We start from the raw sequence: 144,179 nt of genomic DNA, 5'->3' as shown, positions 1-144,179 counted from the left end.
GCTCGAGAGGCTTGAGGGGCGGAGCCCCAGGAGGCTCGAGAGGCTTGAGGGGCAGAGCCCCAGGAGGCTCGAGAGGAGGAGCCCTGGAAGACTCGAGAGACTTGAGAGGCGGAGCCCTAGGTGGCTCGGGAGGATGAGCCCTGGAAGGCTTGAGAGGCGGAGCCCTGGAAGGCTCGAGAGGCTCAAGAGACTTGAGAGGCGGAGCCCTGGGAGGCTCGGGGGGAGGAGCCCTGGAAGGCTCAAGAGGCAGAGCTCTGGGAAGCTCGGGAGGCAGAGCTCTGGGAAGCTCGGGATGCTCGGTAGGTGGGGCTCTGGAAAGCTCGGAAGGCGGAGCTCTGGTAAGCTCGGGTAACTCGGAAGGTGGAGCTCTGGAAAGCTCGGGAAACTCAGAAGGTGGAGCTCTGGAAAGCTCGGGAAACTCAGAAGGCGGAGCTCTGGAAAGCACGGGAAACTCGGAAGGCAGAGCTCTAGAAAGCTCGGGAGGAGGAGCCCTAGAAGACTCGGGAGGAGGAGCCCTGGAAGGCTTGAGAGGTGCTGGCTCTTGGACGGACCTGGCCACTGGCGCTGGCTCAGGGACGGTCACGGCCACTGGCGCCGGCTCAGGGATGGTCACGGCCACTGGCGCCGGCTCAGGGATGGTCACGGCCACTGGCGCCGGCTCAGGGACGGTCACGGCCACTGGCGCCGGCTCAGGGACGGTCGAGGCTACAGGCGCCGGCTCAGGGACGGTCGAGGCTACAGGCGCCGGCTCAGGGACGGTCGAGGCTACAGGCGCCGGCTCAGGGACGGTCGAGGCTACAGGCGCCGGCTCAGGGACGGTCGAGGCTACAGGCGCCGGCTCAGGGACGGTCGAGGCTACAGGCCGGCTCAGGGACGGTCGAGGCTACAGGCGCCGGCTCAGGGACGGTCGAGGCTACAGGCGCCGGCTCAGGGACGGTCGAGGCTACAGGCGCCGGCTCAGGGACGGTCGAGGATACAGGCGCCGGCTCAGGGACGGTCGAGGCTACAGGCGCTGGCTCAGGGACGGTCGAGGCTACAGGCGCTGGCTCAGGGACGGTCGAGGCTACAGGCGCTGGCTCAGGGACGGTCGAGGCTACAGGCGCTGGCTCAGGGACGGTCGAGGCTACAGGCGCTGGCTCAGGGACGGTTGAGGCTAACGGCACTGGCTCATTGACGTTTGAGGCTACAGGCACTGGCTCGGGGACGGTCGACGGCTCAGGCTCGCTCACAATGACATGCGAGGGCTCTAGCTCGCTCACCGTGGCTGACGAGGACTCAGGCTAGCTCACAGTGACATGCGTGGGCTTTAGCTCGCTCACAGTGACATGCGTGGGCTTTAGTTCGCTCACTGTGACATGCGTGGGCTCTGGCTCGCAGACCGGGGCTGGCGCGGGCCGGGAGGTGGAAGCCCGTCTTCTCTCCCTCCTCCGGGCAGACGAAGTGGGCCGCGCTGGCTCATGGAAGGCGACTGGCGACGCTGGAACACTGTTCCTGGTCGGCGTGACTTCAGGCTCGCCGGCCAGGGCAGGCGTAGGCTCTGGCTTGCAGACCGGGGTAGGCGTGACAGGAGGAGCCCTGGACGGCTGAAGGGTCTCCACTGTGGGTGGAGAGGTAGGGTCCTTCTCGGCGAAGCCCACGGTGTACGGCGAGCCGCAGACCAGTAAGGTCGCCTCTAGGAAGTCGTGGAGAGTCCAATCACGCGTAGCCAGCGGCAAACGCTCCCTGAGCGAAACGTGTAGAGTGTCCCTGAAGAAAACCACCAGGGCTGAGTCCGGGAAGTCCTTGAACTTCGCCAGCGCGAGGAAGTCGCTGATGTGGTCTTCAACAGGGCGGTCCTCTTGTTTGAGGCTGAGCAACCGGTAGTTGGCCCGAATAACCGCTGGATCCATTGTGTGGTCTGTCGTTCTGTAACGAATGAGGTCGGAGTCAGACAAGGGATGAGGATCCAGATGCGGGTTTATTGATTAAAGGAAACAAACAGGCATGAATAAACAAAACTACCACGATGGGCAAATGAAAACATAACACAGGAACTGGAACACGGGAACACAGGCATGGAATAAACAAAACTACCACGATGGGCAAATGAAAACAAAACACGAAAACACAGGAACTGGAACACGGGAACACAGGCATGGGAGCGAGCACAATCTACGTACAACAGAATTCAACGACCGACCAGGGAATGAAGGAACAAACAGGGTTTAAATACACAAGGACAAGGGTAACAAGGCCAATCAACAAACAGAACTCTGAAACAGGATAACAAGATAATTAACTAAAACCAATGACAAACAAGAACTGAATCAAGGTAATCAAACAATGAACCAATAAAACCCAGATACAAAACATGGAGGGAAAACAGGATGTGACAAAACTAGGAACTGAACAGGAATTTTCAAAATAAAAGTACACAAAAGAACAAAGGACAACAATGAACATGACAGAGAGTGAGTAAATAATGAGAATTTTATTTTTGTGTGAACTATCCCTTTAAAATTCTGGATGAATTTGTCAATAAGAAGAGAGGTTTGGAAACATTTCTAGTAATTATTATGGTGAAAATGTGAAAATGTCCCACAAGGACATTATATATAATACTGAAATATAAATCAAGGCAAAATCATGCTTTTTTATGCCTACATTCACTATTTCATAGCTTTTAAAGTCCTGCATGGATTTTTATTTCAGTGTAGTTTTTAGATCATTATTTCTGTACAGCAGTACTGCCGCTCTCTAAACGTACAGTACACAGCATCATGCCCACACAGAAGTGCAAAGCAACATTACAAAGACTGAAACACTTTTACAAAGCTTGAGACAAATTTACATTTTGGAACACATTTTTACCTACCATAAAACACAATTACATGGGCAAAACAATTTTACCAGGGACAAAACAAATTAACATTTTAGAAAACAAATTAACAAGATGCAAAACACTTTTACCAGTCCCGAAACAAATTTACACACGATAGATTCCTCACGGAAAGGGAATGCACAACATACCGGAAGTGAAGAGGTGAAAGCGGGTGATAGGTGTTGTTGGTGAGCGCGGTCAATTCTTGTTGTCAATGGGGAGTATATGGTGTGAACTAAGTTTATGGTGACCGAACATGGACTGCGGCCGAGGGATGTTTTGCCCGATTTGTGCAAATTTGTGCTTTACGTGTGGTCGGTGTTTGGAGTTTTTAAAGGACGCGGACCAGACGGAAACACAGGGGACTTCTCGACAGCCGGACAGTGCTAAGCAAAGTAAGTGTAGCAAAACGCTAGCTATCTGAGGACATGTGAATAAAAGTGAGTCTAACTTTCTATTTTGAAACAGAACTCTTTCCATTTCAGCAGAACAACCATGCCCATCATACAAACAGTTCATGGAGTACAGAAGCTCGAAGTCAAAAGAACGACAGTCTTTTAACTATGGGCCAAAAGGAAGATATAGGCCTAAAGAAAGAAAACACGTCCAGGTAAGTTGTACTGACCGTCCTATACAATTTTGCAATGTTCTATATGTATTTGTGTGTGTGTATATTTATTTTACCTATACATTAATTATATCTTTGTTATTTTACTAGATAAATGTAGGATTGATGGGGCCACATGGAACTGATGGAACTGATTTAAAACCTCTAAGAGGGAAAACACTCCCGTTATTTACAGACCCAGAGGTAGCAGCACCTGATCTACTGAAACAAGCTGTCCAGAAAATGAGAACATTTAACAAGGACATGCACGAAGGACCTTTTGTATCCAGACTGCTCAGAGGTGGTCCATGTGCCTGGGTCAGAAAGGCAATTTAAATTGGCAGAATATAAAAAGGAAAAATAGGAAAGGCGTATTCCAGGATTTCTTTTTTCATTTGCCTAGAAAAACACTTTAAAAGAGGTTAGTGGATCTCATAATTCAATATTTTTACATATTTAGATACTCTGCTGGAGGATAAATCATTAATTCAAAGCAACAAATAATTTAATAACTGATGAAGAAATAGGGAAAGCTTTGCAAGAGGTGAGAATAGCATAAGGCTAGGGTATGGTAGGGCAGAATTTTACATAGTTCCTGCAGTGTTTTGAGACAATGTTTACTTCCTATATCACGTGCAGAATTTATTTCATTAATTTATTAGTTTTTGATAGTGTAAGATTACACCATGCTATGTATGTCATTAAAAAATAGGCAAGGAGATACAGTGCACAGTTATTGACTGGGCTGTTTATGCCCATTTTCATGTCTTTCAGATTGAGAATGCTGCTTCATTGGATGCTCTGCAAGAATGTATGATGAGACACAGCACAATGTTACAGACAGCAGGTTGTCTGAGACATGTGTCTACTGTGGAAGAAAAGAAAGAAATCATGTCAGACTACCTCCAATGGTATATTATTGACCGCAACTCATCTGTAATTGACAGGTAAGATGATATTTGTGGTGATGAGATTTTCTTCTTTTTTTATGTATTTATGTAAGAATTTTTTGTTTGAAATGCAATCATGGTCCCCTTCCTTGGTTTATGCAGGCATGTATATCTGTTATCAATTTGTCACTGTGACAGAATTTGTACCTTAATGTATTTCAACTGATATGTGATGTTGCTTCATTCTGTGTCAAACTACAGTGCCTTCATTAAGTCTTCACACCTTATAGATTCAATTTAAAATATATATAAATCCTTTTCCTCATCAATCTACACACAATACATCATAATGACAAAGCAAAAACAGAAATTAGATCTCAGGTTTCTCCACATGACTAACTCTTCCATAGAGGAAAATCAGTCCAGTTACTCCTTAAAGTGTTCTGAATCTATTTCTGACCTCAGTTCTCATAGAGATCATGACATGCAGAGATGTTATAGTATCTCTTGTGAGTGTCCCTGAAAATCAGTTATAAAGAGTGTGGTGGTGTTGATGGGTGTGTAAAGGGTTATATAGGTTATATTATATAATATAAAATCAGATATAGTGTGGTGATGTTGATGGGTGTGTAAAGCCTGTAGCTTCATACACAAGGAATCCAGGCTGGAATTACTTCCAAAGGTACTTACAGCGTACTGAGAAAATGGTTCATTAACTTGTGTGAATGTGATATTTCAGTTTTTAATTTGTATTAAATTTGCTACAATTTCTAAAAACCTGTTTTTGCTTTGTCATTGTGATGTATTGTGTGTAGACTGATGAGGAAAAAGATGAATATTACTATTTTAAATTGAATATATAACGCAACAAAGTTTTGAAAAAGTGCATGGGGTGTGTAGACTTTCTGAAGGCATCGTATGAGTGCTCAAGCCACCCAGCCGTCTGTGTCATTCCAGTCTTTTGTTTCTATGTGTTATACTTAGTTTGTAACAATTAACATTTAATGTGCAACGCAAAAATAGGGTTTCTTAAATAAATTTTCATCAATCATTTTTTCCCCCAAATGTATGTTTGTTAAGGTGGATAGTAATGGTAGAGAAGAGAATATTTAATAGTTTTCTTTAGATAATTTAAAATAAATTGGCACTACACAGCAGTGAAACAATGTTTGTGTTCACTCTGTAGATTCAGAGACAGTCTTTCAACCCTGGAGTTTTTGACTGCACTACAGCAACACCCTACTTTGCTGGCCCCTGTTCTGTACCACTCTGAAAGGTGACTCACTGCTTTTGTTGCTCAGGGAGTAATCAAAGACTTAAAGAAAGTCAAACCATGGCCTACTGGGCAGACTATCTCCTTGATTGTGAAGGTTTGTTAGTTAGTTCATTTGTTTTGTATAACTAGTTAAGAAAACACATGGCAATGATGTATCTGAATTGTTTTTTTCTTTGCAGAAGGCCAGGCTGCTGTGTCTGTGGAAGATGTTTTGATGTTTGCTACTGGGCTGTCTTCACTTCCCCCATCTGGCTTGGAACCACTGCCACAAATAGAGTTCCTGGATGACTCTGTTCCCAATGGCAAATACATGTTAAAACTCCTTGAGATTACCACTCCTAGACTCATACACTTTGTTTAAGTCACAAATGGACTTTGGAATTCAAAATAGTCCAGGATTCGGCTGTTTCTAAGCTATATGATGGATGACCCCTAGAGTTAAGACTCTGAAAAAGTTGTTGTTAAAGGTGCACTTTAAAGTGCAGTTGCCAATGTTGTTTTTATAATGTTAAAGTATGTGAGCATGTTCTTTTCTCAGTTAACAAAATGTTTTAGATCCATGACTCTCAAACTGGGATCCCTGTTTTAGATAAAGAAACAAGAACTTTTGTTTTCTATACTACAAAGTGTAATAAATACGCATTACTATTTTTGATTCGTTTAATTCACACATAAAAACAATTAAGCTTTGGGTGACAGATTCATAAATATTGTGTTCAGACAGGCAGCAGTGTTTCACCACTACAAAAAAAAAACTTTTGTATCATTTCATAGCTGAGCCTTTTCTTTTAGTTTCATGTACAGTTCTGATGCAGACTCCCAGTTCTCTGGCTTCTGTAACTGATTGTGTTCCATGGCAAAGTCCAAGTACTCCTGCATGTTTGGGTCCCCACAAGGAGTCATTGACAGGCTGGCCTCAGGAAGGGCATCCAGTTTAGCCTGTTCCATTTGAAATCCGCAGTCTCTGGAGCCAAACCTATGTAAAATAGAAAACTTTGATCTGTTTATCACCAATGTATCACCTGTGTGGTAAGTAATAGAGTTCATTGGGCACTCCTGGACATGCTGCTGTTCTGGAAGGGCGAATCCTATGACTGTTCCACAGTCTCACACACTCATCAAAGTCCTTCTGAATAACATCACCAAAGCAATATCTCAATAGGCACTGATGCTCATGACTCCCGTTGAAGTATCCAGCATCTCTAAGGTCTGCAAATAACTCCATCCAGAACTGAGACCTATAGGAATTTTTAAGAGTCCTCAAGTTGATGTTTACACCGTGTAGACTTGACATCATGTTCATGATTACAGCGTACGAGTGGCCCTCGTTAAAATATTGAACGCAATGATGCAATATGTCTGGTGTTTCTGTCTGGTCCGCGTCCTTTAAAAACACAGACCACACGTAAAGCAAAACCGCGTTAAGGTGTTCATGTGTTTGCCGCAAAACATCCCTCGGCCGCAGTCCATGTTCGGTCACCATAAACATAGTTCACGCCATATAATCCCCATTGACAACACGAATTGACCGCGCTCACCAACAACACCTATCACCCGCTTTCACCTTTTCACTTCCGGTATGTGGTACATTCCCTTTCCGTGAGGAATCTATCATTTGTAAATTTGGTTTGGGACTGGTAAAAGTGTTTTGCCCATGTAATTGTGTTTTATGGTAGGTAAAAATGTTTTCCAAAATGTAAATTTGTCTCGAGCTTTGTAAATGTGTTTCAGTCTTTGTAATGTTGCTTTACACTTCCCGGCCACTGTATCCTGCCCAGCAGAGTGCGATATGCAGAGAATAATGTGAATCCCCAAAAACACAAGAAGAAGAATGTTAAAGTGATCTGTTTCTCATCCACTCATATCACATCTCTTCTGAAGATATTGATATAACCACTGGAGTCTTATGGATTATTTTTATGCTGACTTATGTGATTTTTTTTTTAGCTTTAAACTGTTGGCACCCATTCACTTGCATTGTATGGACCTACATAGCTGAGTGATATTTCTAAAAATCTTCATTTGAGTTCAGCAGATGAAAAAAATTCATGCACATCAGGGATGGCATGAGAGTGAGTAAATAATGAGAATTTTATTTTTTGTGTGAACTATCCCTTTAAAATTCTGGATGAATTTGTCAATAAGAAGAGAGGTTTGGAAACATTTCTAGTAATTATTATGGTGAAAATGTGAAAATGTCCCACAAGGACATTATATATAATACTGAAATATAAATCAAGGCAAAATCATGCTTTATTTATGCCTACTTTCACTATTTCATAGCTTTTAAAGTCCTGCATGGATTTTTATTTCAGTGTAGTTTTTAGATCATTATTTCTGTACAGCAGTACTGCCGCTCTCTAAACGTAGAGTACACAGCGTCATGCCCACACATCTCTCACGCACATGCCTCGCTCCCTTCGCTGTGCACATGCAAAAATGCTGTCTGTTCGTGCTCCAATTGTCAATCACGCAAACGGCAGAGCAAAATGCATGTACACTTAGCTTGGATGTTTATATGGATTTATACAGTTAATCTGCCTGAAGTAGCTGCAATAGTTTCCAGAAAATTTGTAACTACTGCTCATGACATGCGGGACAAAGCGCACTGATATATTGCTGCACTGATTTAAAAATGTTCACCTAAAAACTGATGTCATAAGAGCCCACAAGAGCTGTAAAATCACATTACACAGAAAAACCCGCATAAGAATTAGAGCCAAAACTTACCTCAGAGTGCTGCCTTAAATTGGAGCTGAGATTTTAATCTTGAAATATCAGCTTGTTTTGGTGTTAAATGAAGGAATTGCATGAAACTATTATTTTTTTTTTTTTCACTGTGTGGTGCGAGGAAAGTGTTTCACTTTGAAGAGTTTGATGCTGCAGCATTGATGGCTTGAGTAACAGTCTGTGACAGCAGTGCGCAGCTGTGTGAACTTCCGCTCTCGTAAAAGTCCCATTCAGTAATCTTTCAATAAATTACACATGAACTAAAATTAAAACCAGTAATGTAGCGACTGGAATGTCGCCTATTGTAAAGAAGTACAAGTAAAATAAGTTGAGTCAAAGTAAAATGTACCCACTTTTAAACCTACTCTAAAATTCGAAATATATATATTTTTAAAGTTAATCAAGTAAATGTAACAGAGTAAATGTAGAGCATTACTACCCACCTCTGTTGAGCTGCCTTGCTGAATCATGCCTACATATGCAGATTTCTTCTATGGAAGCATCCTACCTGAAATGATGCCTCTTAAGAGATCAATTTGACCCATATTTTTCAAATAGCGCTCCTCATGCGCATTTCATGGGACAATTGACTCGCAACTGATTTCAATGCAGGTGACGCAAGAGGAAAGATTCTATCCTCTAATAAGCTTAAATACTCACAGCATATATGCACACATTTTGGGTAAAATAGTCAGTTTTGTATGATATTAAACTGTTATTTATAAATACTTTTAAGTATTTAATGGATTATAAGTATATTTGGAATTTAAATTTATCTTGCTTCATCTGCCATCTTGGATTATTTTTCTACCGAGCTCATCACAGTGTATTCTGGGATCCCCTACCCAGGGAAGGATACATAAGATGATTCCTTAGAATTTGGCTAAAATTAGATATCTTAGGAGTCAGCATAATTAAGATACCTAGATTTTGAAACAGCTATCTCGTTGAGAGCATGCCTATGATATCTTAAAATTCTGCCTGCAGAGGATGCACACAAGATTTTGGAACAGACTCATAGACCTGTGAAGCTAGGGAGATAGATGGTTTAAGAGATAACTCGCAGTGCACTGCAGTGAAACTTGCAAACTGTGTAAATTTAAATGTTAGGCAAAGAGAGTTTGCAAGTTGATTGGCTACTCGATAACATGTCAAAGGACCTGTCAGATTGCACCTTGTGAGCTGATTAACTTAACATATCACATGAGCGAGCTGACTGGCTAAAAGATAACAAGTTCAAAGAAACTTTTAGCTTGTGTCATCCAGAGTTTCATGCCTAAACTTCATTTCAGTCATGACAACTCGAAAATATTTTGCATGCTAATGTGTGTATGATATATTGCTACTGTAGGATCTTGGTCTTGATGGACTAGATCTGCTGCTGCAGAGCAAGTACCGATACATGCTATTGCTAGAACATACATAGACATACTGAGTTAAGCACTTTGACATGCTGCTGCTGCTGCTACGTAGCAAGAAAAACACATGTTTTACATGTTGCTGCACAATTAGACAAACACAATTCCCCAACAAACCAGGGAAGCTGTAAAAAAACACAAATCACTATCCCAATTTTGTGTACTGCTGTTGCTCCGAAGTGCCATGTGACCCGAATGTATGCTGGCTTGGTGTGCCTAGGCCTTTCTTGCCCAAATGGCATAACGCAAAGGAATTAAATATCTGTTTGTGCCTGCAACTGCTTGGCTGAATGGCTTCAACAGTTAGTGACCTGACGAATAATGTTTAACTGGACCTGAAAAGAGCTTATTTATCTAGTGACTAGACTCTTCTATATTCTATAATTCTGCTTTAAATAGATGGCATCTATGTTAATATTATTCTATTTGGTATCCCATGGTAATCAGAGCCTGCCAGATCCAGCTCCAGTCCTGCCTGTTGTCCGACTCCCACTGCTACATGTCGCTAAGTGATGATGACTAACTGCAGCCTATGTCAGCCACATATCACTTTAGACAACTGTACTGGAATGGACTTCACAGAGGATGATCTGATGCCAACTTCAACCATAAAACATGGGATTCTTTATGTGCCACTGCCTGAACCTTGGATTTAGGATGGATCTGAGATGCAAGTCGAACTGCAATGCACCTCACTCTCTGCCTGCATCACCTAGATCTAAGGATGGACTACACTCTTAAAATAAAATATATAGACTATCAATTAATTGCCAACAAAAGCCTTCTTCATCCAATTAATAAAGGACAATGCATCTATGAGAACTACCGTAGTTAATCCAGGATGGACTTCAAAGACATTTGACATTAATCTTACAGTTCATACAAAACCTTTTTTTTTTTAAACATTGGCCCTTAATACTTACTTAGTTTACAATTTTAAATCATGACTTGCACTCACATAAATAAATAATATTGGCATTGTATCCATGCTTTGTAGCCAGAGAGGAACTGCCCATCATACGTCAAAGGACCTATCCAAAATGTGAATTGATAGTGGTACTCAAGGAAACGATTGAGAAACACAGACTATGTTAACGTGAACATCGGTTTCACAAATCCCGCCTCCCCTGTTCCTTCCACTCACCACCAGAGGACTCCAATATTGACTTTCGCTCTATAAACTACATTTCCCATAACCCCGTACCTGGCTCTGATTACATGCTCACCTGTTCCTCATCTACTCAGCTATATAAGACTCTCTCACTATCATTGCCAAGTCTTGGATGTTGGTTTCGGCAGAGAGGTTAGCATCAACTGAGCTGAGACTGGAGAAGATGGATGCAGGTAGTATGGATGATGAAGATGATTCTTCAGTAATTGATAGTGGGGGATGGCCACAGATTACTGATGCATCAAAAAAAATGAAAAATAGAGGTTCTGAGTCAGATGACAACATTACAAGAGTAGTAGGAATAAACAAACAAGGAAAATGGAGGTAGAATACAAAGTAATGGTTGCATTTTCTGGAACAGTCGAAAACATCAATAATCCAATGAAACTTACAAAAATAATCAAAAAATCTATTGGAAATATTAAATCAGTAAGGTATCTATCAAACAACCGTGTCCTCCTTTTTTGTGTTGACAAAAAGCAACAAGAGATTGCATTGATGATCAAAGAGCTAGGAGGTAAAGCAGTCAAATGTTATGTACCGGGAGAATTTGATAATCTTAAAGGAGTGATCATGGGGGTGCCTGTATCTTTATCTAATGAGGTTTTAAAGGCACAGATTACAAACGACATGGTGACAGAAGTGAAGCGTCTGCTTTCCAGTAGAAATGGTAAAAAGAAAGTAGTACTACTGTTGTACTAACTTTCAATTGTAAAAAATTACCGGAACGTATTAAGATCGGATATATGTGCTGTACGGTCCGGCCGATTGTGAGACCAGCATTGAGATGTTTTAATTGCCAAAGATTGGGCCATGTGGCAACAGTATGTAAGGGGAAAAAAAGATGCTGCAAATGTGGTGGAGAACATGATTTTGGGCAATGTGGAGAGGGGGTTGAACCCAAATGTTGTAATTGTGGAGGACCACACAGTGCAGTGTTTCTAGGTTGTAAAGCCCAAAAACAAGCTACGGAAGCAATGAAACTCAAAACAGTACAGAATATATCATATGCTCAAGCAGTCAAGCAAATACAAGTGACTAATGGAAATATGAGGGAAAATAACATAACCCAGTCTAAAGATACTTGTAGTCATAAGTGTCTTGAGGATGGAAACATGCTTGTGGTAAACAAAATTAATTTTGTAGCTTTTATAGCAGAAGTCATTAATTGTTCAGCTCAACAGACAAAAGGACAGAAAAGCTGAAAATTATTATATCTGCAGCTGCCCGACATCTGGGTATTACTGAATTTTCAGTTGAACAGATTCAAATGATACTTGGACAAACTGAAGGAACAGCAGGGATGGGTGATCCTTTGGGAAGTCAAAGAGGTACAAATAAAATATGAAGATTTTACAGTGGAATGCCCGAAGTTTGATTGCGAATGGACAAGAATTTAAAAAATTTGTTTATCAGCTAGCAGTTTTACCTGATATTATATGTATTCAGGAAACTTGGCTTTGTCCACAATTACATTTTAGCATTCCTGGCTACAAGTTGGTTAGAAAGGATAGAGGTGGAGGATGTGGGACATTTATTAAAGATGGGGTGGCTTTTAGAGAAATAATAATAGATGCTCCAGGGGAATGTGTGATTGTAGAGGTGTGGACACCAGGAGAGGGATTAAAGGTGGTAAACTTTTATAATCCTTGCAATCAGTTAATATTCGATGATTAAATACAATAAGAATCAAGGCTGGGGACAATTTGATATGGTGTGGGGATTTTAATGCACATAAGTCACTTTGGGGAAGTTTATGCACAGATAATAATGGAAGGATAGTAGAAGAGTTTATGGAGGAGTATGCTTTAGTGCGTTTAAATAATGGGATGGGTACTAGATACAATATAAGGGATTCATCAACTTCTTGTATAGATCTAACAATAGTCTCTGGAGCTATAGCTTTAGAATGTCAATGGGAAGTTCTAGAGCAATCAACATTGGGAAGTGATCACTTTCCAATAACGTGATGTTGGATTGGAAATTTATCAACAAAATAAAATGATGCACAATAGATGGAGGTTTGATAAAGCTGATTGGGATAAATTTAACAGTTTTTGTATTGATGAAATGGAGAATTTTAGCTTAAGTCTATATCATCTTCTATGTTCTGTCAGATTAAATGCAATTATTATAAATGCAGCTGAAGAACATTGTTCCATGTTGGAACGATGAATGCACTAAAGCCGTTAAAGTTAGAAATAAAGCTTTTAGAGAGCTAAAGAAAACCTTAATACCAATAACTTTAATTATATATCAAAGGAAACGGGCTCAGGCAAGGAAGATAATAAAGCAAGCTAAAAGGAAGTATTGGCAATCATTCTGCTCCTCAATAGGAGGGGAAACCCAACTAGGAGAAGTATGGTGTGTCCTTAAATAGATGGTTGGTGTTTATAGAATTCAGAATATTCCAGTCATAGGAGATGAAGGGAAAACAGCAGTGATGCAAGAAGATAAAGCTGAAATGTTAGCTTGCACCTTTCAAAAGGCACACAGTTCAGATAACCTAGGAAAAATTATAAGAGAAGGAGGGAAGAAATTTTAAAGCAACATCAAGATATTTATAAAACAAAACTGATGACTTGAAAGAACTGATAGTCAAACAGCTTTGGATGCTGCCTTTAATATGTGGGAACTTAAAAGAGTATTAATGAGGGTTAGAAGTACTGCCCCTGGAAAAGATAGAATTTGCTATATTATGATTAAACAGATGGATGAAGTAATACTTAAAGTAATATTGGATCTTTTCAACAAAAGTTGGATGGAAGGACAACTATCGTTATCCTGGAAACAAGCTATAGTAATCCCTATTCACAAACCAGGGAAAGATTCTGCAATATCTGGAAATTATAGGCCGATAGCTCTGACATCTAACCTTTGTAAAATAATGGAAAAAATTATTGTTAATCGAATTTATTACGTGTTAGAAAGCAAAGGATTAGCAGCTCCTTATCAGTATGGTTTTCGACCAGGTAGATCCACCCTAGACGCACTAATAAGATTAGAAACTGATGTTAAAAAGGCTGAGAATGAAAGAGGTGTTAGTGGCAGTATACTTTGACATTGAAAAAGCATATGTTATGATGTGGAGAGAAGGATTGCTATTAAAGTTGCCAAGAATTGGAATTGAAGGAAGATTTTATAATTGGGTTTTAAGTTTCTTATTTGGACGTTCGATTCAAGTCAAGGTAGGCAATACATTATCTCAGATGGTGAATGTAGAAAATGGAACACCACAGGGAAGTGCCATAAGTCCTGTATTATTTAACATAATGATCAATGATATATTTGAAGGAATTCATCCAGGAATTAAAACAGCATTATATGCAGATGATGGAGCAATGTGTATATTTAACATATATATGTTAAATATATAGTGAAAAAAAAAATACAAGAAGCAATTGAGAATGTAGAGAAATGGTCAGTGGAATGGGGATTTAGATTCTCTATTTCCAAAACATGTTGTCAGTTTTTTACTAAAAAGGATTTCAGAAAATATTAAACTTTATTTATATAAACAGCCACTAGAAAGGGTATCAAATTTTTTTTATATTTAGGTTTATGGTTTGACTCCAAATTAACTTGGAAAATTTGTGTCAAATATATTGAAGAGAAATGCAGCAAAGTACTAAATCTAATGAGATGTATAGTAGGCCAAGAATGGGGGACTGATAAACAATCTATGATCAACATATATTGTGCTCTCTTACGATCCGTTTTGGAGTATGGATGCATTATATATGGATCTGCATCAACTAGTACGCTAAAAAGGTTCATTTAATTCGAGCACGAGCTTTGAGATGCATCACAGGAGCAATTAAAACAACTCCAATCTCAGCAATGCAAGTGGAAACAGGAGAGTCCCCATTAGAAATAAGACATCAAAAATTATCTGTTGCTTACTGGATCAAATTACTAGGGCATAAACAGGAACATTTTACAAAAGCAATATTAGAGGGGAGTTGGGAAACAATAAACTTAACAGGAGTTAACATGGAATGCAAAGGAATGGGCTACAGAAATGTTGCTAAATAATATATTATTTTCATTAACGACTACCATTTCTCCAATACCCCCCTGTTTTTTTTAGCCAACCTGAAGTTGATTTACAAATTCATGAGTGTTCAAAAAGGACAAATTGATATTAAGAGCTATACAATTGAATATATCAAAACAGTTTAAAATGCATTTCTTCCAATGTACACAGATGGATCACGAAATCCAGAGATGGGTCGAACTGGATCAGCATTTTATGTTCCAGAATTTAAAACAGGAAAATATGGGAGATTAACAGATTGGAATTCAGTGTATACAGCAGAATTGGTGGCAGTTCAGATGGCTCTTAGTTGGGTGGAAGAAGTGATGCCAAATAAAGTTGTGATATGTTCAGATTCAATGGCATCACTTATAAGCCTACAAACATTTCAAACAGTTAGATATGATATCTATATAGAAATATTGAATATTTTGTATAGATTAAGGCAAGCTGGAACATTAATAAAATTTGTTTGGGTAAAGATCTGATTAAATGGCTAAAGAGTCACTTAAACTAAACATCCCTACTATTACAGTTATGGCAAAGAAATTGGAACGAATGTAAAACAGGATGACATTTTTATAATATACATAATACTGTAAGACAAAGTATATTGACACAAAATTTAAATGGAGACGATCAGGTTATTTTAACAAGACAAAGGATGGGACATACCAAACTTAATTCTACACTTCATATTATAGGGAAACATGGTACAGGCTTATGCGAAATATGCCAAGTAAAGGAAACAGTTGAGCATGTGTTGTTATTTTGTCCTAGGTATGAACAGGAAAGGAATGCGTTAATAAGAGAGCTACAAGAAATGGGATGCAAAGAATTTACAATCAATAACATATTAAACACAAAACAAGGATCCGGGGAAATTGTAAGGTCAGTTTTAAAATTCATTAAGCATAGTGGTCTTAGGAATAGAATATAGACATCTTTTAACATACATCTGGACTGAAATCACTTCACACTCCAGAACAGGTGGTGGTATGCAACCCGCCAATAAATCCATAGAAGAAGATTGCCAAGTCTTGTTGTGTCCTGCATAAATTGAGCATTAATCCCTGTTCTTATTACCTGCCTGTGTTTGATACCTACCTGATTTGAGGGTATTTACATCCAAATAAGGTGAACTGTGTAGGAATTACAACAGTTTGAATATGTGCCTCCCACTTTTTAAGGGACCAAAAGTAATTGGACAGATTAACAATCATAAATCAAACTTTCACTTTTTAATACTTGGTTGCAAATCCTTTGCAGTCAATTACAGCCTGAAGTCTGGAACGCATAGACATCACCAGACGATGGGTTTCATCCCTGGTGATGCTCTGCCAGGCCTCTACTGCAACTGTCTTCAGTTCCTGCTTGTTCTTGGGGCATTTTCCCTTCAGTTTTGTCTTCACCAAGTGAAATGCATGCTCAATCGGATTCAGGTCAGGTGATTGACTTGGCCATTGCATAACATTCCACTTTCCCTTAAACTCTTTGGTTGCTTTCGCAGTATGCGTCGGGTCATTGTCCATCTGTACTGCGAAGCGCCGTCACGGGATGCGCATTTGGCTGAATATGAGCAGATAATATTGCCCGAAACACTTCAGAATTCATCCTGCTGCTTTTTTCAGCAGTCACATCATCAATAAATACAAGAGAACCAGTTCCATTTGCAGCCATACATGCCCACGCCATGACACTACCACCACCATGCTTCACTGATGAGGTGGTATGCTTTGGATCATGAGCAGTTCCTTTCCTTCTCCATACTCTTCTCTTCCCATCACTCTGGTACAAGTTGATCTTTGTCTCATCTGTCCATAGGATGTTGTTCCAGAACTGTGAAGGCTTTTTTAGATGTTGTTTGGCAAACTCTAATCTGGCCTTCCTGTTTTTGAGGCTCCCCAATGGTTTACATCTTGTGGTGAACCCTCTGTATTCACTCTGGTGAAGTCTTCTCTTAATTGTTGACTTTGACACACATACACCTACCTCCTGGAGAGTGTTCTTGATCTGGCCAACTGTTGTGAAGGGTGTTCTCTTCACCAGGGAAATAATTATTCGGTCATCCACCACAGTTGTTTTCCGTGGTCTTCCGGGTCTTTTGGTGTTGCTGAGCTCACCGGTGCGTTCTTTCTTTTTAAGAATGTTCCAAACAGTTGATTTGGCCACACCTAATGTTTTTGCTGTCTCTCTGATGGGTTTGTTTTGATTTTTCAGCCTAATGATGGCTTGCTTCACTGATAGTGACAGCTCTTTGGATCTCATATTGAGAGTTGACAGCAACAGATTCCAAATGCAAATAGCACACTTGAAATTAACTCTGGACCTTTTATCTGCTCCTTGTAAATGGGATAATGAGGGAATAACACACACCTGGCCATGTAACAGCTGAGCAGCCAATTGTCCCATTACTTTTGGTCCTTTAAAAAGTGGGAGGAACATATATAAACTGTTGTAATTCCTACACCGTTCACCTGATTTGGATGTAAATATCCTCAAATTAAAGCTGAAAGTCTGCAGTTAAAGCACATCTTGTTTGTTTCATTTCAAATCCATTGTGGTGGTGTATAGAGCCAAAAAGAGTAGAATTGTGTCGATTAGAATTTAATCTAATGTTTGAAAATCTATAAGGTAAAAAAAAATTAACCACTTGGCCACCCCATCCCTCATAAAAGGGTCCCCAGTCATGACCGAGCGAGTAACAGTACTATCCAATATACTTTCAAGAATGGGCAAAGATAAAAAGCTCAAGAAGACTTTACCAAACAAATACAGCATTTATTTACATTTAAAGTGTGATAATTGACTAAGTGCCTACTCTGGTATGGAGCTAATGCATTCTCACTCCTGTCTTGACAGCACAGCTCATTAAATGTATACCTATTCAATGAAGAGACAATTTCATTTTTATTTAATTATTATCTGTAGCACATACTATGACAGGGAACCAGTGCAGCTACACATTTGTATTTGTATTCTTATTTTATGCTACCAAATTCTTATTAGGATATTAGCTAAATACTTTTAATCATATTTGACAAAACTTTCACTTAGTATAGCTGTCAGATGGCTATTTATGTTTTATTTAATTACATTCATTAAACATACATAGTTGTTCCGAATCTACTGCTGAAAAATCTACAGAGGCTGAAAAAATGCAAAAGCCTCCCTTTTCAGTTCAGTGCCAGAGGCAGAAATGGGTTAAATGTAAAAGACTGTTCAAATAGATTTAATTCACACTCAAGAACAGGGTGAATAAATGGCCTTCGCATGCTCTTTAAAGCAGTTTCTAGAATAGCTTCAGGTAACAAGACTTTCCTATAATGCATTAACATTTACTGTCATTATCCCACTGACACAGTTATTACTCATAGTTAGTTACATCAATAAAATTCATCCTGTTGTGTGTCTGGATGTTTGAATTGATAAAAAGTAACAAAAGGTCTTTTCCGTTAAGTCTCAAGCTGAAAGAATAAGCCCATAATCTAGAGACCATAGATAATTGACTTAACAGTAAACAAAAAGAGGCACTCCATCATTCTTGAAAGTAAGGACTTCTAATGAGTCACCAGAACCTTTATGACAACATACCTTTTGTTAGCATTAACTATTTATCATTGTATGTGTCATATTCATTTAAAAATACCGCTCTCTTTTGGTGATGACAATTAATGAATGGACCTATAAATGTCTTGTCTACATGTTTACTGAATTAATCTTACACATTAAGGAAGGACAGTAAGGAGTTGCAGCCTGATCTCATTACTATTTATCCATATTCATCTGTGTACATTTACAATAAATGTAAAAAAAATTTAATATGCTTGGAAGGATGCTGAAATGTACAATATGATTTTTTTTTTCTGAGCTGCTAATCCTACCCATAAACCTAACTCTAACCAATTTTTAACAATATCCATTCATTTTTTATATGATACAATTGTCATACGATATTCATTAAAACATCTCCTTTTGTGTTCTCCATAAAGTCTTTTGGGGCTAATTGTTCCTTTAAAGTGAAAGATAAAAGTGTGTGAGCAGGTCCTTGGAACAAATCCTCCACTGCAACCCACCCAATTCAACATGCATCACAATGAAGCCTTCAGTGGAGATAAAGCAATTTCAGATATTGGGCTGAGATGTTTATAGAATGTTATGTAAGCAGAACCAGAGAATTCCAGAGCCTTTGTCATTGAAATGTAGCCTGTTTTTTTGTGCCCTTTGCATAGTGAATTCAAATTTGTGTTTTTTTTTGATGATGAGAGGGGATGATAATCCCCTCTCAGGCATTTTTATACTGAACTCCAGTCAACGGGTACTCAGTGGTGGAGACTCAATCCTTTACCTTTTCACTAGTCTTTAAAGATATTTGCTAAATCCAGATATTTCACCTACTGGGTTTACTGTGAGTTCAAGTTTAATTTTTGGTTTGAGGTCCTTTCTATGGAGGACAAAACCTGCAAAAATACAAAAATGTATGTAGTAATAAGAAAATAAATAAAGGAATAAATGTCTTGATAAAACAAATATAATTAGTTTTTAATTAAAGTTATTCCTGAATTTATTTTTGTAGACTTTTTTTTCCTTTTTATTATTTTTTATTTTTATTCTTTAAAACTTTTTTTTTTATTCTTTCAAAAATATGTTTTTATTATTATTTATTCATGCATTCGTTTATTTTTATATTTATTTATTTCCATATTTAAATATTCCCACATGTATTCATTTTTATATTTATTCCTGCATTTCTGTCTCTTGTATGATAATTATGTGGGCTGGTCCTGCTTACATTGGTTTATCGTAGATTGAAGCGTGTGCTCGATTACTCTTGCCATATCTTGTAAACTATAGCTATTTGTGGGGCTAAAAACATAAGTCAATCCAATATTTATTGGTTATACTACAATCACAAAATGAATGGGGATCTGTTTCTTCAACAAAACCACAAAATGAGCAAGTTTCAGAAATTATATGATTTAACCTTGTCCTTTTATTTCTTTTTTTTTTTCCTGTGTATATATAACTTCATATTTTGATGTCCGCAAATCCATAATATTGTTTTCTGTTATGATTGTTCATTGTAAAAGATACAAACATGCTTCATTTCCCTGATCGTTTATGTATAAGTTCTGCAATAAAAAAAATCTATAGCTGACGCTTCACATATATCTAAAGATTAAGTCGATAACCATGCATCAAATGACTGATTCATTTAGAGTACAGGTGCTTATTGATGGTTTAGGAGACCTGTAGGCCGGTATGAATGTCGAAGCACATCCTGGATTGTTAGACTCTCTGCAAAATGTTTCCCTGCATATTCTAAATCTGTGCTAAGGTGGGACGTCCATCTTATTTGCTTCCGATAAGTACTATTGAGCTCTCAACCAATGATGCACTGGAGCTACGCAAGGACTGCCTCCCTCATTTCCATGTTGCACACAGAAAAGTATTAAATAAATACATGTATAAATAAATATATATGGAATATATAAATATGGAAATAAATATATGTGGGAATACATAAATATACAAAATAAATGAACACCTAAATAAAGAACAATGCAAAATAAGTGAATAAATAAAAATAAATTTAAAAATAAATATAGAAAATAATAAAGGAATAAAGTCATACAATAATAAATTCAGGAATAAATGTAATTAAAAACTAATTATATTTGTTTTATCAAGACATTTATTCCTTAATTAATTTTTTTATTATTACATTTATTTATAATTTTGCCAAATTGCATGTGTATTTCCAGGAAATCCTTCTCAGTTACTTTTCACTCAACCCCCTGAAAATTAGGTGTCAACAGAGGTTTCTGTGGATATATTAATTTACTGAACAATATATTAATTTTAAAACATGCAATAAGGAAACCTACTGAAAAAAACAAAAAACTGGTGGCTCAACAGAGGTAGCAAAGAACACCATTTCAAATCAGTGACTGAATATGGTTATTCATGACCTGTTCTAGCACCATGCTTGACACCCACTCAAACCTAAACTCCAGCTTGGATTTTGAAATAAGATTTATCCAAGTGCATTATTATTTTTTTTCCCACAATGTGTCGTGCAATGATCTGGTCTGTTTCATATCCAACCTTCCATTTTCTGTCTTGTGCTTTTTCTTCACACATTCCTCCCCCCAATTTTTTTTATTTATATTTATTTGTGTTTATTACTATTATTACCACATAACAGGAGATAGCTTAACAGCCTTAACATCAACAAGAGATTTGAATTCAGAATACCTTTTTAGTCTATGTTTACCATAGCATAAACCTGGTCATTAATTGTTTTATAATTGCGTAACATCTTTTCATGTATCATGCTTGACTGGTGATAATAATTACTTTTATTTATTTACAAATGAGCAAACAACACTGCAAAACCGCATATGAAACATTTTATATATATATATATATATATATATATAAGCCAGTGGCATTCTGATTTAGACATTTGAATTGGTGATTTGTGTTATAGCTTTTTTGACAAACCCTTTTTTTAAACAGTACTTGCAGTATATACAGAATTCTCATTATCTTAATACTTAATATAATTATTATCTACATACAAAAGGAAGTTACCCTCAAAATCCAACTGGCTCTAAAATCTGAGGGTGCATGTGATGCTTCTGTGTAAACCCAAAGTCCCTTTAAGGCAAGTGAGTTCACTCGGGTGCTTATTGATAACACCTTAGGATAGCTAGAGTATACCAATTTATGCAAGTACAGCTCCTATCTATTTAAAAGATGAAAGACCGAAATCTACTAAACTGTTGATCCAGATTACGTTCCAATAACATATTTCAATGCCCACAGAGTTAAGTCAAAAAGATTGTTGCTTGTAGTTGTAAATTATTTACATTGAATGGAATGTCATGGTTACTGATGTAACCTCCGTTCCCTGATGGAGGGAACAGGATGGTGTGTCAATGAGTTGAAACTAGGGGTTCACTCTTGGGAGCCCAGATATCTCTGATCTATGAGAAAAGGCCAATAAGAATTGCCATATGGAATTTGCATGCCACTCCCCCGGACATACGGGTATAAAAGGAGTGCCGTTTGCAAACACATACTCAGGTTTCGCACTGAGGAGCCGAGCCAAAGACCCAGCCATTTCAGTGGTTGGTTCACTGTTGTGTCATTTACATCAGTCGCATGTCGTCACACCATGTCGTTCCCTATCTGTCACTTACTCGATGTTGTGCCAATGAGTTGACACTAGGGGTCCCAATGGAAAACGCCACAAGAGCTGAGCCGAGTTATGCAGACTGGTGGTGCGAGATGGACAAAACTCTGTGTGCCTAGTAGCCAGCGTCGCGTAACTATCCACTGGCAGTCATGAAGCGGTCCCCTACACCTTGGGGAGCTTCTAACTGCTCAGAAGTTTAAGGACTGGCTGGCCCAGCCATAGCCTTCTCTCTATTGTTCTCCACCCCAAAAAAGGAACAAAATCATTCAGCTTGGCACCATATAAGGTCCATGTTGGGGGGTGTCTCACCAAAGAGGAGGCCACTGCGGAGGCCACACCCAGCCCCGAGAAGGGGGGGACTTCTAAGTGGAATTCAACACACAGTCTTTCCGGGTCGGAGCGGAAGCACGTTGTGCGGATTGGCACCAAGGTAGGTCCTACCCATGGAGGGGAGGAGTTACTACAAACACGGTCACCAAGGATAGAGAGCCCTCTGCCCAAGGAAGATGCGGTTTACCAGCAGGAAAACCATTTTGCGGAATATACATCACACAGGGTTACCAAAGGAGACAACCATTACATGTGTACAACCATTACATGTGGGGTGTACTGTACTGGGGCAGCAGCGAGGCTCTCCGAAGACTTAGCCTCCGAAGGGCTAAGGGAAAAGAATGCCTGTGCGCCAGGGCATCTGTGCCGAGGGGAGCCTTGGTCCGAGAGTACCAGAGGGAAAGTGAACAGGTCTACCAGTGCATGGCTGAATCGACTCCAGATCAGCTGGACTGCCTGAGGGTGGAGTCTCTGCTGAACAGGGGAGAGCTTGCTCTTTTCCCAGTTGACCTGAAGCCCCAGCCGGCTGAGGTGCCTGCACACCAGGTTCCTGTGTGCACACAATTTGTCCTGTGAGTTAGCTAGAAGTAGCCAGCGTATGCCCACTTCCCTTAACGGGGCAAGGGCTGCCTCCGCAACCTTCGTGAAGGCATGAGGTGACAGGGACAAACCGAGGGGGAGGACCTCATACTGGTACGGAAGTACGCGTCCTTCAGGTCTACCGCCTGGATGCTGGACCCTCACTAAGATGCATTTTTGCATCAGTATCTTGGACAGGAGTCTGTGCAAAGCCCGATTCAGAATTGCAAGTCCAATATTGGCTGCAACCCACTTTTTTTTCTTTTTTTTGGGTATGATGAAGTAGGGGCTCTAAAACCCCTTATTCATCTCGGCTGGAGGGACAGGCTCTCTTGAGTCCTTCTGTAGGAGGGAAGCGATCTCTGCACACAGAGCAACGGATTTCTCACCTCTCACCGTAGTGAAGCAAACGCCACTGGACCTGGGCAGGAGCCAAGTGAACTGAATTGCGTAGCAGAGTCGGACAGTCCTGATTTGCCATCACATTGGGGTTGGGGAGTACGAGCTACACCCCTAAGCTCCACGTGAGGTGGAACAATCATGTCGGACATACCATGGGATGGGGCCTTGAGATGGGGCGGAGCCAGAGGTGCCACTTGTGGCTGTGCTGAGTCTAGAGACATCAAAGCACTTACCTGGCTCCTTGTGAATGCTCCCAGAACAGCCTGGGACGGGGGAGGAAGATTTTCATCCTCGTAGCCCATGGAGACCATCACATCAGGGGTGGATTTTAGACAAAGCTGTGCACAGGGGCGGGAGGCCCGCCTCCAATGTGCCATACCTGCCAGAGAGAGAATCAGTGCCCGGTGGTCATGATAACGATGGCTGGGGACATCGACTTTGAGGCCCAGGAAATGAGAAAACCGCTTTTTTCTTAGAATGTGGGTACTGCTGCCCTTGGGGCATGTGGTGAAATAAGACAAGGAAAGTAAAGAACCTCCACCCAGCCCTCCACCAGGGGAAGGAGTGGTGCACTTACCAGCTCCTGTGCAACGGATCTCCTACTTCCTGGACCCCTCTCGGGGAACGCTTTGAAGCGTTTCATGGGTTCTTGGCGACCAGCCATGAGACGGATGGTGACTGCTTTCTGCGGGTGGCTCGATGCCGGGGCCAGTCTACTGGGGCAGGCTGCGGCGAGCCAGTGTTGCTGCCGCAGGGGGATGCCATTGGCGACAAACAGACAGGGGTGCGAGCCATAGCGTCGCTCTGGGTCAGGATGTGTTGTATGGTCCCCATCTGCCTTTTAACCACTGAGGATTGCTGGGCAAAATCATCTACAGTGCCGCCGAATAGGCCAATCTGGTTATGAACAAGTTGGGCCAAAGATGGTGCTCCTGGAACACTAAGGTGGACATCGCCTGCTTGAGAGACCACGCAGTGACCACCATCACTCGGAGGGCGAGATCGGTCACCGAGCACAGCTCCTGCATCAATCTCGGGTCAGAACTACCCTTGTGCAGTTCTTTGAGCGCCTCTGCTTGGTGCACTTACAGTAGAGCCATGGCATACAGGGCGGAGGCGGCTTGTCCAGTGGCACTGTAGGCTCAGTCTTGAGTGACGACATAAACCCACAGGCCCTGGACGGGAGATTCAGATGGCTCTGCCATATGGCGGCACTCTACGGGCACAGGTGCACCACGAAAGTTGCCAAGCAGCCCCACCGTCGAGGGTAGTGAGAGAAGATGCATCCAAGTACCAGGTCCGGGCAGAAAAAGAAAGCACAACATTGCCAAAATGCTGCCCTCGCAGTGAGAGCATGACCTGTCCACAAGGGCTGTCCCTGCGTGGGCAGTGCCCAACACGAGAGGCAGCGATAGTGGCCTTGGGAAGTGGAGAGGTAACGATCACAACCAGGAAACACACACAAACGAAAAGGCATCTTGAAAAAGACGCTTTCATTTGCACCACTTTTTTATTGGAAAATCTACTCTTTATATTTGTGTATATACAGTGCATCCAAAAAGTATTCACAGCACTTCACTTTTTCCACATTTTGTTTTGTTACATCCTTGTTCCAAAATTGATTTAAATGTATTATTTTCCTCAAAATTCTACAAACAATACCCCATAATGACAATGTGAAAGAAGTTTGTTTGAAATCTTTGCAAATTAATAAAAAATGTATCATACCATATGTAAATGGAAGAAGTTTGGAACCACCAGGACTCTTCCTAGAGCTGGCCGTCTGGCTGAACTGAGCCATCGGGGGAGAAGGGTCTTAGTCAGGGAGGTGACCAAGAATCCGATGGTCAGTCTGACAGAGCTCCAGCATTTCTCTGTGGAGAGAGGAGAACCTTCCAGAAGAACAACCAGCTCTGCATCATTTCTCCAATCAGGCCTGTGTGGTAGAGTGGCCAGACGGAAGCCACTCCTCAGTAAAAGGCACATGAGAGCCCCCCTGGAGTTTGCCAAAAAGCACCTGAAGGACTCTCAGACCATGAGAAACAAAATTCTCTGGTCTGATGAAACAAAGATTGAACTCGTTGGCCTAAATGGCAAGCGTCATGTCTGGAGGAAACCAGGAACCGCTCATCACCTGGCCAATACCTCCTTACAGTGAAGGATGGTGGTGGCAGCATCATGCTGTGGGGATGTTTTTCAGTGGCATGAACTGGGAGAATAGTTATGATCGAGGGAAAGATGAATGTAGCAATGTACAGAGACATCCTTGATGAAAACCTGCTCCAGAGCACTCTGGACCTCAGACTGGGGGAAAGGTTCAGCTTCCAACAAGACAATGACCCTAAGCACACAGCCAAGATAACAAAGGAGTGGCTATGGGACAACTGTGAATGTCCTTGAGTGGCGCAGCCAGAGCCTAGACTTGAACCCGATTGAACATCTCTGGAGAGATCTGAAAATGGCTGTGCACTGACACTCCCCATTCAACCTGATGGAGCTTGACAGGTCCTGCAAATAAGAATGGGAGAAACTGCCCAAAAATAGGTGTGCGAAGCTTGTAGCATCATACACAAAGACTTGAGGTTGTAATTGGTCAGAAAGGTTCTTCAACAAAGTATTGAGCAAAGGCTGTGAATACTTATGTGCACGTGATTTTTTTTTTTTCCGGTTTTTATTTTTATCTCATTGGCCTCTCCTCAAAGATCAGAGATGTCTGGGCTCCCAATTGTGAACCCCTAGTGTTAACTCATCGACACAATGTTGAGTGAGTGACAGATAAGTAAATGCATATTTCTTTACCCATAACCTAACCCAAACCCTAAACCTAACCATAAGTGGAGTAAAAATTTTATCTTAGAAGGAAAAGCAACCTTCAGTTCATGCTCATCATTGATTACATGAACACAATTACTTCCTGGTCTGCATGGGAGTAGACCGGTGTCTATGAGGTTGCTCGCAAAACACATGATCTATCATGCCACAGTGAAAGGTAAAAATGTTTGGATTGATGCAAAGATGTCAGTAAGTCAGCACAATGGGCTCGATGTCAGGGTACCGGAACATTTGGGTGCAGCATGTCAAGTTCCTGTGTGATCATATTGGTTCGGTTTAACCTCATGCAACCCTGCTTCCTCAATGGACATCATGTTTTATCTTCACTATATACAGAGGCTTTATATAGAGTTAGGATGAAAAATTTTAATTTTAATTTTAACATTGTTGGCATTGATTGGATGATTGTGGCAGGGGCCGGGTCGTGATCATACACACCCGGTCCCGTATTAGGCTAATCAAGCCTTCGAGAGGGATAAAGGCCGACAGACTGAGTGAGTGAGTGAGTGAGTGAGTGAGTTAACAAACAGACATGTCCGTCATATGTGTGTGTTTGTCTTCTGTTTAAGTTGATAATTAAAATATTATTTACATTGTCAAGCCGGTTCTCGCCTCCTCCTTTCCATTGATCCCTTTACAATGATGATGGCCATTACTTATATCAAAATAAAGTGTGCTAATTTCTGATTGGTAAAATATTTTAGCACTTGCCATCACTTTTTTGTTTAACAGTGCAAAGTGTGAACATTAAGAATTTGTTCCAGAAGTATAAGAAAAAAACATTGTAACATAGAAGTCAAATCAATCATTTCTATTAAAATAGTTTAATTTGTTTTGCTTTTCCCTATATCTATTGTTCCATAGCAGCTATACAGAAAATCATCTGTAATGTTTGTATCATCTTTAAAAAGCTTTAACCAACACTCATAATAATATAATAAACAATTAAAATAATAAAAATCAGATTTTCTATATCTTGGTTTTATTTAAAATGCCATATGTAAAGTCATATGTAAAGTCCTGCTGTCCCCATATGAGGACATATTTTTTTTAGGAAAACTATTTGATCTAATTTTTTTTATTATTTCTTCTTATTATTTATTTATTCAAGTTATTTTTTTGCATGCTTATTAGAGCTACTAGTTACAAATCAAAAAGGGGTATAAAAAATCCACACAGCAGTCACGCTCAGGTCTCAGGATGATAAGGGGTTGTGACGAGGAGGAGGAGGGCAGGGCCGGGCTTTGAGTGCTCACGCCCGGCCCCAATCGTGCTAATCAGCTGAGGAGAGGGATAAGGCCATCTTAGTGTTCCAGGAGCACCATCTTTGGCCCAACTTGTCCTTTCCCATTTTAAACCTTGTTGCAGGTGTGAATACAGCTGCCATATTTAGCTTTCTGATTTTTCCTGTTCAATTATATATGAGTGGTCTGTCTCACCTTACATTATAATGTCTCTGGTAAACCTCAAATTTCCATCAACACATGATTGAGCCATTTAAATTAGGGCATTTAACATTATAAGCTTAGTGCGAGGCTGCTCCATTTTCCATAACCCAGCCTCTAGCTCACCTGCAAGGACACCAGCAGAGCTGAGAAAGGGGGAAACATTTAAATAAATAAATGGAGTGGAAAAGATAAATAATCCACCTGTGCAGAGGCTGAAAGGATGTGGGAGACTTCGAGGTAAATGATGGATGTGCTGTGAGAGGAGGTGGTGGGTTTGATGACTTGGAGTTGTGGTATATAAAGGTCCTCCTTCTCCCCCAAGACCCTTGTTTTAACACATTTTCATCTTACCTTTCCACAGAGCTTCCACCCTGTTTATCATGCCCTCTCTTATGTTATTAGCTGACAAGGTAGCCTTCCCTCAGAAAATAAATAAATGGCCTTTGGTCTTGAGGGGCTTCACACACACGCTTCACATTCCCCATGCTCCCCCTATATTATTAATTAGGTGTCCTTCTGGATCCACATTATTGCCTTAAACCAAATCATGCCAGCACTGTGCAGTGCTGAGAAACGTTGTGCCTCTCTGAGCTGCAGATGGAGGGAGAGAAAGAGAGAAGGAGACTGAAAGATAAAGTGAGAGAGATGTAGAGTTAGAGATGTAAAGCACAAGAAAGAATAAGAGAGAGAAGGAAAGGAAATGTAAGAGGGAAAATAGCAGGGCTGACGTTCTGTGTATGTGTATGTGTGGATATGACAGTGTGTGCAGCCGGCAAATCAGAACACACCTCCTGAGCTGCAGCAGGCTGGCAGATTTGGGAGCTAGCGGTCTATTCTGGGGTGGATTGCAAACTGCATTCATACTCTCAGTGTGACTTAACAAAATATGTAAGGACATTGGCAGCTCTCCTCCAGATTCCAAAGCCTTGTCATCTTTTAAGAAAAGACTGGGAAGGTAAGAGGCACTCCTTATTGTGTTTGGCTCTCTCGTCTGGCTGATTGAAGGTTGAGTGCTGCTGATGTTTGTCTGGCTTGTGGGGAGGCAGCATACAGAGAAAGTCTGAGAGTTGATCTGTGTACACACATGTGGTCATAGACAAAAAAAAAAAAAAAAAGAGCAGTGGGAAGGGACATGAAGGTAGTGGCTGTCCATGGAACTGTTCTTCTTTCATTACTAAAGCATTTTATCCTGGCTGCATGTCATTTTTAAAAGCTCCATCTCACGTTCCTGTTACCAAACATAACAGTTGAAAGCTTGTGTGTTTGATTCTCTAGTTCTTCTTGATTGCTTTATGAAAAATGTACTGCAAGCTCCTTGTTTGTTTATTTGTTCTCTCTTTCTTTCTTTCTTTCTTTTTTCTTTCATTTTCTTGAGACAATCCACAGCTATTGGCTCACTAATAGGTTGTTAAAAGTAAATAAATAATATCCGCCACAATCATCATCATCTCAATTTTTATTAATTTCATATCACACATAATTTGCTTTGCATGTCTGGGGAATGCACACAGAGATGCAGGAATACTTTATCAGCACTTGTGTGCCTTGGAAAAGCATTCAGAGTAAATAGGGGATGCATAACAATCAGACACTGAGGGCTGTCTGAGAATGATAAAGTGATTTTCTCAGCCATTATGTGATGCATGTGGGAAGTTGTGTGATCTACAGGGCCAGCAGTGCTTCAGCTAATGTCTCTGTGCAGTGGACATGCCAAGGTGACAAACACACATCTATGGATCCATGGAGTTCCTCCCCCGATATTGCTAATCCTGTAGCGAGCAATTAGTCTCACGTACTCCTCAAGCCACTGGATTGAGTACAAGCACAGGGAGGGAAAGCACAGAAACTCTGAGATTACAAAACCACATCAGTTCTATAAAAATAACTGCAATTTAGTGCTGAGAAGTGAATAAGACATGAGAAGTAGAGGGGAAAAATATGAAATTGAATCAACTGGGCTGAGCCAACTACACTAGGGAAATTGTAATGCTCCCTGTCTCAAAATATATATATTTTTTTGTGTGTGTGTGTGTGTGTGTGTGTATAATAGATATGTCTGAATGATGAGCTAGATATTCAAGCAATAATATTATCTCAAAATATCTAATGACCCCTAGATTTAATTTTCAATTAATATTCTATAAGTAACATTTATTTGGACTTTTATGTAAAAAGGGATTGATTCTGGCAATGAGAGTGGTGAAGAACCAAAACAAACATGGAAAAATTGTCATTGTGAGAAGACGCCTCTCAGCCACTGTTCCATTCCAGCCCTACTTCATTCCAATTAGCATCCTAATTAGCTGCACTGGATTCTAATCAGTATTACAAATGTGTTTTGAATACCTCAGGAAACCTGAATCTGCTAAGACACCTTTGCTCTTGAAGTGCAGAGCAAGGGCACATGAGTTATCTGTGCCTCCAAGCATGTTTTGGTTTCAGGTGTTGCTTGAACAGTTCTTGTTTTGTTTGTGTAACAACTTTTTTCTTGCTCAAGGTGCACATACCTTTAACACCAAATTGGCCATATTGGCTCTGTTTTGGTTTTGTAATCTACTGCATTTCATTGGCTCTGTACTTGTATTTTGCACAATGACAATAAAGTTGAATCTAAATCTAATCTAAACAAATCTGTATAGACAGTTCCAACATCTCAGCTCAATTAACCTGTTAACTAATTAATTGATCCTTTTATATTTTATGGGCTTTCAGTTAAATGTCAGCTTTGAATAAGTGTAAAATTTGCAACAAAAATCTATTTTTAAAATAGTCTTAAATTTGTAAAATATTAGCCTTTAGTGTCTTAGCCTTTAGTGTCACACATTAAATGATAGAAGAGTTTGCATAAAAAATTGTTAGAATGATGTGTCAGCAATAGAAAACTGTCTGATAAATTTAACCACTACAACAAAATTAAAGCAAGCTGTCACCCAGTAGAAATTAAAATGCACTTATAAAAAATTGCTTTTCAAGGCAACTGAAAAACCTTCATAAATACAATTTTTGATTAAGTAGATGGACATTATTCACACTTCCAGCTTCAGCCACTGGGGGCAGTAGTTTGAATTTCGGTAAGCACAGGCTGATTTCTGCTAAAGAACCTTCAACCTATTGTTGCCAAATTCACAGCGAGATCAGTCTAACTAAACAGATGTGACATTAATGCACAATAATGAGGAGTGGGATTTTGGACCAATGACAGTTTACAGTGGAAGGGACTATCTGACTTGATGCCACAGAAATAGAAACCAATCAAATTAACAAAATATCTGGTTGCTAATCATTTGTCTTGGTTGCAGCTTGTTAGGAAAAAACTCTGATTAACATTAAAGAGATACCTTTTAACGTGTGTTGCTTTATCACATCAGGTCTGGTTAGGACATTGTGTTACAGTGAGAAGCAAGCATATTAATTTTCTTCAGGCCTTTGGCTTCAGACATAATTATTTGAAACAATATACTTATTTCCTTCTCCTTATACATTTCCCTTTTAAAAAAATAAATAAAAATAATAATAATAACAAAAGCTTGAGAGCAGAGTATAACATAGAACTGGCTGGTATGACTAGCTGATTCTCATGAGAAATACAAAACTCCTTAATTTCTGTATATTAATTTGTATGCAATTAGCATGCATTGATCAAACTGGGATTTGCACACTGAGGATTTAAAAAAAAAAAAAATTCTGTTCAGAGACAGTGGTGTCTAATCCAACACATACCTCCTGCTTCCACTATTTAATTTACAAATATCAAGCATGCATAGCTTCCTTGTGAAAGCTCAGGCTGCTTCTACAATATGATTTTTTTTCCTCACTTATGACAGCTTCACCATCCAGTGGCCTGGGGCAAAAAGCCTTGTAATTCTTAGCCAGACTAGTGCACAGAGTTGCATCAAGCCCACCTAGTTTAATCAGGCATGCCTACATCAGTTTCTTTTCATTGCACAGATGAAGAAGAAAAAAATAGATGTGACTTGCTGTATAAATGTTTATTTTGAGCCCAGTGCTCATCACAGTCACTTATGAAGTTAAAAATCCAAGTCTGACCTGGTCTTTATGAGATGTGAGCACCAACACCATTCTAAGTTGGCTTGTCTGGTCTCCCAGACTAGACCAGACTAGGAACACCAGCTTAGCCAAGCTGGAAGACCAGCTACACCAGCTGAAAACCAGTTTGGCCAGGCTGGGAGACCTGTTAGACCATCTTAAACCAGCTAAGACCAGAAAATGATCTCCAGCTGGTTTAATCCTGAAGTGTTTAATAAGCATTGTTTTCAAACAGCCTTTCTCATGTGACACCTAGAAGCAAAGAGTATTGAATTGACCTGCTTTAGCAAATTAAAAAGAGTTATTAGTGGCCAAGCTAGTGAATTGTGGGATTAAAGGGTATATATTTTTTTCTTCCCTCTTATTCTCATTCATTTGCTCGTTCATTTGCACATGTATTATTTTTTTCTTGTATAGATGCAATCAGTTGATCCATGTTAGTTAGTTAGTTAGGCAGCCTCTGAAAAAGCCTGATCACACTTAGACTTTAAACGAGAACGTGGAATGGAGATAAATAATTGGTTACATTTGAGATCTCAGAGCAGAATGTGGATGAAGAAGATCACAAATATATTGTGGGGAAAGACTATGTGTGGCAGGGCGGAGGGCGGGGCGGAGGGCGGGGCGTGATTATACACACCTGGTCCCTTATCTGGCTAATCAAGCCTCTGAGAGGGATAAAGGCTGACTGCGGTGGATTGTGAGAGAGAAAGATAGGTTACGGACATGTCGTGCGCGTGCCTGTGTGCCTGTGTGCCTGTGTGCGTGTGTGCGTGTGTGTGTCAGTCAAAGCAATAAAATATTGTTGACAAGCCGGTTCTTGCCTCCTCCTTTCTATTGAACTATGTTACACTATGCAATGCCTTAAAAACCAAAATCTTAAAATCAACACTAAAACTAACTGGTAACCACTGCAAAGATATCAGCACAGGGGTGATATTGTATTTTTTTCTTGAACCAGTTAAAAATCTTGCCACTGCATTTTTAACCATGCAGACATGCAAGGGAGGACTGAGGCAGGCCCACATACAGTAATCTAGCTGAGAAGTAATAAGGGCATGAATAATAGTTTCGAGATCTTTCCGTGTCACTGTATCAGTTGTGGTGTTTTTTTATTCATTTGCTGATACTGGCAGTGACTGAAAATAAATAAATCCCCATTCAAAGTTTTAAGCATTCTATACATAAATCTCCCAGTTTTAAATGATTAATTAGGCTGGCTCATGCCCACAAGGGAAGGAAACCTTTTTCAGCTTCAAGAATGTTTAACGTATCTAAAATAAAAGCATGTCTGTGCATAATGTTTGCATGAAACAGCTCAGACAATCAACAATTCCAAAAATACTTTGCTCTTTGAAACTGGTATTAATTTGATGACACTTTAAAATTGTTTTCCACTGATACCACTGTACACCACTGATGTGTTCACAGGAATACATAGAATACATCAAAATATCCAGAAAATGATTTTAGCTAGATTCTAGTTGTTGTTTTTAATTTTTGGTGGTTTAAATACACTAGACATTAGCCTTGTGTAAAATTCAACTGTCAACTGCTTTTGACAGAAACTGCTGTGTTGCCATGTGAATCAGTGCTTAGATCAAATTTTTTACCATTTAAGAATCTACTAATGAATATTTAACCTAAAGAAACTTCAAGACAATAATTATTAGAAAGCTCCTCTTAGTGTGTTTATTCTGCTTTAAAAATATTCTCTGAGTGTTCATCATTTGATATATCAATTGCTCTTTCACTGCCATGTATTAAAAAGCTATATCAACAAAAGTACTTTTATAAAAATTAATTCAGTTTCGTAACGTTCTGTCAATTAGATTCACTTACAGACCATTTCTGCATTCAGTCTGCCTCTGGTACTGAATTATTGACTCTTATGTGGACTAATGAATTGAATACACACCTTGAAATGTATAATCTCTGTGTTAAATAAATTTTTTGCCAAAAACGTGAAAATATAACAATAAAAGTGTTGAGTGCAACTCTTTAGAGATTTAATTTGCATTCACATGTCATACCAGCATCTTCTGCAAAAACAAAAGTGAGTGTTTCAGATACCTCACTGTAAGTTTGCGATGGATCATGAAATATTTATTCTGGTCATATATATATATATATATATATATATATATATTATATATATATATATATATTATATATATATACACACACATTTGAGACATTGCTTCTGCTTCACTGTGACTATTTCAAATGTGTCTTCAAATTGAAATGTTTAGATGTAACTAAGGTGACAAGGAATGTCCATCCCACTGCGATTTCATTGTTTGTTGATTTGTTCTTTGTTTGTTTTTAGGTTTTTGACATTGGAATTTCTATTTGTTTTAAGAAAGACTGATGCATTAACCCTAAAGCACTAGGTATTTTGTTTGTTTGTGTCAGTAACTCTTTTGCTGTCAGAGAATAAGGGGTATGAGTAAACGAGTTTCTCCACAAATGATGAATCAGTATTGACAGGGAGACAGAGGATTCAAGAGCTATCAGCTTCTTTCCCAAAGAAACAGGGACATCAGGGCTGTACTGGGAAGAGAAATCGGCCCGGGATTTTACATTGCAACTGGCCCAAAACTTGTTTGTCCAGGAGCGGGTTTGGATATTAGCAATAATTTATAATTATCAAAGATATGTAATTAGCGTGCATTGAGGAAACTGGGATGAAACAACCATCAAATACTATTATTAATTATTCAAATCAATAGAATATTAATAACGATTAATATTGCTGGGCCACCACCCTGGAATCAGGGACTAATAACAGACTGTATAGAGGTCTCAATATGGGATTGTAATCTTCAAACATTCAACATCGACATTCAAAATGTAATACTTGAATCCGAGTACTGACATCCCCTGCCAGCCCTTGGCACAGGTGCATGCAGAACAATACCAAAACACTTCTCTTTAAAGTATTACAAAGTTTATTGATGCAGTAATATCAATAAACTTCCAACTACAAACTAAACAGTAACATGATTAGATATGGTAATAGATAAGCCTATAATTAATGAGAGGAGGGTCTGTATGTGTATGTGTGTGTGTGTGTGTGTGTGTGTGTGAGCTTGTATTTATCACTTTGTGGGGACCAAATGTCCCTATAAGGATAGTAAAACCCGAAATTTTTGACCTTGTGGGTACATTTTGTCAGTCCCCATGAGGAAAACGTAAAAATGCAGAAAGTTTTCTGTGAGGGTTAGGTTTAGGGGTAGGGTTAGGTTTAGGGGATAGAATATAAAGTTTGTACAGTATAAAAACCATTATGTCTATGGAAAGTCCCCATAAAACATGGAAACACAACATGTGTGTGTGTGTGTGTGTATGTGTGAATGGGTGTTTGTGTCTAATGAGAGAAGGAATGCATGTCATGCGAGAGACTGGTTAATGGCATTTGCCCGTTTAACACATGTCTCTGCTGGTACGATAACTTGGGGACAAAGCTCGACTCTATTGGCGAGTTATCTGTTCGTCGAATGTGTGTGCGGGTATGTTTGTGAGGGGTTGTGTGTGTGTGCGTTTAGTACGAGAGAGAGAGAACAAAGTGACAGCACTGAAGCCGGTTTAGCAATCATGGGAGGGAGGGCAACCATTCGTTTTCTCACTCAGAGACGCAGTGAATGACTTGTAATCCGTCCACTGCAATCGTTGGTTCTTTAATGGATAAACTCAGTGTGCCGGTATCATGCACGATGGCGGAAATGCACAATCAGCCCAATGTGGTTGGACGACAACACAGCCAATCTCATTCGTGGTAACAGAAATTTACAGTAATGCCTTGAGTATTATTTGCAGCAATGTGCGGACACAGTGGTTCGAAAACTATAGAAGCAATAAACTTGATACACAAGAATAACACACTATAATAATCTTTCTCTGCCCAGAAGTAAACCTCTTATTTGAGTCAAGTGATTACACAGGTAGAATGTGTTTACCCGTCGTTTCACTCTGACTCAGTTCCTCGAAGCTCAGGTGATGACGGGAGGCCGTTTCCTCTCTCTGTCAGTAGGCGGTACGGCGGCTGATTCTATGTGGGTTGGGTGGAGATATAAGCGATGTCGACTCAGTTGAAGAAGGAAAATAAATGTTCTTTCTTCACTTTTGCAAGCAAAAGGGTGAGATGCGGATTCCTCCGCATTCTCCTTCGGATCCGTTAGCATGCTCGGTGGAACACGGGAATCTCGGCTCTTCCAGTGAGATGGAGATTGTATGGCCAAAGTTCAGGTATGGACGTTACTTCCTTGGGCAATGGGACTACACCTGGGAGCAGCAGGGCTGCAAGTAGATGTGGTGCATTCTGTCACTGGAGGCAAGCTTAGGAGGAATCTCCAGAGTTTATCCTCTAGATGACATCATAGTTGAGGGATGCTTTCTGTCATACGCTTCATTCAATACAAGTTGTGAGTTCAATCCTTCATAATTTCACACCTAGCTGTAAAGTGAGCAAGGCATGATGGGATGTGTAGTCTGGACTCACTTTGTTCGATTTTGGTGCCGTTTAGCTTTGAGTGTTCCTACAGTCCTCAGTCAGACTTTATGACTGTGTGTAGGCCTGCCTTTGTCTCCTATCTGTACACTTGAGTCCTATCACCACGCAGAGCTCTCATTACAGGGAAGCCTTGTATGACCAGCCACAGCTGCGGGCCATGAATTTTAAGTCTAGGCCTTCAGTGTGATTCATCACATTAAGAAAACACAGCTTCACAATGAATAAGACACTATGCACGTATCATACATTATGTGACAGTCAACTAATAATATCAACTAACATTTTAAAAACACTTCCATGCACGAAAGCCAGAACTTGAAATGACACTTAATGATCAAGCAAGCGTAATTTTAACTGCAGAATGACTATTTTGTGAAATGAACATCAAAAATCATAATTTTTCACATAAATGTATCAAGGAGGTCTTTAATACCTGGAAAAATCTATCTAATAATATTTGTGATTTAAATGTTGCTTGCAATACATTTTGTTTTGTCAGGATAAACGGTTATGCTGCGTTCCATTCAAGTTGGATGTGGGATATTCCTACTTGATATCTCCAACCAAAATTGCATTCCATTCCCCGATATTTGGAACTACAACGCTCCCGTTAGCTTAGCAAGTGTTTGACTCTAATTAGAGATGTCTCCTAGCAACCCAACTGATAAACAATGCTAGTGCTAATATTTGTGCTACAGGTGTATGATTATCAAAAGAGATTATAATGTTTTATACACCTGTTTCTGCAGGCGTTTGTTAAACAAGCTTTAATATCATGTAATGTGGAAACAATCTCATTTATATATAAAATATTACTTAATAAAGTTATTGTTTATTACTTACTTTGTATAGCTCCCTGAGTGTCGACATGTTTGTGTGACATCATGCATCTCGGCAAAATCGGAGTTGAGAATTTCTGCACAAGCCTTCAAGTTATAATTCTGACTTTAAGATGCATTCCATTGCACTTTTCCTAGTAGGAAGTTGTAAAATCCATCTTCCCGAGTTGAATGGAACTTAAAAACCTGATCTGACAATGAATGCTCAAGCTGCCTAATTTACACTTAGAAAAAATTTGAGAATTTGCTACTGACAAGCCATGATCCCTGCTATTATACTGTAACAGCTGTTCCATCCAAAATGTATAATATGTTTCACTTAAAGGCAAACAGCTAGACTGTGATGGGCTTTGATTATAATGAAATAGTTTTGCAAAAAGAGCAAGCCAAATTGTGCTTTTTAATGTCTCAATAGATTAAATGGAATTCTCAGTTTTATTTAATTTAAATATAAGTATATTCTTTCTCATGAATATCTGTGTAGTGAATATCTGTAGCAAAAAAAAAAAAAAACAGCAAGTTCTTGAATGAAAAAACAGGGGTTGTGTGAACTGCTACTCTCGTGCACAGTAGAGCAACAGGCTGTGAAGATTTTCACTTAATAAGTTACATGTCGTTTTGTTTCTCAAAAAAAAAACTAATTTTCTAATGCCTTTAGAACAAGGCTCTAGGGTAAGTTAATAATGACTGAATTTAAATTTTTGGATGAACTATCCTTTTATGATCACTTCTGAAACTCTGGAGAACATACTTTTGAGATTGTAAAGGTCTTTTTCTGCAGGAGAAGCACCAGAGAAGCAGTAGACTTGAGCAAATGTCCCCATTTCATCGCATTGCTGTCTAAGAGCAAGTTTTTATATTATAAAATCTAATTTGTGAGTATAATTTCCTATAGAAATTGTCATATCTTTGATTCTTTCTATCCTCACTGGAAGAGTTAATCCAACATTGTATGTGGAATTAATGGCTGTGTCTCATTTTGACCCATGAAAGTTCAGTTTGTCCTCTTCCTTCACACAGATGTTTCGTGGCTATCTACCATTGCCTTGTGTGAGACTTCTGTGGACACCATCTCTCCAATGAATCAACATTTCTCACTCTCGGCCCAGGATGTGAGTGCCACCTGCTTGGTCTCATCTAAAACAGGATTTTAACCATGGCCTTCAGTGAAGCTCTCCGAACTGGTGTGATCAGCCTCTAGAGCCGCCCACTGTATGAGACCTCTGGGTGTGCTAGAGTGGGAGTTATAACGTTGCAACTCTTTAACATGAGAGCAGCCAGAAGCTCTGCCTGTTTGCCCCCTCTGCTGCTCTGCCTGTGTGTGCTCCAGAGGAGCTATGGAATCCCTTCTCCAACAAGCTCTGTCAGACCCACGCTCACCCACAACCAGACCCAACTGTCTGATGGAGAGAAGAATGCGCACCATCGGCCTAAAAGAGGTTGGATCTGGAATCAGTTCTTCGTTTTGGAAGACCACATTGGACCAGATGCACAGTATGTGGGGAAGGTAAGAGCCCTTTCTTTCATTCTGATTGAGAAGTTATATGGCTGTCCATGCACATGTGTGGGGAACGAGCTAAAAAACAAACAAACTGAGATGTCCTCTCTAGGGTACATTATTGTTTGTTGGACATTGAATGGCACAATTCCACAATAGAGTGGAATTGTGAGCTTTTAAACAGAGATTTTAATATGGATGTGCATCATATTACTACATTGGCATTGAAATCTATTATTTACAATGTCAGTGTGTTCATGTAAGCATGTCATTTTCTTAGAACTGAGTAAAAAGTGTGGAAGACTAATCACAAACAGAATCCATGCGTCTTTGTACAGCATGATTCTTTTTTTCTTTTTAAGAAAATACATTTTTCTTGCAAATTAAAGGCTGACCCGTAACATCCATACCACTAATAAGAGCAAAATTGTTTTGACTCTGGGCTACAGAGAAAATAATAGATCCATAGTGGTTTGTGGTCAGACATAACAATTAGATAATTTTTGGCACTGTATTTCTTTGTCTTGATATACAAGGTTGTAGACAGCTAACATATTCTTATGCTAATCATTATAATGGTGCCTTATATTGTGTGACTCTTGGCTAAATATAAAATACAAGCTTATAATATTCAACAGTAGCACAATAAATTATTTTGAGCCCATTCGGTTCTGTGAAGACTGACAAACTCCAATCTAATGAAACCACTGTGTTTCATGAGTTGGAATAATCCTTGTTGAGACTGACAGCATTTGACATTGACTCAGCAAGGTGAAGGTTAAACTGATGAGTTTATGAAGAAATGGCTGAGCAGTCATCAATTGTCTGCACCTACATCCCACAGGAACTGAGCCAAATGTGCGTGCTGTGTTTCCTCAACATCATATGATAGGTTGCTTCAGATCTTCCTATTTGTGTGTAAAGAGAAACATACACAAATGCTATGCCGATCCTGATCTGTTGAAAATGATGAGACTGTTGCAACATTTTCGCCAGTTACGAGGTGACATGTCCACTGTGTGATGCTGAAATCAAATGTAATTTTCTACCAAATAGATCATGTTTTAAGGTTAATGCTCTATTGAGCTGTAAATCCAGTGTTGTAAGTGAAACTAGAGGCCAGTTGCATAAACATTGCCATTTACTTAAGAATTTGTCTAACAATTAGTCTGAATAACTAAAATCGAACAAGGTCCCAGCTGTCTGTATTAAGACAGTCTAATTTGCATTACATTGTGAGAAATGTAAGACACTGAACGACTTGACAAAATGCCCAATAGTGGGCACTCCAAAACGTTTCCCTTCTCTGAAAATATTTGCATATTAGAAGAATACAGTGCTTCAAAATTAGTTCAAATGAACACATTTTGTGATATTAATGCAGATAATAAAAATATACCAGGAATTTTGTTACATTATAGAAGTCAATGTATTCTTCATAGTCTTCTACAAAGTCTCAATTCAAGCCCTTTTAGCCCTCAATTCAAGCCCCCACTGGCTCAGCTGACAATTATTTTCCATGGCAACATAAAATGTTCACAAAAGTTAGCCTAGTGGTATGCTGTCTTACATTTTGGTCTTAAATTCGACTGATCAATGTTTTTTGTAACTGACTGAAAAATATCAACATTTTAGACAATTGATTTTAAGACTAGTCTAAAACCATTTTATGTAACCGGTCCCAGGGTATTTCATAAATATAACATTTGTTTGGGTGACAAGCACTTTTCACCCAAACAAGTGCTGCTGTATAAGATGTATAAGCACTGCTGTTTCTACAATATGCAAATGTTTGAGAATGTACAAGACAGAGGCTACTAATGTTTTCCCATCAGAACTTTCAGAACTTTTATGAGAAATAAAATGGTTGAAAATAAAATGGTTTTGAACTGTTGCCACAGTTGCTGAAAGGCAAACAATCATATTGTTAGGGGAAATTCCAGCATTAATGATGAGGTAAAAGTGACATTTAACTTCACATTTGCAAGTACTCAGTCATTGCCAGTATATCGAGCCATCTGTATGTATAATAATAAAACTCTGCAGATGCAGTACAGACATGAACTTTTGTGAGTCCACTCTCTGTAAAAACTCTGAATTGAAATGCACAACCTAGAAATAATAATAGTCCCACAATGAAGATAGGGTTGGCACTCCTATGTACGTGTAATATTAAGAACATGTAATATTACATTTTTATTCATTGTAATTTTTAAATTAATGTTTAAAAACCAGCATGACAATTGTAAAAGTGATACTTAAAGTAAATGTTGAGATTGAATTAACCCTTTCATACATACCATCACACATAACTGGGCCCAACAGAGTAGTGTCACACATGTGTTTCTCCAACAGCCAGTTACTTTACAAGCTGCCGGCTTAACCCTTCTGGACAGAGAGAAATTTGTATGAGCTGAATATTTTATGTGAGGCCGCCTTCTCTCCTTTTTCTCCCAATTTGTAATCCCCAATTCCAAATGTTCTCTAAGTCCTCATGGTGGCGTAGTGACTCGCCTCAATCCGGGTGGTGGAGGACAAATCTCAGTTGCCTCCGCATCTGAGACCGTCAATCCACGCATCTTATCACGTGGCTTGTTGAGCGCGTTACCACGGAGACGTATAGCGCGTGGAGGCTTCACGCTATTCTCTGTGGCATCCACACACAACTCACCACGCACCCCACCTAGAGCGAGAACCACACATTATAGTGACCATGAGGAGGTTAGCCCAACATGACCCCTCCCACCCTCACAACTGGGCCAATTGGTTGCTTAGGAAGCCTGACTGGAGTCACTCAGCATGCCCTGAATTCAAACTTGTGACTACAGGTGTGGAAGTCAGCATCTTTACTTGCTGAGCTACCCAGCCCCCCCTTCTTAAACACCTGTGACAGAAATGGGTTGAGGCTCTGAGTTGCCTTCTCACTACACTTTTTTTTCCACACCTTCTACTGTCTGATCCCCCCAGACCTATACATGCCTCAGCATCTTTCCTTCTCTCCACATCAGTGGTCAAAAAACTGGGAACTATGTGGAAGAGGAGCAATATATGGTTAAATGCAAAAAAGTAAATATATAATATATAATTTATTAAATTCCTGTTGTTGTCATTATTATTATTGTTGATTTAACCTTGTTATGTTTTTTAATTTTTTTTGGCCTTCCTCAGTTCCTCCAGGGAAATTATGTAAACAATGTTTTATACTTAAAATTAATATTTTCTCTTAAAGCTTTATTTTGTGTGTTAGATCTTTCCTGCTATGCAATAGGCTACCTTTTGAACTCTGTAACTTTTTTTTTTCATTCAAAATAATATGCTTGTGTTATAAATTAATGACATATCAACCATTTTAAACCACATTTTTTTAAATATGCTCTGGTCAGGATCAGGCACTTAATAATTTCTTTTTTTTGTTTTAATTCTAACCTGATTATTTACACAATGGCTATACAATTAACTGGATGCCTGGTGCCAGCAGGATTTAACCTAACAAATGGAGATAACAGAAATCTAAAATTATGGAGTGTTCAGATTGAGTACAAAATGATAGTTTGCTCAAACCAGCCTTAAAACTAACTTTATTTCTATTTTGTTTTATTTAATTTGTTTATTATTATTATATATATATATATATATATATATATATATATATATATATATATATATATATTTATTTTTTTATGTGAAGGCAAAAAAATAAATACATTAAATGTACATCAGGGGAGATGAAAATGTACTACATAGTAACAATGACACTGGTAAGAAGAACACATTGAAATAGCAATTAAAGTAATGCTAGTTGCATTTTAGTTTTAGACTTTAGTTTTACTACTTTTAGATTTGAGACCCCAGCTTACAATATGTGGAGTGATTGTGCTGTTTGTGTAAAATAATAGTAATCTCAAAATGATATATTTGTTAATTATTGGAATTAATCATAAAATGTAATTACATTTATAAAAATTGGATTAATGTTCAATGCCATCACCTTTATTTAACACAGTTGATACATTTACCTAATTCAACATTGTGGTTTTAGTCTGTTCAATGTGATTTCTGGAGCCATATTTAACTTGTTTCAAAGGATTAAATCACTTTAACCAAGACAAACTTTACAATATAAAAGAAAATGCATAAAATAAAAAATCAGTAAACTATTCGTTAAACTATTAATTTTTATTTATAATTTTTTTTATTTATAATTTTTATTTATAATTTTTATCATTTAAAAAAATGCTGCCTCGGGAAGTATTGCGACACAGATTTTATGGCAGTGATGTCAAATGACCACATGGCTCATGGCCAGTTGCAATATTTGACCTCAGCAAGGAAATGTTATAGCAAATTGTAACGATGCTAGCACTGGCAATTACGAAGACGTGAAGTACCCAAGTACAGTTTATTTACAAACATGCAATCCAAAAATCGTTACCAACAATGTGAACATAAACGTGGCATAGACTTAGCAAGAATAGACATAACGATGTTATCAACATACACATTCAACATTACATATCCAAAAACCTTAACTAACAACGTGAACATAAACATGAACTTGACTTAACATAAATGTGGCATAGATTTGGAATGAATAGACATAATGACGTTCCCAACATACACGTTCAACATTACACAAATACAACTAAACAAATCCAAATTAACAAATGGCCCCCATGAAGCTCTCTGAGACCCCAAACATAAATAATGTAATATTTTACATGCAAGATGTTTAAAATATATTATCAAAATAAACTTATGTTCAGTTCTCATTGTTTCACACTTGAAATGCAAGACTGTTAAACATGCGTGATATGATGAATAGGTCCAAAAGTTTTAATTTTTGATGAAATATAATAACAATGAAAAAAAAAAAAAAAGAGTTCATGCATGGTGTCACAACTTTATAAAGATCCATGTTACCTTGAAAGAGGTTTTGACTACACAAGGATCCAAAAATCTTCATCTGAACTGCCCAATATGTGCCTTCTTATTTTAAATGCCTAATTCAACAATTGAACATTAAAAAATAATAATAATGATGTAAGGTAGACCAGGGCATAAAGCAGTTCAATGGAAAGGAGGAGGCGAGAACTGGCTTGACAATATAAATAATAGTTTATTGAAGAAATAAACCAAAAGACACAAACACACACATACACACACACATAGGACGGACAGCTGCCCGTAAGCATTCTCTCTCTGTCGCACCACTGTCAGCCTTTATCCCTCTCGGAGGCTTGATTAGCCTGATAAGGGGCCGGGTGTGTAAAATCACAACCCGGTCCCGCCCTCCGCCCTGTCACAGGGGACCTGCCATTTAGTAAGCATATTATAAAGCTTTTCAGCTAAATGTAATTAGTAAAAAATTATGAAGCACCAAATAGTTTATGAAAAATAAAAAAACAATGTAAAAGGTGAATTGCATAAATATTAAACCAACAGATACAATTTCAACAGGACAAACTGCCACAATGCAATTGCAACAACTTAACCTGACATATAATAAATATAGCTTTGTCCTGAGAACACAGATCAGAAAAAACAAATCTATACCTTTGCCAGTGTGAATTTATTGTTCTCATTTGTTTTACCCTAGATCTATTAGGAAAATACAAAAATATTGGAATTTTAGTTTGAAGAAAATAAATCACATATCTATACTTATTCTAATTGATGACCGTTTTGAACAACATTTTTGAAATCAACTTAATAAAAAACCTACTGCTGTAGAGAATAATAATTTCTATAATTGGAATTTTGACAAAAAATATAATAGTTTCTGGGATATAGGAACTAGCCCTTGAGTGATAACTTCCCATAAGACCCAGTCTCCCCAATAACATAACTGTGAAATAATATATATTTCAAATATCTGTAAAATAAACTCACATTTACTGCTGTTAAAATTTTTTGCAATAGGTGTGTCAAAAGATTATCTCCAATAGTACCATATTAAACAATTAGGACAAGTCTATGTATATATATATATATATATATATATATATATATATATATATATATATATATAATGTTAAATACTCTACGTTTTTAAGCTATTAAAAGGTGCTTTGTGTCAGAACATGAAGGTTAAATAAAGTTGAACAAGAACTGGACAGTTACTAATTTCACAGATCTGCTCTTATCAATGTACCCCCGAGCAAAACACCACAGGCTAAACTAGTGGAGACTAGTTGTCCAATTAATCTTTTGTAATATGAAGCCAAATGGGAAATATTATTTTTTATTTTCTTCCATAATAATTTTCTACATGTGTCCTACAGTAGTAAAGCATTCATTGCAAGAATCATAGAAGTGAAACATATGTGGCATTCATAGGTTACTGATTGTCTTCTACATAATAGCAAGTGAAGTTTTGGACTGAGCAAGAAATGCACTCTCTCAAGGGGTTTGATTCAGCTGCTATTTGATTTATTATACTCTTCTCTTTTATATTCAATAAATGATGTGGAAATGTTGCCAGCAAGCACTTCGTCACTCCTTTAGTTTGGAAAAAAGAAAATATTTGTGTATTTTGCCTAGCAGATACCATTTGTTTGTTATGCTGTAGATTATTGCTGTGGTAAATATGCTTCCCTTCCATGTGTTTTCCTCGGAAAGGCGCGCACACACACACACACACACACACACACACACACACACACACACACACACACACACACACACACACACACACACAGCTTAAGCTTTGAAATCTCTAATAGAGAGCTACCAAGCTGCTGGCTCTCTGAAAAGTCTCTTTCTCTGTTAATCTCTTTAGCAGCAGACTGGTAGCTCAATTTAGTGTGAATGTGTGATAAATGGTCAACAGTATAGAAGAGAGGGTCTACAGTGAAGTACACATTGCAATTGAGGAAGACAGGACACAGAGTTAGAGATCTAGTTCACTGCAGTGGTGTTCAACTGTCCAAAGTCACTCTGAATGATGAATCTCTGTCATCACAGCTTTAAGATGAAAGATTACATTAAACCACTCACCTCCCTCTCACTAATGGCAAATCACCAAACTCAGTGCCACCCCTGCATGCTTCCTTATTCTGACGTGAAGGGCTCTTGGTGCAGTGTAAAATTGACCTTTCCATCAGCACGCCAGCTTTAATTTGTGGTTAGCAGCGGATGCTGAGCCCTGATTTAATCAGATCTTTTCTTTCTTGTAGCGTTGGCAGTTTATCAAGTCCGGCATAGGCAACCTAGGCTCTCAGGTCTGCAGTAACAGTAACTACAAACCCTGTGTCATACAAATTCAGGTTGAGAGACATGTCTGCTGTAATATTTTACTTATATATTCTTTCAGAGCATTGTTAATGTAGGCATTGTTATGAATATTGATGCAGCTGTCAGAATGAGGCCAGTCTGTGAACGAAGTGAGACACCTCTAATGAGGGGCTTGTTTGACAATATGGGGTAATGTTTCTTCAAAGTCTCATTTAGACACACACACACACTTTAAAGATCATTTCAGTAGAATTCTCAACTGAATTCATAATAGGTACTCTACAGGGGTGGAAAGAATACTGAAAAATAATACTTAAGTAAAAATACTGTTACTTCTTAAAAAATGTTGTTTGAGTAGAGTAAAAGTACCTGTTCTAAAAACTACTCATGTAAGAGTAAAAGAGTAGCTCATTTAAAAGTACTGTATGAAACAATTACATTAAAATTAAAATTATTTTCTTTAATGCCAACTGAGAGAGTTATTTTTGAGCATAAAACATGTTCAAAACAAGTCAAGTGGTTTTTATTGTCGTTCAACCATATACAGTTAGTACAGTACACAGTGAAACGAGACAACGTTCCTCCAGGACCATGGTACTACATAAAACAACATTTGGACAAACACAGAACCACATGAGACTAGACAGACTAAATAACATACCTATATAAAAAGTGCATGCGCAAACGTGTGCAAAAAGTACGGGACAGTACATTAAATTAATAAAAATGAAAAGGACAATAGGCACAGTGAGAGACAGTGCAGCGCCAACCAGTACACAGTAGTGCAAAAAGATGACAGTTTCTAAAAATGCCAAATGTAAACATAACATACTATGAGATTGTGTTCTATGGACATAGCAGTTATTGAGGTAGCAGCCAGGTATAAAGTGACAATAATTAAAGTGCAACTCGGGACACGTGTGGGTGTGTGTCAGACCAGTCTCTGAGTATTGAGGAGTCTGATGGCTTGGGGGAAGAAGCTGTTGCACAGTCTGGCTTTGTGTGAGGGGTGTGTGGGGTCATCCACAATGCTGGTTGCTTTGCGGATGCAGTGTTTTTTGTAAATTTCTTTAATGGAGGGAAGGGAGACCCCGATGATCTTCTCAGCTGTCCTCACTATCCTCTGCAGGGCTTTGCAGTCGGAAACGGTGCATGTCCCAAACCAGGCATTGATGCAGCTGCTCAGGATGCTCTCAATAGTCCCTGTATAGAATGTATTGAGGATGGGGGGTGGGAGATGTGCTTTCCTCAGCCTTCGAAGAAAGTAGAGACGCTGCTGGTTTTTCTTGGCAATAGAGCTGGTGTTGAAGGACCAGGTGAGGTTCTCCGCCAGGTGAACACCAAGGAATTTGGTGCTCTTGACGATCTCCACAGAGGAGCCGTCGATGTTCAGCGGAGAGCTGTCACCCTGTGCTCTCCTAAAGTCAACAACCATCTCTTTTGTTTTGTACACATTCAGAGACAGGTTTTTAGCTCTACACCAGTCCGTTAGCCGCTGCATCTCCTCTCTGTATGCTGACTCGTCGTTCTTGCTGTTGAGACCCACCACAGTCGTGTCATCGGCAAACTTAATGAGCAGAGTCAGCAGAGTGAACAGCAGTGGACTGAGCACACAGCCCTGGGGGCCCCAGTGCTCAGTTTGGTGGTGGTTGAGATGCTGTTCCGGACTGACTGAGGTCTCCCAGTCAGGAAGTCCAGGATCCAGTTGCAGAGTGAGGTGTCCAGGCCCAGCAGGTTCAGCATTCCAATCAGGTGCTGAGGAATGCTTGTGTTGAATGCTGAGCTGAAGTCTATGAACAGCATTCGAATGTATGAGTCCTTTTTATCTAGGCGGGTGAGGGCCAGATGGAGGGTGGTGGAGATGGCCTCGTCTGTTGAACGGTTGGGACGATACGCAAACTGCAGTGGGTCTAGTGAGGGGGGCAGCTGGGTCAACATGTGCCTCAAACAATGCAAGGAATGCAAAAAAAAAAAAAAAAAAACACTAAAAAAGCACAATAGAGGCAGTAGAGAAGTTGTTTGGTACAGGGATCACATTGGGCTTTAAAGGTACAATTCACATAAAATTTTAATTCTCTCATCATTTAGTCACCCTTATGCCATCCCGGATATGAAGACTTTCTTTCTTCAGCAGAATACAAATGAAGATTTTTAGAAGAATATCTCAGCCCTTTTGGTACATACAATGCCAGTGAATGGGTTCCAAAATTTTGAAGCATAAAAATCACATAAGTCAGCATAAAATGTTCCCAATCCATGTGAATCCATTGGTTAAATCCATGTCTTCAGAAGAGATATGATAGGTTGGGTGAGAAACAGATCAATATTTAAGTTCATTTTTACTTTAAATTCTCCTCCCTGCTCATTCAATCTCCACCTTCACTTTCACTTTCTTCTTTTATTTTTGGTGCTTCACATTCTTCATGCATATCACCATCTACATATGAAGTGTATTTGATAGTTTACGTGTGTACCCGACTTAGCGCACAAACATTAGCCGCCTGTTAATCAAAAAGCACGTAGCTATAGATGTCAGGAAATAAAAAGGCAATCTTTTATATTTTATCTACCGTAGATCAACCAACCAATGGTGCTCTTGCAATCATGATCAATGTAATGAACACCACTGGTCTAGATGTAGAATATAGGCTAAGTGTAGAAAATTACATCATGATATCGAGGACATCTCTCTCTCTTTTTTTTTCATTTAAACATCAAGATTGTTTTATCACCCAACCCTATTGATAACATTGCCTTAATCTCTCACATCAACCCAATAAACTCAGTGATAGATAGATTACATTTATGTACTAAATTAGAGGCAGGATTAATGCTGATATGCATTTGGCTTGAGCAAGTTAAACTCACATGACACAGTCAAGCAATTGGAGTTTTTCAATGCGAAAAGCCATTTCAGGTGTGGCCATGATGTTCAGGTGTTGAAAATGTGTTTGAGGCATCCTCCACATCCATAACCGTTGGCGCCAGATCTACAGTTGCCGTGCAAGTTTTTACGTGTGATTTGATTTGACGGGAGTCACGAGACTCTCCCTAGCCAATCATGTTGATAGATAAAAATACAATTTATTTGTATTAAAAAGTATTTGTAATCCATTACTTTACACCCCTGGTATTCTAATGCATCTAAATGCTATAAATGCATCACTTTAGTATCAAAATAAAATGTCATAGAGCTCAGTCTCAATGAAGCTGTCATGAATCCCGCCTCTGTAGATCCTTTCATTCACCACCAGAAAGCTCCATCATCTGAGTTTTGACTTTAACTCTATGAACTCCATTTCCCATAATACCTGGCTCTAATTACCTGCTCACCTGTTCCTCATATACTCAGCTACGTAAGTCTCACTCTCACACGTTATCATTGCGAAGTCTTGTTTTGCACTGGCTACCATTTCTGAGATTTATTTGTATTTACTGCCTAACCTGTGTATGATCCTGTACTGTTACCCTGTCTTGACCCTTTGCTGCCTACATACTGTTATTACTGAGTTTACCTTGATATTACCTGTGATTGCCTGCACTGACCTCTTGCCTATTTTGTGACTATCCCTCTGATTTACATCGGACACTGCTATTGCTGGTGATTGACCCCTGCCTGTATATTACAATGTTTACTGTTAATAAAGCTGCACATGGATCCCAACTCCACTGACTCATCATTACGGAAGACTTTGCCAACTACCGATCCAGCAGCTTTACTGCAACTCACCACTGAGGTCTCAGCGCAAGCGAATGTGCTGGCCAAAAGGCTTTGCAAAGCCTCTGTTTACCAATACCAAACCCATCAGCTTCTTCATCCAATCCAGTGACTCACCCGGTCTCACCTAGCACATTCACCGCAAACCCATGCCTTGCCTTCCCTGAGAAATTAGATGGGTCACCAGCCAAATGTAAGGGATTTCTGCTCCAATGTTCTCTGTTCCTTAACCAGCAACCCGCACTATACCCCACTGATGAGAGTCGCATTTCCTTTGTTTGTTCACTGCTCACTGGTAAAACTTTTCACACTGGTGTGGAACAGTGACCAAACAACATTCCCTTCATTCAGTTGCTTCCTCCAACGATTTGGCGCTGTGTTCAAACATCCAGAGGAAGACAATGCTGGAGATCAGCTACTATCCCTCCATCATGGTAATGCTCCCGCCACAGAATATGCTCTCAACTTTCGTACTCTCCCTGCTCAAACCATGTGGGTGGAAGACACTTTGACGCTGGTGTTTCTTAAGGGACTGAACTTAGAGCTTAAATCAGAGCTGGCATGTTGTGATGAGGATAAGTCTTTGTATCAGTTCATTGAATTGACTATATGTATTGATATTCTCCTCCAAGCATGTAAACCCAAAACCTACTACCACTGCATTTAACCTGACAAACACATGTACATTGCACACACCCACCTTACGTCAATGGAGAGAGGATCACGAGCCAGTCTCGAACCCGGGTCTCTGTTGAGGGAGTGGTACTGACTATCCAACTACCTCCTCATTGTTCCTGTGATTTTGCCATAGAACTATTACCTGGTTCCTCACCTCCACGAGGCAGAAACTTCTCCTTGTCTAAACCTGAGTCCGAGGCCTTGAAATCATATATTGAGGAGAAAATGGCCAAGGGATTTATCCGACCCTCCACTTCACCTGCATCAGCCGGTTTCTTCTTCATGAGTAAAATAGAAGGAGGGCTTTGCTCATACATTGATTATCGTGGTCTCAATAAAATAATTCTAAAGTTTCGTTATCCCCTGCCTTTGGTACCAGCTACACTTGAACAACTCTGCACTGCCAAGTATTTCACCAAACTCTATCTTCGCAGTGCTTACAATCTCATCTGTATTCGTGAGAGGGATGAGTGGATGACAGCTATTTCAACCAGCACCGGTCATTATGAATACGGGTCATGCCTTTTAGATTAGCCAACAGTCCTTCAGTGTTCTAGGCATGTCTTCCGTGATCTACTGAATCAAGGGGTAATCATATACATTGACGACATCCTAATCTACACTAACTCTTATGAGGAGCATTTCAAACACGTCTGGGCTGTTCTCCAATGCCTCATCGCCCATTAACTGTATGCCAAGGCTGAGAAATGTGAGTTCCATAAGACCTCAGTGTCATTTCTTGGATATGTCATCAGACGAGAGGGTGTAGCAGTGGATGGTGCTAAGGTGAGAGCCGTTTTGAAATGGCCACAACCTACCATATTAAAAGAATTACAGAGTTTCCTGCATTTTGCCAATTTCTACAGGCGCTTCATAAGAGGTTTCAATACTGTGGCCGCACCTTTGACGTCTATGTTTAAGAAGAAAAGCTCATGGCTCATGTGGTCTCCAGCTGCTCTCCAATTCTTCAAAGATCTCAAAGCTTGTTTCACCACTGCACCCATTCTTCACCATCCAGATCCTGATCGCCCATTCATTGTTGAAGTAGATGCATCGAACACTGGTACCGGGGCCATCCTCTCTCAACAGTACGGTACACCTCCTAAACTCTTCCCTTGTGCCTTTTACTCACGCAAACTCTGCTCCGATGAACAGAACAATGTCGGGAACCGAAAGCTTCTAGACATGTGCACTCAATGAGTGGAGTCATTGGTTGGAAGGAGCAAGATGGATGTTGTTCTTTACTCGCTTCAACTTCACAGTCACATATCATCCAGGCTCTAAGAACGTCAAGGCCGACGCCCTCTCTCACCAGTTTGAAAACTTGATGCAGACTCCTACCGACTATCCCTCTGATTTACCTTGGATATTGCTATTGCTGGTGATTGACCCCTGCCTGTCTATATTACTATGTTTATTGTTAATAAAGCTGCACATGGATACCAACTACAGAAGCATTGACTAGAGTGGGCATGAGTTTTATAGGCCTACATTTGGCTAGATGCAGGGTAAATATAGGTATAGTGGGACACTTGAGTATAATTACCTACTGGATCATTCTTTGTATATTTGTCCATTACTAAAAATCAGCCATATAAATCTAGTATAGAATGGCATTGATGTTGACATTGGGATTTATCTTTTTTCTTTATTTTACATCATGAGCAATGGCAAAAATGTAAACATTCTCAGAAATGATCCCTTGTACCTCTATTCACCCTGCAATTTAATGGAAGAATGTATTCCAAGTAGGTTTAGTTCACTTAGCATGCAGCAACTCTGCAACGTATCCTGTTTGTTTCAAATGTTTAATGAATTATTATTGTAAATAATATTTTGCTTTCATTTGTGATCATATTAATCATATTTGAAGCATTTGTATTTTCTAGGCTGCCTGCCTTTGAGTGTACATCTGTCAGGTGTGCCTTTCACAACCATTCATCTGTGTGGTAATGTCATGCTAGGGTACAGCATCACACCTTTTGCTGCATAAGTATATGTGTTTTGTCTCCCACTATTCTTCTCTCTACTCGTCTCTCATCCTCCCCTGATTTTATGTGACTTAAAGACAGTTCCACATGGAATGTTAAATCTTAAAGTCCTTTTTAATACCAGTCATCATTCTAAACAGTGGGCAGCAAAAGTCTGAGACCACTGGTCTGAAATTAATGTTAAGGTTTCAATTCGATTTCAATCGAATGGTTATTCTGATATCAGTTGTACTGAAAAAAAAAAATATATATATATATATTCTTCAATCGTTCACACTGGTGCAGCAGGTGAACTTGATAATTTACAAACAATATGAAAGAGGATGAGTTGAGCATCCTCAAACAACGGTTTTAGGTCTGTGTTGGCATGATTACTTTTGTGTGCCTGTGTGGCTTAATATGTGTCTTGCTGCATTGCAGCTGTAACCAGGCATACAGAAATTTTGTAGATAAAGCAATAGCCTCAGGAATAGTGTGGGTTCAGGCCCGTCTGACTAATATATATATATATATATATATATATATATATATATATATATATATATATATATATATATATATATGTGTGTGAAGGTGAATGTCCCTCTTAGCCAGGAGGAAAAGGTTTGGAAGGTGAACATCATTCTGACTAATTGCTCACAGCAGTGGGATTAATGCGGCTGCCAAGAATTATGAGAACACAGTGGGAAAAGGAAAGCTGCTTCAATAGCAACCCCAGCAACATGCCAAGTAATGTGCTTCTTTTCACAGCAAGGGCCATGCTCTGCCAATTTCTGCTGCTCCAATATTTTTTTTGGATCACGCTCAAAATCTTTTTTGTGAGGCCATATTAGCGATCATTAGCGACTGAAATGGCAGCATTTATTGTTGGATAAGTGGCCTGAAAATAGCAGTGTTTCTCAGTCTCAGGTTGGGGCTCTCATTCAACACCCTGTACATCCCTAATTCAACTTTTCTGCTGTTTTTCAAATTTTGTTTTGCAATTTATGTTACCATAATTGTATGTGAACGGTATATGTGGTACTAATGATGTATGTGCCACAGATGGTTTCTTATATGGATTTTACTGGGTGCTATACTGAAGGCTGACTTGAACAGAAGCGAGCTTTCATTATGTTTCTCTGTAAACATATGTCACATCTGAATTTATAAAAATTTACCAGCATTTGCAGTTACTGACGTGTAAGGATAAAATTAATAGTCAGACATATGGAAAAGTCAGCATTACCCAGAGGAAGTACAGTTGCTTATTTTCCTAGAGCATAAATAAATAAATAAATGAATAAAAAATTAAACAAAATGAGGTCTTTGAAGAGTTAGCATAATAGCTATAGACTGCACATTTCCTTATGCAAATTCAAGCTACTTGTTTGGATATGTATACAGCACCAGATACATTTCTTACCCCAAGGCAGTAAATGCAATATTCTGTGATGGAATCTATTATTGCATAACTAATCTAAATATGGTGGAATTAACCAGTGTTTATTAGAAAGTATCCTTTCATCCTTGTAAAGCATGTAGTGTATATTGTTTATCTATTTTGGATATTTGGGAGCCACTTTTTTACCCATGCATTCAAAAACATCTGATGAAATAATGTATAGAAGAGTATACTGTTAGCCTTTATTTCAGTCTGTGGAAATTGAGAACCAATCCTTTCCTTTACAATGTATTTCTTTAGAACACATGGGATGTCCTCCTGCTAATTTCTTATATGTAATGTGTGTTCTATTTAAAGAGTATGCTAATTACAAATCAAGAGCATTCTGGGACAAGAGCTGGTACATGCCACATTCATTATTGTGATAAATCTAACATGAAAAAATAATGCAAAGCTTGAACTGTGCAAGGGACTTGCATTTTTTTTTCACCCATTTCCCAAATGTAAAGGTTTTTGCATATTTCAGATGCATTATTGAAGACATTAGTGTTTCATTTTTCACCATCGGGCCGAAAGATACAGAGAAAGGTGAGGAACAGTTCCAGTAGCATTTCCACTTGAGTACGGCACGATTACAAACCATCCTCAGCCCGGATTTCTCAGCACGGTTAGCTTAAAGTGCTTAACCTTGCTCAACCATGCTGGTGGAATTGCTTTAGTGCATGGCGACTCACAATTGTCATTTTGTTAAAGCCAGGGTAACTCATTTTTTTTAAGGTACAGTAGCTGGCAAAGGTCACTTTGGTAAGCAGGGACTAAAAACGGTTCAGGGAACGAAAAGTGAAAATGAATGAAACTGGAACAAATTTCCTTTCAGTTGTTCCGGATTGAAAACATTATTTTTAATGCTGAAAAGCAGTTAATAACTGGTTAATTTTGATCCATTAATTTTTTTCATGAAGCCAAAATCAAAGGGTTTTTCACATAAAGTTTTCGGAATTACACCACTTACTATTGCTGGAGGACTATTCTGAAGGACACTGGTAGTTCAAAAACCAAAGTTAAAAAAATGTAACTCATTCGGCCCACAAAAGGTGATGTTTAGTAGAAACGCACCAATGTTGTGTGCGTGCATGCAGGAAAGAGAGATTATGGCAATTAATTTATATGAGGTACTACACTGTTACAGGAAGTTACAGGAAGACCCCCCTATTGAATTATTTCTGTTTCCCTCCCCTTGTCCCCTCCCTCGTCCAGGTAGACTGGGATGACCTGCCGGCAGACGGGGCAAAAAGGCACGCCCCTCCCCAGGAAAAGAGGGGGGGGGGGTGTACGTCATGCCGGGGGCTCCCCTGCCTGAGAGAACGAGGGAGGAATGTGGCAGGGCGGAGGGTGGGGCAGGGTCGTGATCATATAATCAAGCCTCCGAGAGGGATAAAGGTCGACTGCGGAGGATTGTGCGGGAGAGTGAGATAGTTTACGGACATGTCCGTCATGTGTGTGTTTGTGTCTTCTGTTTTAGTTTATTATTAAACTATTATTTATGTTTGAAAGCCGGTTCTTGCCTCCTCCTTTCCATTGACTGCTTTACAATGATCTTGGTGATGAGCTGATCCATAACAGGCATGACTGTATAGGCTAAAGCATTGCGCAGACCAGAAAACATAAGGAACTCAGAAATGTGCTGTGACCCATTTAAATTCACCATAACCATTTCAAAATTTTCTTTTTGGAAATAAAAACACATTTGTCCAAATACGGTATATTTATAACATATATTAAATATAATGATTATATTGCATGTGAGCTATTTTGAGTGCAACAAAAGGCAGTTTCTTTTTATTTGCAAACTATTAGTATATATTTTCAAGACACACACACACATATATTTATACACTACCGGTCAAAAGTTTTGAAACACACTCATTCTTTATTATGATATTTTTTTTTTCGTAAAGTCATCAAATCTATGGAATAACATAAATGGAACTATGGCAATTATGTTGTGACTAAACATAACAAAATAAACTAGATAGGTACATTTCCTGAAGAAAATGTGAGTGGTGCTTGCCGTGGCAAAACTCGTCAAATAGCCTGCTTGAAAAGAACAGAAATTGTGGTCATAAATAAATCAACCCAGAAGTCTGTATAATTTTCTGGTGCAGAAATATGTGATTTGTTACTAGGTTGCTAGGGTAAGCCCATGTGGTTGCTATGCAGTTAGCAAGGTAATACAATACATGGCTCCTTTCCATCCTGAGTGAAATAAGTCAACCCAAAAATCTGTACTGTTTTCTGGTGCAGAGATATGTGATTTGTTACTCGGTTGCTAGGGTAACCCCATGTGGTTGCTAGGCAGTTACCATAGTGATACTAATCAAGTGTCCTTGCCATCCTGATTGAAATAAGTCAACCCGGAAGTCTATATGTTTTTGTGATGCAGAGATATGTGATTTGTTACTCGGTTGCTAGGGTAAGCCCATCTGGTTGCTAGGCAGTTACCATAGTGATACTAATGAAGTCTCCTTTCCATCCTGATTGAAATAAGTCAACCCGGAAGTCTCTACGTTTTTCTGATGCAGAGATATGTGATTTGTTACTCGGTTGCTAGGGTAACCCCATCTGGTTGCTAGGCAGTTACCATAGTGATACTAATCAAGTGTCCTTGCCATCCTGATTGAAATAAATCAACCCAGAAGTCTCTCTGATTTTCTGGTGCAGAGATATAGTTACTGCTAAGCGGTTGCTAGGGTACTCTGTGTAGTTGCTAGGGAGTGGCTTGGCAGCTGCCAATCATGAATCTCCAAAGGCTGCTTGTCAGTATGAATGATATAAACCAACTCCCATGCCTCTGTGACATTCAGAATGGAAGATATCCCTCTATGGATTTTGGTTGTTAAGGTGCTTGACAATGGTTGCTAGGGAGGGGCTAGGAAGTGTTGATTTGATGCATGATTGGCTGTTTGCTGTCCGAGTCAAACGAGACCACCCTTGTGTTTCTATGACACTTCTATCCGGAGATATCCCTTTGATCTGTTTCAATAGAAGTGTATGGGACTTGTTGCTAAGGTGCTCTTAATGGTTGCTAGGGCGTGGCTTGATAGCTTCACAATGATCCTGAGAGACTGATTGGTCGTCTGAGTAAAATGAGCCCACCCCCTCGTCTCTATGACACTGTGATCCAGAGCTATGTTCAATACAAATCCCTATGCCTTTTTCATTTCATGGGCCGTCCTACACCATTATAAGTCAATTGGGGCATTTTTGGGCAGCTCCTGCCCCCAGGGGTGCAACTTTTACCCCATATTGAGGTATGCTCTTACAGAGCCTGCCAGCCTCTTCAAATGTGGCAAATCACACGTTTCTACTGAAATCCTCAGCTTGGAGCTGTGGCGCGTCAAAGTTTGTCTCAATGTTAAGTCTATGGGATTTTTCGGCGCTTTTTTGCCCCTGGGGCAAATACCGTACCCCGATAAGCTTATAAAAGTCATAGCACACGTGTCCTCAATAGGCGTTCGATTTGACACCTCATTTGTGGGTCTACGCCAAGCGGTCGCGGGACGAGTTAGGTGCCGAAGTTTTGTTAAGAGATATAAAAATAAAAATAAAAATAAAAACTAGATAGGTACATTTCCTGAAGAAAATGTGAGTGGTGCTTGCCGTGGCAAAACTCAGTGAAATAGCATGCTTGAAAAGAACAAAAATTATGGTCATAAATAAATCAACCCAGAAGTCTCTACGTTTTTCTGATGCAGAGATATGTGATTTGTTACTCGGTTGCTAGGGTAAACCCATCTGGTTGCTAGGCAGTTACCATAGTGATAGTAATGAAGTCTCCTTGCCATCCTTATTGAAATAAGTCAACCCGAAGTCTGTACTATTTTCTGGTGCAGAGATATGTGATTTGTTACTCGGTTGCTAGGGTAACCCCATGTGGTTGCTAGGCAGTTACCATAGTGATACTTATCAAGTCTCCTTGCTATCCAGAGTAAAATCAGTCAACCAGGAAGTCTCTACGATGTTCTGATCCAGAGATATGTGATTTGTTATTTGGTTGCTAGGGTAACCCCTCCTTGTTGCTAGGAAGTTACCATAGTGATACTTATGAAGTGTCCTTGCCATCCTGAGTGAAATAAACCAACCCAGAAGTCTCTACGTTTTTCTGATGCAGAGATATGTGATTTGTTAATTGGTTGCTAGGGTAACCCCATCTGGTTGCTAGGCAGTTACCATATTGATACTAATGAAGTGTCCTTGCCATCCTGGTTGAAATAAATCAACCCGGAAGTCTGTACTCTTTTCTGGTGCGAGATCTGTGATTTGTTTCTCGGTTGCTAGGGTAACCCCATCTGGTTGCTAGGCATTTACCATAGTGATAGTAATCAAGTGTCCTTGCGATCCTGAGTGAAATAAATCAACCCGGAAGTCAGTACTATTTTCTGGTGCAGAGATATGTGATTTGTTACTCGGTTGCTAGGGTAACCCCATCTGGTTGCTAGGCAGTTACCATAGTGATAGTAATCAAGTGTCCTTGCCATCCTGATTGAAATAAGTCAACCCAGAAGTATGTACGTTTTTGTGATGCAGAGATATGTGATTTGTTACTCGGTTGCTAGGGTAACCCCATGTGGTTGCTAGGCAGTTACCATATTGATACTAATGAAGTGTCCTTGCCATCCTGGTTGAAATAAATCAACCTGGAAGTCTGTACTCTTTTCTGGTGCCGAGATATGTGATGTGTTTCTCGGTTGCTAGGGTAACCCCATCTGGTTGCTAGGCAGTTACCATAGTGATAGTAATCAAGTGTCCTTGCCATCCTGAGTGAAATAAATCAACCCGAAGTCAGTACTATTTTGTGGTGCAGAGATATGTGATTTGTTACTCGGTTGCTAGGGTAACCCCATCTGGTTGCTAGGCAGTAATCATAGTGATAGTAATCAAGTGTCCTTGCCATCCTGATTGAAATAAGTCAACCCGGAAGTCTGTACGTTTTTCTGATGCAGAGATATGTGATTTGTTATTTGGTTGCTAGGGTAACCCCATCTGGTTGCTAGGCAGTTACCATAGTGATAGTAATCAAGTGTCCTTGCCATCCTGATTGAAATAAGTCAACCCAGAAGTATCTACGTTTTCTGATGCAGAGATATGTGATTTGTTACTTCGGTTGCTAGGGTAACCCCATGTGGTTGCTAGGCAGTTACCATATTGATACTAATGAAGTGTCCTTGCCATCCTGGTTGAAATAAATCAACCTGGAAGTCTGTACTCTTTTCTGGTGCCGAGATATGTGATGTGTTTCTCGGTTGCTAGGGTAACCCCATCTGGTTGCTAGGCAGTTACCATAGTGATAGTAATCAAGTGTCCTTGCCATCCTGAGTGAAATAAATCAACCCGAAGTCAGTACTATTTTCTGGTGCAGAGATATGTGATTTGTTACTCGGTTGCTAGGGTAACCCCATGTGGTTGCTAGGCAGTAATCATAGTGATAGTAATCAAGTGTCCTTGCCATCCTGATTGAAATAAGTCAACCCGAAGTCTCTACGTTTTTCTGATGCAGAGATATGTGATTTGTTACTCGGTTGCTAGGGTAACCCCATCTGGTTGCTAGGCTGTTACCATAGTGATAGTAATGAAGTGTCCTTGCCATCCTGAGTGAAATAAATCAACCCGAAGTCAGTACTATTTTCTGGTGCAGAGATATGTGATTTGTTACTCGGTTGCTAGGGTAACCCCATCTGGTTGCTAGGCAGTAATCATAGTGATAGTAATCAAGTGTCCTTGCCATCCTGATTGAAATAAGTCAACCCGGAAGTCTCTACGTTTTTCTGATGCAGAGATATGTGATTTGTTACTCGGTTGCTAGGGTAACCCCATCTGGTTGCTAGGCAGTTACCTTAGTGATACTAATGAAGTGTCCTTGCCATCCTGATTGAAATAAATCAACCCAGAAGTTTCTCTGATTTTCTGGTGCAGAGATATAGTTACTGCTAAAGGGTTGCTAGGGTACTCTGTTTAGTTGCTAGGGAGTGGCTTGGCAGCTGCCAATCATTAATCTCCAACGGCTGCTTGTCAGTATGAATGATATAAACCAACTCCCATGCCTCTGTGACATTCAGAATGGAAGATATCCTCTATGGATTTTGGTTGCTAAGGTGCTCGACAATGGTTGCTAGGGAGGGGCTAGGAAGTGTTGAGGTGATTCATGATTGGCTGTTTGCTGCCCCGAGTGAAACGAGACCACCCTTGTGTTTCTATGAAACTTCTATCCGGAGATATCCCTTTGATGTCTTTCATTAGAAGTGTATGGGACTTGTTGCTAAGGTGCTCTAAATTGTTGCTAGGGCGTGGCTTGATAGATTCAAAATGATCCTGAGATACTGATTGGTCGTCTGAGTAAAATGAGCCCGCCCCATTGTCTCTATGACACTGTGATCCAGAGCTATGTTGAATACAAATCCCAATGCCATTTCATTTCATGGGCCGTCCTACACCATTGTAAGTCAATTGGGGCATTTTGGGCTGCTCCTGCCCCCAGGGGTGCAACTTTTACCCCATTTTGAGGTATGCTCTTACAGAGCCTGCCAGCCTCTTCAAATGTGGCAAATCACACGTTTCTGCGAAATCCTCGCTCGGAGCTGTGACGCGTCAAAGTTTGTCGCAATGTTAAGTCTATGGGATTTTTCGGCGCTTTTTTGCCCCTGGGGCAATTACCGTACCCGATAAGCTTATAAAAGTCATAGCACACGTGTCCTCAATAGGCCGTTCGATTTGACACCTCATTCGTGGGTCTACGCCAAACGGTGCGGGACGAGTTAGGTGCCGAAGTTTTGTCACGGAGATAGAATAATAAAAAGTATAAAAATAAAAATAAGTATGTGAGATTACAATAGTGATGCTTTGCAAGCACCACTAATAATAAGTATGTGAGATTACAATAGTGATGCTTTGCAAGCACCACTAATTAAAGTAGTCACCCTTTGCCTAGAATTTGCAGACATGTATTCTTGACATTTTCTCAATCTTCTTCTTGAGGTATCACCCTGGGATGCTTTTTAACAGTATTAAAGGAGTTCCCATCTATGTTGGGCACTTATTGGCTGCTTTTCTTTATAATTTGGTCATCAAAGTCATCAATCATCAATTTCAAAAACGTTTTTTTTTTTTTTTATTATTATATTTTAGTTTTATAATTAAATCAATTAATATGGTGGCACAATTATATTTTTGTCTACAAAACGAATTTAAAACATTTAAGCATACACCTTCAGATCAAAATATTTTTTAAATTATGATTAACATTTCAGTGTTTCAAAAGTTTTGACCAGTAGTGTATATTATATATATATATATATATATATATATATATATATATATATATATATATATATATATATATGTATACATATACTGTTGTTCATCTTAATTTATTATTATTATTTTTCCTATAATTGCCATGACCTAAAAACACAATTGAAGCCACAAGTCACAGGTCTTGCATGTTCTGGTTCTAATATGAGGGTGATAATGCTCTACTTTGTGTTTCATAGATCATTATCTTAAACAATGTCAAGTGTTTTTTTTTTTTAAGGATACTTACAAAGCTTGCCATAAAACTACATTCATTCAATTCATCTGTATACATGCATTCCCTCATTGTCTTAATATTGATAAGCTGAAAAATACCCCGTCAATATTTTTACAGTCACAATTACAAATTACTAAACACTTACTGTCCACAACAAATTTTCAATTACAAATTACTGACGGTAGGTACAACATTTCATAAAAAATAAAATAGTGGGCAAATTTTGCAAGTTTAGTTAGATACTTACATCTTACTTGGCGCTAACACTGTTAACATAAACTGCTTGCTGATGCGAGATTGACGAGCAATGTTAGACTACTGAATGCTTGATCCAAGATGGCAGTGTGGTAGCACGCAGCGGCCACCCCGGATCAAAATGGTGCTATTTTTGTCACTTAGCCCAACTTTTACGGCACATGGACATCGGAGCAACCGGTGTTCGTGTCTACCATTGCCAGACACTGTTAAAATATAAACTCATGCAACAACCAAGCTGGTTCTTGCATGGCCTCCAGTCCAGGCCTCCAGTCCTCGGCGTCGCCTGATGCCGGTGCCCGGGGGAGGGGACGTCATAAGCGGTGTGCGAGGAAGTGAAAGCGCGGCAAGAGGGCGGGCCAAACAGTCTTGGGCCATCAGAGAGGCAAAGCGCGCACACGCCCAGAGAATCCTCAGTAACTTCCAGGACAGCGGGGACACGCGGCGCATGTGGAAGGGCATCCAGGCCATCACCAACTAAAGGACAACATTAGTTGCCTGTGAAAAAAAGATGCCTCCCTTCCAGATGCGCTGAACGACTTCTACGCTAGGTTTGAAGCACAGCACGATGTGGTGGAGAGGAAGACCATCCCTCCTCCCAACGACCAAGTGCTCTGTCTTACCATGGCTGATGTGAGGAAAACTCTATATAGAGTCAACCGACAGAAGGCTGCTGGACTAGACAACATTCCTGGCAGGGTGCTCAGAGGACTGCAACTGCATCCTGGACTTCCTGACTGGGAGACCTCAGTCATTCCAGATCGGAAACCGCATCTCCTCCACCGCCACCACCACCACACTGAGCACTGGGGCCCCCCAGGGCTTTGTGTTCAGTCCACTGCTGTTCACTCTGCTGACTCTGCTCATTAAGTTGATGACATGACTGTGGTGGGTCTCATCAGCAAGAACGATAAGTCAGCATACAGACAGGAGGTGCAGCGGCTAACGGACTGGTGTATAGCCAACAACCTGTCTCTGAATGTGGACAAAACAAAAGAGACGGTTGTTGACTTTAGGAGAGCACAGAGTTACCACTCTCCTCTGAACATCGACGGGTCCTCTGTGGAGATCATCAAGAGCACCAAATTCCTTGGTGTTCACCTGGCGGAGAACCTCACCTGGTTCCTCAACACCAGATTTATTACCAAGAAAGCCCAGCAGCGTCTCTACTTTCTCTGAAGACTGAGGAAAGCACATCTCCCACCCCCATCCTCACTACATTCTATAGAGGGACTATTGAGAGCATCATCACTGCCTGGTTTGGGACATGCATTGTTTCGGACCGCACAGCCGTACAGAGGATAGTGAGGACAGCTGAGAAGATCATCGGGGTCTCTCTTCCCTCCATCAAAGAAATTTACAAAAAACACTGCTTCCGCGAAGCAACCAGCATTGTGGATGACCCCACACACCCCTTACTGGCAAGAGGTACCGAAGCATTCCTCAATACTCAATACTCAAGACTGGACTGACACACACACACACACATACACTCACACACTTACACACACGTGTCCTGAGTTGCACTTTAATTATTGTTACTTTATACCTGGCTGCTACCTCAATAACTGCTATGTGCATAGAACACTCATGTCATAGTATGTTATATTTACATTTGGCATTTTTATAAACTGTCATCTTTTTGCACTACTGTGTACTGTTCATGTTTTTAAATTTATTGTACTGTCCCTTACGTTTTGCACACGTTTGCACGTGCACTTCATATAGGTGTTTGTCCTATTTTGTTTTATGTAGCACCATGGTCCTGGAAGAACGTTGTTTCGTTTCACTGTGTACTGTACTAACTATATATGGTTGAACGACAATAAAAAACACTTGACTTGAATACGATCCCCCACCACACAACCACCACCGCTTTCATCACTTCTGACTTTGATCATTTATTTTGAGGACAATGCCCTTCAATTTTCTTAAAACAGGATGATTTATATGTACAAAGAGTGACACATACAGCTATACTACTGTATAAAGTTAGTGTAAACAGTTTCAAAAGTACTATATATATATATATATATATATATATATATATATATATATATATATATATATATATATTCTATGCAGTTTTCCATTACAAATTATATGATTAGTTTAATAATTTGAGTGAGCTGAAAAAATTACAGGAATTTCAGAATTTATTTGTATTTAGTATGTCCCCCTATTGCTGTAATGACAACATGCACTTGAGCTGGTATGAACTTTTCAAGTTTTTGCAAAACCTGATGATCTATGTGATCTCAGAATGATTAAAAAATATCCCAAAAAGTTAAGATGGTCAATTTCATTTTATTAGTGACCTAGAAGTAGTGTAAAATCTTAAATCATTCTTATTCATATATCTATATATTCTAAAATATGGCCAGATAATCTGCATTCCAATAAATAGAATGTGCCATTCTCAGTAGTTATAAGTTTATATGCTTTTAACTACACAGTCAAGGTAGCAGTGGTAAAACAAATATATAGATATATATTTTCTTTTGTCTTTCAGTTACACTCAAACTCAGACAAAGGTGATGGCTCTGTCCAGTATCTGCTCTCTGGAGAAGGTGCCGGTACCATATTTATAATCAACGAGATGACAGGTGACATTCATGCTAAGAAAAGCCTGGACAGAGAAAAGAAGAGCCATTATGTCCTCCACGCTCGCGCCATTGACCGCTTCACCAACGAAGCCGTGGAACCTGAGTCCGAATTTATCATCAAGGTCCAGGATGTGAACGACAATGCCCCTAAGTTCCCAGACGGCCCCTTTTCAGCCTCTGTGCCTGAGATGGCAGACATCGGTGAGTGAACATTCAAGACCTCTGGGCAGTAGGAGGTGTCTGGAGCTGTGCTAAGGCAGTAAGCCTTGCTGGCGTGGATTTCATATTGCACTGTTGGTTGGTTGAGCTGGATTTATGATGGTATTTATTAAAGCTATTGTTTCTAATAGAAAGCCTCTTAAGGGGATACTGTGTATTGTCTGTTGTATCAAAATAGAAAGAGTGGTTACAGGAACCCCCAAGATTCTGCATTACACACTCCAACCAATAGTCTCAAATTCATAAAATCTCTCAATTAAAATCCTTGAAAGTATATTCGCTCACATGAGAGACCGTTTAGAAGAATCAGAATCAGAATCAGCTTTATTGCCAAGTATGCTTACACATACAAGGAATTTGTCTTGGTGACAGGAGCTTTCAGTGTACAACAATACAAACAATACCAAAAACAGCAGCAAGACATGGGTAATTAAAACAAAAAAGAATACAAAATAAATTATTATACATATTCGTACATACACTCACCTTCATACATACCCACATACACACACGTAGTGCAAATCTATTACAATCTGTTATATAAAGAACAAAAAACAGTATATTATGTACAGAGTAATGTAGGAGGAGTAGACGGGAAAACTCGTGGAACAATAAAGGAGGAAATTGGAATTTTCAATATGGCAGCAGTAGGAGTCCAAAAAGTTAAAAAGAGTCAGTTATCTTTTTATAAAGTTTGTTTACTTAAAAACATACATGCCCGTAAAATACATTTTTTTGTGTGGTTTGATTTGAAGCAATATGTATGATACCATTGTTGTCAGACTGTATTTCTGATTTGAAATATGTTTTTAAAATATAATGTTAAAAAACACTTTGGGAGATTTCGATATCTCTCCATTTAAGTAGATTGAAGATTTACATGTATGTCATCTACAAATAGCCACCCTACATTACAAAGATGTATCACCACCGAATCAACTGACTTTCCTTAAAGGATTAGCATATTACCCCCTAATGGGCAGGGATAAGTATTTTTAGCAAATAATTTGTTAAATATTGATCTGTTTCTCACCCACAACTATCATATCACTTCTGAAGATATGGATTAATTCACTGGAGTCCTATAGATTACTTTTAAAATGGAGCGGCAATAATTTGGCACCCATGCACTTGCATTGTATGGACCTAACAGAGCTGAAATATTCTTCTAAAAATCTCCCTTTGAGTTCTGCAGAAGTCATACATGTCTGGGATTGCATGAGGGTGAGTAAAAAGGTGAACTAACCCTTCAAATGGACTTTGCTCATATATTTTTTTTTTTTCAAATAATACTATTCTAAATAGTTTCAAACTAATTGTGCTTCATTAGGTAGACAAAAACCACATAGTGTTATTAAGACCTTCTTTTACACTCCTATCTCCATTTGAAATGTCTATTTGAAATAGATTTGTGATATCCAATCAAATAGATGAGTAATCTGCATGCAGAGCTTGCAGTCTGCATCAATGGTCATGCACATCAGCCCTGCAGTAAATAGACTGACAGGAAAGTGCTAATGGTCCACAGAGTTCTTCCTTCCTATCCCAATCAATTGGCTGGACACAAGCCAAAGAGCTGTGAAATTATCATTCCTCACAACCTATCTGTACAATCTTCCCCCCAGGCATAGCTAGGGTGAGGGCGAGGTTTATTTCTCACTTCTGGCCTTGAATCCACAAATGTTCTCCTCCTATTCTCTCTCAAAAATCACAATTATACTGTTCATCAAGGAGTCTTATGAAATATAACACAAACACCACCACTGAGCTGGTGAACTCCATGATTCCACTCCCTAGCCTGTGATGGATTAATCACTAGCACTAGTGGTAGAGTGCTCTAAACCCACATCAGTCAACTCGGTGCCTCTGGCTATTTAAGAGGGGCTATTCTAGAACCAGGTACTTTTCCTCACTGCATCAAGTTTCTGATCTTATTTTAAAGGGGCATTCAGTAGTTCTCTAGCTAGCGTTAGCATTGCTATTCTTGGTGTACTTTATGTACCGATATGACAGTGGTGTTAGATGCTGTACTGGCATCTATCGACGTGGATCAGCATGATCTTCTACGATGCCCCCTCCAGCACTGGAATATAATTTACATCTTGAAAATGTTGGAGTTTGAAGTATTTTCTAAAGTTATTTATTACAACTATAATATAATTGCTTTGCCTAAAAACAAAAGTCAGAATTCAAGCAAACAGACTAATACAGTTAGACAGATTATTATTGTCTCTCAAATCCATAATAAATCACAATTATCTAGTGAAACAGAACGTCATGGTAAAGGAAAGTAGAGTAAGAGGCTTGTGACTATAGAGCATCTTTGGGATGAGCTTCGTGCCCTGGATGTGCATCCCACAAATCTCCATCAACTGCAAGATGCTATCCTATCAATATGGGCCAACATTTCTAAAGAATGCTTTCAGCACCTTGTTGAATCAATGCCACGTAGAATTAAGGCAGTTCTGAAGGCGAAAGGGGGTCAAACACAGTATTAGTATGGTGTTCCTAATAATCCTTTAGGTGAGTGTATTTTTATATACTCTTTATTTTTATTTTTATTGTATGTGTATTCTATACTGTGTGTATTGTTTACTGTACATTATATATTATTATTGTGTAATTATGTGTACATTTGATATGTAAATTGTGTTGTGTAAATATGTTGTTTATTGTAATTTGGTATATGTCTCATCACTAGCATGACTGCTATGTTGCTCGGAACTGCACACAAGACTTTCACCTACTGTTGCATTTGTGTACATGGTATTGTGACAATAAAGTGATTTGAGTAGTTTGAGTTAAGTTAGCAAAATAAAAAGTCAAGGCATATGAAAACTGCATCTCCCACTGTTTGCCAAGGAACTGGAACATGCTTATGGCATGCATTAATTTTAATCAATGTAAATCTGAGAATTAGCAAGCAGTGTTGGGGAGTAACTAACTAAATATATGCTACATTGTTGTTTTTAATGTTAATTTGTTTGTGCTGATAGTGAGCAAACAGAGGCAATAATCAAATACATTGTCAGATCATAAAAATGAAAGGTGAAAAAATACTGTAATTTCTTAAAAAAAGAAAATATTTATAGCTAAATATTTGACTAAATACTACTTATTATAATTATTTGTGTATCTGTTATGTTGTCAACCTAATTGAACCCTCATTGTTTTTTGTGCCAGAAAATGTTGCTCTGATTAATTTATATACAGTAATCGAATTATTAAATATTTTAAAAGGTAGTGTCTCCTGAAGTAGCTTTAATGTAGTTAACTACTTTTTTGTAAGAAGCATTGCTAACAAATTTTTCAAAAGTTAAAAAAGTCAAAAAGCATCTTTCCCAAACACAGTTAGCAAGGCCATGTGAATGCTTTTAACTGTTTTACTGTTTTATTATTGTTTAATATTGTTTGTCCACCCAGGTACTTCGGTATTCCAGATCACTGCCACAGACGCTGATGACCCCACCTATGGGAACAGTGCCAAGATAGTCTACAGTATTCTGCAAGGGCAGTCTTACTTCACTGTTGACCCCAAAACTGGTAGGCAAGGACCTTTATTGACTTCTCTCTATATGAATCATGTTTTTTTTTGGTGGGATGCATATCTGTTACTGGGTCAAATTGACCCTCCATGACAAATCACAGCTCAAGAGTCACAGTTTGCTGTTTGTGACTGAGTGTGTGTGAGAGACATGGTGAGAGCGAAAGCATTTTATATTGCCATGTTCAAATCACATCTGTAAAGGATGCCATTAAGATTTGAGCTGAAATGTTAATATTAAATTGAAGTAAGCCTGTCAAAACTTTAAATCTGGTAAAAATTATTCACTACAGGTCAGAGCTTACAGGGACCCAGATTTTAGTCCGTCCTGGTCATGACCTGAACCCACCAGGGCACACACCTGTATACTTTTATGTATTAGTAAGTAGGGTGTAAACAGTAAAGGGGAAAAGGCCCAAAAAAAAAAGAAGACACAAAATAATATGGAAGGGGTAAATGTTGTAAAGATGTTTTGAAATGCAATTTATTATGAAAGGCTCCAATAGAATATTTTCTGATCGAATATGTGGGTTAAGTCATCAGAGAATGAGTCATTCTACAATAACATGCCATAGGAAACACAGATACAGTTTCTCTATGAAACAGCTTTCTGGATTACAAAGGAACTCACAAATTATTGTGTTACCCTCTGTGGACCACAATTGACGGGCCCTCGCATTTTTAAGGGGCTTTTTTTATAAATGTTGTTTCCTCTTAAGAAGTAAGAAAATAAAAAAGCAATCCCCTCCGCACTACTAGCACAGTACATATTTTCCTGCAGAGACTTTCAGAGGATTTTAGTCAAGAACTAACCCTCATATTCTGCTGAAATTGACTTGTCATCAATGTCATAGAGACCCAAATTTATGCGCATGCAATAATAATAACAGTAATTGAAAAACGTGTAAACCTTGTTCCCTGAAAAAAGCGGAACGAGATGTTGCGCTGCTAAGCGCTACGGGGAACAGCTCTAGCTGTGAGCCGAGCTGAATAATGTGTGGAACACGTCAATGAACACTGACCGGAATTTAAAGCCTCGGCTGATGTAATCATTAGATGCACCTGAGGCCAGGCTATAAATGGATACGTCACCAGGTGTCGTCAGATACTTCTTCTTGAAGAGCAGTCCTGGGACGTCCCAGTGCGGCAAAGCAGCACAACATCTCGTTCCGCTTTTTTCAGGGAACAAGGGTTACACATGTAACCCGAGACGTTCCCTTTACAAAAAGCTTCACTACGATGTTGCGCTGCTAAGCGCTACGGGGAACGCAATACCCACGCCGCCGCACTTGGGGCTGTCCGGACCCCTACGGTTGTGCAGTGTACTCTCAAAAACGCGAGAGGTCTCAGACATGAGCTTCAGATTTCGACTCAAGGGCATAAGAGCCCGGAGTAGCATAAACATCTAAACCATTACATTTTGATGAATATGTGCGGAGAGAACCAGCCTGCCGCATCACAAACTTGTTCAGGCATGAGCTGAGATGTCGACTCAAGGGCATAAGAGCCCGGAGTAGCAAAGCATCTAACCCATAAAGTTCGATGAATGTGTGCGAAGAGAACCCTATCGCACCACAAACTTGTCATAAAAACTTATGAATGTGAGCAGAGAGGACCAGCCTGCCGCATCACAAACTTGTTCAGGCATGAGCTGAGATGTCGACTCAAGGGCATAAGAGCCCGGAGTAGCAAAGCATCTAACCCATAAAGTTCGATGAATGTGTGCGAAGAGAACCCTATCGCACCACAAACTTGTCATAAAAACTGATGAATGTGGCGGAGAGGACCAGCCTGCCGCATCACAAACTTGTTCAGGTATGAGCTGAGATGTCGAGCTCAAGGGCATAAGAGCCCGGAGTGCAGAACATCCAAACTAAAAAGTCCAATGAATGTGTCGCGGAGAGGACAACCTGCCGCATCACAAACTTGTTTAGGCATGGGCTGAGATGTCGACTCAAGGACATAAGAGTCCGGAGTAGCAAAGCATCTAGCCCATAATGTTCGATGAATGTGTGCGAAGAGAACCCTATCGCAACACAAACTTGTCATTAAAACTGATGAATGTGTGCGGAGAGGACAACCTGCCGCATCACAAACTTGTTTAGGCATGGGCTGAGATGTCGACTCAAGGACATAAGAGTCCGGAGTAGCAAAGCATCTAGCCCATAATGTTCGATGAATGTGTGCGAAGAGAACCCTATCGCAACACAAACTTGTCATAAAAACTGATGAATGTGAGCGGAGAGGACCAGCCTGCCGCATCACAAACTTGTCCAGACATGAGCTTGAGATGTCGACTCAAGGGCATAAGAGCCCGGAGTGGCAAAACATCCAAACTATAAAAATCGAATGAATGTGTGCGGAGAGGACAACCTGCCGCATCACAAACTTGCTGCAGAGGGAGACTTCTAGCCAAGGTTTTAGAGGGGGAGAGCCCTCTGGTAGAGTGCGCCCTGAAACCTACTGGCGAAGCTTGACCGCGCGCCTCTTAGGCCCGGGCAATAATGAGGATGCCTCTTTGAGGGCACCCCGCCCACCAAGCCGTGGCAAACCGCAGTGGCCACATAGAACCTGGCAGTGGCGAGGCAAGTGCCCGCTGACAGTTCTTTCTACACAAAATCCAGAACTGAAGCAAACTGGCAGTTAGCTGGTTCTGTAATAAGAACGTTAGTAGAAGGAAACGCATGCAGGTGCATTTGCGTTACTACGTTCAGCCCCTCCCGAGGGGGAGGGGGGGGGACTGGGCGACTCGGGGAGAAGTAGAGGATACATTGCGCTATCAACAGAGGCGAAGAGGTCCTCTTCTGCCCTGTAAAATCTACCCAGATCAGTTCCAAGTGGAGGGAGCCCTAGCACTAGAAATGGTCTCGATAATCCCAAGAGAAAACCCTGTGAACCTCATTTGGTACCCTTAGGGGCCAGAACAAATGGTTTCACAATTCGGGCCAATGATGAGAAGGTCCTCCCTGTTCGGAATCGCCCAAGGCGAGCCGTCGAGGAGAGGAATTAGCTCAGAGAAACATATCCTGTTCGGCCAGCGCAAGCCATTATCTGAGGCAAGACCCTTGCTGGTGAACATAGCCAAGACTCCCGGGAGCAGAGAAACTGGGGAAAGAAATGCATACAGACGCATTCTGGGTCATGTATGTGTCATAACGTCCAGACCCAAGGGGGCTAGGTGATTTCAGGGAGAAGTAGAGGAGACATTGCGCTATCCATAGAGGCGAAGAGGTCCTCTTCTGCCCTAAGATCTCACCCAAACTTGTTCCAAGTGGAAAAGGCCTGGCATTTAAAAAGGTCTCGATAACCTCAGGAGAAAGCCCTGTGTCCCTCAGTTGGTACCCTTAGGGGCCAAACATGAAATATTCCACAATTCGGGGCAGGGATGAAATATTGCCCTGTGCCTGAGATAGAAGATCCTTCCTGTTCGAATACGCCCAAGGCGAGCCGTCGAGGAAAGAGATTAGCTCGAGAACCAAGCCCTGTTCGGCCAGCGCGGTGCTATCAGTAAGAGGCAATAACCCTTGCTGGCGAACTCTGGGCAACTACTACCTTAGGGTGGAGTTCTTAACTCCCCGTTGGTATTTCCTGTCTTGACCGTAAATCTGCTCCGTATATGGGCATCCAGGGATATAACTGACCTGAGTGACAGGAGCTTACCCTGGGCCCTAAGGAGAATCCGGCGTGTCAGAAATACAGCTGACAAGAGCGTGGGTCTCCTTGAAGATTTATGTAAGAGGCTACCGCTGTATTGTCCACCCGCACCAAGACATGGCAGCCTCAGGAGGAGGTATTTCAGGGCCAGAAATACAGCCATCAACCCGAGACAGTGACTGTGACAACCGAGCTGACGACCCTCCTATCCCCTTAAGTTGGACGACCACTTAAGGCCGCTATCCCGCCCGTCAGGGAGACGTCTGTCGTTAGCAGTCTGCGACAACAAGATGCACCTAGAGTGGGACCCAAGGCAGAAAACCGGGGTCTGAACCACATAGAAAGGGAACGAATCCTGAGGCGCGTAACCCTATTTAGCCCAGGGGTTTTGGCCCTTGGAAGAAATCCCCTGGCTTTTGGCCAAAACAAAAACGGTCTCATAAGCAGAAGGTCCAGAGGGATCACCGTGGATGCGTTCGCCCTGAGACCTGGAAATCGTTGATACTGATAACAGTGCAACCTTGACCTAGCCTGACTTTGCTCAGGGTGATCTGAATGGACTCAATCCTAGCGGGAGACAGTTGTGCCCGCATTGTGATTGAACTCCATACGATGCCCCGATAGACAGTGTTCTGAGTGGGAGAGAGGCGCTATTCTTGGCGTTGAGCCTCAACCCCAGAGAAACAGATGAGCTAAGGCGATGTCCCTGTGCTGAACTGCCAGTTCCTGGAACTGCGCTAGGATCAGCCAGTCGTCTACGTAATTCAGAATGCAGATGCCCGAGTCGCAAGTAGCCAGCGCTACATCATGCATTGTGAATGTGCGGGTAAAAAGGGCTAGGCTGAGTGAAAGAACCTGACCCTGGAAGACTTCGCCCCCGGAAGCAAACCTCAGGAACTTTCCATGTTGTGGCAGAACTTCTAAATGAAGTATAGAAGTGTGTCATAAGATCGATGGTGACCAGCCAAACGAGTTGTAGGGCTTGAGACACGACCGTCTTGACAGGCATCATCTTGGACTTGAACACCCACGGGTAGTTCAAGCTTAAGATCTAAGCCAGACACCACCCCTCACCCTCCATGGGAAACGGGAAGTATTTAGTGAAATAACCTAACTCTCTCTCTGGAAGGGGAACACATACCATGGCCCCTTTAACCAGGAGATTGAGGGTTTTTTTTTAAAAAAAATTTACAAAAAAAGAAATCCAGTTTACGGTAGTGAGAACACGCCGTTGAAACACGGAAAAGCGGCGAGAGAATTAAATCCTGACGCCCATATAAGACCCACAGAAAACAATATATCCGGCAGAAGTTTCCACGCTGCCAGGATCTCTGAGATGGGTATTCGATTTTAACACTTCCTGTTGAGGGGTTGTCGGTTGTTTCGCGTCCTGAATAAAATGCAGGAACAGCGAAAACACCCAATTTTGACGGAAGCCTCTGCAACCCGAAACACCAAGAGGTGGCGGGAATGGAGGGGCTTCGAGGGGGTACCGGGAGGGGTGAAGTGAAGCATGCGCCCCGTCCCGAGGGGAGCTACCCCCTAATCTAGGCGCAAGACCGTCAGGGTTTTCTCTTACTAGAATTTATAGTCCTGAGGTCTTGCTTCGAGGGCTGGCGAGGCGCGAGACTGTCCCCAATCCCTGGGAGGAGGAGCACGACTCGCCACGCTTTGCTTTTGAGCCTCCCTTCAGTCAGGACCGAGGTGGGTCTGAGGCTTGTTCGTCAAGCGCAGAACCCACACTCAGGTCGTCCAGGAGGTCAGCCTGGTATGCCTGAAAAACAGCATAGTGTGCAGAGCAGCACCAGCCTGACCTGCCGCTTGATAAGCCCTTCCCACTAAAGTGGAGGTTGTCCTACAAGGCTTTGAGGGGAGAGAGGGTTTCTTAAGTGACGATGCCGAGCCCGGCGAGAGATAGCCCGCAAGCCTCTCTTCGACCGGCGGCATCACTGAATACCCCCGTGCCTCAGCACCCACGATAGTGGAATATAATGACGTCGAGGTTATGTGAACACGGGAAGAAAATATATATATATTTTTATAGATATTTTTTTTATTTTTTTTTTTATTTTTATTTTTTTAGGGGTTCTCCATGAGCGAAACAGCTCTTCATGGAGGTTATCAAAGAAAGGGAAGGGACCCATGAGGCGTTCCCTTTCTTAGACTGGAAGATAAAATCTATCCCCTAATTTGGAGCGTTTGGGGGTCTCTTTTTCGCGTGGCCAGTCCAATCTGGCAGCCGCACGAGTAACAACATCGAGCAATTCCTCCGTAGATTTTTTTATCGCGGACGGAAAGCTCGGAGGCGGGAAGAGAATCGCGATCCACCTCATGATCCGAAGAAGAGTCGGAGCAGCCGAGATCATGTGAAGGACCAGCTGGGTTTGGGGAGAGAGTGAGAGAAAGGGGTCAACCCGTCTCTTGCTCCTCAGCCAAATCCATGCACGAGCCCCACGAACGATCTTTTACGTGAGTGCTGACTCCAAGCAAGCGAGGCGAGCACGACGCACTCTGCCTGTTAAAGCAAATCGCAGTGCTCGCACCCGCCCTGCTGCAACGCAGAGCAGCGTGCTCTTACCCCCAAACAAACAGCAAAAACTGATGTGTGCCGTCTTCAGCTATAGAGCGAGAAGAGGGGAACACACACCGTTTGCGGCTTTCAGTCATTCTCTCTTTTTTTATTTTTTTATTATATATATATAATATTTTCTAAACAGAAGAGAAAAATAGAACAACGTTCACTGCACACTGCCTAACTGATTCTATCTCCTAACAGAGGAAAGAAAGTTTTGACAGGGTGTGTGAAACACACAGAAACAGAATCGCTCTGAAAAAAGAGTTTCTGACGACACCTGGTGACGTCTCCATTTATAGCCTGGCCTCAGGTGCATCTAATGATTACATCAGCCGAGGCTATAAATTCCGGTCAATGTTCATTGACGTGTTCCACACATTATTCACAGCTAGAGCTGTTCCCCGTAGCACTTAGCAGCACAACATCGTAGTGAAGCTTTTTGTAAAGGGAACTGTACTTTTCCTTGTTTTTCTGAACTAATCAAAACACAGCAGGACACCGTGTTCTCAGAAAATGTGTTGTTATCCAGAACAGTAACATTATTGGAGTAAATTTCACCCCAGAAAAATTACATTGTAAAAAATTCAATAAAAAAAATAAATATTAAAACCAGTATACAATCAGATAATCTTAGCATGAAAAATTATTTGCATGTATTCTGGTTTTAAATAAATGTTGTCAGAGGAGCCAAACAGAAGTAACATTTTCCTAATAATTATTTTTGTCTTGCTTTCCAGTAAAATAAAAAATAAAAATATCTGATCCTATAAGAAGAAACAGGAACGTTTGGTTACGTATGTAACCTCCGTTCCCCGAGGGAGGGAACGACACGTTGTGTCGGAGAAGTGACACTAGGGGTCTCTCTTGAGCGCCGATATTCACGTCTGATCTATTGAAAAGGGCAATTGGGAGTTGGCAGTCAGTATTTGCATACCCCGCCCCCGGACATACGGGTATTTAAGTGGGGCAAATACGAGAGTTCATTCAGGATTTTTCTGAGGAGCCGGAAATGGTCCGGCCACAACAGTGGCTCGGTTCAGCGACATGGCGGAGGAAAGACACAACGTGTCGTTCCCTCCCTCGGGGAACGGAGGTTACATACGTAACCAAACGTTCCCCTTCTGTCGCTCTCTCCACGTTGTGTCGGAGAAGCGACACTAGGGGACCCATTCCAATCTTGCCATGCGCTGAACCGTGTACGTGAACCGCCGATACAGAGGCGGGCAGGGATTTCATCCAGTGCCGCGCATCGTCTGTACCTGGCTGCATGTACCCTTCCCCAATGCCCCATAAGAACATCGGAATCCTTCTAGTAGGCGATGTTTGCCAACATGGGAACGGGCCAGCCTGGCTGGGCCTCTTTTCTCTCTATGTTTCTCGCATAGAGCAATCACGGCCGGGGCCCTTACACGCATATATGGAAGGGGGTCTTACCCAGACCCTGCGGAGACCACACCTGCCCTTTTTCTTGGGGAGGAAAAGTGGTAGACACGTCACACGGCCGTCTTAGGGCTCGTGTGGAAAGTATGGTGCGGTGGTAGATCCAGCCTCGAAAGGGGGAGTTGCTACAGCACGGCAACTGGGGCAGCTGTAACTGCCTAAGGGAGACACGGGGGTCCGCTCGTAAGGGGACAGAACCGTGGAATTACACACAGGGGGAGTCTGAACCGGAGGCCTTCTTATTTTACCTGTGGAGCCCCTATACCAGTACGGGGTGGCCATCAGGGTACCCGCAGTGGCTTGGGTCGGCGAGTTCCTCCGCTGAACCGCGGACCCGGAGGGCTGGGGAGGAATCGACCAGGGTCCCAACTCGGAGTGGGACGCCCTGGGAAGAAGGCGCACTACTTTACCTTGACGTCAGGAAAAGGGTGCTGGGCGCAAGCGATCCACCCAGCCGGTCGGTCTACGTGTTACCGAGTTCTACGGGCTCGGACCTGAGAAAACACGAGACGCAACCGACCCAACGCGGAGGTTGTAAAACCTCGCGAAGGTGTTGGGTGTTGCCCAACCCGCGGCTCTACAGATGTCTGCTAGGGAGGTGCCCTTTCCAGTGCCCATGAGGACGCAACACCCCTTGTTGAGTGAGCTCGGACCCGCAAGGGTAGGGGCATGGCCTGGGTGTGATAAGCCAGTGTGATGGCGTCGACAACCCAGTGGGCGAGCCTCTGTTTGGAGACGGCATTCCCTTTCTGCCGTCCCCCAAAGCAGACAAAGAGCTGCTCAGAGTGTCTGGTGCTCTGTGTGTGGTCCAGGTAAATGTGCAGGGCGCACACTGGACACAGCAACGAAAGGGCTGGGTCTGCCTCCTCCCGGGGCAGCGCTTGCAGGTTCACTACCTGATCTCGGAATGGTGTGGTAGGAACCTTGGGCACATAGCCCGGTCGCGGTCTTAGGATCACAGACATATCTGCCGGACCGAACTCCAGGCAAGTGTCACTGACAGAGAACACTTGAAGGTCCCCGACCCTCTTGATGGAGGCGAGCGCGATCAGCAGGGCCATCTTAAGAGAGAGGGCCCTGAGTCCAATTGATTCAAGCGGCTCGAATGGAGGTCTCTGGAGTCCTGCCAAGACTACCGAGAGATCCCAGGAGGGAACTAGGCCTGGCCGGGAGGGATTCAACCTCCGGGCGCCTCTCAGGATCGTGGTGGGCAGCAATGGCGGCAACATACACCTTGAGGGTGGACGGGGACAGCCTCCTGTCCAGCCTCTCCTGTAGGAACAGGAGCACTGACTTGATAGCGCATCTCTGCGGGTCTTCAGTTCGGGAAGAACACCAATCTGCGAACAAGCGCCACTTTAGGGCGTGAAGGTGCATGGTAGAAGGGGCTCTGGCTTGGTTGATTGTATTCACAACGGTCGCCGGTAAGCCGGCTAGCTCTTCAGTTCCAGGAGGTTCCAGAGGTCTGGGCGCGGGTGCCAGAGCGTGCCCCGTCCCTGAGAGAGGAGGTCCTTTCTCAGGGGAATTCGCCAGGGAGGAGCTGTCGCGAGAAGCCTGAGTTCCGAGAACCAAGTCCGAGTGGGCCAGTAGGGGGCCACTAACGTGACTTGCTCCTCGTCCTCCCTGACCTTGCACAGCACCGGTGCAAGAAGGCTCACTGGGGAAATGCGTGCTTGCGCAGCCCCGAGGGCCAGCTGTGTGCCAGCCGTCTGTCCGAGGGGAGCCTCTGTTAGGGCATACCAGAGCGGGCAGTGGGAGGTTTCCTGGGAGGCAAACAGGTCTACCTGGGCCTTGCCGAACCGTTCCCAAATCAGCTGGACCGACTGGGGGTGAAGCCTCCACTCCCCGCCGGGCAGGAGTTGTCGTGATAGCGCGTCCGCTACGACGGTGAGCTTGCCGGGGATGTGAGTGGCGCGCAGCAACTTGAGTCGCTGCCGGCTCCATAGGAGGAGACGGCGGGCGAGTTGTGACATGTGGTGGGAGCGTACGCCGCCTTGGCGATTTTTGTACGCCCCCATTGTGGTGCTGTCCGATCTCACGAGGACATTTTTGTCCCGAACTAACGGGAGGAACTTCCTGAGAGAAAGAAGGACGGTCAACAACTCCAGGCAATTGATGTGCCAATGCAGTGGGGCCCCTTTCCAACGGCCCGCTGCACACGGCACCCCACCCGGACCGGGAGGCGTCGGTTGTGACCAGGACGCGTCGGGACACCTGCTGCAGGGGCACTCCTGCCCGTAGAAAGCAGAGGTCTGTCCAGGGTCGGAGTGTTTTGAGGCAGGCGGGGGTGATCCTTACCCGATGCGTGCCGTGGTGCCATGCTTGTCTCGGGACTCGAGTCTGGAGCCAGTGCTGGAGTGGTCTCACATGCATCAACCCCAGCAGCGCGACCGCCGCGGAGGACGCCATATGACCCAGGAGCCTCTGGAAAACTTTTAGAGGGACCACTGTGCCTGGCTTGAAGGAAGTGAAGCAGTCCAGCACCGACTGAGCACGCTCGCTCGTGAGACGTGCTGTCGTTGAGACTGAGTCTAACTCCAACCCGAGAAAAGAGATGCTCTGAACCGGAGTGAGCTTGCTCTTTTCCCAGTTGACCTGAAGCCCCAAGCGGCTGAGGTGCCGGAGCACCTGGTCTCTGTGTGTGCATAGTAACTCTCGAGAGTGTGCTAGGATGAGCCAGTCGTCGAGGTAGTTGAGAAATGCGGATGCCGGCTACTCGTAGCGGGGCAAGGGCCGCCTCTGCGACTTTCGTAAAGATGCAAGGGGACAGAGACAGGCAGAAGACTGGCCGTCGAACGCGAACCGTAAGAAGGGTCGGTGTCGTGGCAGAATTGAGACGTGGAAGTACGCGTCCTTCAGGTCTACCGCTGCGAACCAATCTAGATGCTGAACACTAGCCAGAATATTTCTCTGCGTGAGCATTTTGAACGTGAGTTTTAACAAGGCCCGATTGAAAACTCTCAAGTCCAGGATTGGTCGTAAGCCACCGCCTTTCTTGGGTACAATGAAGTAAGGGCTGTAGAAACCCTTCCTCATTTCGGTTGGAGAGACGGGCTCTACCGCGCCCTTGGCTAAGAGGGTCATGATTTCCGCGGATGCCCCTGAAGGGGGGCGGGAGCCAGGCAAACTGAATTGCGTAACCGAGTCGAATTGTCCGGTGCAGCCAGCGTGATGTGTTGGGAAGCGAAAGCCACGCTTCCCAGCTCTACGCTAGGGGCACCAAAGGGACGAGTATTTTGGACGTACCCGGCGGGGCCTCGCAGCGGGGCGGAACAGGTAATGCAGCGTCGGGCGGCTTCGTTGTGGCCTGAGGCTGAGGTGCTGAGAATAGACTCAAAGCACTTACCTTGCTCCGCGCACCCGGCAGGGGGCGGGTTTGTGACTGAGGAGGAGGTCTGATGCTGGCGTCCTCTGGACTCGTCTGAACCGGCCGGCCGGGGGACAGTCCTGGGCAGGCGGAAGGCGGGATCGCCGCGTCCGGTGTACCGGGACTGTCGTAATCTGAAAGCAGATTGCCGTGAGAACAGCATTTGCGGGCCAGGTGACCCAGAGGCAAAGGAAATAGCTCTATTATTGAGAATGTGTAAAATGTAAAAACAAAGGATTCTCCTCCCGGCCCTCCACCGGGGAACGGAGAGGTCTTACCACGTCCCTGCAGCACATCAAGAACAGGACTACCCAAGTGCAAATCTTGAATTGCCGTGGACCGGTGGACTTGCAGGGAGGGCCCATGGCATGCAGGGGGGGAGCGGTCTGGGACTGTTCTACTGCCGAGGGTAGTGAGAGCGGAGGAGCGAGGAAGCTTGGCTCGCTCAGCTCGTCGTGCACGTCCGGGAAAGAACGGGGGGGGGCGCGGCTGTGGGCGGCGCACCAGCCCGTGAATCATCAAGCCCGGGGAAGCATAGCACGGATCTCCGTGCGTCAGGCTCAGACTGGGCAAGCAGACCCGTAGGTGGCGGCCCAGGCGAGTTATCCGCATCCGATGTGACGCTCTCCGATGCAGCGGTGATGTTGTCATCCAATGTCCGGGAGCTCCAGGGACCGGGCGGCCGGCCGTTAGGCGGACCGCGCTTATCCCAAACTCGTGAGGGGAGCAAGCAAGCGTGCGGGGGGTATCGAGCGGTTTTTACCCCGCGAAACGCAGCCCGCCATTATCCCGGGATCATCTTCATCGCTCGCGGCGCCTGCGTCAATCCCGTAGGAAGGAGGCGAGGAGCGGAGGGCGGCTGAAGTGGCTTTCTTTCTCACAAGAAAGCAGAGATCACAACGCTGGTGCAGCTATGTTCTCAGGCTGAAAACATAACCCATTGGAGAGCATGCTCATCCTGAGCCCGGACGGAAAACAGCAAGCGTGCCGGGGAGGCGGGGGGTTTCAAGGGGGTTCACCCGGCGAAACGCAGCCCGTCATTGACCCCAGATCGTTTTCATCGCCCGCGGCGCCTGCCTCAATCCCGTGGGAAGGAGGCGAGGCGCGGGGGGCAGCTGAAGCGGCTCTCTCTCACTACAAGAGAAAGCCTACGACCACAATGCTGTCATGGCTATGTTTTCATACTGAAAACATAGACCATTCATAAAAAACGCTTCCAGCGTGTTTCGCAACCCAGGTACGCCAGGCGGTTTTTATGACCGTCAGAGGTGGGGAGAAATCACCGCCTCCAAAAACTACACAGGGGCGGAAAGGCATCTTCAGAAAGACGCATCCTGAAAAGGACGTTCAACGCCGCTGTGTTTGCTCTTTTAGAGAAATTTACTCTTTTAAGGAAAATAACTCTTTTAATATACACAGTGTGTATGTGTGTCTGCGCTGTCGAAGCGCTCAGGGGCAACAATGCACGCCGTGTAAAGTGAAGGAGAAAGCCGCTGTTGTGCGCCGTCAAGATCCAACAGCATGCAGATCGTCAGAGGAAACAGGAACGTTTTATAGTGGTGTGTAAACTCGCAGCAACTGCAGACAGACCATCGGCTCCGAAGAAATTTTCTGAATGAACTCCCGTATTTGCCCCGCTTAAATACCCGTATGTCCGGGGGCGGGGTATGCAAATACTGACTGCCAACTCCCATTGGCCCTTTTCAATAGATCAGAGGTGAATATCGGCACTCAAGAGAGACCCCTAGTGTCGCTTCTCCGACACAACGTGGAGAGAGCGACAGAAGGGGAAGCACAATTAGTGAGGTTTACACACAAAAAAAAACTAATGAAAAAAGTTTTCTTTGCAACTAAATAAGTTCCCCCTCTGTCACTCACTCGACGTTGTGTCAATGTAGTGATACTAAGAGTCGATCTTGATAGTCCCGAACGCTTCTATTCTTTTGAGAAAAGGCCAATGAGAATTGGTGAGTGGAATTTGAATGCCACTACCCCGGACATTAGGGTATAAAAGGATAAGGAATGCCCACTCTCATTCAGATCTTTTTCTTTTCAAGTGGTTGTACTATCAAGCAAGCTGAATATTACTGCTGTTCCATTCACCTCTTAAGAAGCATATGCTGTTGGATATACGGTGCATTTCCAGTGGCTTTCTCTCCTTCTGCACGACGACTGCAGATTTCGGCCCTGGGTGCTTCGTCAGCACTAAAAGTGTGTATATTCCTGCTAAAGAGTATTTTTTCTCTATTAGAGCACACATATTGACATTGAACATCTTTATAAAGATGTCTTTCTGTCTTTGTGTGATTCCTGGATGCGGTCGCTATCGCTCCGCCTCTTACAGCCACAAGGGTCTGGGCAGCGATCACACTGAGGCTGTTATGTTTACCTTGTCTTGTTTCACTGTTGCCCATTTGTTTGTCATTTTTTTCACTTTTGTTATTCCTTAGTTTTCACTTTTGTCACCCTTGTACCTCCATAGTCTTCCTGTCAGCCCTCGTGTTCACTGTTCATTGTTTTCACCTGCCCTCGTTTAGTTTCCCTTTGGTTTCTGTTTATCACCTTATCATCTTGTTTGAGTTCTGTTTGTAAATTGGTCCCTTTTTCCTATGTTCATGTATTTTAACCCTGGTTTTTGGTTCAGTCCTTGTCTATCATTGAGTGTTGTTAGCTGGTATGGTTTCCCTTCCCGTGTGTTCAGCTTTATGTTTATTTCCCCATTGAGGGTTTTTCCTTTGTGTTTGTTTAACGAATAAAGTTAACTGCATTTGGATCCGCACCTCCTCGTCTGCCTCGCTGCTTACTCGTCACAGAGGCAGCTTTTGCGGATGGTTCATGTTTTCATTGCAAGAATATGACCATGGGAACGTTGTGGTCGCAGGAAAGTCACTCTAACTGCCTTCTGTGCCTTCTACCCACGGGTATGAGGCCGGCCTTGCTGGCACTGGAGGCAATTTGGGGAGTTCAATGTGAGCGGTCTCGCCGGGTAATTCCACGCAGACCTCCCGTTCCCCAGCACGCTCGTTTGTTTCTGTCTGGTTACGAAATGAGACCAGCCCACCTCATGGCCAGCTTGATATCTCTTTCGGGGCCTGCAAGTAGGATGAGTCTTCGATCGCTGCATCGAATAGCGCACTGCCGATGGCAGACGCTGAGGACTCGACTGGGCTGCCACCTTCGGTTCTGCCTGCCCAGTCTGAGGCTGAAGCAGAGCTGACAGCCATACTTGCCCAGGCCGCCGTGAGTATCTGGTTGGACTGGAACCCTCAACCCTCCCCTGAGCGCTTGTGGCTACAGACCTTGTGCAAGGTCAGGGAGGACGAGGAACGGGTCACCCTCATGACCCCATATTGGCCCACCCAGACTTCACGCTCCTCGCAACAGCAAATCCCTGTAAGATTCCCCTGAGGAAGGACCTTCTTTCTCAGGGATGGGGCACCATCTGGCTCCCGTGCCCAGACCACTGAAACCTCCACGCCTGGCACTTGGACGGGACGTGGAAGACCTAAGTAGCCTAACACCAGCAGTTGTGACACTATCACTCAGGCCAGAGCTCCCTCTACAAGGCAAATTTATGCCCTGAAGTGGTGCTTATTCATGAGTTTGTGTTCTTCCCGAGCCGAAGACCCCCAGATATTACACACAATACCTTCGCAAGGTTTTACAATCTCCAGGTTGAGCCTGTCAGCAGACCCAAATCTCCCTTGAGCAGAGCCCTCTCTGCCCCCGGCCTCCGTGTTTGTAGAGCTCCTCCCCTTCAAGGTAGGACCTACAACCACGCCTCTTCCATGTGTGGCTGGTGAACCCCTGTGTTGTATTGCCACATGTTGACCACCCCTTTGGGCAGGATGTGGTCTCCGTGGGGTCCTTTCGCCCCGGAAAAATAGGAACGAAAGAACACCTTCCCGATTCATATAATATCGTTAGATGGCCACAGCCGGATCTAATACTCTGTGGAGAGAAAACATAGAGAGAAAAGGCTGCGGCTGCCGTGGCCTTCCCCCTTTCTAATTACACTGCTTCCCCCCTCAGGGATGTGGGGAACTACATGACATCTTTTTGTAGCATCAGGGGAGGTTATGTGCAGACTGATGCACCTTCTGTTATGGACACAGCAGCTTGCTTGCACCTGCATCAGCAGTTCACGTAACACGGTTCAGCTGTTGTGCCGGTTTTCTATAGGGTCCCCTAGTGTTACTACATCGACACAATGTCGATTGAGTTACAGAAGGGGAACGTCTTGGTTACTGGCGTAACCTCCATTCAACTGTCCCTCTTTCCACAACACCGTACTAGCCACTGAAATGGGCGGACCTTGTCTCGGCTCCTCAGCACAAAACCTGAATGAGAGTGGGCATTCCTTCTCCTTTTATACACATATGTCTGGGGGAATGGCATGCAAATTCCACTCGCCAATTCTCATTGGCCTTTTCTCCAAAAAATAGAGGTGTTCAGGGCTCTCAAGAGTGACCCTTATTGTCACTACATTGCTACAATGTCTCGTTCCCTCCATCTGGGAATGGGGTTAAAACGGTAATCAAGATTTTTCATCGGGGTAAGAAAAATAAACTTGTTATCCTTTTGAATAAAGTTTTTATTTCTTACCCTGTTTTAAACATCAACCTCACAAAATGTTGTTATTTGTCTAAAGCTATGTCCTTTTGCTTATCTACTAAATCTATTTGTTTTAGGAATGTTTAGATATTTCTTCTGGAAAACAATACAAAATAATCAATGATTTGTCTCGATTTGAAGGAAGAAAATGAAGTATGTAGAAAGTAGAAATTCAAGTAGAAATTTTGTTCATAAGTAGTTTTTAGATGATCTGAAAAAGTCATGCACTTGTTAAAGTTAAGTGTGTTTTTCAAGCTTTAATATTGGCCCAAGGTCTCTCAGACCCCAAACAAAACCTCAGAGTTAAAAAAGTGGATTTGGATTTGTGTGTTGGACAAACAGAAAAAAAGGGAATATTTATTGCGCTCATGAGCAGGCTTGGAATTGGACTGAAATTCCATTCAATCATGCTGGAATTGTGAGAGTTATCACTCTCAATTGTATCTAAAAAAATAAAAAATAAAAATCAATAAATCTTCATTCAGAATGATGAATATAGATAGTTTTCCTCATAGACTTACATGGCACACTCAATTACTCTTGTGTAAATTAACAACTCATTCTCATGATTTTATCAACACATTATGGAAAGGTAGCACTGTATGACCTGAGCTACACTGTGGTGGGGGAAAACTGTGGCCTACTTGTTATGATATTCCACTTGCCTACAGTGTATATCTTAATTTTATGTCTCCCCTTCTGCCCCTTTTTTCACTCTGCTTAGTTACCATTTGGTAACACCTGGTGTGTATGCACCTGGAGGGTGTTTGTCCCAATTTGAATGTGCCAATCTGCAGTGTGTTCATCCCAGGATATAGCCTATTTGGTGCAGGATAAATATGCTTGGCTCATTCATGTTTGTTTGCAGCTGAATGTGCCATGATGGAGTGTGTGTATGCATGATCCTCTATCAGCAGTGTAAAAGGTAAAATGGTTTGCAGCATCTGTTCCAGCTGATAGTGTGTCTGTATTTTACCAGTGCCCTGTCATCAACAACATGAGCTGCTAACCCAAGAGACTCAACTCAACACCAATATGTGCTTCCATCGCTTAGATATATATACCATGAACCCAGCCAATGTATACAGAATTGCTTCATGGGAACTCCACTGTGCATTTATTTATCATATGTAATTGCTCATTCAGTCTATCTCCCGCTGGGGTCTCTGGAACTATTGTGCCCCTCAATTGAAGTAGCAGATCTCTGATGGCAGTTTGTCTTCTATTGGTGTCTTTAGCGCTAATAACCTTTGAGACTGCATGCACAGTAATCCCCTGCGTGGTCACTGTCACAACTCTCTCATCCTTTCTCTGATCTCTAATACCCTGTTTCTGGGTTTCATGTGAAGGTTTTGATGGAATTATAAAGCCACATGGAAATGATCACATCAGGAGTGATATCATAGGGTTTGCACTCATACAAATGTAGTATTGCCTCCTTATTTTGGCAGGAAGTGCCTATACTTTTAGCACTGAGAGTGGTGGACATGTATTTGAATCACTCAGATAATCCTGTACTCCAGGCCTAGAGAGCCACTCATTCTAGGAGAGTGATAGTGGAGTGATTAGAACATTGATGGTGTCTCATCTCTTCTGCTCTGAGCTTCACAGTTATAAAAAAACATAGCAACTTTTCACTTTTTAAGATTGTCCACAGATATAAGACTAGAAAATCATCATCACTGGTGTATCCTTCCCTGCTGAAGAAAAAAACGTCATGCAGCTATAGCTGGTCAACAGCATTTGTTGTGTTTTAAATGCTGGTTCACATCACAGGATGCTGGTGTTCCAAAAAGGCTTTCTGAGACCTGCTTGGTTGCTTGGAGAGAGAGAGAGCCACACACAGATGCCATGTGTGCGTTTATGTTCCTATTAAAATATTACTTTGATTGTTCAGCCTGTTCCCGCCTCCTCCTTTCCAATTTTAACCTTGTTACACCAGCATTACCAGAAATAAATACTGTTCAATTTGCTGCACCAGCACTAAACCAGCACTATATAGCATAAACCAGCCTAGAACAACATGGTAACTGCATACTGGTTAAGATTGACTTTTCGGCATGGTCTACATCAGTGGTTCTCACTTCTGGTATAGAAGTACCCCAGCTAATCCCTAATCTGATTTTAGTTCAAGTCTTGGAGCTTCCTCTAATGAGCTAATGAGTTATATCAGGTGTGTTACATGATGGGAGATGCTCAAACAGTGAAGGAATGGAGAACTTCAGGACCAGGATTGAGAACCATTGCTCTACAGCTTTATTTGGTCAGTACAAGGCATTTAGTAATGTTTAATGTCACTCAGTACTTTTTGGAACATGTTAGACTTACACTGACATCTAGGGGTCTTGATGGAGCATCAATTAAAGTAGTGTTAAATTACTGATGCCATTGAAAAACTCACTATTCACAGTCAGCCATGATTAATTTAATCCATGAGTTAGGGGCTGTTTACACTTGGCCACTTCATGCATTTTCACTGATCGGATAGCTATCTGATTATGAAAAGACCAGGTGCAAATGCCCTCCGAAACGCATTTGAGACGGATTGCAATCCGATCACTCAAACCACTTCAGGAGGTGGTTTGAGATGCATTCCAGTTGAAACTGATCAAGTGTAAATGCATCTGGCTGTTCAAGTCACATATCTTTCTTCACTCAAACAGTGCTGCATCAGCATAGGGAAAACAGGAAACAGAACAGCTGTTGCATAGAGTTTGATAGACTCATTTGATGGATGCCCACTACAAATTCTTTGTGATACAGTCAATAGAAGCTGTATGTGATAGACGAGGACCATGTGCTTAGGTCAAGAAAATCTTGGTGGCACACAGTCAAGTTGCGTGGCTGTGATGATGACGCACAGTGATTTAATTTATTTAAATTTATTTTTTGTAAAACTTTTAATGTGGAAATAATTATTCAGTGCACCTTTAACTGAGGCATCAACTATTGAGCACCATCATCAACACATTTAACAATTTTTTTTTCTTACCAGATGAAGTTGAATTTGTAGTCTACATTAGCTGTGGAATATGTTGTGGTTTCACTTGGTATTTCTGATATTAATATCTGCCTGAATTTTCATTTGTTATTTCAAGTATAACAACATTTTCCTGAAGGCAGGAGGTGTCAAGCTAAATTTGAAATGTCAAGTTTGAAAAAGTTTGATAAATTTGAAAAAGACAAATTTCCTGAAAAAGGACAATAAAGTATACAAACAAACAAACAAAACAAGTACACATTTTTCAATGAATAAAAAATAATAATTAAAACATTAAAAGAAATGAAAATAATATTAATATAACCTACAAACAAGTGAAATTCCCATAAACAAGTGAAATTCCCATAAATCTATCAGGAAAGTTTATGATAAGACACCTTTATTTTGTTAAATAATAATACTAATAACAATAATATTACATTTATATACGTAGCACCTTTAAAGAAGGAGAAAAAAAAGGAGCATGTTTCAGTTTATTCGTTTTACAAGAGCACAAATATTTATAATAGATGAATAATCTATGGAGCATTTAAAACTTTATGGAGCATATTAACGTAACCAGATAATTTCTTTAATCGCTGATGTGGATACAAATGTGGTCAACTTTAAAAGACAAATAGAATAGCTCCAACGTGAAATCATCACTTCAGGTCAGGAATGTAACATCATGCTCAGGTTTAGGATATAAATGAATACATGGGAATCACATGTGAATCGTGTGATACATTAACATAGACTTTTCAAGAAGTCACAGGAAAGTGTATATGATGTAGTATCTTAATGTAACACTTTATAAGCTCCAGACATGCGTCGAGACCGCGCCCATCCGATTTGAATCACAACGTGCTCATTTTCATTCATAAGGTTGACACTTTGCTAAGATTCATAAATTGTTTGTAATTTTTTATATGTTTATTTAAAATGTCACTTTATCACTGTGTATCTTGAATAAGATTCATATGAATATTCTTTACATTATTCGGATGAATCCGTTATTCGTCAATATTCGTGCCTTTCCGAATAAGGTATTCAGCTTTGGGCACACCCCAACACTTTTAATCTTACTATGAAATTATTGTTTTCTTCACATTTTCTATTATATTATTCTATTCTATTCTATTCTATTCTAGTCTTGTCTCAGCTAGTCTTGTATAAATTGTAGTATAGCATAGCATAGCATAGTTGGCTATGTTTATTTTCTGTATTTGTCCTAAGCTACTGTTGACACCCATCCATCTGTATTCAAATTAAAAAGCAAACTTGCATTGTGCCTTATCCTCTTAGCTGAGAATTAACTCCACTCGACCTTTGTGTAGTAGTTAGTGACCCTACCTACCTATGGGTGAGGTTTAACCTACCTGACATTTCACACTTTCTCTAGAAGGGGCTAGCTTTTATTCCATAGGAAATCATCTCAGAGCACAAAGATAAGGGCTTACCCTGTTCTGCATCAGTCTGTTTCTGTTTGTGTTATTTACTTTCTGTCTTTGCTTTGTGGCTACTAGCTGAATACTAAGAGCCTGTTTAACATGAACAATTTGCTTTTTTTTGGTGTGTTGTCTGCTGAAATTCCCTGTCCTGGCAGGTGATGTCTGATCTCAATGGGCTGGATGCAATCTCTGTGACATTCTCTGGGGCTGAACACTGCCGTGTATTTATTTGATCTGGTGGATTGAGGTATCTGTTTGCATATTTTCTCTTACTCCACTGGTCTTGTCCATTTAAAAAGGGAACATTGCATTTTCGAATATAAAAAACTGTCCATCTCACAATTTCTCACATTACATTTAAATTGAAATCCCCCTGTTGTCACTCCCTCAGAGGTCCTCTGTGTTTCTAGCTAGGATTTTGGACTTGCTAATGTACAGTATATATTAATTTGTGTTTACTTGATGGCTTTTTTGAAAGTACGTTATGTATACTTGTATATTAAAAGACCTGCCAAGTTCTCTATTCAGACACACCTGCCATTGGAGAGGCATTTTCCTGATCTATTAATAGGTTCAAAGGGCTGTGTGTCAGGATCCTGTCACCTTTGTTAGCTGTGTTCTTTGTTTATGTTGAACACATAGATCAGGGTTTATTTCCTGGCCATGTGCTCTATCTGTCAGTAGCTTATCCTGGCATAGACGATATAGACTGGCTCCTAGGGCGGCAATGCTCTCTGGGGTGGCACGACTGGGTACCTGATTGATCGCCCTTGCACAGAGCTCGCAAGATAGCAATGGGAGAAAGGTGCCCCGAATTGTGCCATCCCGCCCCTGTCTCGCTGTAGGTGAAAGGTGCTCCAAATCGTGCCACCCTGCAAGTTTGCAATGGGGGAAAGATGCCCAGAGTTGTTCCTGACAGACTAATCAGCCAAAAAGGCTCTAAAGGGTTAGTATTATAGATGTTCATAATGCATTCTTATATTCTGGACAAACATAAGATAACCATAATCAACAGTATAGGTACACTGTGATACAGGATCAACTCAGTGGTCTTGAGAAAATAAGTCTCAACCATGTGATTGCTGGGCAGATTTGACAAAGTCATTGATGATTTTGCATCAATGAAAACTAGGAGGGGAGAGTTAAATTTGAAATTAGGAATTATGTGTTATAGCACAAAGAGCAATCTGTAAATATTCTGCAGTTATCTTTATTTAGTGACTCTACAATGTAATATTAATATAATATTGTGCAATTAAAGTTATGTATATGTAATGTACATGTTAATATAATTATATATATATATATATATATATATATACACACACACACACACACAAGTGGCCAAAAGTTTGGAATAATGTACAGATATTGGTACTTTAATTCACCAAAGTGGCTTTAAACTGATCACAAAGTATATTCAGTTACTGATGTAAAAAATTATTTTTTGATCAAATCTAGACAGGCCCCATTTCCAGCAGTCATCACTCCAACACCTTATCCTTGAGTAATCATGCAAAATTGCTAATTTGATACAAATAAATTACTTGCCATTATATCAAACACAGTTGAAAGCTATTTGGTTTGATAAACGAAGCTTAACATTGTCTTTGTGTTGGTTTTTGTTTTGCCACAGTGTGCAATATACTGTCATATAATAAGGTCAATATTAGGTCAAAAATGGCAAAAAAAAGAAACAGCTTTTTCTAGAAACTCGTCAGACAATCATTGTTTTGAGGAATGAAGGCCATTCAATGCTTGAAATTGCCAAAAAAAAAAAAAAACTGAAGATTTCATACAAAGGTGTACACTACAGTCTTCAAAGACAAAGGACAACTAGCTCTAACTAGGACAGAAAGAGATGTGGAAGGCCAGATGTACAACTAAAGAAGAAGATAAGTACATCAGAGTCTCTAGTTTGAGAAATAGACACCTCACATGTCCTCAGCTGACAGCTTCATTGAATTCTACCAACCAGCATCAGTTTTATGTACAATAGTAAAGATAAGACTCAGGGGTGCAGGCCTTATGGGAAGCATTGCAAATAAAAAGCCTCTTTTTAAATAGAAAAACAAAAAAATAAGGGTAGAGTGGGCAAAGAAACAGATATTGAACAACAGATAATTGGAAAAGAGTGTTATGGATCTTAACCCATTGAGAATTTTTGGGATCCGCTAGACTGTAAGGTGTGTGAGAATTACCCGACAAGACAATCTATGGCAAGTGCTACAGGAAGCGTGGGGCGAAATGTCACCTGAGTATCTGCACAAACTGACAGCTAGAATGCCAAGGATCTGCAAAGCTGTCATTACTGCACGTGGAAGATTTTTTCAAAATGCAATAGTAATTTTTCATGTTATTAATGTCCCTGTATATATATATATATATATATATATATATATATATATATATATATATATATACAAGAATATTTCAGCTCCAGTATGTAGGTCTATGCATGTGAATGTTGACCAGAACCTTGAAGCTCCTATAAGCAGATACAGGCAGGATAAAATTAATCCATACGTTCCAGTGGTTAAATCTATGTCAGATTTGTGTGCTGTGCTTTTTGTTTGAGCACATAGTTTTACGATTGTTTTAATTTGCCATGTGCTCTTCTGTATTGTCTATTGTGTTTGGTTTGAGCACATGGAAGATATGATAGGTGTGGATGAGAAATAGATTGATAATCCCTTTTTACTCTAAATCTCCATTTACAATTTCAGATCTGAAAGTGAAACTAAACAGGCATTACATGTGACTTTAAGATGTGAAAGTGGAGATATAGAATAAAAAGAACGTTCTTAAAAATATTTATCTGTTTCTCTCTCACACCTATGATGTCGCTTCTGAAGACATGGATTGAACCACTGGAGTCTTTTGGACTACTTTTATGCTGCCTTTATGTGATTTATAGGAAGGTAAGGGGGGTGCAACATCTGATCTCGTCTAGGGCACCAAGTAAGCCAGAACCACCACTGCTATCTTTCCTTGTTAGTGTCTCTTAGTGAGCACACAGCTTCAGGTTTTGATTTCCTTGCCTTGCACTCTTCTGTCTATTTTGTGTTTCATGTTTGGAACATGGTGTCTGGGTCCTGACTCTTTGGTCTAGTTTGGATTCAGTCCTGGAGTTGGGTTCCAGACACATGTGAGCACATGCCTTCAGGTTCAGTTCTCTTGCCATTCGTTCTTCTTTCAGACTTGTGTGCTGTGCTCTTTGTTTGAGCACATAGTTTTACGATTGTGTTCATTTGCCATGTGCTCTTCTGTATTGTCTATTGTGTTTGGTTTGAGCACATGGCTCCTGTTAAGTTTGTTTGCCATGTGCTCTCTAGTCTCTCGTCTTGGCCCTGCCCCCATGTTACCTTGTTATCTGTTAATTTGCCTCACCTGCTTTCCCTCATTACCCTCCTTAGTTCATTCCCTATTAAATCTCCATTTGTTTTCTGTCCCGTGCCAGTTCGTTGTGGTTGTTCATGTTAGATGTCTTCCTTGTCAGTTCCAGTCTTGCCCTGTCCTTCAGGGTAGTTTTTTGTTTTGTTTTGTTTGTTTCTGAGTTAAATAAAGCCTATCTTACTCGATGCATTTGAGTCCTCGCATTCTCTCTATCCTGCCCACCCTGACACTGTGTTTCATATTTTTCAAGGCTGTACAGCCATCTGGAAAATTATGAGAAATGCAGGATGAATAATAAAAACACTGTAAATTTCCACACATTGATATTAATGCTCAAACTTAATTCTAGAAATGCAATTTTTCAACCTCTTGAGTCTTCATCAGGCAAAATGACCCACATTTAGTGGGTAATGATATCATCAGATATAAAAAAAAATGGCACTGGTAAAACATCTATTGTTATATAATTAAATGTCTGTGATACATTTGTTTTTTGCAATGATTTTTAATTCAACAAAATAAACAGCTATATTGAATTGCAGTCAGTGGATAAAGATGCTGTATGCAGCCAGATGGTGTGGTTTCGGCATCAACCAGCAGGGCTAACTGGATGCTGTTAACAAGCTAAACCTTGACCCCTTGGTTTCATGTGTATACTTATCTAAAGATGAAGTAGGATGGGTGTGATGAGAAGGAAGGTGGAGCCGGGCCATGAGGACACATGGCTGGCCCTGGATAAAGACGAGCCAGTGAAATGGGTCACGTACAGTTAGGTCAGCAAGAGCTTTATTTATAATTTCTGCCCTCTGGGTCACAGGTGTTATCAGGACCGCTTTGCCAAACATGGACAGAGAAAGCAGAGAGGTGTACTCTGTCATCATCCAAGCCAAAGACATGGCCGGCTCTGTAGGGGGTCTCTCTGGATCCACCACAATCAACATCACCCTGACTGACGTCAATGACAATCAACCAAGATTCCCTCAAAGTATGGCATCTTCTCCTCTCTCTTTCATCATGGCAAAGTCTGGATATTAGGCACATATTTTCTACACAATATCTAATCCCTAAATCAATTTGAATATACTGTGAATTAATGCCAAATGGCTGCATTTGTTTGAGCTTTATTATGTGCAAGTAAACAACTTTTATTGAGCTCTCTTGAGCTTATCCTGTATGAACCCTCGATATTAGCTTTGTACAAGTAACACTCTTTAAGATTTGAATCAAAAGATTTATTATGTTTAATAAAATCACACACCTTTGTTTATTCTCCACTTCAGAGAACTATCAGTTGTATGTTCCAGAATCTGCTCAGGTTGGGAAAGCTGTTGGGAAAATCAAAGCCAATGATGAAGACCTCGGCATCAACGCTGAGATGACATATAGAATTATCAATGAAGAAGGGGCTGCCATGTTTTCCATCTCTACTGACAGTGACAAGAAAGAAGGCATCATCTCCCTCAGAAAGGTCTGAATTTGACTTGCACCGTTCACACAGACAAATATGCCACAAAATAATAGGTTTAAATTTGGGGTTCTGCAGCCAAATTAATTCATGTCTGATCATTCAGTCATGCCCTGTCTTTTCCCAGGCTATCCAAAATTTAATTTCTGATTCTGCCTTGATCTTATAACTGATGTCATTTCTAGCCTCTGGACTATGAGAAGAAAAAGGTTTACTCTTTGAACATAGAAGGTGTCAACACTCATCTGGATCCTCGTTTTTCTTACCTGGGCCCCTTCAAAGACACCACCATGCTAAAGCTCATTATTGGGGATGTTGATGAGGCTCCAGTCTTTTCTATGGACTACTATATCATGGATGTGTATGAGAATGCTCCAAGTGGGACAGAGGTTGGCATGGTCTCTGCTCAAGACCCAGACAGCACTAGAAGTAAAATCAGGTGAGTTTTATTAAGTGAGCAATACTGGTATGTGGCCTTGAAATATATTCTAAATTGCATTACATGCTTTCAGACCAAATTACAGTACTAGGTAAAAAAACATGGCTCTGTCTATGACAATAAATGCACTTTAGAGAAAGGTAATTTAGCTTTTATTAAGTGATGAACAGTGTTTGTATGTTTGAATTCTCATGAAATATTATAGTCTGTTTATGACTAAGTGATTTTTTTTTTTCCTGGCTGTGGCTGGTTAAGTGCTTTCATTATAAAATGTACTAATCATCTATTCAGGTTAAGGGTCACAAAGCAGCAGCATCCGCACAAATCTTTAAATGATTTGTATAGACCATTTCAAGTTTCAATGTTTACAGTAACAAAGGAATTTTAATGCTACTGACCCTGAAGCCTTTCCGGTATCATTACAGTATCCTTTAAATAAGGTTAACATAAGAACATCAAACATATACCTGAAGTGACTTATCCAGATGTGTTGTTGATACTGAGAGTCTACACGTGAAAGGCAATGAAATTATCTTGTAGTTTCGATGCTCACAATTATTTCCTCAGTGGAGATATCTGGAATATTGGATCGCTCCTATTATAATCAATGAAGTCATTCAATAAAGCTGTCTGCATGACCTTAAGACAAGGTAAGGATTTATTTTTCTGTTTTTCTAATGTGTAAGTCACTTTGGATAAAAGTGCCTACTAAATTATTAAATGTAATAGTGAATGACTTGTGCAAATTCAATCATTATAATGGGTGCAATCTTTAGTCACTTTTAGAGCTCTACCTCTCAAACGTAAAATTAGTTGGCATAAATTATGTTCACCAAATAGAGATAAGATGTGTGCTGCTACATATCCTACAGTTGTTAGTACAGCACATCTTGCTAGTCCAACCATCTTACTTCATCTGCAGTTCATATGTCCATTTGTGGTTGCTTTTTCAGAGATTTATACACTTTAATTTCCGTTAGTTCCAGGCATCCAGAGGGCATCCAGCAACCGAAAAACATTTACATTTTAGTAATACAATTTTTATGACAATCGTGTTAAAGTTAGAAACTGTAATCATGTTAAAGTCACTTGAATGGAGTGCTTCCCACTGTTGTTTGGAAAGAGTTTGAACACTTGCAGGAAACGTTCAAGGAACCTAGACTTCACTTCCTTAAAGTGACGAATAGTCCTTGAAATGATCTATCAGATGTGAGATGACATGATATGGTTATGATGCGAACTCAGTAAAATCTATGGGATAATAAGAATCTGGTTTTATGAAAACCATTGCTGAATAACAGTCTTGAGGATTTTTCTAACTCAAGGACATCCTCTAGCATAAAAACTCCTTTTAAAGTACAATTTATTCTCATTATAATTGCATGTTTTGTCGAATGAAGCGACATTAGGGAACTTTCTTGAAGGCCTTGGCTACCTCTGAACATGAGAAAAGGCAAATGAGATTTTGGCAGACTGAATTTGCATGTCCCTCCCCCGGACATATGGGTATAAAGGGAGGGAACCATGCCTCTGTACTTTCAGATTTCTTCTTTGGAGCCGAGTGGTTGTGCGATCAGCGAGCGGAGATCACTACTGTTCCACTCACCTCTGTAGAGCATTGCTGTTGGATCTACGGTGCATATCAGCGTCTTTCTCCTTCTCTGCACGGCAGTGCAGCTTTGCCCCTGGGCGCTTCGACAGCGTTTCCTTAAAGAGTAAAAGAGTATGTTTTCTCTAAAAGAGTATACACATTGGCATTGAATGTCTTTTTAAAGCTGCATCTTTTTAAAGATGTCTTTCTGCCTTTGTGTAGTTCCTGGATGCGGAAGATATCTCTCTGCTTCTGATGGTCATGAGAGCTGCTTCGCGTGTCTGAGCTAAGATTACACACAGGCAGCGATTTATGAATGGTTCATGTCAACGATGCAGTCGTGGCTTTCTTTCCTCTGAGAGAAAGCCACTTCAGATGCCCCCACACATCCCCCGCGCCTCCTTCCTATGGGATTGAGGCCGGCATGGCCGGCGATGAAGGCGATTTGGGGGAGTGCAGCGGGCTCGGTTTCATCGGGTAAATATGTCCCCTTAGTGCCCCCCTGCTCAGAGCTTGAAAGCGTCACTTACACTTCCAACACGTTGAGATAGCGGGCCGGGACCATCCGACTCAGCGACGCGATTTAGTTCACCTGGCACTCGCCCCACAGGGGTGCAATAGAGCCGTCCCTCCAGCCAAGATGAAGCCAAGGTTCTACGGCCCTCACTTCATCGTACCCAATACAGGTGGTGCGTGGTAGCCAATCTCGGACCTGCGAGTTTTGAACCGGGCCTCAAACACACTCCCATTCAAAGGTGCTCGTGCGGAAATATATTCTAACGTGTGTCCAGCATCTAGATTGGTTCGCAGTGGCAGACCTGAAGGATAAGTTGTAGCACTCTCCGCGAAGGATGACACAGGCAACAGGGTTTCCAGCTCGAAGGTAAGACTTTTAATTAACACTTTTTTAGTTTTTATACAGCTTAATATACAGTCCACAGCTTAGTACAGCTTTTTTTTCTTGCTGACTCTCTCTCCCCACTGGAGGTTATGTGGCTGCTTTTATCCCGCTCTCTCCATGCTCACTGAAGTTAGAAACAGGTGTTAGACACAATTTAGCTCAGGTGCAAGCGCCCTTACCGATTTCTCTCATGGACGAGCGCTTGACAACGCCCCCGCTGCCACATACGTACTTTCACATCTCACCTTGCCTCGGCACAGACCCTTCTTACGGCTCACGTCCAACAGGCCCGACGTTCTAGTACCAGGTCCCCCCCTTCGGCTTGTCCCTGTCTCCTCATGTTTTCACGAACGTCGCAGAGGCCGCCCTTGCCCCACTAAAGGAAGTGGGCATCTGCATACTTGACTTCCTAGATGACTGGCTGATTCTAGCTCACTCTCGAGAGTCTCTGTGCACCCACAGGGACCAGGTGCTCAGGCACCTCAGCCGTCTAGGGCTTCAGGTCGACTAGGAAAAGAGCAATCTCTCCCCGGTTCAGAGCATCTCTTTTCTCAGCATGTTGAGTTAGACTCAGTCTCAACGACAGCACACCTCACAAACGAGCACACGCAGCCAGTGCTAAACTGCCTAAGTTCCCTGAAACAAGGCACAGCGGTGGTTCTGGATGCTCCTTGGCCATATGACATCCTCAGCGGCGGCCGTGCCACTTGGGTTGATGCATATGAGACTGCTTCAGCACTGGCTACAAACTTGAGTCCTGAGATGGGCATGGCGCAGTGGCACAGATCATGTGTTCATCACCTCTTTCTGCCGCCAGACACCCAACCCTTAGACAGACCTCTGTCCCCTTACAGCAGGTGTCCCAATGCAATCTGGTCACCTCAGACACCTCCAAACAGGGTCGGGGCTCCGTGTGCAACGGGCACGCAGCTGCCGTCTCCTGGATGGGGCCCCGGCTGGGATGGCACATCAACTGCCTAGAGTTGCTGGCTGTAATCCTTGCCCTGCAGAGGTCTCTCCTGCTATTTCGGGTCAAGCACATCTTGATTTGCTCAGACAGCACCACCACAGTAATGTAAATAAATTGGCAAGGCGGCGTGTGCTCTTATCACATGTCACGACTCGCCCGCAGTCTTTGGAGCCAGCAGCGACTCAGATCATTGCGCGCCACTCACATCCTGAGCAACCTCAACATGCTTTGTCACAACAGGGCACGCTTAGCTGAGAGTGAAAGCTTCACCCCCAGGCGATACAGCTGATTTTGGAGTAGTTCGGCAAAGGACAGGTAGACCTGTTCGCTTCCTAAAAGACCTCCAACTGCCCGCTCTGGTACTCCCTAGTGGAGGCTCCCCTGAGGACCGACACGCTGGCACACAGCTGGCCCCTGGGGCTGCGCAAGTACGCATTTCCCCCAGTGAGCCTACTTGCACGGGTGCTGTGCAAGTTCAGGGAGGACGAGGGACAAGTCAACAAGGCCCACACGGTCTTGGTTCTCGGATCTCACGCGCCATGCGACAGCCCCTCCCTGGGGAATTCCCCACTGTCCCCTGGTCGCCGTGTTTGTAGTAACTCCTCCCTTGCAGCAGGTAGTTTATACCACCGCGCCTGTCGCCCATATTTCGCCACTCTTTACCTCCCCCCAGCCTGGGCAGTTGGTGGTCTCCGCGGGGTCTTTTCCCCCTGAAAGAATCAGAGTTGGAAAATAATGGCTTCCCTGATGCATTAATAGCGTTAAGATGGCCCCAGACACTTAAACTCTATTCGAGAAACATAGAGAGAGAAAAGGCGCAGCTTGGCCTGCTTCCATGCTTGGTATGTCGTGTCCCCCTGGCCACGATGCTGAATCGAGCCACTGAAATGGCTAAACCCTATTCTCGGCTCTTGAGTGCAAAACCTGAATTAACAGAGGCATGATTCCCTCCCTTTATACACGTACGTCCGGGGGAGGGACATGCAAATTCAGTCTGCCAAATTGTCATTGGCCTTTTCTCAAGTTCAGAGGTAACCAAGCCCTTCAAGAAAGTCCCCTAGTGTCGCTTCACTTGACAAAACTGTTTTCTTTCTTTCTAACTTAGAAGATCTTTGAATTTAGGAAACTTTCATATTGCAACTTTAGGTACGCCATTGATCAAAATGCAGAAGAAGGTACAATTTTCAGCATTGATGCCAACACTGGACTCATTAAAACCACCAGGACTCTAGACCGAGAGGAGGTGGCCTTGCACAACATCACTGTAATGGCTTCAGAGATTGGTATGTATTGAAGGGTAAAGCCAGAATCCTGTCTATACTCATAGATTTTTTTTTTATGTGGGTTTCTGAGAAAAACACAGGGAACCATTTTAACAATGATATCTTAATTTTGAAACAAGCCTTCTGCTTGAAATTTGGACTAGAAACACCTTGTCCAAGAGGGAATAAATGGCCCTGAAGTCTGAATCATCAATACTGACCAAAACAAATGACTCCTTAAAGGAGTGTTGCATTGTGGGACTGATGCTGAGGTAACACACGGGTGTGGCTTTGAAGGTAGACAGCGTCGATCAATTGTCTTCACGTTTTCCTATTTATTTTATTTTTATTTTTACAGATGCTTATCTAAGCAATTTTCTTTCATCTTCCCTTTTTTTTTTTTTTAAAATGGTGTTCAGCTAATGGTGTGAAACTGCCCTCTGATAATGCTTAATGATAGTAGGCTGTTCATGTTTGGTCACTGTAGTTAATCTCAGTACAGTCATAACAAAACTTGCATTTACTGAGCCCAAAACAGGCATAATTTGATTTTCCCACACCAAATTTCCATTCCCATATCAGTTAGCCCTTGAGAGGTGTATGAATCTTTTTGTTAAAAAAAAGTTTATTTGTATCTCATTGTAACAATACCACTATTATTATGCATCTCACTGTAAGAAGACCACCATTAAATGCACAAAAAAAATAAATACAAATACAATGATAAACTATGTGGCAAAAAGTATGTGGACACACCCTTCTAATTAACATGCATTGTCAATGTTGCAATGGTCGGAGGGTCCATTTTCTGTTTCAGTATAACAAAAGCCCCTGTGCACTGTGTATCTTTCAAGGAGTAACATTTTGTGCATACTATTCCATAAAAGAAATCACTTACAACACCTATAATCCAGATTTCAGGGCAACAAATCACCGTCTTGGGCATAAAAGATGTTATTTATGTTCAAATATTGATCCAAACTTTACACCAATCCCTTTCTTATGCAGATATAGCATGGCTTCATTACGTGAAATCCCTCATACATGAATCTTCCGTTTTGTTCTGTTTTTTTAATTATATTATTCATTTCTTTATTGCCATATTTTGTGTAATTTTTTAATTGCTTTGATAGAAATCAACACACCCAAGATTGAATATTTGTTTTCCAGACAATCCAGATCTGGTGAGCTTTGTACCAGTCACAGTCCAGGTCTTGGATGTCAATGACAATGCCCCCTATATTGCCACAGACAGTGCCCTCATTGTGTGTGAAAGCTCCAAGGCAGGCCAGGTTAGTTATCTCCTCTCAGTCATTTTCTTAGTGTCTCCTTTTCATTCTGTTTCAGCCTGTCTTATTCCCTCTCTTCATCTCCCCTCTGAACACCTGAAACTCCCTCCCTGCTTCATTCTACAATCTGATATGCTGTCTCCCTCCTTCTTTTCTCTTCTGCCCTATTTCTAAGCATTTTTTTCTTCCTTTTTTCTCTAAAACCTTCTTCCTTTTGACATGGTTAAAAGGGATAGTTTACCCAAAAATAAACATTCTGCCAACATGTTGTTCTAAACCCATATGACTTTGTTTCTGTCATTGAACACAGAAAGTTAGACTCAATCACCATTCACTTTAATGCATATTTTTCCCATATAATGAAAGTGAATTGTGATTGAGTATACATGCTGCCTAATATCTCCTGTTTTGTTCTGTGAAAGAATGTCATACTTTTAAGAAAAAAACATGATAAGGGTGAGTATGTGATGACAGAATTATAATTTTTAGGTGAAATATCCACCTTTCCTTCTTACACAGATGTATGAACACATTCCCACCTACACCCACTCAATGGCCACATGGGTAAACACAGTCAACACGCTCCCTTTTATGGTATGTCTGACACCATCAGGGATGGTTTGTCTGTAGCTCAAAAGACTTGGAAGGCTCTTAAACTTATAAATAATTCAGCATGTATCAATGTATTCACCGGCAGATAGCAGTCTACATTGAGCACTATAAAATGGCTTGGAGGAAATGTTAATCGTTGCACATTTGAATCTAGGCCCACGTGCAGCAATGCACAGCAGTGCAGTGCAATACCCATTATAGCTTTACCCTTCAATGATATTGCTAAGAAGTCTGGAACACATAATCTACACACAGTGGGAAGTCAGATGTTTTTAATTAAATATCAAGGGTTCCCTCCAAAGAGTTCTGTCTGCAATGCTGGAGGTAAACCTTAAAGGGTATTTTACTAAAGGTATGGTAAATTATTCTGCCTGGAACTGGCAGTCTGTGATGAATATACATTGTTGCATCTTAATCTTGGACTCTTGCTGAATTATTGGCTGCTTTTAAGGTGCCATGGTGCTTTTTTATATACAAATTCATTCAATCCATGTAACCTTTGAGCATGTGTCCTTAGAAGGCAGAGCTCCTTTCATAAGTTTAGAAATTGGCTCTCATTAATTATGACTTTTAGTCTGCTGAACTAGAACTGTCCCATCAATTATCAAAATAAAGCCTTCTTTCCAATTACTGAAATTTGTGAGTGTCACTGCGCAAAACAATCAGGGATTGCTGTCATGCTGTGGTCCTTTATTAAGTGTTTCCACAGAGATAAGGCAAAACCACATTGCTTGTACTGGTTCAACTCACAGTAAGATTTGTTTCCCTTTGATGTGCTCTGCATTGATCCACAACACTGTGCTGCATGAAACTGTACACTGTAATTTGACAAAAAGCGTTTGCTAGGTCCAAACTTAAGTTTGATTCTTCCACCCTCCCCCCACTCCCATTGTACTTTTGGGTCTGAACAATAGTACATTTGCATCATCAGTGAGAATACCTCTCTGAGTTCTAATGGGAACTGCACTCCACTTCATCTGTAATGATTTTATTTATATTTATTTTTTATTATTTACCTTTTTTACATTTTTGTTGCATACTTCATTGTCGGTTGTGGTTTGCTTCTGCGTTTAGAAAACCACTTTAAAACCAAACAAACAAACAAAATTCTGACGTAAGTCAGACTTGGGTCTGCACTAAAATCTCTGGTGTGAAATAGCACTAGAAAGAGAAATCCCTGATCTCACATAGATCGTGCTGCACAGACAGTGAAAGGCTTCAATAATTGGTCTATACTCTAAATGAGGAGATTTCCACTTGTAGCTGATGGAGCCAATTAGGTTATAAAGATGACAATACATCATGAGGCTGAGCTATACTTGAAGCTGCTATCTATTCAATGTCTGTGATCCAGACAACCCACTGGGCATGGGGCTTTAGGTCAGCAGTCTGAAGTTAATGTCTTTCAAAAGTGGAAAAGTGGAAAAAAGCCCAGGTGGTGCAATTACATTTCTGGGTTAAAGGGAGTGACAAAACCTGTCTCCTGGAGAAGCAATGTGCCTCTTCTAGATATTTTAGTGCCATTTTTTGTTCAGCCTTAATGTTTGGAGTGGAGAAAGAACTTAGCTTGTTATCAGTCCTCCTCGTTTTTCCCTGCCACACTTTTTCTCTCTTGCTGGTTCTGTTTTTTATTTTATTTTTTATTTTCCTTCTTTTTCAAGGTGATTCAGACCATCAGGGCCACAGACAAGGATAACTTTGCCATTGGCCAGTACTCGTTTGCTTTACCAGAAGACCTTCCAGTGAATCCAAACTTCACACTGAAGGACAATGAAGGTAAAATGTCCCTGTAAATGCATGTGCATTCTTTTTCAATAAAACTGTCTGTTGTTAATTATACTTACATAAAGAACACCTGAGTGCCATAGACTATATTTTGAATTTATCTAAATTAATCTAGCTGAAGGGGTTTGAAAATGGTTTGACAATAAAGCCTGTGTTTTAGAAGTTGGTTACAAAAACAAATTCCACATTCAGTACTTAGGTTGTGCACAAGACCTCATGAAAGTCAAATAAGATCTGACTGATCTAAAGAGCCTTTCTCAGTAATGGAATCTGTTTTCCAACTGATTTCCTGATGTTTGCTCAGGGCAAACCCTCAGTGCCTCTTCACAAACATATTTAGTACCACATGTTGTCACACCTCATTTGTGGCTTCTCCTCCCCTTTTTGCTTTTTTTTTTCATACAGCTTTTTATAGGCCAGGAGTGCTGTTTCTCAGGTCTGTATTTATGTTAGCTCAAGGCTCCCTGGTCGGGATGGCTGGGCTGTAATGATTAATTTTAACGCTGGACTGCTGTTTTAGTGAATCAGGGCTGGGAGAATTTAATTGGGCAATCAGGGAGATAAGAGGCAGACAATAACAGCCCAGAGCTCATAGCAGCAGTACTTTAGAGCTTTATTTCAGTTTATACCTATTACAGATCATAATTACAAAAAATGTATATTAAAAAAAAAAAAAAAATATATATATATATATATATATATATATATATATGCAATAAAAATATTTGTCTTTACATCTGAAACATCAGTATAAACCTTTGCTCCCCTTAATGACTATCCCAACTGTTGGACTGTTCATCAGTAACTTTGCTGCAAAGTCATTGCAGCACGTTGGGTTAAAATATACCCAAATTGGTTTGAAAATGTAAAAAATAATTCTTGGTCATCAAAATCACTTCACCACAACCACACAGTGAGACCGGCAAGTAGACTACAACAACAATTTAAAAGGTAGAAATGTATTGTCTGTTTGGTTTTCAAGTTTCCAGTCTGTAGAAATTCTGCTGTTTGGGGTTATTCATTTTTAAGACTTAGAAAACTTTGAAGCAAATGTCCACTGTGCCCTGCAATGTTTTTTTGTTGAAGTGCTTCTCAGTGAATGATAACAAATGCTTGAGAGCACTGATTGTTTTCTCCAAACAACAGTGTGCATGAAAATTTGATATCATCTTTCGCACTGTGCAGGTAATGAACCACTGGTGTCAACCTGGAACACGTCTCGGTTACGTATGTAAACTGAGTTCCAAGAGATGAAGGGAATGATGCATTGCATCATGCTGACGCATATGGGAAATTCCTTTTCTGGTGACCTAGTTGAAACCTTTCTATAATAATGCCAATTCTAAGATTGGCCATGGTATTTAAGCCTTGCCCTTTTAGGTGCAAATCTGTCTGGTATATAATCAAGTCTGTAGTGCGGCCAGCTTACTGTCTTGTTCCCTTCATCTCAGGGAACTGAGGTTCACACTTAACCGAGATGTTCCCTTACGATTAAGTCACTCATCATTTAATCATGCTGACGCAACAACCAATTGCAATTGCTCTTGTGTCAGCAGTACACGTACACGGCTCAGCACATGGCGTGATTTGAATTGGACCCCTAGTGTCGCTTCTTCGACACAACGTCGAAGTGAGCGACAGACAGGGAACATCTAGGTTACAGATATAACCTCCGTTCCCCGATGGAGGGAACGAGACGTTGTGTCCTCCTGGCCACGTCGCTGAGCCAAGCCACTGTAGTGGTCGGACCATTTCCGGCTCCTCAGAAAATTCCTGATTGAACTCGACATATTTCTCCGCTTTTATACCCGTATGTCCAGGGCGGGGTATGCAAATACTGTCTGCCTAATTCCATTGGCCTTTTTCATAGATCAGAGGCATATTCGGCACTCAAGAGAGACCCCTAGTGTCACTTCTTCGACACAATGTCTCGTTCCCCCATCAAGGAACGGAGGTTACATCCGTAACCTAGACGTTTAGAACCCATCCTGAGTTGGGGTAAGCTCAGATCCCATACCCTCTTAGCTCCGTCAGGATCTGACTGTTTGAGCAACCGAGCAGTCAGACAGTCTGAGCGCTGAACCGTAGGATGGTGCTTGTGCCAAATTATATAAGTATCTCTACATTCTTATTAATTCCATGAAACATGGAAGAAAATGTTATAACAAGTTTTCAAATGGCCTTTACCTTTTAAAGATCTAGATGGTGAATTGTCACACTGGGTGGTCAAGTTTAAAAAGGACAAAGATAAAAAATCTAAATTTTTAATTTTTAGGTGAACAATTCCTTTTAGGAGCACTCTGTTGCAGCAACGTGCTTGCTGATTTGGTGGGTGTGTAGGACTGTCATTCTAGATCACAGTGATGTTTCTTCAGTTGTGTTTGTGGTAATGCAGTGATTATGCCAGTGTCCATATAACCACACTGCTTTCCAGGGTGAGGCAGGGGTGATAACGTAAAGAATATGACTGAAATTCCCTCTAGAGATATTCTTATTCTCCCTCTAGGAAATGGCAGTGGGTTCAACTGAATAATATCTTGACTTTTATATTTTTCGACATAGTTCATATTCTGAATCTTGAGAGCATTCATGATGAATGTTTCCATGGTTTCGGAAAGTGGGTGATGAAACACATGAGCTCTCTTCCAATACCTAGAGAGCTGCCTATGGATTTTAAGGCATAATATGCACTTCTGACATGACACTACTGTTCCAAAAGGTAGGCAACTTATTTATGTTGCCTCCTAAAATACTTTTTTGGCGAATTTCTAAGGCAGCATCACATGGATCATTCACAGGCAATTTCAGAATGTATTGTGATGAGCTCTGTGGAAAAAATAAATCCAGCATGGTGTATCAGTGCACAAAGATAGCCTATGTAAAGTTTGATCTTGTGCCATGGCTTTGGCAATAGTTTAAATGTGTTTGCATGTGCATAAGTATGTTTCATCTGAGATGTGGGACATAACACGAGAGGGTCCCTACTCTGCCAATTTTCTCTCTGGTCATTTATCTCCAGCATTTAAACACTCATATTAAGTAATAACAGCTATAGCAATCAGGAATTGTGCCAAAACTGCAGTATTGACAGTATTTGTTGTTGATGCTTTTTTTCTATTTATTAATTTATTGTTGGTTTATTTATTGCACAACACGTCTCACAGTGAATATTAATTATATGCAGTGTATGCATGCTTCACTTGCTTGTGTTTTCATAGGAAAAGTGTTTACAATTCACTGCTATTTAAATAAAAGTGCAACTGTGAATTTCCCATACATGTATTATTAAAGATGCATTTTCTTGCAAACTTTATTTGTCAAGATTCGCTAATGATCATTCTACCCTCTGTCACATTTCATTATTTATTTTTTACAGTGATTTGACACATTAAATATCATCTACCTGCAGGTCATCACCTGAAATACTAATTTCTACATAAATAGTTCATAGATTCTATTTTCAGTAGTGCAGTATCCATGGACCATAGATCAGTCAGTTCTGTCTCAGGTCATTTACAGTAGGACCCATATCAGGAGCAAACCAGGGGTTAAAAAAACACACATGTAAAATCAACTAATTAAAATTCGCTTTAGTGTAGCGTGTCAAGCAAAAATCATAACATTAAAACATCATTAAGAGACAACCCTGCTATATCATGTATTTACATATTCAAAAAATCATTCTTGCAAATTGTTTGCATTTTCTTATGGAACATTAGAAAAATTGTCTAGTTGTGCCAAACGTAGTTGCAGAACTTCTCATGTTATTTATTTATTTCATATAAACTAAGCAAGTTGCATGCCAGTGAATGTATAACATGAGCTGGTTTCATTTAGTTCTATTTTAGCTATTTATTACATAACATATAACTTTACCTCAAAGCAGTGATTAACTCTGCATTTTCTGGCAGCTTCACTTCAACCTAATTATCTCCTAATTATCGCTCTACTATTGTTTAGTAAAAACTATTGATAACATTACCTAGTATGTTCTAAATGTGTCAATCAAATTAACTTATTGGGGCAGTGGTGGCTCAGTGGTTGAGGCTCAGGGTTACTGACCAGAAGGTCGGGGGTTCAAGCCCCAGCACCACCAGTTAATCACCCAGCACCACCAAGATGCCACTGTTGGGCCCTTGAGCAAGGTACTTAACTCAAGGTTGCTCCGGGGGGGATTGTCCCTGTAATAAGTGCGCTGTAAGTCACTTTGGATAAAAGCGTCTGCCAAAATGCATAAATGTAAATGTAAACTTATAACATGGATACTAGTATCACAGTTGTCAGTCCCGTGCTGTAAACGGCTCACAAAACTGTGGCACACTTGGGCAATTTTAACATATTCCTGTGATATTTAGCACAATAACTGCTGGTTCTATATGCCATAAATTACTGAAGAAAAACAGCTCTTCCTCTCCAGAGAGCTCAAATCCAAAGGGAAACAGGGTTTGCCTTTGCAGCCCCAGGCTCCCACACAAATCCCCCTAGGCTCAAGAGTCAAATTACACTTCCTCGCTTAACACACATCTGCAATGTGCGGGAGCTGCATGACTCTGCATACACTGAGGTGCTTAGGATCTGCCTGTGGGTGGGTGTGTGAGTATGTGAGAAATGAAGGTAGAGACAGCTTGAGAGAGGGTGCAAAAGCCTCTCAAAAATGAGAAATGTTGGTGGACTGTGGGGAGTTCATAAAGCTTTTTGTCACTGTGTGGAATTTACAGGGTGCGAGCACACCAGTGCTCCAACACTCCTGTTTCAGAGGTACAGCAGTCCAGCACGCTGTTTTTAAAATTAGACACAAGTGAAAATGGGCCAGTGTGACTTTGAAAAAGAAAATTATACCATAATGATTTTTCAAAATGAATTGTTTTCTGGTACAGCCAACTCAAAATTAAAAAATAAATAAAAATAATGTAAATATAAAGGTGAAGTGCAACTTTTTTGTTGTTCAAATACATTCTACTTTCCCAGTTTATTGTTCATTGACAACAATTTGTAATCCATTTGTGTGTTAACCTAGGCACAACTATGGCTGACTTTAAACAACTATGGCAGACTTTAAAAATTAATTAAAGGGGGCCTGGGTAGCTCAATGTTAAAGATGCTGGCTACCACCCCTGGAGTTTGCTATATAATTCCAGGGCATGCTGAGTGACTCCAGCAAGGTCCCCTAAGCAACCAAATTTGCCTGGTTGATAGGGATGGTAGAGTCACATGGGGTAACCTCTTCATGATCGCTATAATGTGGTTCATTCTCGGCGTGGATTCTGTGGTTTTATTTTTCCGCTGAGTTCATCACAGTGCATTCTGGGATTGCCTATATGGGGAAGGAAACATATGATGCTAATTTATAAATTGGCCATTCTGGGATTGCCTATACGGGGAAGGAAACATATGATGCTAATTTATAATTTGGCCAAACAATATATCTTATATATCAAAACAATATATCAGAGGCAGCATAATTAAGATAACTACCTTTTGGAACAGCCTTCATGTCTGGAGCTCACCTATGATGTCTTAAAATGCTGCCTCTGGAGGACACTCACTAGATTTTGGAGTCTCTTTATGCATTTGATTGTGTATGCACATTTAATTTACACTTGACCACATAGTTGTCCCTACACAAAACAAACCTGATCTACTCTTCCTGCACTATGTGCAAATGTAACACTTAAGTTACACTTAAGTGATGATGCTGATGCTTGGCAGTGAAATTGTGTTGCATTTTATGTGGCTCATAAAAACTAAAAAGAGGAGGTTGCAAAAATTGCTTAAACAACTGCTGTAAAAATGCAACAGTTTTTTTATGCTGCATTTTATTTACTTAACTTTGAGAGGGTTTTTGCTAAACTCTCTCTCCGCCTCATATAGCAATTAGTGTTGAGTTTCGTGGTTCCTCCATCTATGTGTCACATCCATGACTGCTTGCTCATGTGTGAATTACAAGCCTCCCAAACTTCCATTTGCTGACGTAGTTCGGTTAGGGAGGAGGACACTTGGCCAAGTCATGTTTTGTATGCATCTTAAATCACCTCCTAAGGTTTGAGTGATCAGATTGCTGTTAATCTCAAATGAGTATTGGAGGGCATTTATACTTGTTTTAAATAGCCATCCAGTCTGTAAAAACTAGGTTTGTGGATCACCAAAGAGTAAATGAATAAAACTTTTAACATAGGGGTCTAAAGAATTGATTCAATATCATTATAACAAGTATTGAGAACAAATCTATATACTGTATAATTTTACCAGCACAGTCGTACTAAAAACACATGAAGAGACCAACAGTAAATATCCGCAAAAAAGAGTGTGGAGATACATGTACACATAGACTGATCTAATTTTAGAATCCCAAACTGGAGCAAGCAGCTTAAAAATTAAGCAACAGAGTGTAATATTCAAAATCCATTCTCACAGGCAACCGCCAAGCATGGGGTGTGAGTTGTTTTGTTTGCCTTGTGTTGCACAGCGTTATCATGCATACAGACAGCTAAAATTAAACTCTGCTCTCTCTGACAGACAGCAGCGCAAGCGTGTTGGCACTCAGGCAAGGCTTTAGCCAGGCGGAACAGGAGCTGTACCAGCTGCCCGTGGTTGTGTGGGATGGAGGAGAGCCTGTCCTCAGCAGCACCAGCACACTTACGCTCAGGGTGTGTCCATGCCAGAGTGGGGCCAGAGTGCCTGTGTGCAGGGCTCAAGCCTTTCTCTCCTCAGCGGGTCTCAGCACTGGAGCCCTCATTGCCATCCTGCTCTGTGTGCTCATCCTCTTGGGTAAGATTGGAAACAGTGGCCAATAAATAGGTTATCTCTCACTTTCATGTATTTATCATAATATTTGGTCATGGAAAAAACAGAGATACATTGGGGTCCCAAAGCCACTTGTCAAAATGCTTCAATTTTGCCTTTTTCCATTTTGTTTCTTTACAAAAGATATTAACAGTATAATAATGTGTGAATATTTTTAAATTAACATGAATTTCAGAATTTCTTTGTATTTTTGCTTCAGAGAAGGTATGCCCTCATGCTGGCATGGACTCCACAAGTTCGTGCAAAAACCTGATGATGCATGTTGTCCCAGCATGATTTGAGAATGTTCCAAAAAGCATCTTATGTGCATCAATGGAAGCAAGGAAATCTGTCCTAGTGGACAAATATATTTACATGGTCTATGTCACACTAAACTATGTGCTTATATAATAAGTGACATTTATTTTTCATAACTTTAAAATCTTAAAAAAATAAAAGAAAAAAAATAAAACACAAAAGAAAAATGTTTAAATGAAGAACATTTCAGATTTTCAATATGGCATCAGATTTTGGAACCCCACTGTACAGTATATGAAAGTGTAACATTTTTCTCAGGAAGGAGCAAAGATATTTAGGAAAAAAAAAAATAAATAAATAAATATACAGATTTTGCATGAGACAGACATAGCTTTACCCCTTATGAAAATGTCAGCATGCAGATTTTACATTTGGTATGCCTGTTTAAATGCAAACTCACGATAATAGTACAGCTAATTCGCATCACCATTTACAAGGATGAAAGAACTGAGTTTGTGTCTTCTCTCTTGTAGCAATTGTGGTTCTGTTTGTCACTCTGCGAAGTAAGAAGAGCAAGAAGGAGCCTCTGATCATTTCGCCGGAGGATATTAGGGAGAATGTTGTGACATACGATGACGAGGGAGGAGGCGAGGAAGACACAGAGGCCTTTGACATAGCTGCACTGAGGAACCCTGCTGCAGCGGAGGAGATCATGTGGAGGAAGGACCTTCAGTCGGAGGTGTGGAGAACATTGGGGACAGAGGCTCTCAGTCCTTCTTTGAACTTACCAGACAAGGACATTCATGAGGTGATTAAGCTGAAGGTGGTTGAGGCCAACGGGGATATGAGCGGGCCTCCGTACGATTCTCTTCAGACGTATGCTTACGAAGGACGTGGTTCGCCGTCTGGTTCCATAAGTTCTCTGGATCTCCCTGAGCCTCAGTCAGACCTGGATCTCAGTGAGGTAGACAACTGGGGTCCTGAGGTACAAATACTCTCCAGACTCTTTCAAGAGAAAGGCAACAGGCACACCTCATAATGGCTGTGCATGTTTTGTAAAAGCAGAAGTTGTTAATCGTCTCCTTGATGTCTGGTCAAACGGGACTGTAGTGAAGACTTTTTTGTCATCAAGTTTTGTTGTGGGATTATTCGACTGTTGTTTTTCACTGGCCTCTACAAGTGAAAGAAGGTATGTTGATTTTTGAAAAAAAAAAATACAAAAATGTAATTGAGAAAAAATTACAACTCAGAAAGGAAGCTATTTTCCCTGATGTATATTTTGTACTGCTTAATAAAATGAATGATTACCGATAAGTAAAACTTACTCTATTGCATATTTGTCTTGTTTCAGCAGCTAACATGGTAGAAATTATTTACAACGCACATCATTTCAATTTCCCAACTGGAATGTGGTGATATTTTTTAAACAAAACAGATTATTTCCCTCTCACAATAGATATTTTTACTTATGTTTGCGCATCTTGTAGTCTTTAAGTTTACATTTTTTACTCACTATGAAGTTCATTTCTTTGCTAGATCAACGTTCAGTATAAATCACCTCTGTCAAAACCAAGAAAATATCTTATTATAATTCTCATGAGCAGCAGAGTTTTAATTGGATAACAATGGCATTCTGTGAAAGATAATTGGATTCAAATGCTTGAGTGGACAGCTTTTATTACTTTCCTAGTATTTATAAATCAACTGTGAAAAGTCTGTGTTGCAATGCAGTCCTGATCAATTCCCACAAGCCTCACAACATGCAGATAAAAAGCCAGAAATCTGTTTTAAAACCCGCCGTCATGATGATGATGACTTCACACCGTCAACACACACATTTCACTGATCTAAATGTGCTCATCTGTCAGAAGTGGTGTTGAATTATTTTCAAGGACAACTTTTTGAATGCTGAGGGAGTTTCAAAAGTGGGATCAATTTCAATCCTAGTCAAAAACCATAACTACTTTCAGATATATAAATACTTTTAAAAAGACAATTCAGATGGTTCAAATAAAAACAAGGTATCCATTCTTTTGGCAGACTACCATGGACTGGTTGTTTAATCATACAATATGTCTAGTTTATTTAAGATTAAATTGTTCCTGAGTAAATATTGTAATTAGTTGTAGCTGAATTCCTTTGGAAATTGTGATTGGTATTTAGGAATAAGACAAGGCCTTGCTTCATAACCATCTTTAGTGAAATATTTAATGTTAAGAGGAAGATGAGATGATAACGCTCAAATCCTATATAATAAATTGCCTTGTGATAGTTGGTCTAATTAAATCAAACAACCTATGAAATTATTTGATTCAGCCAGTCAATAAAGAGGCATTTTTATAATTATATATAAAAAATTTACAAAGATATCTTGACTTGAACAAGAAGGCAAGACAAGTCAGGCCAAAAAAAGCACAGTGCATCAAAACACATTTTATATATATATATATATATATATATATATATATATATATATATATATATATATATATATATATATATATATATATATATATATATATACACACACTGTATGCATGTGTGTGCTTTTATATGTTTTTATGCATAACACTTTACAGTGGAATAAGCAAGACATAAAAGGTGTTTTATCTAAATTACAAAAAAGAAAAAAAATGTTGCACTCCTCCAAGCTTTGCACAATGGTTCTTAAAGGGGTAATGCAATGGAAAATCTAATTTCCCTTGATATTTAGACATATAATAGGTAACTACTATAAAAAACATCCTCAGAAAATACTCATAACTTCCTTCCCAGTCTAAAAAGAGCATTTATAGTTCCCTCTCTATTGAAACGTCTCATTTTCAAAACTGTATGTACGTGACATCACAAGACATCGCTCAGTTATAATTACATGCCCCCACAACAGTCATCGCACCCGCGGCCCTCCACTGGCATTTAGTTAACATCGTAAACAGAGAGGGAGAGAGACAGGCCTTGTTTTACCTACTATTCCTAAACACCAAAAAGGGACTACCAGGACTATTTTTAAGCAATTTGTGCATACAACATGCATTACACAGACGCGTAATCATTATCGCACAACTTTTAAAAGACGCGATGTCAGTTACAACTCAGAAAAGGAGACTTTGTTCGGCTTCGTTCAGCTGCTCTGTGTCTTGCTGTTCTTTCGGCCATCTGCGCTATTTTTAATTGTTGGTGTATGTAAATAAGGACTAGCTGGATGTCTTTGACCATTTGAATGTGTTTCCAGCGATCTGCGCCTCAGTGCACCTACAGGTCCTTCTCAAAAAATTAGCATATTGTGATAAAGGTCATTATTTTCCATAATGTAATGATAAAAATTAAACTTTCATATATTTTAGATTCATTGCACACCAACTGAAATATTTCAGGTCTTTTATTGTTTTAATACTGATGATTTTGGCATACAGCTCATGAAAACCCAAAATTCCTATCTCAAAAAATTAGCATATCATGAAAAGGGTCTCTAAACAAGCTATTAACCTAATCATCTGAATCAACTAATTAACTCTAAACACCTGCAAAAGATTCCTGAGGCTTTTAAAAACTCCCAGCCTGTTTCATTACTCAAAACCGCAATCATGGGTAAGACTGCCGACCTGACTGCTGTCCAGAAGGCCATCATTGACACCCTCAAGCAAGAGGGTAAGACACAGAAAGAAATTTCTGAACAAATAGGCTGTTCCCAGAGTGCTGTATCAAGGCACCTCAGTGGGAAGTCTGTGGGAAGGAAAAAGTGTGGCAAAAACGCTGCACAACGAGAAGAGGTGACCGGACCCTGAGGAAGATTGTGGAGAAGGACCGATTCCAGACCTTGGGGACCTCGCGGAAGCAGTGGACTGAGTCTGGAGTAGAAACATCCCCGCATTCCCCAGGTCAAGCCACTTTTGAACCAGAAACAGCGGCAGAAGCGCCTGACCTGGGCTACAGAGAAGCAGCACTGGACTGTTGCTCAGTGGTCCAAAGTACTTTTTAAGATGAAAGCAAATTTTGCATGTCATTCGAAATCAAGGTGCCAGAGTCTGGAGGAAGACTGGGGAGAAGGAAATGCCAAAATGCCTGAAGTCCAGTGTCAAGTACCCACAGTCAGTGATGGTCTGGGGTGCCATGTCAGCTGCTGGTGTTGGTCCACTGTGTTTTATCAAGGGCAGGGTCAATGCAGCTAGCTATCAGGAGATTTTGGAGCACTTCATGCTTCCATCTGCTGAAAAGCTTTATGGAGATGAAGATTTCATTTTTCAGCACGACCTGGCACCTGCTCACAGTGCCAAAACCACTGGTAAATGGTTTACTGACCATGGTATTACTGTGCTCAATTGGCCTGCCAACTCTCCTGACCTGAACCCCATAGAGAATCTGTGGGATATTGTGAAGAGAAAGTTGAGAGACGCAAGACCCAACACTCTGGATGAGCTTAAGGCCGCTATCGAAGCATCCTGGGCCTCCATAACACCTCAGCAGTGCCACAGGCTGATTGCCTCCATGCCACGCCGCATTGAAGCAGTCATTTCTGCAAAAGGATTCCCGACCAAGTATTGAGTGCATAACTGAACATAATTATTTGAAGGTTGACTTTTTTTTGGGGTATTAAAAACACTTCTTTTATTGGTCGGATGAAATATGCTAATTTTTTGAGATAGTAATTTTGGGTTTTCTTGAGCTGTATGCCAAAATCATCAGTATTAAAACAATAAAAGACCTGAAATATTTCAGTTGGTGTGCAATGAATCTAAAATATATGAAAGTTTAATTTTTATCATTACATTATGGAAAATAATGACCTTTATCACAATATGCTAATTTTTTGAGAAGGACCTGTATGTGTGTGCATCATGTTTTACCCTGCTATGGACTGTGTTTGTGCTGCTAATATCAGCATTTACTACTTGTGAACGAGTCATAATATGACTCAAGTTTTGCAAAGGAACTGTTATTGAAAAATGGGGCAGTTAAAAACACTTGGACTTGACAGCAAAACCGTGAGTAAACGGTTTAATTCATGAATATTTCAAATGACATGACTGTTTATTAGTTGTGGTGCTGATGTGTTTGAGTGAAGTTTAAAATATTCGGATGCAATGTGTTGAATGTGTGTTGTGTGTAAACCCTGAAATGTTGCTTTATAATGTTGTGGAGAGCTTGTTTATTCTCTTCTGATTGTGTTTTCAATATGGCTGAAATTTAGAGCCTGCACAATGTTAGCCAATCAGAACAGTAGGAGTTTACAATTAAGTTCAGCCAGAGGGTCAAAGACAGGGTTGAAAATTATAATTTGTAAAAAAAAAAATAAAAAAAAAAGAATGCAAAAAACTTTACTGACATTGTCAGTGAACCTCAGGAAAGATAATACAATTTTATAAAAAATAGAAATTCATGACTCTTTTAATTATGTTCTGGAAATATTGAATGATATTGCTTGAATAGCATTTATGTCTTGATTTATTATACAGTGACAATGGTCAAGGATGGGTAAGCATATTCTTAATATGGGCACATATGTGTATACTCAGTCTTTGCATAGATTCTAATTTGTTTTTGGGACAGCTTGTAGCTATTACAAAAAATTTAAATATTGCAATAATGAGGGTTTTGAGAGTTTGAAACTTGGCAAAGTTTCAAAAGATTGTCTCATATTTTATTGGAATATCGTTGCTGTTTTTGTTGTTGTTGCTGCTGTTGTTTTACCCTATTGTATATACCCAAACAAAAACAAACATCTATATTACAGTTGGATCCCTTTTCCATAAAATGTTTCAAACATTGTCATGTCCAAACCACTAACTTTTGGTGTATCTGAAAGCCCAGGATACACCAGAACTTCAATATGTGGCATGTAAGGTCTAAGAATTGCAAAACTCAGAATTTAAAACTAACAAACAAACTAAAACTCACAGTATGTCTTATATAGAGGACAAAAATGAAATGATGGGTCCCACATGGTTACTTCTTGCAGCAGTCTCCTCTGCTCATGTTGAAAATCCTGTCTATTCACAAATGTTTAACTGATAGGATCCACTTCCCTTACTATCTTGCTTCTGTTTGATAATTGTTGTGATTGGTGTCTGCTCTGAGAATGTGATCCTTGAAGCACTCATTCCCCCATTACATGTTTAACATTAGAAAGCCCACATTAATGTGTTGTGTGCCTCAAATAGCCAGACTGTATGTGAATACCATGTTTGTTTGACTGTCTATGCCTCTATAAACTCCTCCCCTCTACCCATCCACCCAAATCCAATCATAAAGAAAACACCACACCTATCATATCACTTCAGAAGATATGGATTTAACCACCAGAGTCATCTGGAGTGCTTTTATGTTGCCTTTATGTGGATTTTGGTGATTCAAAATTTGGGCACACATTCACTTGCTTTGTATGGACCTAAAGAGCTGAGATATTCTTCTAAAAATATTTGTTTGTGTTCAGCAGATGAAAGAAAGTAATTGACATCTAGGGTGACATGTGGGTGAGTAAATTATGAGATAATTTTCATTTTTGGGTGAACTAATCATTTAATATCAAAATAACACAGATGGAAACCCAAGAATTTGACATTTTGATGATTTGTGGAGTTAAAGCCGTGGTTTGTTGTTTGTATTTGTGATGCGAGCTGATTAATAATTTCATCACAGACTAAGTTTTGAACTTGCTACTCTTCTTGGTAATGTGTGGAACAATTGCAAAATTGTCAAATGTAAGGAATATATTCCATAGATATATTATGCAATTGCATCTAACTGTATCTAAGTTAGTATAAAAACTTAATTACATTTAGCAAAAGATGTGATCACTCTTTTCTAGATATTATTGTCCAGGACATGTTGTGTAACACCTGCAACATTTAAGCAATAACACAAGAAAGGAAATTATATATCATGGATATTGGTATTGCTTAGTGGCATGCTTACTCTGCCATGCTAATATACAAAAATGTTAAGTATTTCATTAAAAGTATGATTATAAGTTGTATTGTTATTTTTATTACCATTAATATTTTAATATGAATAGCATAGACACTAGTAACTGAATTAAAGTGTTAGTTCACCCCCCAAAAAAGTTCACACCCCACTTCACACAAACACCAACACCTCCTGCAACTCCCCTCCTCCACCTTCCTGCTACTCAACCTGCACTTAAGATCTGTGAAGATGATGTGAGCCAGGTCTTTTGGAAACAAAATATGAGGAAATCTTCAGGCCCAGACGGCATCTCACCATCGTGTCTTTGATCCTGTGCTAACCCTCTGGCCCCCATCTTCACACAGATCTTCAATAGATCCCTGGAGCAGTGTGAAGTCCCATGCTGCTTCAAATGCTCAATCATTATTCCTGTCATTATTCCTGTCCTGTCACAGCACTGTGGCAGGTGGAGTCATTCAGTTTCCTGGGCACTACCATCTCACAGGACCTGAAGTGGGTGACACACATTTACTCAATTGTGAAAAAGGCCCAGCTGATGTTGTACTTCCTTTGCCAGCTGAGGAAGTTCAACCTGCCTTCTGTCCTTTGCACTTCAATAACTGTCTGGATTGGTTCAACTAGGAAATCAGACATCAGAAGACTACAAAGCACAGTTCAGACTGCTGAGAGGATTATTGGTTGCCCCCTGCCCCCCTTCAAGAACTATACACTTCCAGATGAGGAAAAAGGCTGGAAAAATCACTCTAGTCATCAACCTGCCCATTACTTTTTTTTGAACTGTTGCCTTCTGGATGACGCTTCCAGGGCTCTGAGCACAAGAACTGTAAGGCACAGGAACAGTTTTTTCCCTCAGGCTATCCATCTCATGAACAGATAAAACGGCCCCATTTAGCAATAACTATGTGCAATACACAGTTCGGTCTTTTTTATATTTATACAACACATCCAACCTCTTCATTCATCCAACAGCCATTTCATACCTCTGAAAAAAATATATATTTTCCACTCTACATAACAGATGACGGATTTTGAATCCAACAGATTGGATTAAAGCACTTGAAATTCGACACCAAAACACATGCATCCACAGGATCTATTCTGTCACAACTGGTTATTTTGGTAATGCTCACATGGACAGTCTGAAGACATGGGCCAAAATTAATCAATTTCCTTTGTCAGCAACACATCAAGATGATTAGTTAATTCAACAGTGAATGACAGATGCAGAATGTTTGAAGAAAAGGAGTCCTTGAAAGTCCTCAAAACATTCAAAGAGTTTACTGTGCTATGTGTAATCTGTTAATATGTGCATAAATAACAAGGTTACATTTGTATTTTTTTTAGGGTCTGGATTTGATTTTTATTTGTAAAGATCCTTTTTTTAAAGTTGTGTTTGCATAATGATCCAAAACATCTAGGTTGTAACTCTAGTTGTTGTAACCTCCATTCCCTGATGGAGGGAACGAGACATTGTGTCAAGTGAAGTGACCCTAGCAACACTAGGGGACTTCCTTGGAGAACTCGGTCACCTCTGAACTTGAGAAAAGGCCAATGAGAATTTGGTAGACAGAATTTGCATGTCCCTCCCCCAGATATACAGGTATAAAGGGAGGGAAGCATGCATCTGTTCATTCAGGTTTTGCACTGTGGACCCGAGAATAAAGTTCGGCCACTGCAGTGGATCGGTTCAGCGTCATGGCCAGGGGGACACAATGTCTCATTCCCTCCATCAGGGAACGGAGGTTGCAACAGTAACCTAGATGTTCCCTGTCTGTCACTCATTTCAACGTCGTGTCGATTGAAGCGACACTAGGGGTCCCTATTCAATCACGCCATGTGCTGAACTGTATACATGCTCTGCTGATGCAGATCGGGCAGGCAGTTGAAGTACCCTTCCCCAATGGACCACAAAAATCATCATAAACTTTTTAGGTTCCTTGCATCCTGAAGGGGGGGAACAAAGCGACGTGACAAGCATGGGAGCAGGCCACGCCTTTTCTCTCTCTATGTTTCTCGCATAGAATTAAAGGGGCTGGAGCCATATTAACGCCATCACATGCATTGGGGAAGGTTTTCTTTTCCAACTCCTATTCTTTCAGGGGGAAAAGGCCCCGTGGAGACCACCACCTGTCCAGAGTGGCGAAATACGTCACATGGGTTTTCAGAACACACATGGAAATGGATCGGTGGTATATCCTACCTGCTGTGAGGGAGGAGTTAATACAAACACTGCAACCAGGGGGCAGGGGGACTGCCCAAGGGAGACACCGGACCACCTGCAGGGGGACCATACCACGGAAAATACACACAGGCAGATTAATCCACAAGGGCCCATCCTGTGGAGCACCTATTCCAGTACAGAGTCATTTTAGTACCCGTAGTGGGTCTGGTCGGGGATTTCCTCCGCTGAATTCATGGACCATAGGGCTAGGGAGGAAGAAGATCCAGGGAGCGCGAATCTAGTGGACTCTCCTGGGGGAAAAGAGTGCACGTAATCACCTGAGTGGAGGGGAAAGGTGCTATGTGCAGGCGGAACACCCAGTCAGACATTCCACATTCCTGAGTTATACGTGCTCCTGAGAGAACACAGGACGAGACTGACTCAACCCTGACATTGTAAAATCTCGTAAAGGTATTGGTTGTTGCTCAGCCTTCTGCACTGCAGATGTCTACGGGGATGCCACACTATTCATCGAGTGTACTCAAACCTGCAAGGGGGCGGGCACGTCCTGGGTGTGATAGGCCAAAGCAATGGCATCAACGACCCAGTGGGAAAGCCTCTGTATGGAAACAGCATTACCTTTCCGCTGTCCACCAAAGCAGATGCCATGTCGATTTATGTACGCTATTGTAGCTGTGCTGTCTGAGCGAATCAAGATGTGCTTGCCCCGTATTAGCGGGAGAAACCTCCACAGCGCAAGTGTTACAGCCAGCAACACTAGGCATTTGATGTGCCGCCCCAGTCATGGCCCCGTCCAGGAGCCAGCGGATGCATGCCCATTGTACACGGCAACCCAACCCTGTTTGGAGGCATCTTTGGTGACCAGAACGCATCGGAACACCTGCTGTAGGGGGAAAACAGAGGTCTGTCCAGGGGTTGAAAGTCTGGCGGCAGGCAGGGTTGATGAACACATGGTATGTGCCACGGCGCCATGCCCATCTCGGGACTAGAGTCTGAAGCCAGCGGAGGATGCCATATGCCCAAGGAGCCTCTGGAATTGTTTTAGAGTAACAGCTGTGCCTGGCTTGAATAAAGTGATGCATTTCAGCACCATGCATTTGCGCACACTCGTTAGTTTTTGTAATTTGGTTAAAAAAATAAAATATATATATATATATATATATATATATATATATATATATATATATATATATATATATATATATATATATATATATATATATATATATATATATATATATATTTTTTTTTTGGTCCAAGGTTTGGCTGCTGATTAGCTGACAGCAGTGTTATTCTGTTCTGTTTGGCTACTGTGAGCACACGTGTGCTGTTTTGAACCAACACGACTCTAATCTCAAGTGTGTCATTTTATATCTTCACTCTTTATCTTCAACTTTTCTGCTTGAAAAGGAAAATAATGTGCAAAGAGACATCTTAACTGAGCCAACCTCTTCTGTTTCTGAGCTATTGGCATATTCTTATTCCATACACATGGAAAAAATCAGTCAATTTAGATTTTGTCACATTTCTCTTTGGCATTGTCATTTTGACTACCCTGTTCTATTTTTATAGAGTCCAATTAGTGTAGGAATGCATTAATGCTTACTGTTAAGTTGTGTGGCCCAATTATTTTACACAGTCAGACTTGATGTTTTGACTTATCAGATGAGTCAATTTCTGAACTGTGAGATTATTTGTCATTGTAATGTAATCTAAAGAATTATGAAATATATTGAGAAATGAGTGGCTTGGAAGTTGCTTATGCTGACCCAGCAAATGTTTAAGGAAACCTAATTGTCCTAATTGTTAATAACATGCTTTTTCTGTAATTATTTTTGATAGATCAGAATTGAAGTTATGGTTCCCCTTCTGTCGCTCTCTCCACGTTGTGTCAGAGAAGTAACACTAGGGGTCTCTCTTGAGCGCTGATATTCACCACTGAACTATGAAAAAAGGCCAATGAGAGTTGGCAACCAGTATTTGCATGTCCCGCCCCCGGACATACGGGTATTTAAGCGGCGCAAATATGGGAGTTCATTCAGGATTTTTCTGAGGAGCCGGAAATGGTCCGGCCACAACAGGGGCTCGGCTCAGCGACGTGGCAGGGGAGACACAACGTCTCGTTCCCTCCATCGGGGAATGGAGGTTACGTAACCTAGACATTTCCTGCAGTGTGTTAATGAATTTTTACAGGCTAGACAAAACTCTGTTGGGATAATGCATAATGCAATAATTATGCAAACATTTGGAAGACACCACAACAGACCCACCATAAGTGTTTTGTTCCATAGTTATACTCTGAAAGCAATTAAAACATCCCAACAGTTTGTGATTCATTTTAAAACGGACTTTCTTTTCATTATTTGTTGAGCTATTCTGTGTTAAATGCTCCAAATGGACAAAGTATAATGAAATATTGGAACAATCAGTCCTTATTTTTGATTGTTAAAAATGTGCAACCAGCAGATAATGACACCCTTTAGGTGCTGCAGGAAAATACAATTGTTTTATTTGTGCTAATGCGGTTGAACCTTTACTTGTGAACATATTCAGACTGTGAATAAACTTATATATATATATATATATATATATATATATATATATATATATATATCATAAAACCAAGTCCAACACAGAGATACATAATTAGAACATTGTATTCAGAGGCCCTTGGGGTTTGCAGACGCAAGTGTATTGCTAGAAACGTAAAGATAATTGATTGTTTGCAATTGAAAATGTTTTCACACCCAGTCTTAGTCTTAGATATTTTAGAACAGTGCTTCATTCTTTCAAACTGTTTTTTCGTCTCTTTGTTCGTCTTTCTCGGATGTAGCTACAATAAAAAATAGACCTTGAATGAGACCCGCAATGTCAAATGCATTTGATCCTGTCAGCATAAATTGCTTAGGGAATCAGACTGTGATGAGCTGTACAACACAGAGCCTGCTGGTGTGCAGCAATTTACCACGCTGTCTTTGATGACTACGTTTATGATGCAGGAGCTAACGCTGGTGGATTCTCCATGCCCCTGTTCAACATGGCAGCTTGCATTAAAAATAATGAACTACATAATTGCCCATTTCATTACTGGTCCATAGATGACACACAGCCTTTTTATGTGTAGATCGAGTGTAATTACTTCCAGGGACCTGAATGCCCTTTCTAAGATGTACGTTGTGCTGTAGAGCCAGACTTGTTTATCTACCACTTTTCCCACTGAGGAGCAATGAACGCTTTCCAGAAACCCATTTAATCAAAAAGGGCAGAGTTTTGTGGAAATACAAATATCCTTGTAAAGCCTCTCTGTTGTTTACATTTACTGGTCTACAATTTACAAAATTGCCCAAACCTTCATCATAGGCAATAAATATTGTGAAGTTGTTGAAAAAGGGATAGTTGGCCCAGAAATTAAAAAAATAAATAAATTAAATAGATATTATTTATTCACCCAACCAAAACTTTCTTTCATGAAACAGCCTTCTCTCTCACTATGTCTCTCACATAGGACGTGAAGCGGCTGGGGCTATCTTAATGCTGTGAAAGCGGTGAAGGTGATCTTTCCTGGTCCTATTCTTTCAGGGGGAAAAGACCCTGTGGAGGCCACATCCTGCCCAGTCTAGTGGGAGGTAACATGTGGCAAATACACCACGAGGGTTGTGAAGCCGTACATGGGAAATGGCATGGTGGTAGTTCCAGCCTAATGAGGGGGGACTCTACAAGCACGGCGATCGGGGCAGCGGGGTACCACGGGAAATATATCACGGCCTGAAAAAGGAACTAAGCCCATGGATTCCGACCCCAGTAAAGAGCACCTGTGACACATAGTGCGTCTGGACGTGAATTGCTCAAGGCTAGGGAGGAGAACATCCAGGGAGCGACGCATAGTGTCTAACCTGGGATAGAAGGTGCACTGGATCAACTTGGTGAAGGGCACTGTGTGCAAGCGGAACACCCGGTCGGTTGTGCCGCGTTACAGAGTTCTACCGGCTCAGACCTGACAAAACATGGGATGAGACCGACTCAACCCTGAGATTGTAAACTCCGGCAAAGGTATTGGGTGTTGCCCAGCCTGCTGCTCTGCAGATGTCTGCTAAGGAGGTGCCATGGGCCAGTGCCCACGAGGATGCCACACTTCTCATGGAGTGTACTCAAACCCGCAAGGGGGCGGGCACGTCCTGGGTGTGATAAGCTAAAGAAATAGTATCAACGACCCAGTGAGCTAAGAGCTACTCAGTTCTCGGGAAGAACACCAATTCACCAACAAGCGCCACTTTAGGGCGTAAAGTTGTCTTGTGGAGGGAGCTCTGGCTTGGTTGATGGTGTCTACGACTGCAGGTGGTAGATCCACTAGATCTTCCACATCCCGTTTTGTTAAATAAAGTGATAAAAGTTTGGCCCCAGTTTAGTTTATAAAACCCTAAGTTAAATAAACATGTTGCAAAGTTCAGTGTTCATGGCGGAGTCTTTATACCGTTTGGACTCCAGAAGTATGTGGCAGGGAATTAACACCATCACGGACTACAAACGGAATAAAGACTCCACCATGAACACCGCTGCATCTCTCCCGGACGAACTTAATACATTTTATGCTCGTTTCGAGGACAATAACACCGCCCTCGCGGAGAGAGCACTCGCAGCTGACGCTACAGAGGTTGGTTCACTCTCTGTCTCTGTTGTGGATGTAACCCGATCATTCAACTGGCTGGTGTTTTTATGGACATTTTCAATCTGTCCCTCTCCCTGTCTGTAGTCCCCACATGCTTCAAAACATCAAACATTGTGCCTGTACCGAAGCAAGCTATAATCACTTGCTTAAATGACTGGCGTCCTGTTGCTCTGACCCCCATCATCAGCAAATGCTTCGAGAGGTTAATCAGAGATTACATCTGCTCTGTTCTGCCCACCTCTTTGGACCCATTGCAGTTTTCCTACCGCAACAACCGCTCCACTGATGATGCCATTGAATCTACAATACACACTGCTCTCTCCCATCTGGAAAAAAGGAACACATATGTGAGAATGCTGTTTGTAGACTACAGCTCAGCATTCAACACCATAGTGCCCTCCAAGAAACTATGGGCTCTGGGCTTAAACAGCTCGCTGTGCAGCTGGATCCTGGATTTCCTGTCAGGCAGACGTCAGGTGGTTAGAATGGGCAGCAACACCTCCTCATCACTGACCCTCAACACTGGAGCCCCGCAGGGCTGTGTTCTCAGCCCACTCCTGTATTCCCTATACACACATGACTGTGTGGCAACACATAGCTCCAATACCATCATTAAGTTTGCTGACGATACGACGGTGGTAGGTCTGATCACTGACAATGATGAAAGAGCCTACAGAGAGGAGGTGCACACTCTGACAAGCTGGTGTCAGGAGCACAACCTCTCCATCAACGTCAGTAAGACCAAGGAGCTTGTAGTGGACTTCAGCAAGAAAGACGGAGAACACAGCCCTATCACCATTAATGGAGCACCGGTAGAGAGAGTCAGCAGTTTCAAGTTCCTTGGTGTCCACATTACTGAGGAACTTACATGGTCTGTCCACACTGAGGCCGTTGTGAAGAAGGCTCACCAGAGCCTCTTCTTCCTGAGACGGCTGAGGAAGTTTGGAATGAACCAACACATCCTCACACGTTCTACACTAGTATTGTAGAGAGCATCCTGACTGGCTGCATCACCGCCTGGTACGGCAATAGCACCGCCCACAACAGCAAAGCCCTGCAAAGGGTGGTGCGAACTGCCAGAAACATCATCGGAGGTGAGCTTCCCTCCCTCCAGGACATATATACAATGCGGTGTGTGAAAAAAGCTTGGAGGATCATCAGAGACTCCAGCCACCCGAGTCATGGTCTGTTCATACTGCTACCATCAGGCAGGCGGTATCGCAGCATCAGGACAATCATTTACTTGTCTGCCACACTAATTTAATGCTGTTGAATGTACTTCATTTAGGTGTTTTCTCACCAAATGTTGATTATATCTCATTGATTGCAATTCATTCTGTTAAATAATATGCACATAATATGCACAATGTGTAATTAATTGGATTTACACAATTGACAGCTTTGATTATTGTATATCTTGTAATTTCCTTATATCTTCATATAAAATTGTAGACATATCTAAATTGTCATGTTTATGTAACATTGTTTGTTCTATGATCTAGTCAAGTCATGTTTACATTTATGTTTTGTTTTCATAGTTTAACCAAGTCATGTCAAGTTCAGTTCAGTTAAGTTCATGTTTATGTTTTGTTCATGTTTAGAGTAAGACTTTCTGGATGTCACGATTCTTAATAAACTGTACTTGGGTTCTACACTTCACGTCATCATCATTATCTGCATGTTGCCAACATCGTTACAGAATACCTGACCTCCAACCATGATCCCAGTGGTCTGACTCATGTGCCTACTTGAGGGGAATCGATCCCTGGAGGAATATGTGGGGGACTTCTGCTCTCTGGTCAGTCTTTGAGGGGTCCCTCAAAGAGCGTTTCCGTTTCGGATTGAGTGAACAAATCTCCTCATTGATACCCGACCTTGCCCTGCAGATCACTGGTTCTACGTTCACTGTGGGGTGGTGGATGCAGAGCCAGAGTCTCATGTCAAGGTCAATGAGTCAGCCTCCCAGGTCATGGTCGATGAGCCAGCATCCTACGTCATGGTCGACAAGCCAGCATCCCAGATCATGGTTGACGAGCCAGTGTCCCACGTCATGGTAGATGAGCCAGCATCCCACGTCATTGTTGACGAGCCAGAGTCCCACATCATGGTAGATGAGTCAGCATCCCACGTCATGTTCAAACAACTAATGCCCACGCCTGCCATGGCCAACGAGTCAACGCCCACGCCTGCCACGGCGAACGAGCTGGAAGCTTCGTCCATCCCAGGGTCACAACTTCGGCCTTCCAGAGGAGGAGGATGAGAAAGGCTTTTGTTTCCAAGTCTCTGCCATGTAAACGACCACGTATGTCGTTTCCAAGTCACTGCCCATGTACACGAACACAGAGGTTGTTTTCAAGTCTCTGCCCATGTACATGACCACGGAGGTTGTTTCCAAGTCTCCACCCATGTGCCCGACCACGGAGGTCATTTCCAGAGTCAGCTCCATGCCATGTCACAGCCAAGCCAGAGTCAGCTCCATGCCATGTCACAGCCACGCCTCAGCCTGCTCCATGCCATGTTACAGCCACGCCTCAGCCTGCTCCATGCCATGTCACAGACACACCTCAGCCTGCTCCATGCCATATCACAGCCACGCCAAATCCTGCTCCATGCTATGTCACATTCACACCTCAGCCTGCTCCATGCCATTTCACAGTCAAGACGCAGACTGCTCAAGACAGGTCATGACAAACTGATCAAGGACTGGAACCCTCTGTCCTCCCTCCAACCCTCAATGCTTGATGATCGGTACCTCGGGTCCTGGCGCCACTCTCAGCCATCCCCCCTCCCCTCCCCCCGGTACCTTTCTTCCCGTAAGTGCATGATGAGTTGACAAGTTCATGGAGGGCACCTTTTACTACCCGGAACCAACCTTCTCGCTCGTCTGCTCTTGCTACCCTGGACAGCCGGGTGGTCCACGGGTACACGGAGGTCCCTCAGGTGGACAGGGCGGGACCGCCCCGGTACTCCCCTCCAATGCCTGTATGTCAACGTCGTCACTGACTGCGAAAGCCTACAGCGCCACTGGACAGGCCGCCTCCGCCTTGCATGCCATGGCTCTCCTGCATGTACACCAAGCCAGGGCACTCAAATAACTGCACCTGGGTAGTCCCGATCCCGTCATGCTGCAGGAACTGCGCTCTGCCACCAACCTCGCTCTCTGGGCTACGAAGGTTACAGCGCAAGCACTCGGGCGGGCCGGCGATGGCAACCCTCATGGTCCAGGAATGCTACCTGTGGCTGAACTTGGTCGAGATGCGCAATGTTGACAAAGCCCGCTTTCTCAACACCCCCCTCTCCCAGTTCGGTCTCTACGGCGACACCGTCAACGACTTCACCCAGCAGTTTTCGGCGGTGAGAAAACAGACGGAGGCCATCTCTCACATCATGTCGCACCTTCGCAGAGCAGGCTGCCACCCGTCTGCTCACCGTGAGTGTCCCCCTGTGAAAAAATCACTGGCAGCTCTGCCTCAACCTTGGCCCAGCTCTCAGCCCCAGTGTTGAGCACCTCGCAGGCGGCGTACGCCCCATCTCTAGGACCTCTTCAAGGGCCCGTAAAGCCCCTAAACGCTCCTGAGATGGTGCAACCAGGAAGCAAGATGTTTGCTCCTAAGCTGGTAGCAAGACCACTCCCCCCATCGGTGGAGGGCTGGGAGCAGAATCCTCAGTTCTCCCTTTTCCTTTCACCGCACGTTCGTCGTTTGGCATCAAGATTTGTTCACGCCGGTAGACCTTATTACTGATATTATTCTGTCTCGACACAAGGTCCAGTACAAGGTCCTACTCTTCGGCCTGTTCCTGTCCCCTCGCGGCTTCACCAAGGTCGCAGAGACCGCCCTTGCCCCGCTACGGGAAGTGGGAATCAGCATACTCAATTACCTCAACGACTGGTTCATCCTAGCTCACTCTCGAGAGTTACTATGCAGCATTTCCTCTCAAACAGTTCCAGAAGCTCCTGGGGCATATGGAATCCTCACTCCAAGGTTGATGCAGATGAGACCGCTCCAGCACTGGCTTCAGACTCTCAACCCTTGGACAGACCTCTGTTTTCTGCTGACAGGAGTCCCCCTACAGCAGGTGTCCAGACGTGTTGTGGTCACCACAGACACCTCTCAACTGGGTTGGGGCTCCGTGTGCTACTTACAGCCGCTAGCTCCTGGACGGGACCCCGCCAGCATTAGCACATCAACTGCCTCGAATTGTTGGCTGTACTTCTTGCCCTGAGGAGGTTTATCCTGCTGATTCAGGGCAAGCATGTCTTGATCTGTTCAGACAGCACTGCCACGGTAGCATACATAAATTGCCAAGGTGGAGTACGCTCCCATCACATGTCACAACTCGCCCACCATCTCCTCCTTTGCAGTCAGCCGCGACTCAAGTCACTGCTCGCCACTCATATCCCTGGCGACCACAACATGACGGCGGATGCGCTGTTGCGACAGGTCTCGCTCAATGGAGAGTGGAGGCTCCACAGATAGATATCTTTGCATCCCAAGACAACTCCCACTGCCCGCTCTGGTATTCCCTAACGGAGGCCCCTCTCAGCACAGACGTGCTGGCACACAGCTGGCCCTGGGGCTGCGCAAGTACGCATTTCCCCCAGTGAGCCTTTTTTCACTGGTTCTGTGCAAGGTCATGGAGGACAAGGAACAGGTCACCTTGGTGGCTCCTTATTGGCCCATCCGGACCTGGTTCTTGGATCTTACGCTCCTCGCAACAGCACCTCCCTGTCAAATTCGTGCCCAGACCTCTGGAATCTCCATGTCTGGCCCCTTGACGGGGCACTGAAAACTTAAGCGGTCTACCACCTGCAGTTGTAGACACGATCAACCAAGCCAGAGGTCCCTCTAACAGGCAGCTTTACACCCTCAAGTGGCGTCTGTTCGCAAATTGATGTTCTTCCAGATCTGAAGACACACAGAAATGCGCAGTTTGGTCAGTGCTTTCATTCCTGCAGGAGAGGCTGGAGGGGAGGCTGTCTCCCTCCACCTTGAAGGTGTATGTTGCTGCTATCCACGACTCAGTAGACGGCAAGTCCCTTGGTAAGCAGAACTTGATTATCAGGTTCCTTAAGAGGCGCCCGCAGGTTGAACCCTTCCCGGCCAAGCCTGTTCCCCTTCTGGGATCTCTTAGTGGTCCTCTCAATCCTTCAGAGATCCCCATTCGAGCTGCTTAATTCAGTCAAGCTCAAAGCCCTCTCTTTAAGACGGCCCTCCTGATCACGCTTGTTTCCATCCCGGAGGGTTGGGGACCTGCAAGCGTTCGCTGTCAGTGACACTTGTCTGGAGTTCGGGCCGGCAGATGATCACATCTTCCTAAGACTGCGACCGGGCTACTTGCCCAAGGTTCCTACGACCCCCTTCAGGGACCAGGTCGTGAACCTGCAAGCACTGCCCCGGGAGGAGGCAGACCCCCTTCGTTGCTGTGTCCGAATCTGCATGGATACTGTATATTTGTCTGCTTTGGCAGACAGCAGAAAGGGAATGGCGTCTCCAAACAGAGGTTAGCTCATTGGGTTATTAACGCTGTTTCCCTAGCATATCACACCCAGGCCGTGCCCCCCTTGCGGATTCAAGCACACTCTACATGAAGTGCGGCATCCTCGGCCCACGGCACCTCCTTAGCAGACATCTGCAGAGTGTCAGGCTGGGCAAGACCCAACACATTTGCTAGGTTCTACAACTTCAGGGTTTAGTCACGTGCCGTGTTTTGTCAGGATTCAGTGGAGGAATTTGCCACCAGACCCACCATGAGTCGAGTACTCCGTGTTGGGCTTGGGCTCCACAGGCATAGTTCCCAATTCAGGCAATTCCCTGTAACGTATTTTCCACGGTACGGTCCCCCTACTGGCAGGACCCGCGTCTCCCTTGGGTAGTTTCTGCTGCCCCCCAGTCGCCGTGTCTGTAGCAAGTCCTCCCTTGTCAGGCAGGATCTACCACCACACCATGTCCATCGGTGGCTTGACAACCCCCGTGTGTGTTGGCCACAAGTTACCTCCACCCATTCTGGGCAGGTCGTGGCCTCCGCAGGGACTTTTCCCCAAGAAAGAATAGGAACGGGAAAGGACGCCTTCCCCGACGCATCTATAGCGTTAACTCTATGATGAGAGACATAGAGAGAGAAAAGGCAGCGGCTGGCCGTCTGTCATGTCACCTGTTCCCGTACGGGTGCTGGGAAACTAAGAGCAGTATATGACACCTTTCATGGGGGTGTTGGGGAGGTTTACGTGCAGCCGACCCAGCTGCTTTTAGCACGCAGCAGCCTGCATGGCGTTTTGAAATGGGACACCTTGTGTCACTGCAATCGACACAACGTTGAGTGAGTGACAGAAGGGGAACGTCGTGGTTACTGTTGTAACCTCTGTTCCCCAATGGAAGAAACGAGACATTGTGTTCCCCTTGCCACGTCACTATCCCTACCACTGTAATGCGCTGTAACCCTATTCTCGGCTCCTCAGTGAAAACCTGTCTGACATTCGCTCCCCCACTCCCCTTTATACCCGTATGTCTAGGGGCGGAGCATGCAAATTCTGTCTACCAACATGACATTGGCCTTTTCTCAAGTTCAGAGGTACGCGATACTCTCAGAAGAGACCCCTTGTGTCTCTACAATCAGCACAACTGATAAACTAAATATCACTTATAAACTAAATATATGATTTATTAATACATAGTATAAAACAAATTATTCATTAATTTGCATAAAAAAGCATGAAGGGTGTCATTAGTTGACTGTCACTAATAACAAATGAATATTATTGAAATGAATTACAGAAGTTGAAATAATTTTGCCAAATCATTGTTTTTCATCATATTTTATGTCAACACACCCCTTTCAACGTCCCAACTCAGAAACTCTCATCTAGAATTTAGAGTTTACCACTCGTTAATATTGTTATTCATGTGCTCGTAACTTGTAATTACAATATTTCCTACTCCACTTGAAGGGCACATGTGCTGAAACTTTCTGCACAACTTTCTGAGTTGAATGAAACGTAGCATAAGATAAGATGAGTATGTTATGGTCAATTGTCCTTGTTGCAAAAAAACATAATAATTGCTGGGAACTTATATTTCCATTAAAATATTAAGGTAGCTATGATACTTCTCGCCAGCCAGTGCAATGAGTGTCAACAGTGAGGAAATCAAAACTAGTCAGCAGCCAGCTAATGAGCTAGTCTAGCGAGTTCACTAGCTATCGATAGCTAGGTTGCTCGCAAGCTAAAATGGTACATTGTTCAGATTTGCCTTCATTTAAAATGAAGGAATAAAAGAGCACTGGCATGGGGAAAATAGCGTTTGCACTATCACTGCACTGGACAATAGTGCTAACTAGCCAGTCTTGCTAGCTAATCAGTTGTTAGTGCTAGCAATGGCTCGGGTATTTGCTAGCTAGCTAGTCAAGTGTGTAAAGAATTACTAATTGACTGAAGAGGTAGGTGAAATGAAACAAAAGTTTCTAGGCTGTTGTACACCAAAATGTTCGTTGCATTCAGAATCCAGATATATTTCAGCGTAATGGTGACTTTAGTAATAGTAACTTTATTGGATGGCCAATTTTACATATATTTTGTGTATTTTCAAGATACAAAATACTGTGTTTTATTTTTTTCACAAAGTATTTGGTATTTTGTTTTGATATATTTAAACTGAGGTATATTATATTTTTTTAAATACATGTTCATGTATTTGTGTCTATCTCTGCACATGAGAGGGATGTGGTATAGTCTGTCGAGAGTATTAAAATTTGTCAGACTGTCATAGGTATGGGGTTTTCATGTATTTGTGTCCATCACTGCACATGAGAGGGATGTGGTGTAGTCTGTCTAGAGGAGTAGTCATTTGTCAGACTGTCTTAGGTGTGGGGTTGGCTGAATGTGAAAGCGCTGCCTTCAGGCATAGCTGTGAGCCAGTTAATAGATCTTACACTTCCTCTGTGACACTGTTGATGGCAACTCACACAGAGACTTTCCTCTGTAGAGACACTAATACAATGAGTTTGCCATGCATAGTGTGAGGACATGTGATATAGTCTACTGTCATCAATTTAGAGTTTTGTCTCATTTTGTGCTTCTTCATCTTCACGTAACATTATTTTTATTATTTTGTTTTATTGCCACTATTTCAGATTTAATTTAAAATAGCATATATAAGAAAAAAAAATAGTTTAATTTGTAGCCAAGTGGATACATTTCATGTAATTTAACCCTTTAAGAAATTGTGTTTTGCAACATCTGTTTTCCGGCACTCTCTCGTGTTGGGCATGTTTGCTGGTTAGAGACATGAGAACATGTATTGCACAAGAGAGCTCATGGTTTTGTTCATCATTTGAAAATTATTTGGGTAAATATACATTTCACACAAATTTATGATAAATTACATTAAATATGTGTTCACAAGCATTATATATACAAATGGAATGGTTTTTATGCATTATTTTTTTAAGGATGAATATGGATTGCATGTATGGAGTTTAACCATGTTTTGTGTACATGCAAGGACTGGGTATGTACATTTAGAATAATCATATCTCATTTAACGATTTATAGCCCAGAGTGTTTTCCAATTAAGTGAACGTGTGTAACGAGAATGTTATTGTTTAAACTGTTATACTGTACATGTCCTTAAAGCCTGGTTAAAATGCATAAAATGCTTTGAGTGATTTAAGCATGTGTTAAATGCATACAATGCTTTGAGTGATTTAAGCAAGTACTTAACCTGTTAACCTGCACCAGTGCGCAGTCGCACCGAAGAGTCCCCCCCCCCCCAGTTTAATGTTTATGAATAGATTTAACGTGAAAGAACATCATTAATCTTGGCAAACTATATATCATTTTAAAGGTGTAAGCCTCAAGCATCGATGATAGAGCTCTGTTTTTCGATGAAAAGCTTATAACGAATGTATTTCTTGCATTTATGTAAGCAATACAGATCAAACAAACGTAATCAAAAACGGAGTACTTACCAGTAGTGTCGTAACAACGAGCCACACACGCATCCACTGCTAAAAGTTCCAGATTGGATGGAAAGGTGAGGGTCCACTGAATAACATCCCATAGAGCATTTTTAGTCCAAAGAAACAATAACGTTGTAACATTGATGGTTATTCCTTTGTTTACATCGAGTTTCTTCAGGGTGAAGTATCATACTTGTCGGTTATGCAATAAAATTATGCATAAAAACAGACTCCCGGTAGCCGAACGTTATATGGGTGTGTTGCTTAGAGTGTAATGAACAAATTAAGACCGCACACACACACACAAATACAAAGATAGGCAATATATAGGTCGAAATATCCAAACACTGCGGTCAGTTTTTTTGACGTCATGATATGCTGATCCTATAGTTTTGTCTTTACAACGAAAGCCAATGAAAGAATTGAAATGATATGACTGATAGAAAATGTAGCCAAGCAGTGCATGATTCCAACAATATCCGGGAAGTTTAAATTCCTCGCGAACAAGATGTTTTTTTATTTATTTGAATCAGCCACTCTAACCTGCGAATTAGGCTGTGACCACACCCCCGTCATTTGACAACAAACGAGCCATAGTAAAAAGACGGTTCCCCAGTCAACATCTGTTTTCGCGTCTTACTTACTGGACGGATTATCTCATCAAATGGATCGTCAAAAGAAGTTTTTTCTGCTGAAGATGTTTTATTTGAGATCACTCGAAGCAGCGATGACGAAATTGAGGAGTGAATACAGCGACGACGGTGATATACTTGAGGACGGAAAAGATGGTTCAATTTTACATCGGTGAGTTGCTATGTAACATGCACACATTATACGTGTGTGTGTGTGTGTGTGTGAGAGAGAGAGAGAGAGTGTGTGTGTGTGTGTGTGTGTGTGTGTGTGTGTGTGTGTGTGTGTGTGTGTGTGTGTGTGTGTGTGTGTGTGTGTGTGTGTGTGTGTGTGTGTGTGTGTGTGTGTGTGTGTGTGTGTGTGTTTGTTTTCCCATTTGATTTATATGGTAAATGCATTGTGGTCTGAAAAGACCAAATATAAAACAAATGGCTTGTCTGATGGCTGGCCATCAGTGTGATTGTTTGTTGGTTCTATGTCTGACCATCCATATGAATGCTGTCTGTATCACTGGCCATCACCAGCCATTGAATGTTGAATGGGCTGACTATCGGTATGAATAGTGTATATGACTAAAATAGCTTGCAGTACCCTTCATAACATTTGATCATTAGGTTGCTTTTTGAGGTATCCAAGGAGGCTTCTTGGTACCTGGACATAGTCTTGGAAAAAATATTGCAGAAATCTCATTTTTCATAATATCTTCCTCAAATGTGAAATATAAACTGATGAGACTTGTGGCTTTCAATCAATTGCCTAACTGGATTCATCCAGGTTTGTTTTCATTGATTTTTCCATAAAATAATGAAATGTTACTTGCAGTACAAATTATCTTCAAGACACTTTAAATTCTATAAATTTTTTCAAAGTTTTTTCAACTTTTACATTTGGGTAATAAACTCCAAAGTGTCTTCTTTTTAAATATGTCTAAATTGTGCATGTAGAGCAAATTGTTCAGTAACTACAATTATTTTAGTTTGGGGATGTCATTTCTGGGGATGTGCCTCAGGCAGGGGGAGGTAGAAGGGGAACCGACATAGTCTTGGAAAAAAGCTTGCAGGAACCCCATTTTTCATTATATCTTCCTCAAATTTGAAATATAAACTGATGAGACTTGTGGCTTTCAATCCTTTACGTAATTGGATTCCTCCAGGTGTATTTTTATTTGTACATGAAATAATAAAACATTTTTTGAAGTTCACATTATTTATGAGGCACTTCAACTTTTATAACTTTTTATTTGTTTGAGCATTATCAACTCTGATTTGTTGTTAGTAGAGTGCCAAGTGTCTTCTTTCCAAAGAGACCTTAATTGTGCCTGTGGTACACTGTTCTCAGGAGCTATATTTATTTTAATTCAGGTATGTCATTTTCAGCTGTGAGCCCCTGAGTGGGGGTGCAGGTTAACAGGTTAAATGCATACAATGCTGTGAATGATACAGTATAAGCATGTATTAAGTATGTGTTGAAGTATATGGGTAAGCAAATGCCCTGTTTTACCTTTGATTTGGAAATTAGCCTCATATTTATTTTTACCATATTTCATTTCCATTTTTCATTTAATAATTTTTCACTCTACCATTTTTCATTGTGATGAAATGTATCATCATTCTTTATATATATATATATATATATATATATATATATATATATATATATATATGGCCCCATAATCTGTGTATCATTCGTTCTTTTAATATTCAATTAAGAATCAAAAATTGGAAAAATTAAAAACGACCTATTTCATTAATCATTTACAAAACCAATATTAAAAAACAAATAACGGCTTTTTTTGTACTTTCATTTCATTTTGATCATTTGATTTCTCATCTAAAAAGACACCAAAAGAGGTGAAAAATGTAATTGTGGGTGGCCCCTTTCTTCTGATTGGTCAACTTGCACTATTGTCTGTTCTTCCTCAAGGCCATGAGACAGAAGAACAGTTCACTGCTATATAATTGTTCAGATGAATTCAGCAAAATTAATATTAAATTATTTATCATATATTCTCCAAAAAATGCCATGCTTATTGCAACTATTCTGTCTCTCTCAGCACAATACCTGTAACACATAGCTGACGGTAAAATGTTCACTGAATTCAGTTAGGCTACTCGTGAAGGGGCTTCACCTTAGTACCAACGTGTGCTGCCTGAAGTTGGAGCTGTGACTTTAATATTGAAATATCTGCTTGTCTTGGTGTTAAAATAAGGCATTGCATGAAGAATCTATAATTTTTTCACTGTGTGAAGTGTTTCACTTTGAAGAGTTTGATGCTGCAGCATTGTTTGAGTGACAGTCTGTGAGAGCGACAGTCTTCCTCTCTCGTAAAGGTCCCATTCAATAATCTCTCAATAAATTACACCTTAATTCAAATTAAAACCAGTAATGTGATGACAGGAACACCACACATAATAATAAATAAAAAAATAATAATTATACATTTACTTGAGTGAGAGTAAATGTACCCACTTTTAAACCTACTCTAAAATTAAATTTTCCCCCAAAATGTTACTCAAGTAAATGTAATGGAGTAAATATAACGCATTACTACCTACCTCCTGATAAATAGCTCTCTTCAGCTTTTTAACAAGTCTACTTGGTAATGTCTACTTGGCTGCATCTGTTATGTCAACAGACACACACACACACACACACACACACACATACACTTTATGACTGTGCCCATATAATATTTATAAATATATTTTCTTGCGATGCATACTGTCAATGTCCTCACATTATTCACAGATATTACTGTAGATGCAGAGAGTTGAGGCCGCACAAACCCTTGCACTTCCTTTACACTTGCATTCAGCAAATCTTTTACCAATATGACACAGTACGCTTACATCAGTGCCTTTCAAGTGCCTTTTATACTAATTCATATTATAATTAAGTGGGCTAAAGCTCTATTCATAGACATATAAGTGACCAGTGGGCAGTTTTAAGGTCAAACAGGCATGGCTAATGAGATCTAGATGAAGATTATTAAATTAAAGCTTTCGTCAAATGAGGTCTTCCATCCTTAATGGAGGCATAATGAAAGACAGAATGTATTAAGCTCTTGCTTCATATAAAGCTTTTAATGAGTCAGGGTAACATACTTTGTAATATGTAGTTTTAGTCATGGCGAATGAATAGTTCACCCTAAAATGATACTTCTCTCATCATTTACTTACCTTTAAGCCTTTCAAGTTACTTGTTTTTTATTCTTCTGTGAAACAAACAAAGATAGAGAGTAAATGATGAAATAATTATCAATTTGGACAAACTATATCTTTAAGGCATCAATCACTTTGCATCTTGTGGAGTAATAATTAATATATATATATATTAATATATATATTAATACGTTCCATGTGTTTTGGTGTTTTTGTTTTTGTTTCTCCCATTCTATTTCTCTTCTCTCTGCTATCTTGCTCTCAGCATTCTGCCTATTGGATACGTCACCTGCCAATCATCATCAGGGCATTGTGACCTCACCAAATCCGCTGCTGCCCTGCCTGTTTAAAAAGCCATCCGGTGCTTGTTTGAAGACATGCAGTGTATTTGTGTGTTCTTTTTGGTTTGAGATATTTACCCTTGTTGTAATTATTGGTTTCTTTGAAACCTACTCATTGTTACTTTGTTAAATGTGCCTTTTGCCGCTGTTCAATGGAACTTGCTGTTCTTTTGTTCCCTTTACAAAAGCTTCACTATGATTCTGCGCTGCTAAGCGCTATGGGGAACAATCCTAGTTGTGACCGAGCTGTGAATAATGTGTGTAACTCGTCAATGAACATTGACCGTAATTTATAGCCTCGGCTGATGTAATCATTAGATGCAACTGAGGCCAGGCTATAAATGGATGCGTCACCAGGTGTCGTCAGAAACTCTTTTTTCAGAGCGATTCTGTGGCTGTGTTTTCACAAACCCTGTCAAAACTTTCTTTCCTCTGTTAGGAGTTAGACTTTGTTAGGCAGTGTGCAGTGAACATTTTGTGAAATGAAAAAAAAGAGAGAATGACTGAAAGCCTCAAACAATGCTTTATAGCTGAAGAGGACACGCATCAGTTTTTGCTCTGTTTGTTTGGGGGAAGAGCACACTGCTCTCGCGTTGCAGCAGGGCGGGTGCGAGCACTGCGATTTGCTTTCAGGCAAAGTGCTTCGCGCTCGCCTCACTTGCTTCTGGGAGTCAGCACTCACGAAAAAAATTTCGTCGTGGGGCTCTTGCATGGATTTGGCTGAGGAGCAAGAGACGGGTTTACCCTTTTTCTCTCGCTCTCTCCCCAAACCCAGCTGGTCCTTCACATAATCTCGAAGCGTGTTCCGACGCTTCTTCGGATCATGAGGATCGCGATTCTCTTCCCGCCTCCGAGCTTTCCATCCGCGATAAAAAATCTATGGAGGAATTGCGCGATGTTGTTACTCGTGCGGTTGCCATACACCAGTTGGACTGGCCACGTGAAAAAGAGACCCCCAAACCCTCCAAATTAGGGGATAGATTTTATCTTCCAGTCTAAGAAAGGGAACGCCTCATGAGTCCCTTCCCTTCTTTGATAACCTCCATGAAAAGATCTCGCTCATCAAAAAATTTCTTCCCATGTTCGCATACCCTCGACGTCATTATATTCGACTATCGTGGGTGCTGAGGCACGGGGGTATTCAATGATGCCGCCGGTCGGAGAGACGCTTGCGGGCTATCTCTCGACGGGCTCGGCATCATCACTTAAGAAGCCCTATCTCCCCTCAAAGCTTTGTAGGACAACCTCCATTTTAGTGGGAAGGGCTTATCAAGCAGCAGGTCAGGCTGGTGCTGCTCTGCACACTATGCTGTTTTACAGGCGTACCAGGTTGACCTCCTGGATGACCTGAGTGTGGGTTCTGCGCTTGACGAGCAAGCCTCAGACCCGCCTCGGTCCTGTCTGAAGGGAGGCTCAAAAGCAAAGCGTGGCGAGGCGTGCTCCTCCTCCCAGGGATTGGGGACAGTCTCGCCAGCCCCCGAAGCAAGACCTCAGGACTATAATTTCTAGTAAGAGAAAACCCTGATGGTCTTGCGCCTAGATTAGGGGGTAGCTCCCCTCGGGACAGGGTGCGTGCTTTACTTCACCCCTCCTGGTACCCCCTCGAAGCCCCTCAATTCCCGCCACCTCTTCGTGTTCCGGGTTGCAGAGGCTTCCGTCAAAATTGGGTGTATTCGCTGTTCCTGCATTTTATTCAGGACGCGAAACACTCGACAACCCCTCAACAGGAAGTGTTAAAATCGAATACCCATCTCAGAGATCCTTGCAGCGTAGAAACTTCTGCCAGATATATTCTTTTCTGTGGGTCTTATAAGGGCGTCAGGATTTAATTCTCTCGCCGCTTTTCCGTGTTTCAACGGCGTGTTCTCACTACCGTAAACCGGATTTCTTTTTTATGTAAAAAAAAAAAAATTATATCCTGGTTAAAGGGGCCTCGGTATGTGTTCCCCTTCCAGAGAGAGAGTTAGGTTATTACACTAAATACTTACCATTTACTACCCGTGGGTGTTCAAGTCTTAGATGATGTCTATCAAGACAGTCATGTCTTAAGCCCTACAACTCGTTTGGCTGGTCACCATCGATCTTATGACGCACTTCTATACTTCATTTAGAAGTCCTGCCACAACATGGAAAGTTCCTGAGGTTCGCTTCTGGGGGCGAAGTCTTCCAGTGTCAGGTTCTTTCACTCGGCCTAGCCCTTTTTACCCGCACATTCACAATGCATGATGTAGCGCTGGCTCCTTGCGACTCTGGGGCATCTGCATTCTGAATTATGTAGACGACTGGCTGATCCTAGCGCAGTTCCAGGAACTGTCAGTTCAGCACAGGGACAACGTTTTAGCTCATCTGTTTCTCTGGGGTTGAGGCTCAACGCCAAGAAAAGCATCCTCTCTCCCACTCAGAACACTGTCTATCGGGGCATCGTATGGAGTTCAATCACAATGCGGGCACAACTGTCTCCCGCTAGGATTGAGTCCATTCAGATCACCCTGAGCAAAGTCAGGCTAGGTCAAGGTTGCACTGTTATCAGTATCAATGATTTCCGGGTCTCAGGGTGACCGCGTCCTCGGTGATCCCTCTGGACCTTCTGCTCATGAGACCGTTTTGTTGTGGCCCAAAGCCAAAGGATTTCTTCCAAGGGCCAAAACCCCTAGGCTAATAAGGGTTATGCGCCTCAGGCTTCGTTCCCTTCCTGTGTGGTTCAGACCCCGGTTTTCTGCCTTGGGTCCCACTCTAGGTGCATCTTGTTGTTGCAGGCTGCTAACGACAGATGCCTCCCTGACGGGCAGGGTTGACAGCTGTATTTCTGGCCCTGAAATACCTCCTCCTGAGGCTGCCATGTCTTGGTGCGGGTGGACAATACAGCGGTAGCCTCTTACATAAATCATCAAGGAGACCCATGTTCTTGTCAGCTGTATTTCTGACGTGTAAGATTCTCCTTAGGGCCCAGGGCAAGATCCTGTCACTCAGGTCAGTTATATCCCTGGATGCCCATATGTGGGAGCAGATTTACTGTCCAGACAAAAAATACCAATGGGGGAGTGAAAACTCCACCATAAAGTAGTAGTTGCCCAGAGTTCGCCAGCAAGGGATTATGCCTCTTACTGATAGCACCGCGCTGGCCGAACAGGGCTTGGTTCTCAGAGCTAATTTCTTCCCTTGACGGCTCGCCTTGGGCGATTCCGAACAGGAAGGATCTTCTATCTCATGAAATATTTCATCCCTGCACCAAATTGTGGAATATTTCATGTTTGGCCCCTAAGGGTACCAACTGAGGAACACAGGGCTTTCTTCTGAGGTTATCGAGACCTTTTTAAATGCTGGGCTTTTTCCACTTGGAACAACTTTGTGTGAGATCTTAGGGCAGAAGAGGACCTCTTCACCTCTATGAATAGCACAATGTCTCCTCTACTTCTCCCTGAAATCACCCAGCCCCCTTGGGTCAGGACGTTAAGACACATACACGACCCAGAATGGGTCTGTATGCATTTCTTTCCCCGGTTTCTCTGCTCCCGGGAGTCTTGGCAATGTTCACCAGCAAGGGTCTTGCCTCCTATTAATGGCGCTGCGCTGGCCGAACAGGATATGTTTCTCGGAGTTAATACCTCTCCTCGACGGCTCGCCATGGGCGATTCCGAACAGGGAGTACCTTCTCATCGTTGGCCCGAATTGTGAAACCTTTCATGTCTGGCCTCTAAGGGTACCAAATGAGGTTCACATGGTTTTCTCTTGAGGTTATCGAGACCATTTGAAGTGCTAGGGCTCCCTCCACTTGGAACTGATATGGGTAGATTTTTCAGGGCAGAAGAGGACCTCTTCACCTCTGTTGATAGCACAATGTCTCCTCTACTTCTCCCCGAGTCGCCCAGTTGATCGTGGTGACGCATACATAGCACAAATGCGCCTGCATGCATTTCCTTCTACTAAAGTTCATATTACCGAACCAGCTAACTGCCAGTTTGCTTCTGTTCTGGATTTTCTGTAGAAAGAACTGTCAGTGTGCACTTGCCTCACCACTGCTAAGTTCTATGTGGCCACTGCAGTTTGCCACGGCTTGGTGGGTGGGGGTGCCCTCTCAGAGGCATCCTCATTATTGCCCGGGCCTATGAGGCGCACGGTCAAGCTTCGCCAGTAGGTTTTAGGGCACACTACCAGAGGGCTCTCCACCTCTAAGACCTTGGCTAGAGGTCTCCCTCTGCAGCAAGTTTGTGATGCGGCAGGTTGTCCTCTCCGCTCACATTCATCAGTTTTTATGACAAGTTTATGTTGCGATAGGGTTCTCTTCGCAAACATTCATCAAACGTTATGGGTTAGATGCTTTGCTACTCCGGACTCTTATGTCCTTGAGTCGACATCTCAGCCCATGCCTGAACAAGTTTGTTATGCGGCAGACTGGGCATCTCAGCACACATTCATCAAAATGTAATGGTTTAGATGTTTATGCTACTCCGGGCTCTTATGCCCTTGAGTCAACATCTCAAGCTCATGTCTGAGACCTCTTGCATTTTTGTGAGTACACTGCACAACCGTAGAGGTCCGGACAGCCCCCAGTGCGGCGGCATGGGTATTGTGTTCCCCATAGCGCTTAGCAGCGCAGCATCATAGTGTAGCTTTTTGTAAAGGGAACGTCTCGGGTTACATGTGTAACCCTTGTTCCCTGAAAAAAACGGAACGAGATGCTGTGCTTCTTTGCCACACTGGGACGTCCCAAGACTGCTCTTCAAAAAGAAGTATCTGACGAAACCTGGTGACGCATCCATTTATATCCGACGAAACCTGGTGACGCATCCATTTATAGCCTGGCCTCAGGTGCATCTCATGATTACATCAGCCGAGGCTATAAATTCCGGTCAATATTCATTGACGTGTTACACACATTATTCACAGCTCGGTCACAACTAGGATTGTTCCCCATAGCGCTTAGCAGCGCTGCATCTCGTTCCACATTTTTCAGGGGTTGTTACCCGAGACATTTTGGGGAAAAGAGAACAGGTTGCGCGATATGCATGGTACACATAGTGATTTGATTGTTAGACACATTAGGTAAGGAGTGTGCACCACCCCTTGTATTTTTGTGTTTTCTTTAGTTAGAGTAGGTGATTTAGATCGTCGTATACGCTGAAGAATTCTGTTTTTTTTTCTACATTTTTCTTTTCGTAGGTAGATAAGAGGGTTTGTGGATTAGATTTAAGGGAATTCTTTTGTTTTGATTTGTTCTTTGATTTGGTGGCACATGGGTCTTTTTGTTCCTTTTTTTAATTACACTGTAAATAGCTCATCCAGCACCTCATTCTAATTGGTTTGGCCTGTCATAATAAATATAACATTTGATGCTGATACCTGTTTGTCATGGCTGCCTCTGATTCTCTGCTTGCAACCAGCAATAATGTAAAATAATTAGTGTTACATTCACTACCCCTAGACCTTTTAAAAGTTCGTAACAATATATATATTTGTGTCCAGTCAACACACTCTCACTGCAAAATCATCAGGATTTGTATGACTTTGGCTAATTTTGGCTAAATTTGGCTAATTCATATGATAACGAGCGACTGCACTCGTTTGAATACTTATGACTTTCACTACGTCGCAGGTATTTAATGACGTCGCTGTATATTGTTTCCATCTAACATGCGACTATTACTTGCTTCTGTCACACACAACAGCTTCCTATCATATTTACACACTCTACTGATTGGTTAAGTTTAGATAAGGGGCTTGACAGTCTAGAGACAAAGCCTATGGAACCACAGATATTCTAGTTAAAATATTTGTCATCAATAAGAATCATCTTGAAATGTCAAATCATAAAATTGTTTGTGTTCTGCCTAGTCGTAACCTCACGCAACTACATTCTTTGTGTTTATCAACATATTTTGACTAGAATTATCTGTGGTTCCATAGGCTTTGTCTCTAGACTGTATACAGTAGGGAGAGAAAAGTTAGAGGGAAACAGAGAATTTAAAATTAAATGGAAAATAAACAAAGAATTAATGGACAAAATCCACCAGTAAATATTCTTTCGTTCTGCTTAATAGCAATAACAGGGATCCTGATTGAGGCTTGGTGGTCATTGCTCATGATTGTGTAATATAATTTCATTGGAGGGTTTTTATCAATTTCAAATTCCACAATGGGGAAGTCTTATTCTGATGGCAAGGAGATTGAGTAGTTTATGTCCAGAGTGGGGGCCCTCCACATAGAACAGTATCAGCTCAGTGCCCAACACACAAGTGAAATAAAATAAAACAGCCAATAAGTAATTAAAAATAAGCTGTAAACTAATGGGTGGTAGATAATAAATAAGAATGAGAGGCAGCTGTAAGTCTTCTGTAAATGCACACTTTTCAGACATATTATTATTATCAAGTAGTTCAGCTATGGTAAGAAATTGATAAAAGTGAAAATAAATGAAACAGGAAGAAAAGATACATTTTAATCAGCTCTCCAAACTCATCTTAAATTAACTTCAACTCAATTACTTATTGAGAGAAAGTAATTTGTGTTATGAGATAATGGATATGGCGAACATTTTTATAAAATGCATAAGAGAGAGAGAGCGAGAGAGAGAGAGAGAGAAAGGTGTGTGTGGAGTGGAGGGGGGCGGGGCAGGGCCGGGCTAGAATGTTGCACGCCTGGTCCCCAATCGGCCTGATGGGGTGTGCGAGGGATAAAGGCGCGGTTCGAGAGAGAGAGAATTATGGGCATGTCCGTCATGTGTGTGTTTATGTTTGTGCTTTTGGTTTAAGTTTTCATTAAATTATGATTTATAATGACAAGCCGGTTCTCGCCTCCTCCTTGCCCATCCTAACCCCCTTACAGAGTGTTTAAACACAATCTGTATTTAACTGTTGCTGGATGCTAACTGCTAGCTTTTAATGCTAGGGTTTAGTATAGGCTATCAGTGAAAACCGCTAACTTGTTAGTTTAGCTGTGCTGTTCTATGCAATTAGCTTACATTTACATTTACATTTATTCATTTGGCAGACACTTTTATCCAAAGCGACTTACAAAAGAGGAAAACATAAGCGAATCATCTTAAGGAGACAGTGGTACAAAAAGTGCCATACTACAAAGTTTCACTATCATCAGAATAGTATACAAAACAGATTTAAGTGCAACAAGAATTGTAAATATATGTTTTTTTTTTAGTGACTAGTTAAGTGCTTTTGGAAAAGATGTGTTTTTAGCCGTTTTCTGAAGATAGAGAGTGAGTCAGCTTCACGAATTGAGTTGGGAAGGTCATTCCACAACGTGGTATGATGAAACTGAAAGTCTGGGAAAGTGTTTTGGTGCCTCTTTGTTTTGGTACAACAAGGCGACATTCCTTAGCCGACCACAGGCTTCTGGTGGGAACGTAGCTCTGCATAAATGTTTTTAGGTATGCTGGAGCAGACCCCGTGACTGTTTTGTATGCCAGCATCAGGGCCTTGAATTTAGTACGTGCATGAACCGGCAGCCAGTGGAGAGAGACAAAGATTGGTGTAACATGTGCTCTCGTAGGTTCATTAAAGACCAGATGTGCTTCTGCATTCTGGATCATTTGGAGAGGTCTAATAGCACATGTAGGAAGGCCTGCAATGAGAGCATTACAGTAGTCCAGTCTAGTTATGACAAGTGACACGAGCAGTTGTGTGACATGTACAGAGAGGAAAGGTCTTATCTTACTGATATTGTAGAGTGTAAATCTACATGATCTTGCAGTCTTTGAGATGTGGTCTGTGAAATTTAGCTCATCATCAATGGTTACCCCTTGATTTCTGACCGTTTTGGAAGGCGAAACTGTAGTTAGACGCAGCTGCACGGTGATGTTCTGTTCAACAGCAGGGTTGGCTGGAAAGACTTGGCAGGGTTGAGTTGCAGGTGGTGTTCCTTCATCCAGGCTGAGATGTCTGCCAGACAGGCAGCGATTCGAGTGGTCACTGTGGTTTAGTTGGGCTGGAAAGACAAGTAGAGTTGCGTGTCATCAGCGTAGCAGTGGTAAGAGAAACCATGTGACTGGATGATGGGTCCCAGTAATGTTGTGTATATAGAGAAGAGAAGTGGCCCAAGCACTGATCCCTGAGGTACCCCAGTAAGTAACTGATGTGACTTGGATACATCCCCTGCCCAGGCTACCTCAAAGGACCTTTCTGAGAGATAGGAGTTGAACCAGCCAAGCACAGTTCCTCTGATCCCCAATTTAGAGAGGGTGGAGAGTAGGATCTGATGGTTGACTGTGTCAAAGGCAGCAGAAAGGTCCAGCAGAATCAGAACGGATGATCTGGATTCGGCTTTCGCCTGTCTCAGCGACTCCGTGACAGACAGCAGGGCAGTCTCAGTGGAGTGTCCACTTTTGAAGCCTGACTGATTGTCATCCAGCAGCTTGTTCTGTGAGAGATAGGCAGAAATCTGATTGAAAAATGCCCTTTCAAGCGTTTTTGCCATGAATGGGATGAGAGAGACTCTGTGTGGGGTTAAGTGCAGGTTTTTTCAGTAGTGGGGTTACTTGAGCCTGCTTAAATGTAGTGGGGAAAAGTGCCTGCAAGAAGAGATGTGTTAATTATGTGTGTAAGTGCAGGTAGGATGGACGGAGAGATGGCCTGGAGAAGGTGT

The 144,179-nt window shown here is 41.5% G+C and overlaps 1 protein-coding gene across 1 annotated transcript; it reads left to right on the top strand.

Moving 5' to 3' along the window:
- Window positions 1-28,625: 28,625 nt before the first annotated feature.
- LOC127644780 (cadherin-18-like) lies at window positions 28,626-109,976 on the top strand. The gene is made up of 12 exons (XM_052128159.1): window positions 28,626-28,738; window positions 38,203-38,689; window positions 64,037-64,331; window positions 67,773-67,892; window positions 92,188-92,355; window positions 92,651-92,838; window positions 93,021-93,274; window positions 97,883-98,019; window positions 99,169-99,290; window positions 101,561-101,675; window positions 108,201-108,452; window positions 109,259-109,976. The coding sequence occupies exons 2-12, from the start codon at window positions 38,450-38,452 to the stop codon at window positions 109,762-109,764; spliced, it is 2,397 nt and encodes a 798-aa protein (XP_051984119.1). The 5' UTR covers window positions 28,626-28,738; window positions 38,203-38,449; the 3' UTR covers window positions 109,765-109,976.
- Window positions 109,977-144,179: the final 34,203 nt, after the last annotated feature.

This window comes from Xyrauchen texanus, chromosome 6 (assembly GCF_025860055.1).
Source record: "Xyrauchen texanus isolate HMW12.3.18 chromosome 6, RBS_HiC_50CHRs, whole genome shotgun sequence".
Taxonomy (NCBI): domain Eukaryota; kingdom Metazoa; phylum Chordata; class Actinopteri; order Cypriniformes; family Catostomidae; genus Xyrauchen; species Xyrauchen texanus.
The sequence above is the reverse complement of the archived record's forward strand: the minus strand, read 5'-3'. Positions and strand labels throughout refer to the sequence as shown.

What these genes read in the sequence shown, in the direction of transcription:
- LOC127644780 (XM_052128159.1), top strand. Translation starts at nt 38,450, where the DNA reads ATGAGAGCAGCCAGAAGCTCTGCCTGTTTGCCCCCTCTGCTGCTCTGC. An exon ending in ATGCACAGTATGTGGGGAAG is followed by an intron (nt 38,690 to 64,036) that starts GTAAGAGCCCTT and finishes TTTGTCTTTCAG; the next exon opens with TTACACTCAAACTCAGACAA. An exon ending in CTGTGTGCTCATCCTCTTGG is followed by an intron (nt 108,453 to 109,258) that starts GTAAGATTGGAA and finishes TCTCTCTTGTAG; the next exon opens with CAATTGTGGTTCTGTTTGTC.